The sequence below is a fragment of the Aphelocoma coerulescens genome, chromosome 12, assembly GCF_041296385.1.
Source record: "Aphelocoma coerulescens isolate FSJ_1873_10779 chromosome 12, UR_Acoe_1.0, whole genome shotgun sequence".
Taxonomy (NCBI): Eukaryota; Metazoa; Chordata; class Aves; order Passeriformes; family Corvidae; genus Aphelocoma; species Aphelocoma coerulescens.
Window position 1 is genome coordinate 625,471 of NC_091026.1, and position 142,064 is coordinate 767,534.

The 142,064-nt window shown below is 47.1% G+C and overlaps 2 protein-coding genes across 5 annotated transcripts; both read left to right on the forward strand.

Moving 5' to 3' along the window:
• The first annotated feature begins 1,375 nt into the window (after positions 1–1,375).
• FAM120A (family with sequence similarity 120 member A) lies at positions 1,376–51,006 on the forward strand. Of its 3 annotated transcripts, none has more exons than XM_069028187.1 (18): positions 1,376–2,334; positions 7,833–8,079; positions 12,778–12,860; positions 20,556–20,684; positions 21,143–21,239; positions 22,323–22,423; positions 22,714–22,997; positions 23,685–23,772; positions 27,125–27,349; positions 29,724–29,898; positions 35,607–35,856; positions 36,723–36,837; positions 38,664–38,873; positions 39,692–39,875; positions 40,745–40,882; positions 42,333–42,474; positions 46,509–46,605; positions 49,101–51,006. In XM_069028187.1, exons 1-18 carry the CDS (start codon positions 1,861–1,863, stop codon positions 49,410–49,412), a joined length of 3,351 nt encoding a protein of 1,116 aa, XP_068884288.1. In that variant the 5' UTR covers positions 1,376–1,860; the 3' UTR covers positions 49,413–51,006. The 3 variants fall into 3 exon arrangements, with proteins under 3 accessions (XP_068884288.1, XP_068884289.1, XP_068884290.1); XM_069028188.1 differs by having other exon boundaries at positions 22,326–22,423; XM_069028189.1 differs by lacking the exon at positions 40,745–40,882.
• A 5,843-nt stretch (positions 51,007–56,849) lies between these two features.
• PHF2 (PHD finger protein 2) lies at positions 56,850–117,651 on the forward strand. Of its 2 annotated transcripts, XM_069027827.1 has the most exons (22): positions 56,850–57,352; positions 84,548–84,633; positions 90,491–90,605; positions 92,954–93,114; positions 93,618–93,759; positions 96,125–96,311; positions 96,866–97,028; positions 98,298–98,385; positions 98,946–99,052; positions 100,129–100,220; positions 100,623–100,712; positions 101,477–101,839; positions 102,624–102,743; positions 103,725–103,843; positions 104,178–104,356; positions 104,564–104,637; positions 105,851–106,008; positions 110,622–110,899; positions 111,914–112,009; positions 112,905–113,014; positions 114,154–114,415; positions 116,606–117,651. In XM_069027827.1, the coding sequence occupies exons 1-22, from the start codon at positions 57,255–57,257 to the stop codon at positions 116,692–116,694; spliced, it is 3,177 nt and encodes a 1,058-aa protein (XP_068883928.1). In that variant the 5' UTR covers positions 56,850–57,254; the 3' UTR covers positions 116,695–117,651. The 2 variants fall into 2 exon arrangements, with proteins under 2 accessions (XP_068883928.1, XP_068883929.1); XM_069027828.1 differs by lacking the exon at positions 114,154–114,415.
• The last annotated feature ends 24,413 nt before the right edge of the window (positions 117,652–142,064 follow it).

The window sequence follows — 142,064 nt, forward strand, 5'->3', positions numbered from 1 at the left end:
AGCAGAGAACTGCTCAGGCGCTGTGGCATTATTGCAATGATAAACCTGCAGGCAATCTCTGAAGCTTGAGCACAGTCCTCACCTCGGCCTTGTAAAAAATAATTTCATCCGGTAAAACCAAAGACAGATAATTCCTCGCTGCCTGTGCAGTGAAGAGCAGGTTTCTTCTGGTAGTTGATCCTTATGCTCATTTATGGGTTTCTTGCCTTATAGTTGATATTTATGCTCATTTACCAGTTATGGCAACAGTTTGGCTGTCCTGTGGATGGCAGGTCTCAAGATGCAAGCAGTTGCCCTTTTAAGCATGTTAAGGTGAAAAGGCCACCAAAATCACTGAGGGAGGTGATTGTGTCTCTCTATTCTGCACTGGTGTGGCCTCACCTCAAGTCTTGTGTGCAGTTTCAGGTGCCACAATACAAGATCTAAAGCTATTAGAGAGTGTCCAAAGGAGGGCAATGAAGATGTTTAAGGGTCTGAAGGTGCTGTACAAACAGTGGCTGAGGGCTCTTGGTTTGCTCAGCTGGAGAACAGGAGAGGCTGAGGTCAGAGCTCAGCGGGGGCTGCAGCTCCTCCCGAAGGGCAGCACAGGGGCAGCTCCGATCTCTGCTCCCTGTGACAGGGACAGGACACGAGGGAATGGCTGGAGCTGGGCCAGGGGAGGGTTAGGGTGGATATCAAGAAAAGATTCTTCCCCAGAGGGTGCTGGGCACTGCCCAGGCTCCCCAGGGAATGGTCCCGGCCCCGAGGCTGCCAGAGCTCCAGGAGCGTTTGGACAGCGCTGCCAGGGATGCCCAGGGTGGGATTGCTGGGGTGTCTGTGCAGGGCCAGGAGTTGGACTCGATGATCCTTGTAGGTCCCTTCCAGCCCGGGGTATTCTACGATCTGGAAGCTTCACCAGCAGCAGCAAACGCTCAGCGGGGAGAGGTCAGCCCAGCCGGTCACTTTTACCGGTCACGGCCCGTCGGGTCTGCGCGGACGGGAAGGCGCTATGGTCAGGCCGGGCGCGGCAGCAGGCTGGGAGCCCCGCGGCTCCCCGGCCCGAGCCGAACCGCTGCGGGGGCGCTTCTGCTGCCCTGTCACGGCCCAAGACCCTCGAGCAACAGGTGCCCGGGGCGCGGCTCCCCCGAGCTGGGCCCGCCACGGCGGCCGCGGGGCTGAGGGACCGCCGCTGCCCGGCAGCGCGGGGCCAGAACCGGGCCAGGACCGGGCCAGGCCGATCCGGGCCGAGCCGTGAGACCCCTGCCCCGGTTCCCGCCGCCGCTCCCCGCCCCCGGCCCCCTCCCCTTCCCCGCCACTCGCTTCCGCCGCGCTCCCGCGCATGCCCGGGTTATGCAACGGCCGCGGCGGGCGGGCCGGGCCGGGCCAGAGCCGCAGGGTAGGGCAGGGCAGGGGGCCGTGAGGGGCTCCGGGCTCCGGGCACGGGCGGCGCCGAGGGCGCTCCGCTCCCCCCGCGCTCCCGCCGCGGCCCCGCGCGGTGTGTGAGTGGCAGCGGCGCCGCCGCCAAGTCCCGCCCGTTCCGCTCTCGCTGCCGCAGGCGGCGGCGGCGGCGGGTTGGCTTCCTGCGCGCCCGGCCGCTCCCCCGCCCCCCGGCAGTCGGAGCCGCAGCCGCCCGGATCCCCGAGCCATGGCTCTGTGAGCGCAGCACATGGCGGCCGCGGCAGCCATGAGCCCCCCACTAATCCATACAACTCCCCCCTGATCGGCCACCGACGGCAGCCAGCGCTCCCACCCGGCTCCACCGCTCCCACCGCCCGCCCGCCGCCGCCGCGCCGCCCGGCCCGAGCCCAGACCTCGCTGCTGCCGCCGCCGCCGCCAACGGGCCCCCGCTCGCCCGCCCACCGCCGCCGCCCGGTCCTCACCATGGGAGTGCAGGGATTCCAGGACTACATCGAGAAGCACTGCCCCAGCGCCGTGGTGCCCGTCGAGCTGCAGAAGCTGGCGCGGGGCAGCCTCGTGGGTGGGGGCCGCCAGCGGCCCCCCCAGACCCCGCTGCGCCTCCTCATCGACGCCGACAACTGCCTGCACCGGCTCTACGGCGGCTTCTACACGGACTGGGTGAGCGGCGGGCAGTGGAACCACATGCTGGGCTACCTGGCGGCCCTGGCCAAGGCCTGCTTCAACGGGAACATCGAGCTTTTCGTCTTCTTCAACGGCGCCCTGGAGAAGGCCCGGCTGCACGAGTGGGTGAAGCGCCAGGGCAACGAGCGCCAGACGGCGCAGCAGATCGTCAGCCACGTCCAGAACAAGGGCACCCCGCCGCCCAAGGTCTGGTTCCTGCCGCCCGTCTGCATGGCGCACTGCATCCGCCTGGCCCTCATCCGCTTCCACATCAAGGTGAGGAGGAGCCCGGGGTCCCCCCCGCCCGGGGGTCCCGGCGCCCCCTCCCCGCCGCTCCCTGCCGGCTCCAAGATGGCAGCGGGGGCTGCCCGCGGGGGGAGGGAGGGCACCCTCAGCCGCTCCTCTCAGCGCCTCAAAATGTCGCCCAGACCCGCGGGGGCGGCACAACTTTTGGCGGCCTCAATCCCGGGGGGATTTTGGCTTATTTACATGACGCTCCCCGCCGCCCCGCCAAAGGCCGGAGGCCGGGAGGCCTTGGCGGGGCGACCGGCAGCGCCCATGGCCCGGCCCGGCAGCAGGGCGGCTTCTGCCTCCATGTTCTTTCGCTCCGTTGACTCAAAATGTCCCTTCTTGCCTTGTGGGCTGTGGTACCGCAGGGGAGAGCGGGTGGGCAAAAAGCATCTCTGTAATTAATTATTGAGGGGAGGAAAAAATAATTAATCAGTTTAGTTCTCGCGCAGGATGGATCTGCAACAAGTTCCCGGCTCAGGCGAGGTGTTTAAACTTGGGCTGGAGGGGAAATGGCTCGCTGCAAAAAACACAGGGGTGCCACTTTTGGCTTTATGGAGGTTTTCGTGTTTTGGTCAGCGTTTTCTCAGAATCAAGAAGCTTTTAAAACCAGTTGTAGAATAAGTGGCTCCTCACTCCATAACAGCAACACTTCTGGTTTGTGCAATCAGCAGTGCCAAGCTGACAGTCCTTCTTTTAAACTCCTTATTTTAAGGGGCAACCTCAGTTTTCCGGCCCCACAAACAGCCCTTCATGTCGGAGCTGGGCTCCATGGCCATCTTGTGCTCGAAGGCCACGATTTCAAAGGTTGCAGGATATGACCACGTCGCATCTCTGCCCACGGCTTTCCTGATTTACGATGGTTTCTCTTCAGCTGAGCGATTGTGTATATTGAAACACAAGACGCTGGAAAAACAAGCCCGGGGATGAAGCTGCAGTTTTAGGAGTTGCCTGCTCACCTTCCCGCTGGGGAGGGAAGAGCAGCAGGAGGGAAGCACATACTCGTAGGCTTTATTATCTTAAATTACTTTTGTGTGTAGAAAAATATTATGTAACCTTCGGAATTGCTCGATCACTAGCAGCAGCTTAATGTTATTTGGCCTTTCGGTGGATTAGCAACGTTCTGGCTGGGGCACAGATGCAGCCCTGGGGTACAGATGCCTCTCTCCGAAGAGCTCACCCCAAAGGTGACTTTGGGTGAAGTTTCTCCTAGTTCTGCCAACAGGGCGGGAATCACTGTTGCTCCCTCTTAGCTCCCTGTTTGCTGGGCCAGGCCCATCAGTGGAGGAACACCGAGCTGGAGTGCAGCCATCCTGAGTTCAGCCTGCTCGGCAGTGGAAGTCCCACCCTGCGGTGGCCCCGGCTGTGGCGGGGATTGGGTCACCAGGCCGGGGCCGCTGCGCCGGGCAAAGCACGTGTGGAATGAACTGGAAGCGGAGGCGAAGCTCGTTCTTGCAGGGCATGTTCAGCTCCGCCAAACGCGATGCCTTGGGCTTGGCCTTGGTTAAAGTGAGGAGGTTATGGCCGCGTGTGCTGCAGTCGTGTGTTTGCCTGGTCAGTGTGGAAGCCAAATGGTGTTATGTTTTTTGGATAGTGGGAATTTGCATGATAGCAAAAACATCCTATCATTTGAACTTTTGGGGACCTTTTGTAGCTAGGAAATAGTTTTGTTCTTTCAGCAAAAAGTTTTAGGGCCCATGCAGTGAAGGTCCTTACCTTGACCTGTTTGTGGGTGCATTATAAATCTTCCTTATTTGTTACTGAGACTTGGAGATCATTAGTGAAAGCAATGAATGGGGTAAAATAAGAATGTTGTTTTTCTTTTAATGTATTAAAGTAGAGACTTGGTTTAATGCAACATGGAAATGCATAGTACCCAACAGGAAGCCAGCTGTTTTGATATCAGTGGGAATTTGGTGCTTGCAATAGTTTTGTAGCATGTTTAACTGGCTGTTAGTTTGTTAAACATTTTCTGTCTCAGACCTGACTCAGGTACATTACATCTGAACGAAGTTACTGCATTTGACAGCAATACCACCTGTAGCATTTTGTTTACTTTCCAGTGCATCTGCAGCATTAGCTCCTTTATGGTTTCTTGGTGACAGGCCTTATTCCTAATCTCTGGAAGCAGTTATAGGAGTGTGAGCACACTCATACTGAGTCCCTTTTCTGTCATTGAAAAGTACCCCAAACTTGCAAAATCTCAGTAAACACAACATCCTCCCCGTTTTGCTGGAGAACGTTTGGGAGGTGTATATTTATTTGTCTTTGTCAGGTTAGCCCTGGGAGCTGGCAGCTCATTACCAGATACTGAGGGCTGTGGGGGGAGAGGTTGTTGCTGTCCACACCACGGAGCCACCACCACCATAGGTGTCCAAACTGCACTGGTTCTCTGCACTGCTCAGCTGTCCTGGGGATGGGAAGGATACCAGCAATTTCTGTTTGATGCCTCATTTTTTTCAGCTGTCAAGAAACTCTGTGGATAAATCTAGTTTTAATGTGTTCATTTTCAGGTTAACAAGGATATTTCATGGTTATAGTGGTCGCATGCATAATACACGTCAAAGATACTCCTGAGCTTAAAGCACTTTCCTTCTCTGGTTTTCATTTTCTCTTACACAATTCATTCTTTCTAAATCTGTTTTGTTAAATATATATCTTTTTTTCTCTAAATCTTCCTTTAGTTTTGTTCTCACTCTCACTTTGGTGTAGCCCTCCTGATGGGCACTGAGGAAATGCGTCTTGAAGGTGTGATTTTTATTTACATGTATAGGTGATTTTTAAAATTTACATATGCATAAGACAGTTGTTAAATTGTAGTGTTTTCTCACTTTGTTTGGAGAAGTTGGGTTTGAGAATACTGATTGACTTTAAATATGAAACTGATTTTCATATTTTTAGGAACATTTGAGTCTGGAGTAGGTTTCTGTGTGAAGCTAGGAACTGGCTATGAATTTAATCTATTTTGGTAATTAGAGAGGAGAAAAAGAGTAATGTCTTCTATCCAGAACAATTATAAATCACTCACAGATGGTTTCAGCAAGACATAAAAATAACAGGTTCCTCCAGGTTATAACAACTATCCTGCGGGTTCTTAGTTTTGTTGTGACCTGATGTTTTTCAGTTTGGGGGGAATAATTCTTAAAAGAAAATTTTATGCGAAGTAGGTTTGCTATAGTTTAAATATTTAGGCAGTGGAGTCTTAACAACTCTAATACTTTGGGGAGACTATTTTGTTCTCACTATGTAAAGGTGCTCGTGTGTATTTATTCAGGCAGGATTCTCTCTTTCTGAGCCAGCACCATTAATGTTTACACAAGATTTAGGCTTGAAAATATTCCAAACTCCTGGCTGTGATTTCTACCACGTCCCCTCTCCCTGGGTTCGTTTTGAAGCCTGCATGTTCCTGGGTACCTCTGCATTTGTGAGAGCCATGAGATATTTCTCTGGCTCTCTCATCTTGTTAGAGTTTTACATTGTGGGTTAACTGTACTTTGGTAAATACAGCTCTTTTCCCTGTGATGGTTGAGTTATTTGAACATGGATTCTAGTATTCCCTGAACACGCAGCAGCTTCGTGCTGGGTTAGAGAGCTCTATAAAATGGGGAGGGAACTGGAGGCTGTGGAGGTAGAGGAAATAGCTCATAGGAAATCAGAGGAGCTGCACACCGAGCTTCCTCTTGCGTTATCTGCACACCCATGTCACACCTAGTGCTGCAGAAGGAGTTCTCACTTGGTTTTTTATAGATCAGAGCTGCTTGTTGTGCATGCAGAGAGGTTGGGTTTAGATATATGGACATAATTTAAATATATCTACCCTTAATTAAAAAACATTGGAGGGATTTTTCTAATTTAAGACCTGTGAAGACTGGTGGGTGGGGGTGGGGTGAAGCCTAAGTTTGCCTTCCTTTAGTTAGGAGCTGTGTAAGTCTGATGTCTTTAAATTTTTCCAAAAATGTTTATGGTTTCTCCCACACATTATGCTAGAGGACAGCATCATTGTGAGAAAAATGAGTATGTGTGTTCTTCTCATGAACAAAGTAAATGTCAAAAACAGTCCATCAAGGAAGTTTCTGAAGAAGTAACATTTTCTGAAGACAGGCAGGGTGGTAGGATTAGGAGCAGGGAGAGCTTAGTGAACTGGTGTTTGGTTGCAGGAACAGGTGAGGTGCTGGTTGTTCTGCTGCTCAGGATTTGGCTTGAAAGGGAACATCTTGCGAAGGTGCACGGGAGAAGTAAAATTTGACATACCTCTCTGGAATACTGTAGTTCAGCATCAGGTTCAGCAAGTGCAAGACATGAGTAGAAGAGAAAGGGTCACTGTAAACTGGCTGTGGGTGACTGCAGGGGCTGCTGGAACAGGCTGTGGAGTTTGGGACCTCCTCTTCTGTTCTGCAGAGGAAATAAATAGCCTTGCTGGCACTAAGGCTGTGTTTATTCATGTGTGCTGTGGAGACTGAAGCTAATAGTTTTGTACTAGTCTATTTTGGGGTAGCTTGCTATCTACATTGTTGTTAAAATGGAATACTCTGTGAGGGTGGGTTATACCAACACCCAACTTCCAAGGGGATTTCTGAAGCACTGAATGTATATTATGCATGTGGATGGTAGAAGCACTAGGGATCCAAAGCCCTTGGCTGGCTGTAGTTGAGTGTGCTCCTATGCACACTGTAGTTGTAGCAGTTCCTGAAGGTGTGTTGGAATGCAGAACTGTAGGTACTGACCTGTTATCATGGGACTTTCAGTTTCAGTACAAGCTTCTTGATTAGAAAGGGTTCCTTTTATATTTCCAACATTAGGAATTGGCCCATGTCTCCCTGCACATGTCTGTTCAAGTCATCTGATTTCTGTAGCCTAAAATATGTGCTTTGCTAGGCAACAGGAGTGGAGAGGTGAAGTTTGGGCTATAAACTCAAAGCAGTTTGCACCATCGGATACAGCTGTGCATGAAGGGATAGGCTGAAGGTGGAAAGGGGAAAAAAGTTGGCTTAAATACAGCAAGGTTTGCATTTGAAAGGTCAACAAAGTTATCTCTGTTCATCTGGGGTTGTGTTTGGCCCATTTAAAAGTGGCCCAAAAAACTTTGTATCATGGGTTTGCTTGATCATGGGGGGCATCTTGGTGTGCTGAACTGCTGGAGTACCCACAGCCTCAGGGCTCTCCCCATGAGCTGGTGCAGACACTGGAACAGTAACATCTTCAGAGTTCAAGTGTTTCTGGTAATAAACAGTTTTTTCAGATTAGTTCACTCGTACAGAATGCTGCTACAGCGTGCGGCCTTCCAGAAGCGTGTGCTGTGCTCCCGAGTGCTCCTTGCGTCCTGTCCGCATGTGCTGCGTCACTGGAGTTTTTTAATTACTTAAAAAATATCTCAAGTGTTTTAAATGCACGTGTATAGTTTCAGAAAGACCCACTATATCATAATAGTTGTGATAAATCAGTGCTGCCATTTACAGTGGAGCTAATTGCTCTGTCTTCCACTATAGGTTGCACAGAGCATTGAGGATCATCATCAAGAAGTAATTGCTTTCTGCAGAGAAAAAGGTTTCCATGGTTTGGTTGCATATGACTCCGATTATGCATTGTGCAACATCCCTTACTATTTCAGTGCCCATGCCCTAAAACTGAGCCGGAATGGGAAAAGCCTCACAACAAGCCAATACCTAATGCATGAAGTTGCCAAGCAACTGGACCTGAATCCAAATCGCTTTCCTATTTTTGCTGCTCTTTTAGGTAAGTCAAGATGCTGCCAGTCAGCCTTACAATTTCAGTTTCTATTAACTGTTTTAAAATAATGTGTGTGTAATTTGACAAAGCACCTGGGGAAAGGCATCCCTTTGTTCCAGACATTCCTGCTGTGTGAGGTGGACTGGATGTGTGTTTGAGGTCAGACATGCCCAGTTTGTAGAAACCTTCGAGCAATGCAAATTGTGGCTGTCTAGAAAGAAGAGCTGAAAGCAGGGATTCGGCAGAGCTCTGCTTAGCCAGAATGTTCTCTGTGGGTTGGGGGAATCAGGACAGTTGTGGTTCTAGTTTGGGTCCTGTATAGTATGAGGTCTAGTTTCAGTGGTAAACTTTCCAGACTGGAAGTATGCTTTTATCCTGAATTCTGCCTAAAAATAACACCTATGGAGTGAAAGTGCTAGGTTTGCTGGGGCTTTTTTCTGCCCTCTGAAATGAGTGTTGGATAAATATGGCAGCACGTCAGCTGCAACAGAAATATATTGAACTGTATAATTGAGTGAAACTCAGCATTTCTGAAAACACAAGTGACCAGCATTGTACCATTCCATTGGTTTTGTCTGTATACTTTCTTAGCACTCTAGCTTTTCATGTTCATGAGCTTCTCATACTCAGCAGCATAGGAGGGAATGTCTTCAGTTTCACATTCCTGCTTAAATGGGACACTTTTAACACACTCTATTTCCATAGCAGTGATAGTGAATAACTATCATACTCTCAGACAGAAGAGTGAATTACTGACAAAGTTGACTCCAATGAATAAGATTCATTGAACAGCATTCTAGCTGCTTTTTGGGAGCAGCCATGTTCTTGATCTTGTCATGCTGTGCAAACAAATTAAGTAAACTGGATTTTCATTTTAGTTTCTCACTCACTTTGTGTCAGTTGTGGGTACCTGATAGAGGAATAAAACTTCTTTGAAAGCTCTGAATGAGAGAGATTTTGTGTTACTGTTTTAAATGCTAATATTTTAGCGATCTTTAATATTGCTCCCAGTCCAGGAAGGCACCTTCCACGTTAAGAAGGAAAGAACCAATGGCTCTTGCAGTAGAAAGCCACAAGTATTTGACTAGCTGGAGTTGCTTTTTGTCAGTGTGTGTTTTTCCTGCCTGTGCAGGTGTAGGGAGGGAAGGCAGAGGGTTGGCTGAGCTGCCATTGCAGGAATTGCATGACAGACTACTATTGCTTGGCTTTGTTTTGGAGTCTATAAATAAGTTGGGGCATGCCAGTTCAGTGAATAAGAATTACTGCTGGAAAAGCAGTTTCCCAGTTGCAGATACACTTTATGGACTTCATGAGAAGTGTGGCTTTAAGTTGCCACACAATTCCAGCTGCATGGCCTGCTGAGACTTTGCTTGCTTATATCGAACAGTAGGTGAGAAAAGTTCTGATAAAGTCTCTGAAGGCTTTGCAGTTTTATGCAAGAAGCTGTTGGTTATTTTTCTCTTCCTGTCTTTCATGACCAAATATTTTTCAGCGTGTTCTTAAGAGAAAAAAATTGGAGGTAATTTCACATGATTATTCTAGAGAGATTTGATGGCTTTCCCCCCTCCCCCTCAAATTGGTACAAAGGTTAAAGACCCCCAGGTCAGCTACAAGTTTAATTCTGAGTATTCCTTTGCATTTCTTGGGGGTGTGTGTATTCAGTAGGAGTAAGCAGAATAAAGTTCACAGAAGTCAGGGTTAGAATAGAAGAGACTCCGGAGATCTTCTTGTGCTTGGGGCTTTTGTCATATTTTTGTATGAGTGAATTTTAGGAACCCTAGGTATTTGGAATAGAAAGTGATTATATGAGCTGACAACAAACTGATACAGTTTGCCTTAAAGTACTGGCAACATGTTTTAACTTTTGCAACCTTGGTAAATAGTAACTTTTTTTTTTTTGTTAAATGGAATACTAAGTGCCTATATGCATATAGTTGTGTGCAGCATGGAATGTGTTTAAATTAGGGTGGCTCATTTTCTAATCTGAATTTTTATATTTTTGTTGAATATCTAAGGGCTTGTCTGGCTTCACAGCTTATTCTGCCCTTGCTCCTGTGGCCCCTTCGGGTCTTTTTTGATCCTATTAAGTAAAGAAAAGCACAATGGGAAGGAATGAGTGAGCATTTGATGACATGGGAAGGCACATGAATTTTTTCTGAGTACAGCAGTGTAACTCCCCATGCTAGTACTTTGTGTAGGAATAAAATAATGTATTCTGAAATAATTACAGTTAAGCTGCTGGTTTAATGTTTGCAATTCCAGAAGGCCCAAACTATCACAATAGCTGTGATATCCATATTCAACTGTAGGGCTGCAGATGTATTTTCCTGTATCTGGGAAACTAAAGTTTCTTTGTATTCAGATTCTTTCCTGTCATTAACTCCAATAATCAGTTTGGGGTATGCTGAAAGAGTAAAATCATCCTCAAAGTTTCAGTCTCACATTAAGCAGTTGGAGAAGCCTGAGGAATGACACTAAACTGGGCAGTTAAAAAGTTGTTCTCAATGGCAAGTGATTTGGGATCGAGTTCTGTTCAGGGATAAAGTCTCCATTGAACTATTCTTACAAAATATTTTTTTGACTGTATCAATGAGGCAAACTTCTAAAGATTGCTTTTATATGAGGTTCTGTGTGCACTGTGGTTGGTTGGCTTGGTTTACAGTTTTTTTCCTTCTTACAGCTTTTCATCCAGAAGGAGTTTATAGTTGTAGCATTATAATACAAAGGGTATCCTTGGCATGTGGCCTGGATACTGCGTGCCCTTAAAAATTTCTGTTGGTGTAAAATTGCTGCTGGTGTAAACAGGGAGTTGATTTGGGTTATTTTGTAACTTTTGACTCAAATACCTCAGAATAATTTTAAAAAAGAAAAGCAGCCCAAGCTTCAGCAAGTAGAAAAACAAACCCAGTGTAAGATATAGGGCTCTAATTCAGTGAAGTCTTTAGAAAGGACAGTGGCTTCAATTAGTATCTAATTGCTTAAAAAAAAAAACCTTAAAGCATACACTAAAATAAGCCATTAAAATGGGAAAAATCAATATATGTTGAGGTTGTTCAGCCAGGTCAAGAAATAGAGGTTGCTTATGTAACACTGATCTCTTTCCCACTGTGACAGCACTCTGTAACATGTTTAGTTATGGAATCCTGTTTTGCTCCTCAGTAAAATTGTAGAACTACGTAAGGTAAGTACAGGCATCACTTCTTAATTGGACCACAAAAGATACTGCTGCACTTCAGTGTACATGGTGAGAATTGATGGAACACTGCCTTATGTGTGTTCTGGGGGATGGAGTTAACTGCAATGACAGATGGAGACCAAACAAAATTGAGGTTTTGGTGGACGGGAGAGAAGGCCTGACTATTTTAAAAGGTAGCATCTGCAGGAGCGATTGTCAGTTATCACAGAACTGTGCTGCTGTGGCCACAGTAGATTTTTGCAGACCTGTGTTAGAAAGACTATCTAATCTTACCTTGATCAGATTAGTGAGTGTGGCTGTTATATGCAAACTTGTTGAATCTTTCTGATGTGAGATTAAAGTTTAGATGATAACATCTCCTTGCTGGAGATCTTGGTAGGGGTGAAGTATTGATTGAACACAGACTTTCCACTCTGAGAAGGCATCTGCTTGTCCAGGCAGGGGACAGCTTTCCTGGCTTTCACAGGTTAAAGAGCATTAAGAGAAAACTAGATGATTTTACAAGAAAAATATCAAGAAAGAAAACAATTGTTCTAATATTCAGAGAATCTTGTCATGTTCTTTATGAACAGTGCATTCACTAATAAGCTGCTGCTCTATAAAACCGGGTATTGAATATATCCTGAAGTTTTCCGCCAGAATTGTGTTAAGACATTCTGTTTAGCTCTTTGTACAGTTTGGATCCACAGCCATTGAACTCCATCAGAGGTTGATTGTCAATCAACACAAAGTTGTGTCTTTGATTAATAGAAATGTTTGAAATGTTTCCTAGTAAGAATTTTTTTTTGAGTGTGATGTGCTTTGGGGGAAAAAAAAAACAGTGTAGGTGATCTTCCATTAGGTATGAACAGTGTGGTAAATACAGTCTCTGTCTCTGTCCATGGAAACAACAAAATAATTTCCCAATTCCTTCCCTGCTGCCAGCCCAAGGTCTCGTCTGACCCGGTCAGATCAGCAAAAGAAACTTCAGGAACTGGGAACCTGCTAAGTGTCATTGGAGCTGCTGGCGTTCCTGAGGGTTAGATTAATCTGGCTGGTGCCTTGCTGCTTGACCCGTGCTGCACAGTGGAGCAGAGTGCAGATTCCAGAGGCAGCTCCCATGTGGATCAGTAATGGCACGTGCTGGGATGCAGAAGGGGCTTACCAGCATGTGTCAGGGAGCAACAGAATGTGTTCTTACACTGTTGCACCTGCATTGTGAAATCTCTTGAGGATTCCCTAATAGGACACACTGGCTTGAGGTGGGTCCCATGTTGTGCCTGGCTCCGTTGCTGCTGCAGGGGAGCTGGTTTCATGGAAGAGTGCTCCTCACACACATAAAGTGGCTGTTGCTGCAGCAGCAGCGTGCTAATTAGGTTTTTCTGGAGTGACAAAAAGCTATCTGCAAGTTTAATCTGTTAATCCTCTTGATCGGGAGTTGAGGGCTGATTGCAGATTTGTTTGCTGTATGTAGAAATAGTGTGTAACGTTTTACAGTGTACTTAAATGAATTCTGTGTTATGTTCCAGGTAATCATATTCTACCTGATGAAGATTTGGCTTCCTTTCATTGGAGTTTACTTGGTCCAGAACATCCACTAGCTTCACTTAAGGTACAAATTTAATATAATTCGGAGAAATTAAGCTAAAATCAATGCTACTGGTTAACAAGAGTAATGTGGTAGGTTAATTGAGAGCAGCTCTGCAAGGCCCTTGTGCTCGGTCACCCTCAGGTATCCCAGTCCCTGGCTGCAGAGGATACCTGGGGTCATTGGCCTTACAGGGCTAAACTTAGCCTGCGTGATCCCCCTCAGTGCCCTTCAGCTGCACGAGCCAGAGCTCCAGTGTGGTTTGGCCTGGAGAATGCAGCTTCTTGCTCTCCTCTTTCTTGAAGAGGAGAGTTTTTTGTTTAGTCATGTTCTTCAGCTATCAAAAATAATGAGCTGTGTATCTTCCTACCATCTTGTTTTGTTTTCTGCTGCTCTGAGTTTGTCTGTAATAGTCTGTTTTTGGAATATAAAGTGTAGATATGCTGGCGAACAGATTGCATGAGAAAGCTGAAGTGGCCTTTGGTAGTTTTGGGGGGTTGAGACAAGTAACTTGCCTGATGCTCTTAGTTTACAGTACGTGTGTTCTGCTGCTTCATCACACTTGCCTCGTGTATCTGCCAAGTAGACAGCTATAAAAGGGAAACTGGACACATCAGAGAATGGGATCACAATGACCTTTCTCTCTGCCACAACAAATATATCTGTTTGCCTTTCTCCTAAGGTGTACCATGCAGCATATAATCTGCTTTTTGTAAATTCTGTCAGACTGTTTTGTTTTCTCTACAGCAAAAATAGGTGGGTTTTTTTCCCCTTCTGTTCTGAAAGTTTATTAAGCCTTGAAAACTTGTTTTGCCAAAGGTAGAATTTAAAACTAGATTCCAGATTTTCAGCAGAATTTTTAGGGCTTGCACATGCATTGTTTAGTGAACAGTTGTGACATTTGATGTTACACTCATCCTCTGTTTTGCTGCCACTCTGGTGTTTAGAAAGGTAAGTGTCAGCACATTCTAGTGGCAAAACAAAACCTGCATGCATGTTTGCTGCTTCCTTGTAAAATCTGAGGTGAAAAAATGAGTGAGTGTGCTTGTATTTTCATTTTTTACTAAAAAGGTTAAAATGTAGGGCTTCTCTCCAAGTGGTTGATAAACTTTCTGGTGATTCTTTCTATGGTCTAGCCTGAATAGACTTGTTTGCCAGTCAGATCAGATTATGACTTCAGACACCTAGACCTCCTGGAAAGCCCTCTAAATTTATCCTGAATTACTTAAATGAAAATTAGATATTTGTCATCTTTGCTTCTCGATGTACCTGTTCAGTGGAAACGCCAGCTGGCCTTTGTAGCTGGCATCCCAAGGAAGTGAAACATGTACCCTCAGAGCATCCTGGCCTGCCTTAAGCGGTCCTCCCTGATGGATTTTATCTGTTGGCCAGTGTAATTAGATATGAAAGCAGTTCCCATTTGGCTGTTAAAGGTTCCGTGAAAACTGCTGTGCTGTTGTCAGTGCAAAGCCCCAGATGAGTGCCCTGACTGAGGAAAGGCTAGCACAACACGGGATTTGTTGACTTTCATGGCAGCTTGCTGGCCATTTGTTCAGTGCACAGCCCCAAACTGAGCACAGCACCTCTGTCTCCTGCCTGGCAATTGTGTCAGGTGGAAGGACACATCTGCAGCAAGCCAGTCTTCCTTAGTTCCTGGTATTGGAACAACTGCCTGTTTGTTTCAGCTTTAATTTCACAGTGCTCATGGTTTGAAATGATAACTTGTTTCAGGAGCTCATTGAGTTTCATTTCATTGACATGCTAGTATGTCAGTGATGTCACCACAGCTCCCTGTAGGGACCTCTTCAGTGTAGATCTGCACAAAGCAATATTTTATGTAAAGTAAATTTTATGAATGCTTGAAAAACCCTAAAAAACATTTCTATTAACCACAAGGCTGATAGCAAGGAGTAGTTTCAGAACAGTCCCAAAAAGCACAAGCCCTCATGAAAACTGGAAATGGGGGGAAATTGTTGTGTTTCCCCAGGATGTCCTTCCTGGGCTGTGCTTACAAACTTTGCTTTGTTGTGTCTATTTAGAGTCACAACTGAGTGTTCTCCGTGCTCGGGAACCAAGGGCTTTAATCCCACACCTCATTCATCTCAGGATTTAGAAAGCTTTTTCTCATTGTGTAAAGATTTTAATCTTTTGTCTTTAGAACAGTATGGTCTTGAGCATCAAAGCTGACAGATTCTGTTCCAGTGGCCGGATTTGTTGCTTTTCAGGGGGAACTGTGACAGTTAATAAAATACAATTTATTTCCTGCATTCTCTCTCAATCTTTTATTATGCTGTAGCAAAATAGTAATTACTTTTCCTGCGAGAGAAGCTTTGCCAGTTCACCAGTGGAAGAGGGTAACTTAGAAAAGAAACTACCAGCTTTGCTGGTGGAAATTGCTGGGTCTCCCCTGGAGTTGCCATGGGGAGGGGAAAAAAGCAAACCAGAGGAACCCCTACCTCTGTTTTAAAGGGGGGGCGTTCATCCAGGAACAGCTGAGTAGAGATGGGAAGATGGGAGGAAAATGGAAAACCTGACTGAAGAAATCCATACTTAACATGTGGAAGGAAATGAACCTGAGAGTCAGGACAACATCGCTATGTGTTGGATGAAAAGCCTTTCAGGAGGCACCAGCAATTACCAGCCAGCTCAGCAGAACTGTGAAGATTCCATGGCCAAATTTAAATGAAGAGATACGAATTGCTGTTGCTGCAACAGGGAAAAAGAATCAAAAGCTGGATGTGACCTTTTCTGAGTCAGGATCTTGTCTGTCCAAATGTCCCTGTGGAAACATGTAATCATTGTGCAGACCTGCACTTGAGTCCTGTCACCTTCCTGAGAGCAGAGTTTGCTGAAATGACCACCCAAACCAGGGGTCTGAAACAAGAAGAGTTGATTGATTTCCTGAGAAATCATCTGATTGCTAGACCTTGTCTGTAAACCAGCATTATTTGTGTGCTTTTGGATTTATCTTTAAGACAAAGACAATTTGGTTCTTATTCTGGAAAAACTGGTTAAAGTATGGAGCTTCAAGATCAATGTGCAATACTGTCAGAATGAGTTTGGGAGGGCAGTTTCTTACCTCTGGAAGGAATTGGTGCCTGTTTGGGAGCACAGACCACTGAGGAAGTGCTGACTCTTCATTCACAAGGTAACCTTAGAAACAAAGCTTAATGCAGTCTCCCTTTATAAATAAGAAGGGTATGCAGGGAAACTCCATCTCCTTAGTTGTTCCATTTCGGTGGAGAGGCAGAGATGCTTCCAGAAAGCAATCCAAAATATGCAGGTTAGGCTCCTTCTCTGAATCTCTCTAGGAAATTCCTGTCTTACTGTTTGTTGACTTCAGAGGGTGTTTGCCAGAGGGAGACCATTATGTGAAGTAGATGCTTAGGTAATTTGCTGCTGCTTAGATGACAAAGGGGACACTATTAAAATATACTTCAAATAAATGCCTTGTTGTTCATGGGGTATTTTGATGCTAAGGGTCATCATAATGCAGGTCAGAAAGACCTCAGGAAGTCATCTAGTACAGCCTCCTGTGAAAAGTGTGGTCAGCTTGAGGTCAGAGCAGGTTGCTCAGGGCATTGCCCAGACTAGTCTTGGAAATCTCCAAGGTTGGAGACTGCACAGCCTGTCTGGGCAGCCTGCCCTGTGGTTTGATGGTCCCGACGGTGAAGATGCTTTGCCTTGTGTGCAGTCTGAGCCCTTCTTGTTTCAGGCTATGTCTGGTGTCTTTTGCTCTTGCACAATGCAGTGCTGTGAAGAGCTTGGCTCTGTGTGCTCAGTTACCTTTCTGTGGGTAGTAGAAGGCTGTATTTCCAAAGCCTTGTCTTTCCCACGCTGAATAAGCCCCATTCCCTCAGCCCTGTCTTTACAGAGCAATTGTTCCCACCTCTTTGACAATCTGGATGGCCTTCTGCAGAACCAGCTCAACTGTTCGGACACGTGGCTCGAGCCCCAGACAGAATGCAGTGCTCTGGAGTGGATCTGCTGTGCACTGAGGAGTGGGACCCCTGGGTTTGCCAGCTGTGCTCCTGCTGTGCAGCCCAGGGTGCACCCTGCTGGCTCCTGTTCAGTTTGCTGCTGCCTTCCAGCCCCAGGTCCCTTTTGGCACACCTCCAGCCTGTGGAGTAGCCAGGGGTTATTCCTGCCCAGGTGCAAGGCTTCACTTTTATAGCTATAGAATTTCTGAAGGCTCCCGTTGGCTCATCCCTATGGCTTGTCAGGGAGTTCTGGATGGCAGCCCAGCCCTCAGGTTTGGAGTGTGCTGGGCTGTCACACAGGTCTCAGGGAAGTCTGTCTGTATCACATCTTTGGCTTGTGCTTCTGCTCTCTCCTTTGCTTTCTGACATAATTCTTGTTCCTCTTCATATCTTCAGCCTTTTCACTCACCAGTGGAAAAAAGATGTTCTCTGTGTGTTGTCTCACAGCAACTGAATGTTCGAGGTCTCTTTTTTAATTGTTTGAAAATGAAACTGAACCAATTATCTGTTGCCAGCAGGCACAGTGGTAAATGACTAGTTGATTAGTCTCTACAGGCTTTGCTTCTGAAGACAGTGGGCAGCTGGGGTGTTCCCAGAGTTGGGGAGCTCTTCCCAGGTGTAGCTTAGGTACCTTCTACACTATCCTAGTCATCCCGTGGAGTTGTGCTTATGTGAGTCTGTTCTCTTCCAAAAAAGCATTTTCGCAGGTTTATTTTGTCAAACCCAAGATATTTTGTCTTGTTGCTTCTGTGTTTGTAATGTTACTCTGCCTCTCATTTTGACAATTATTTCTATAGAATGCATGGCCTTTCCCCACTTAGTCTTTTCAGAGTGCACAGATAAGTGACTTGTGATTTTTGTCAGTGCTCTGTCACAAACTGAAGGAGTCCTTTTACAACTAGCAAAGAGACTGGGCCTTTCTCAGGTGTAAGCTCTCCAACCTGATTGCCTGCATGTGTGGGACCCACCCCCATGTTTGCCTTCCACAATTGATTTTCCATGTTGTTGCTTGTCTGAAACTTTTCTCCAGAGGATAAGGGAAAAAAGTAACTTCTAATGAGAAATTGGTAAAACATGTTGCTGCTTTTGCTCTGAAATGCTTTGTGTGACACTAAAAGTAAGTTTGAACCACCAGCACGTGCTCTGTAACTTCTGCTGCAAGTCTGAATTTTTCCTATCCCTAACATGCAGTAAGACTTAGCTTGTATTTTAATGCACGCAGGATTAGAAACATTCTTTATGATCCAGTACAAAATCTACAGTTTTGGATTTCTGGAAAGTTCTGAAATGAATAGAAATATATTTTATTCTTTAATCTCAGGAAAGTACTTCTTATTTCACCATTTTCATTTCAGACTTCTGTGTAGTGTAGGTTATGATACTCTTAGTATTGAGGATGTTCTCACATCTGCACTGGATGTCTTTGAAACAGAAGAAAAGAAAATCCAAATACGTGAAATGTCTCTAGATCTGTAAAGCATACTTCCAGAAGGCCTCACTTCAGGATTTAAGAGTATGCTCCAGTAAGATCTTGAGGCTGTTTATAGGCAGCTAAATGGGAGCGACGTGCGAAGAGAGCCCTTGATAGGCCTCACTTCATACGTCAGGGCCTGAGCTGAATGTTAGTGCCAGAGTGATGTGATGTCTTCTCTTGATGCCAGCTTTATATGGTTTATTCAGTATTGCCATCATGGAGATCACATAAATTAATGGGAGATTGCTTACTTCTGTCATCCACTGTGTTTCCAAGCAGAGATTGCAGGAACACTCAGGGAGCAGTGCAGGGTTTCTGCAAGGGCTCTGCAGAGAGCACATCCAGCATGACACAGCCACGGAATGATTCAGCTGCTTTTAGAGATGGGTAATTGTTACACATACAAGGAATATGGGAGGTGTTCACCAACTGACTTGGATTACCAGGGAGAGGAAAATCTTATCCTTCTTCTGGCAAAATGTGGGCAAAATTCTATCATCAATGTTTGTGACTCTAAGCTTACATGTGAGTGTGATCTATATTTAGTATTGTATATATTCAGAGTGCACACTAGTGTAAACTTAGATTTTAGTGTCTGAGATAGAAATACTTACCCTGCCACTGACTACACTGAACAGAACTGTTCTTAACTGCTCACTTTTCACAAGGGAGTGGAGTGACAGAACATGGGGGAATGGTCTTAAACTGAAGGAGAGCAGGTTTAGGTTAGTTTTTAGAAAGAAATTCTTCCCTGTGAGGGTGGGCAGGCCCTGGCACAGGGTGCCCAGAGCAGCTGTGGCTGCCCCTGGATCCCTGGCAGTGCCCAAGGCCAGGCTGGATGGGGCTTGGAGCAGCCTGGGACAGTGGAAGGTGTCCCTGCCCATGGCGAAGATGGCACTGGATGGGCTTTAAGATCCCTTAACCATTCTGTTTCTATGTTTAATTTAGGCTTATAAAATACAGAGCTCATCTCTGGTAGAGAATGACCAGATATAGAATGAATATCCTGACATTTGTAAAAAGTAGACATTAGGAGAAGGAAATTAATAAAAATGGGAATCTGGCAAAAATTCTGTGGCCTAAATATGAAGAGGACAGTGTAAGAAATTGCATCATAAGTAGATCAAATAAGGGCAGGGAAGAAAATAATCACATATGGTAGACTCTGTATAAAATGAAAAGGAGTTGTGGTACAGGTTTTAAATTTTCAAAGATAAAACTAATGAAGTATTAATCAGAATTTTGCTTAAATATTTCTGACAAGACTGAATTGCGCTATTTTCTAGTAAAGTATGATCTCTCTGTGTAGAACGCAGTAAGGACACAAAGATTTTTCAAATTTTTTTATATCTTAAAAATAGAAGTATTAAATCATAATAGTGATCTCTCAAGTTTTGAATCGCTGAATTTTGCAAACAGGTTAAAAGATGTTAAAAGCAAAAACCTAGCTGCCCCTATAGACCCAGGCAGAGTGCTTCAGAATTGTGCAGAGGTTCCAGCCAGAATTTTTAGGAATTGCTCAGGCTTCCTCTAGAATGTAGGACATGTATTTGGAGACCTCGTTCCTGGCCCTGTGAGCATGTGCAGCACTCGGGATGGGAGCAGAGGCTGCCGATGGTTGAGGAGTTCTTCAGACCCAGCTGGCAGCACTGCTTCCTGCCTGGAATTTTACAGAGGTCCAGAATGGTTCCTTGGCCTGAAGCTTCTGTTCCCCACGTAGGATTACATGGGGCACATAAGAGCAGCCATTCCCATAATCATAGGCCAAGTCATGATTTATTTTCAGGAGGAACCAGTTGAATGCTGAGGTGGAAGTCCAGGGTTTCCAGTGGGTCTTTTTCATCAGTTCTGCTATCACTTTACACTCAGAAAATAAACTGTGTCAAAATATTTCCCGCCATATATATGTGAATGTGTGATGAAGATTATGGTTCATGATGAATTGGATGAAACATTTTGTACTGGGGGAAATGTGCAACTAGAAAGCAGTGAAAGAATCAGCATTGTTAACCTTGTTTGGTGTTGGGGCTGATACTTAACCAGCAGGTCTTTACATAGAGGTGAGGTTTCACGTATATATAAATGTGTTGCAATTGATGAGTCCCTTTTTAAGGTGAAGTCTTAAAAACAAAGTGGAAGGCCCAAAAGTAGTTAGATAGTAAGTGTGGCAGCAGGGAATTTGTTGAAGGTGTTGTCAGCAAGGGAGGGTTCAGCTGTGTGCCGTGTGCCCGCTCCGTGCTCACGCTGCCGTGTTTGCCCGCGCAGGTACGTGCTCACCAGTTAGTTTTACCGCCGTGCGACGTAGTGATCAAAGCCGTAGCCGACTACGTCCGCAACATTCAGGACACCACTGATTTGGATGCCATAGCAAAAGATGTTTTCCAGCATTCACAGGTAAAGCCAAATACTGTCTTGCTTCCTTTTTTAAATCAATTTTGCTGTACATTTGTGTTGAAGAATTGCACTTGATAAAATAGTGATTTGATCAGTTGATAATAGGAATCTATTGGTGTTTGCAGTGGCTCAGCTATTCTAATTTCATGTTCCATGCTTTCTGAGGGTGAAAATACTGTGTTTACCCTCAGTGCTTTAAATTCTTGATGACCAGAGGGGTTTGTAGCCTAGCTGTGTGCACTGCCTTTGAGAATCAGCTGTACATAAAGACTGAATGTTTAAACTTCACCCTTACATGGGTTGACATAACATTTCTTGTATTGGAGCAGTGCTGCAGCCCTTGAGGGTCCCTAGGCATTAATCCTGAGATATGGTGTACATAGCTACTGTACAGCCCTGTACTGACCTACAGGTGACAAACCTGGATGTGCTTCTGACAGATCTTTTTTTTTTTTCAGTCTAGAACAGATGACAAAGTTACTCGGTTTAAGAGAGCGGTTGCTTATTACTCAGCAACTAATAAACCTATGCCATTTCATCCACCACATTACCTAGGTAAGTAATGACAGCAGCCAGGCTTTTTGTGTTAACTAACACCTGGAATAACCCTAAATCAGAAATTGTATTGGTGGCAGCATCTACAAAAGTGTTTGTATCTTCTGGCAATTCTCATTGACCCTCGAAGATGAGGTTTCAGAAGAGGGTTTTTATAGGATATATGCTGAGGTTGTGTTCTTGCCCCAGAAGAGAACAACCTGGTTTACTTTTCTTCTTGGCTATTGCAGCATCCATTCTGGCATTGGGACACTTGAGAGAATGATGCTGTGAACAACTGAAGTCTGGTGTCCATTTGCATTCACGAGGACAGGACCTCTTTCTGGCCATTAAAACATATTTACTGTTTCTCACTGGCCTTGCTGACATGTTTCAGAAATCCCTTTATAGTCTTAGATTTTTTGATGTCATAACAAACCTGCTTAAATTGCAGCCACACGTTGTTGTGGTGTTGCAGATTATTCTCAGGCTTAAAAATTAAAATGTGTGATCACAGGATTTCCTACTCATGCCCCAATCTTAACACTAAAATGTCATTTTAGCTGAAATTTTCTAAAGATCTTCAGTTACCATACTGGTAGACTGACACCGATTTTTCCTGCTCTTTTTGAGGGTGTGGGAGGTCTTTATTTACATCCAAAGACCTGCATTAAAGGGTTTAGAGGCTCCCCTAGGTCAAATACTCAAATGACAAAATGCCAGCATTCTGCATCTGCGTGACGTTGGCAGCATCTTCGTTGTGACATCTCTTGGGGGCTTTTTTTTCTTGTAAGCTGCCTTTGATTCCCAGGTAGAATAGGAATGTGCAGCAATGAGAGATACAAAGACCTGAAAGAAGGTGAAACACATAAAATACCCTTCACCAGCTACAAAGTATTTTTATTGAAAGGCAAAAATGAATAAAACTGACTTAAAGACAAAGGAGAAAACAGTAATGCTAACAGAACAAGAATAAATAAACCATAGAAGCAAAAGGACAAACAGGATAACATTTGTGTCAAATACTGAGTGTTTTCATGAGTGTTTGGTTTTTTAGTTTGGTTTTTTTTTCCTTCTCTTTTCCCCTCCTCCCCTGCAATACAGCAGCCAGACCGAATCAGTTTGGTATGCCTGGGATAGTGCCACCATATGTTCCTTCTCAGATGCTTAACATTCCACAGACCTCACTACAAGCAAAACCTGTGGTAAGTGTGGCTTCTGCCCTGCTCCCTGGGAGAAGCCTGCTGTGCTCAGCAAACTGGAATCCAGGTGGGAAAGGTGGAGCCAGCTTTTTTAGAGTGGGCAGTCACTGACTGAATTTTAAATCTGGAACTAAAGTGGTGCTAAAGACTCTGGTAGAACAGTTTTTGTGGATGCTCAAGATGGCTGAGTTTTAATGCATACATTTGGAAAAGGCTGCTTGATTAAAGAATGTATTTTGTTTTAAAAGCAAAGCCTTATTTGACTTCACTCAAGAGAGATCCCTTTATTTTAGGCCCAGCAGATGTCCAGTCAGGGTGGGGCCCAAGGGCAGGGTCCATACCCATACAGCCTCTCTGAGCCAGCCATCACCTTGGAAACAGGTGGAAAAAGTCTGTCTGAGCAGAACAACTACAGTAACATTCCTCACGAAGGAAAACACACACCATTGTATGAACGGTCTTCTCCAATCAATCCAGCCCAGAGCGGGAGCCCTAATCATGTGGATTCAACCTATTTTCCTGCCTCTTCTACATCTTCGTCCTCTGACAATGATGAAGGCAATGGGGGTGCAGTGAAGTAAGTTTCTCATGAGGATATTCTCTTACTCAGCTTCTGTTAAAATAAATTTACTTTCAAAATCGTTTACCTGTATCCTGAAAGTAAGAATTATAGAATCAATCATAGAATACCCTGAGTTGGAAGGGACCCAGAAGCATCATTGAAGTCCAACTCCTGGCCCTGCAGAAGTCTGCAAATTAGTGATATGATAGACCTTAAAAAGATAGTTTTGGGTCACTATGACTGCAGACGTGTGCATGGTTCAATCTCACTGCCGTGTTCCTTAATCAGGAATCCAAAACCAAATAGTGTTGGGTGTTTTTTTCTCTTCTGCCCTTATGTTTTATTGAGAGAGTGAGGTTTTGGTAAATGTCATAAAGCCTTCCAGTCCTTTACATTGTGTAAAAAATCTTCCTACTTCACAGTATAATTCATTAAAATTTCAGAAGCTAAAAGCTGTGGAACTTCACTGAACTTGTAGTGTTTACACTTCCTAAATTTGGGGATAATGCAACTTTGCAAAGGAACCTAATGTGAATGTCAGAAATTTTTTTGAAGACTCGTGCAAATGGACATTTTTAATAGAAAGCATCCCTTAAAATCAGAATGTCTTGCCCAAAATTCCAGTCACAGACACCAAGGATTTATTTCATTGTCTCTCAAACTGCATTTTAGTATAATGTTTTTCTTTCTGCTGTCCTTCAGCCATGTCAGTGGGAACAAAATAGGCTGGGAAAAACCGGGAACCCAGTCAGAAGGTCAAACACGTGGAGAGCTGGGAGACCAAACAAAGGTATTTCCTTAAATTCCAAACATCACAGTTTATTACTTTGTGTTAAAGCTTTACAGCAAATTTGGGGGAGGATTTCCAATATTGATCCATAGTATTTAGTGCAAACCTTTACACTTCTTTGTGAATTACAAAACAACAGCTTTAGAGTACAGGAGGGAGGTTTCCAAGGGAGTATATACATAAAAACAAACATTAAATAGGATGTGTAAAAAAATGCTAGATACAAACCAGGAACAAATCAATAACTTTGTTTGGCCCTTAGCCAACTATCTCACCCTCAGATGTTGCTCCCTGGGTTTCCAGTAGTGCATGTTGGACTTTGAGGAAGGAATGTAACAGTCTGGGTGTCCGTGGAGTCAGAGTCCACGTCCTGTAACCCACAGTGCAGTAAGCACAGCTCTGACACCATCAGTGTTAGCCACAGGCCACTGCAGGTGTACTAGAGCTCAGCTGAGGAGTTAAAAGTCCTTTATAACCACATGGTAGGAATTTCACATAATACTTGTTAAAGTAGCTCTGTGGGACCAGTTAGTGTTGCTGCTTAACTAGGTAAGGATGGGCTAGGTAAGCCCATCATAAAGATTTATCATTATTAAATTTAAGATTTCAAACCACTGTTCTATCAAGAATATGGTGGTCTCTATGCCAAGTTTGAGCTGTGTTTGGAAAGAATATTCAGAGCATTTGCACTTAATATCTCTGTGCCTTGATGGTGGAGCTGTATACCAACTGTTAACTCTGTCAAAAAAAACCTGATCTTGAGTTAGTTACACTGTAAACAAACAACATTTTCCCTGTACTTTTTGGCATAAGAATTCCAGTAAACTTGGGCTTTTGTGCTTAAAATATCAAGTGGATGATTTCATCCGTCAGCGATTATTATTTCTACAGGCTATGCCTGTAGGATAGCTGTGTCTGCCTGGGTATTAGTCACCGTATGCAAATGCTAATTTGACCTATTACATCCCTTTCTTCTCTGCTGGGCTGGGCCGTGTGTGTGCAGCCCTGTGGGTCCCCGCAGCCCTGAGCGTGTCCTTTCCCATGGACAGCCCCCACACCGAGCCAGAGCTGTACAAGCACTTGTTAAACTTTCCAATGGATGTGTGCACGCAGGCTGACTTAAACATATCCTGTTTAATGTATTAATGCTCCTGAGCTTTACTTGCCTAGTTTTTTTAATATTATTAAACCACTTCTTCAGCCCTCAGTAGCAGGAGAAGGCAGAAGTATCTGCTGAGCACAACAGGAAGGATTGTGAGTACGTTTGGTAAATGAACTTATTTCCTAGAGAGGTGAACATTAATGACTGAAAAAAGAGGTTGAACTTCCTTAAGAAGTTGCCCAGAGAAGCTGCCCCATCCCTGGAAGTGTCCGAGGCTGGGTTGGACGGGGCTTGGAGCAGCCTGGGATAGTGGAAGTGTCCTTGCCCATGGCAGGGGTGGAATGAGATGGTCTCAAAGGTCCCTTCCAATCTGTGATTCTATGAAGATTTCAACCGAGTGAGCTGTGTGAATTTCTGAGGTAAAGTCCTGAAAATCCAGCTAAGATCAGGCAGGTAGCAGCAGTCTTGACATTCCTTTCCTTGACTTAAATGTCAAAATTCCTTGCAGTTATCTCACAGTGTGATTCTACATGACAAAGGTAAGCTCCTCTCATTTGGGTGGATGCATATTTCTAAAGAAAAAAATCCCCTTTTAACTGTGGTGTTTCCTCAGCTTAGGTGTTGGAATATTGCTGGAGCAGATGCAGGAAGAAACTGGGTAGTGCAGTCGGGGAAAGCATTGCTGTCATGTGGGGTTTTTTGTCTTCTTTCTTCCCTGTGTGCCCCCAGTAATTGATAGTTCTGTAAACTTCTCGCTGTGGTTCACTATTGGTGACTTACAGTTGTTGGGGTAGTAGAAGACAGGGACAGAAGTCTTTAACCTGATATAGAAATATTTGATACTATAACACAGATTTAATAAAGCTGTGCTATGAAAGCATTTGGTGTTAGCATGTGGTGTTGGGAGTGTTCTGGTTTACAGGTTTTAACCATTTCATCTATATATTTTCATTTTTATAACTCACATGAAGTCCATATTGCCAACTAAAATACAATCTTTCAATAGCATCCTCTTTGGCTCTGTGATTAAAGTGTCATCTGAAAACAAGGTTTCCCTTTGATATCTTGCTAGAGCCTGTTTTTACTACCTACACCTTTCTGTAGAAGATTTTTTGGAAGTAGTGTGGGGTTTTTTGTTGTTTGCATGCAGGTTTGTATTTTTCATGGGTCTGAAGGGAGCCACCTGAGCTTGTTCGGGCCTATTTTTTATGTTAACGTGTTCTGTGGGATTTCATGCTTTGGCCATTTCTGTTTCAGCTTTGCTTTTCAAGTCTTAGGAAGCATGTGAACTTCTTTACACATATTGTGAAAATACTCATGCATGATGTATCATCAAGTGATCAAATTTTGGTCTTAAAAGTTTTTACTATTGCTATAATAATTTGTAGGCATGAAACTAACATGAGCTCTTAAGCTAAAACCAGCTTTCAGTTTTGAAGACCAGGATTTTTAGGAATGAACTCTAATTTTTTTTTTTTTTTCATATCCATGAGAAATCAACATAAATCCTTATAAAGGCTGGGAGGTTTACAGTATATTTTTATGTATCATATTTTTCCCGTAAGTTTATGGACTGCATTTCTAGAACTGGAATAGAATGCCACTTTAATCTTTCAGTCAGAAAACTTTGCCATTTTCTCTTACAATCTTCTCAGACAAAAGAGCTTTTATGTTACAAAAAAACCTCAACCAACCATAAAAACCAACAACATTTACCAGGCTTTTGAGTTTGGACACTGTGTATTTTACATGTTACTCAATTGAACTATGTTATTTTCCCTGTTTTGTCTAGAATTGCAAGCTGAGAAGGGCTATGTTTATGGAAGTCTAGATAAATTACAGACTATGTGGCTGTCAGTTAACACATTGAGTTGGGAGTATCTTGGAAATACTGAGTTGAGAGGCCATTCATAGGTCATTAAAAGGCCATCAGTCCACTTCTGCATTATGCAGTTAAAATTTTTTTTAAAAATAGCAATTATTGTTGCTGTTAATAAATTAAAAGTTTTATCGTAATATTTATTTTCATAGTAATTTGGTTCTACTAGCAGACAATGGCTGAAGGTTTCTATTTCCTGAAAACCTTGCAGCCAGCTTTGGATAATGTATTCTACACACTGCAACGGCGTGATGCGAGGATTTACTGTTTTCATTGGGGGTGAGGGAGGAAGTTTGCTGTTTCTCTTGGCTGATCTCCTGGTATGTTTCTGGATACATCCAAAGCACTTTATTTTGTATGTTCTGTTACAGGCAGAAGGTTCCTCTAGTGCTTCTTCAGGAAGTCAGGCAGCTGATGTCAAAGGGAATCAAACCAGTAATCCACAAATCCCATGCCTGTTGTCCATGCCCACCAGAAACCACATGGATATTACTACCCCTCCATTACCTCCGGTAGCACCTGAAGTATTACGAGTGGCAGAGCACAGGCACAAGAAGGGGTTAATGTATCCCTACATCTTTCATGTCCTAACTAAGGTATGACATTTTAAAATGAGGTACTGTGAGATAATGATTCTGTGAAGATAATTGTCCTGGCATTTCTGGCTAAAGAGTATCAGATTTTTACATTGTTTTTTATGCTCTAAGTTCTGGTCCCTTTTCAGTCTTTTGAACCAGTTTTCCCCCGGTTTTCTAACCACTGATCTGGTACATTGTTCCAATAAATATGAGGTTACGATAATTAGAAGCATTTATTTACAAAATTGATTTTTTTTTCCCCAACTATATGCAGATATTCATATATCTCTATGCATGGGTGTATATGTCTCTGTGTGTATGTTTATGCAGAGTTCATTTCCATCTAAAAATTCCAGTGTATGTGCTTTGGTGTCTGTGCCAAGTCTTTTCTATTTTCAGTGTTCTGAAGTACTGAGATTGTTTTCCCTCCCATCTGATCCCTCCCATTGCTGATAGCTGGCCCCAAAAGAAACACAGCAGCTCTAAGAAATCCCTTTTGTACCAGCAGCTAGCAAAATGGCACTGTCCCCATTCCTGTTAACCTTTATTCACCTTAAAAATCGTTGTCAGGACAATAAGGACTGCAGGCAGGTCTGAGATCCATCAAACTAAAAGTTACTGCATCGGGGTTGAGGTTTGGATTTCCTATTTCCCATTTGTTTGTTTAGTACCACAGCTCATGTTGCTGTCATGTTCTTACACTTTTTTGTCAAAGAGAAGTGAAGAATCAAAAGGTCTGTGAAGACCATTGATATCAGGTCTGTTTCACACTTTGCACAGCCAAATATTTTTAGCATGTTTAAATACTACTTGATGTTTAGTCACAGAATCACAGAATCATTTAGGTTAGAAAAGATCTTTAAGATCATTGAGTACGACTGCTAACCCAGCACTGCCAAGGCCACCACTGAACCATGTCCCCATCTACATGGCTTTTAAATCCCTCCAGAGAGGGGGACTCCACCACTGCCACCTAAAGCCATTTCCTTTGTCCTATCCTTTGTTCCTGGAAGCAGAGCTCACCCCCCCTGGCTGCCCCCTCCTGTCAGGGAGTTGTGCAGAGCCACGAGGTCCCCCTGAGCCTCCTTTTCTCCAGGCTGAGCCCCTTTCCCAGTTCCGTCAGCCCCTTCCCAGCTCCATTCCCTTCTCTGGACATGCTCCAGCCCCTCAAGGTCATTCTTGTTGTGAGGAGCCCAAAACTGACCCCAGGAGCTGAGGTGGGGCTTCACCAGTGCCCAGCACAGGGGATGGGCACTGCCCTGGTCCTGCTGCCCCACCATGGCTGGAACAGGCCTGGGTGCCCTGGTCCTTCTTGCCCACCTGGGCTCCTGTTCAGCTGCTGCCACCAGCACCCCCCAGGGCCTTTCCTGCCAGGTCCTTCCCAGCCCCTCTGGCTCAGCCTGGAGCTGCAGAGGGTCTCTGTGACCCTAGTGCAGAGCTGTTGAACCTTGTGGTGGAATTATGGGGATTCTTTAGAAATGGGCACGTGTTCCAGGTTATGTTGCTATTACTGAGAGAGACCTTTTAGACACAACCTTAAACCTAAGGTAGTTTTGTCTGAGTTAAACCTGACAATGTCCTAATGTAATCACTTCAAGGTGTCACCTTCAGGATTCATTACTAAGATAGTTTAAATAGTTTTTTTTTTTTTTTTTAAGAGAAAGTAGCACAATGGAGTGTTTTCTTGTCAGTGTTAAAAATAAAGGTTGATTTTTGGGGGCAGTGCAGTCAGTTTTTCTCCAAGAATATCCTAACATGTTTGGATATGCAGTTATAGAAAACAATGTTGCTGTTTTGAGAGAAAATGTTGGAAGGTTCTTTCATGCTTTTTTCTTAAAAGGTATAAAACGCTAAATTTTTGCATACATGTATTCAAACCCCACCTTACTCGAGTAATTCCCAGATAGGTGGTTTTGTCCAGGTGTGCTCATGCATTGTTTTTGACATTGAGTCCCCAATATTGTTTCAAATCCTGCAGGAAAGACTGGTGTTTTTAGACAGCATGAATATTTTTTGAAATAACTGCCTGAAATGTAGATCAGCTTCAGATGTGCTTTGGCTGTCTAAAAGCATGTTGCTCTATTTCCATGTGTACTGTTTTTTCAAGTGCCTGTATTAAAAGTACAATATTTAGTTAATCCTCACATGTAGCTAGTCCAGACAAACAAATATGTGTGTGATGGAGAAGGGAAAGAGGAAAGCAGCAGAACCTGGAGGAAATGAGGCAGGCTGGGTTAATCCTTCCCCGAGCTGAGATCCACTTTATTACTGAATCACATTTGTCTTGACTAGCTGACATGTGTATTAGGGTTGGATTGGGTTCCCGTGCATACCTAAGTGCTTTTTGTTCACTGTAACATGTCATATTTCTCTGCTTTCTTTCATGCCAAAGGGTGAAATCAAAATCGCCGTTTCTATAGAAGATGAAGCCAACAAAGACTTGCCTCCTGCTGCTCTCCTGTATAGGCCAGTGCGTCAGTATGTTTACGGAGTCCTGTTTAGTTTGGCAGAAAGCAGAAAGAAAACTGAAAGGCTTGCTTTTAGAAAGAACAGACTTCCACCAGAATGTACGTACTGCAGAACCCATGCTTTGTTCCTCTTCTCTTTGCTGTGGTTTCAGAGCCTCTTGTACTGTGATGTGAATGGGAATTGTTGCTAAGATCCTGTCAGGGTAGCTGATGCCAGAAGAATTTCGGGCTTATTGGATACCATGGATAAGAGAAAAAGATATTGTTAATTTGAGATTTTATTTCCTATTGTAGTTTAAGAACTATAAATGTTGCCATTTCTAAGCAAGCTCTGAGGTTTGGCTTTGAATGTCTGCTTAAGCTGCTGCCAGACCTGCAGTGAGTGATGTCAGCTTGTGATGTCATTTCTGTGTATGGCAGCACTGGATTTTGGGAAACTTCTATTCTCTGTACATGCATCCAAATCTCCCTGCTTTTTTAAAAAATGAGAGGTGCACAGGTTAACTTGCCCTGTCTTCCCAAATGTGTCCCTGAAGGTACCTCAGGGAAATTTGCAAGTATCTTGTGTATTTCAGGCATTGGTATATAAAAACCTAGTTTCAACCCCACAGAAATCAGAGTGTAATGTAACCAAAGATAGACCTGGGTGAGGACAGACTAAACTTTTGCAAGCAACCTTGTCAGAAGATCCTTTGACTTGTTCAGAGAGATGGATGTTAATCTTCTCATTAATCTGGAAGTTGTCTTCTTAAGTCTTCAGTTTCCGGGAATTACTGCCATTCCAGTCCTTGTTCTAGAGTGTTTTTATTATAATGAAATGCATGCAAGGAAATGACTGAACTTTGCAGTAGCAGCTTATAAAGGTTACAGGAATGCTGAAGCATTCAGTGCACGGCACGAGCAGCACAAGCATTTCAATGTAGGAGTCTGCTGTCACTGTGCTAAATTTAAGAATCAGATATTCAGAATGTATGAAATCATCATTCACAGGCTTCGTGTGTAAAAGGATAAAAATAAGTATCAGTTGTAAACTTTGTATTCATTCCCTTTGCTCTTTCCATTTGTAATTGTGAAATGTTTTTGTACATTTGTAGTGAAGATGATAATCTCCCAATGATGTTTGAAAAGCCATTTATCTTTGCCAGTTACTTTGTGGGAATCAGTATTTACCCTGTTTGAATAATACCTCAGCACACATACAAACTTCTTACTTCTTAAAACTCACACAGCATAGTAGTATTTTGGGTTACAAGGTTATTTGAGGATTAAAACAGTGATTTTATTTGCAGTCTTCATTTAGCCTCATGAGACTTCTGTGCTGAAAAGTGTACTACAGCCTGTTTTTTGGTGAAGTAGCTGAATGCTAGGGGTCCGCTTCAGGTTTAATCTTGTAAACCTAGAAGGTTCTCTGTAGGGTGCTGGGGAAGCCTATATAATCTCTATTTTCTCTTCATTTATCCTGCTTTCAGAGTTTATTCTCAGTGGAGGGTAAGCACACTGCTGCTGACTTGGTTTAGTTACAGGAGCTCTGGCAAATCTTGCTGTAGGATGTATTCAGCTACTGACCTACTTCTAGCTTAGAACTGACCAAGCTCTTAAAAAAGCAAAAACCAATTTGAACACATGCCCAGAAGTTCCTTGCTTCGCTGCAAAGCTGGCAGTGCCGGTAAAGATGGGTTTGGGCTGCTGTGCAGGTGTGGGGTATGAAAGGGCTCTGGTGCAGGAACCTTTATTTTGGTTGGCTCTCTTACAGAGCAGCAAGACTTGGGCAGTCTGTCCAAGATATGAGGAGGGAACAGCGTCTGAAGCACTGATTAGCCCTCTCTAATTTTTCTGAGGACCCAGGCTATAATGAACTAGATGCTCATTCTCCTCCAGTGTCTAAATTATTTTGCTGCTCTCAAAAATGAGTAAGTTATGAAACACAGTAATGAAGACAATTAAGAGAAAATTTAGGGATGAAGATACGTTAAGAGAATTAAGAAATTAGTTTCTGAAGAAATGTAAATAGTCCTTAAGATTTTTGTAGAGAGGTAATGAATATTAATATCTGAAATCTTGTCATGTTTGTTGTGCAAACCTAACACTGGCAACTTAATAATAGTGCCTGAATAATTGGCAAGGATATTGCATGTGAGGGTTATGGGAGGCTGGGAAAAATGCATAATAAACTGACACCTCAGGATTATTACTAAATATATAGACGGCAAGATAATGGGTCTTTCATGAAACGGATGGGTTCTTGTCTTCTAAATCATTATTTTTTGTATGAAGTTGAAAAGCCAGTGAGAAACAACAGAAGCAGCAATCAGTGGTGTTCCTCAGTAATCAGTGTCTGCTAAGTAATGCCTTTGCTGTACGTGGCCTCGTCTCTGCTCCCAGAGGACAGCAGAGGCTGGGTCACAGAGTGCCTGATAGTGTTTGGCTGCCAAGGGCACGGTGCTGACCGTGCTGCCCTTCCCTCAGAGGGGGTAGAAACCAAGAGTCTCCCTTGCTCTGCTTGTCAAGCTCTGAAACAGGTTACTTCCATGTCCCGATAAATACATGTGTGTACTGAAACCATCTGCTCTTTCTGCTCAGTGGCGAAACGCACGCTTGCTCAAGCTGTCAGAGCTCCTAGTTGGATCCCAAGGTTTGTTATTTTAAGCCCAGCCACCTTGTGATGTGCTGTTCCCCATCATGGATGTACTCAGCCGGTGCTGGCTCTGCCAAGAGGAAAGCCGTGTCTCTCGGGCAGTAGCCCTCGTGCAAAATCAAGCGTGCTGAGCTCAAGCTGTGCTGTCAGGAAGGATTGTAAGGTTAAAAATTACAGTTAATGAATAAGACCAGAACTCCTGGAGCTGTGCTTGGCAACCAGAGCTCTGCTGGGGTGCTGTGGCTGGTGCCTTCAGAGCCTGTAACAGCACTCAGAAGTTCATCAGGCAGGTTAATGTTGTGCAGGTTGATGCTGGCCCCCTTTGCTTGGATTGACCTTAGCATGTCGTGAGGGCACTGTTGAAAGCACAGGTCCATAGATTGTGTGGTGCCTTGGGCCTCTGTGGGTATTCAAACCTGCTGATGAGCAGTAGGATGAGGTTGGTATGAAAACAGTATAATCACCATGGTAATGGGGCTGAATGTTATAATGGGGCTGATCCTAGTTGTAGTCAACGTAGTTTTCAGGGTAGGCACAGCTCATTTCTCAGTGGAAGTCATGGGAGAAAATGCCATAGGTCCCTGTGAGGACAGAGATTCTGGCAGCTGAGGATGCAGTGAGTTTGGCAGCAGTCTCAGTACAGATTTGTCAAAGGTTTAAGAAATGCCCTGGACAAATTAGTGGATATGGACAAGTCCTGAATTAACCTGTTAGGTTAAATGCTGATTTTGGATGGACAGTGCTACAGTTGCTTGTCAATGGATTCAGCTGCAATTCCTCATCCCCATCACTCAGAGGGGAAACTGTATTCCAGCCCACTAGATGAACCTTCGTGTTAAACCTTTCCACAAGAAGCATGGTTACCTGCATCCAGCTCTGGGTCCTCAGCACAGGGCATGGACCTGGAGGAGCAAGTCTAGAGAAGGCCATGAAGATGTTCTGAGGTCTGGAACACTTCTGTTATAGAGACACTCTGGGAAGACTCTTTAGCTTAGAGAAGAGAGGGCTCCAGGGAGACTTAGAACCCCTTCCAGTACCTAACGGGACTCCAAGAGAGCTGGGGATAAACTTTGGACAAGGGCCTGGAGTGGCAGGACAATGGGAATGGCTTCCAGAGGGCAAATAGGGGATATTATGAAGAAATTCTTCCTTGTGAGAGTGGCGAGGCCCTGGCACAGGTTGCCCTGCCAAGCAGGAGATGGAACTTTAAGGGGTGGGCTTTAAGGTCTGTTTCCACTCCAGCCATTCTAGGGGTCTTGTATATTATTACTGTTTAGCACAATGTAGAAGCCAGTGCAGATCTCTAGTGTGACCTCTGTAGCATGTGCCTGAACAACAGGCGGAGATGTTCTTCCTGTGGCCTTCACGTCACAGAGCCATGGAGGTTCTCATCCACAGATTAAAAGCTTTGAACCAGATTTGAATGTTGAAACCTAAGACAGAAAGCATAGATGTAAAACATTTTCTTCTTCTAAGCTTAAGGTCTTTATGTGTTCAATGTAAGTGAAAGAAACATCAGGGAAACACCGGTGGTGTGTACAGCATTACTTCTGATATCTAAAGCAATTACAGTAGGGTTGAAAGCCCACATAAAATACATCCTTTTGTTTGTGTTTGCTGTTCTGGGCCTAAGCAAGCAGAGAAACCCAGAGAGATGAGCAGGGCAGGGTAGCTCTGCTGGCTCTTGGAGCCCATCTTTAGAGCATGGTGGTGGATAAAACCCGGGAGCAACCAAAATAGAACATGATTTTATAGTGAGGCAACCAACTAAATATGTCAGAATGTTTATTTGCATTATTGTGTGTGATCTTTGTAAAACTGCCCTGAGCTCTGTGAAGGGTAACTAATGCTAGGCTGGGTTCTGAAAAGCTCTCCTGAAAAGCAGGAGAGCTCTTTGGGGTGTTCTAGAGTTTCTTCCTTTAGTCCTGCCCATCACCTGTGCCGTGGTTTGCCTGCCCCTGGCTATACAATCACATGTTGGGCTGCTGCCCCATTGCTGAAGGAGGCTTTGTAGCTGTAGGCCTGTGCTGGCACCAGAGGGATGCATTCCCCAGGCTGTATCCAGTGGATTTCCAGCAGAAAGAGCAGGTCTGGGCTCCCGCAGGGAATCTCCCCAGGCTGTAACCTGAACCTGCACTAACAAGTTCCTTGAACCTTTCCACACTGCATAACTGGGCTCAGAGTTAGGGTGCAGGCACGCTGTGAACTGTGTCAGGCTCGGGGTTGCTCCAAGGCCAAAGGTATCATGTCTCAGCCTTGACTTGAACTTGTGTTCTGTTCTGGTTGTCTTCAAGTAGAAGGGAGATGATTTAGCAGCAATGTAGAATGAACTGTCTTCTTGCTGATGTGGATGAAAGGGAGCTTAGGCACAAAGCCACTAACCTCTTCATAGACAGCAGTGCAATAAATGGGGAGGTTTATATAAAGTGATGTTTTGTAATGTTTTTAGGGAGAAGAACTCCAAACCCACCTATATTTGAAATCTCATTCCATTGTAGTAGCTGAACAGCTACAGACAAGTATAATAATACCAGGTTTAAATATGATTCAGATAAAATCACTAGGATCATACTGTTCTTAAAAGAGCACATATGGGATATATTTGTGTTTATGTACTATTTTCATTTATCACTGTAAGTTTCTGATCACACACAAGTACTGTTGGATATGACAGTATGAACACACACAGATATGACACAGATATTTAAGGGGAAAATTGCATTTTTAAGTTAAAATCACTGAATGGTTTAGATTGGAAGGGACCTTGAAGATCATCCATTTCCAATCCTCTGCCATGGGCAGGGACACCTTCCAGTAGAGCAGGTTTCTCCAAGCCCTGTCCACCCTGGCCTTGGACATTTCCAGAGGAAATTGTGCTGTTTGTTTTAGAAAAATAGTGTATTTCCTTTATGTTGTATATTAATTTGAAAATATTAGCATGACATTCCTAGCGTATGCATGTCTGTATACACTTAATTTGTCAGTGATCACAGTGAAAGGATATTTCATGCAGAGTTTGAATTACCAGTTTGGCAGTGTAATCCAGCACACTATTGCAGTCTCAAAGTGGTGCTTTTTGAATCAAAATCTCTTGCATGTGAAGTTTGAAATAAATGCTGGAATATGAAGTATTAGCTCAGCATGATTTCTTTCTGGTGTTGCCGTTCTGCAGTTTCACCGGTGATAATTAAGGAATGGGCTGCTTACAAAGGCAAATCTCCTCAGACCCCTGAGCTGGTGGAAGCCCTGGCCTTCAGAGAGTGGACCTGCCCAAACCTGAAGAAGCTGTGGCTGGGCAAAGCCGTGGAAGACAAGAACCGACGGATGAGGGCGTTTCTGGCCTGTATGCGATCAGACACACCAGCAATGCTCAACCCAACTAATGTGCCCACTCATCTTATGGTGCTCTGCTGTGTGCTAAGGTCAGTGTCACCTCCAGGGAAATCAGAGCCCAGGAAAGGTTCTACTGTGGGATCTCTGTGCAAAGTGTTAATTCATATTTGCAGCCTGACTGGGAGAGGGAGTTTGGTTTGGTTGTAGAATAGCATGTTGTGTAGCTCTTTGTCAGTCTCCAAAGGATTGACGGGAAGACAAAAAAGATCTTTTGTTGCAAAGAGGCTGTATCATTTGAATTAGTTTTTCCTTAGTGTACTCGAAGCTTCAGCTCAGTAAAAAGCCAACTTTTGGGGCCTCAGAGGCTTGTGTGGGTGAAGTTGCACAGCAGAAGAGAGTCGTTCAGAGAAAGCTGCATAGCAGCTTATCAGGATGCAGAGCTTGCGGGATGATGCCTGTGGTGTGTGGAGCTCCCTGAGTTAGAATTACTCATCCAGTTGAGGTGATGATAATCAACAGCAGAAGTATTAATTCTGTATTTCAGCTTTCCAGAGAGAAAGTCACAAGGTCCAAAATCCTGAACTGTTTAATTTTCAGATTGAAAATTGACAGAGGAATTGGGAGATACTTATATTTGGGGTAATTATTTAAGACAACTAGCTTGTAATTCTTTCAGAATCCAAGGTTAGCATCTTAGACATGGTAAAATTTAAGCGATTTTTGAGAGTGATAAATAGAAATTTGTCTTTGGTTCTATTGAACTTCACCTTGCCTTTTGAGCACTAAAACACCATTTCTCCTTATAGAATAGTTAGTATGCAAAAAAAGTGGTATCTTAAAGCTCCTCTTTTCAGTGGCACAGCATGTTTCTCTCCTGTCACATGTTCTGTACATACACTGGGGATTTCAGACTTGCATATTAAGAAGCCACTGACAGGACGTGCTTCCCTCACAGGTATATGGTACAGTGGCCGGGGGTGCGCATCCTGCGTCGCCAGGAGCTTGATGCTTTCCTTGCCCAAGCATTGTCTCCAAAGCTCTATGAACCTGACCAGCTTCAGGAACTCAAGGTAATTCTTAACTATATCTTACATAATTTAAGAGATTAGTTTCCAGCTGATCTGGGAATTAACTGCAGTGGCTGATTTATATGTGCCTGTCTCACTGAAAGCCTTGCACAATCACCTATACTTTCCAAAATATTAATCTTAGTGGCTTGAAGTGTCGCAGAGATTCATAATCCATTCTGTTTCACTAATCAGAAAGGTAACTAAAATCCTAAACATATTCTGTGCTGCAGAACCTTTTCTCACAATTCGTTAAGTAATTGTGTCTTGGAAGTTCAAAGATTGTGCTTCCACTGAAAAGATGAAGGAAAACAGACTCTGCTTCTCAGGGTGGCTGTTTTCAAACACTAACCTGGGTATTTTCTTATGATTCAGCATTCAAAAGATTTTTTCAGCTAAGTGTAAAAATGGGAGAGACTTACATAATCTTGAGTGGAAAAATACAGGAGAAACAGGTAAAATAGTTTGTGAATTCTCAGAATTGTAGAAATCATTATTTTGAGGATTTTAAAAGTTAAAATCTCAAAGTGGTGTTACATGAAGTAAATACTGCTGGCTAACTGCTAGTTAGTGTGGTATTCTTGCTGTAGGTACACAATGTAAAGCAGCAGGGAGGAAGTGGCCCTTGTTTCCCAGGTTGGTTCATGTTTACAGGTACACCCTGTGGAGGGGCACGGACATGAGCAGCAATCCTAGCACCCCTCTTCTCAGGAGAAACAGTAATTAGGCTCATGCAGATTCTAACTATTGGGCTTTTTTCCAACGAATATTTTGTCACTGATGCCAGATCTGCAAGAGGATTCTCAAAGCAAGCACGTGGCTATTTTCTTTTCTGTGGCTGACAAGCTGATAATGTTTTGGTTTAATAGTAATTGTTTAATTTTTCAATCATACATAAAGTGATGCAGATTACTTCCAGAAGATATGTCGGTTAACTGGAAGATGCAGTAACTCCCTCAGGGTTGTTACTGTCTTCACAGGAAGCAGCTTGTGAGGTCAGACAGAAAGAGCAGCTGAATTTGAACCCAGCTATGTATCTGCAAAATGAGCGGGATAGTCTTTGGGCTCTTAAAGGTTGCTTATGCATAAGGAAGGTGGTAATGGAGTTTAATTTTAAAATTTAATACCAAGGTCTTGAAAATGTTCCCAAGCAAGGGCTGATATTTTGAGAAGTATTTCAGAGAACACCAGTAGTGATATTTTCTTACGCCAGAGCTAAAAATACACTTGCTGCAAGCAAATCCTTTTTTCCTTTGACCACTACCTATTATTCACTGTTTAATTCTACCTTTATGTCTCTATCCTGCATCCTAAATAAAGCTGTTGTATGCATAAACACTACTTTGTGTTCTTAAAGCAAAATTTTGAATCAAACTAATAGAAAATCCATTATAAAGGAGTTCAGAAGGAAATGTGTTACATGGGAAGAAAAATTGTCTTTTGCATTGAATTCATTCCTGAGATGTTCTATAACGCATCTCAGAAGCACTTAATTATTTGGAATAAAATTTTTGATGAAGTTTTCTAGTGCTAATTTCCTGTAAGTCTCTTTAGAAATAATTTCCTGCACTTTGTGTTGAGAAAACAGGGGTTTGTGTTTATCTCTGGTCTCCAGAGCAGGTGAATGGGACCACAGCTTTCCTGAAGATGGCAGCTCTGCATGCACAAGCGACAGGTTCCGGTGCATTCTTCTGCTCAAACTTCTGAAAGTCTGGATGACCTTTTAAAATCCCTCTGTTTGCAAGAGTTTTTAAAAGAATGTAACTATTGGAATAACTTTGAATTACATCTCATTGCAATCTTACTAAATTTACCATGTTTTTAAACAGATTGAGAATTTGGATCCCCGCGGAATCCAGCTGTCAGCTCTCTTCATGAGTGGTGTGGATATGGCTCTTTTTGCCAACGACGCCTGCGGACAGCCAATTCCATGGGAGCACTGCTGTCCCTGGATGTATTTTGATGGGAAATTATTCCAGACCAAGCTCATCAAAGCAAGCCGGGAGAAAGTTCCGCTCATTGACCTCTGTGATGGTCAGGTGTGTAGTTTTGCAGAGTCATGGAGTGTCCCATGTGCCCACAAGGGTTCCATGGGGTGGGTTGTCATCATTCACCTCGTGTGTCATCTCTGCTTTTAAAGGCAAATATGAGGAGAATGGCTAATGGGTGGGGTTTGCTGTTTAATCCCATATTTCTTGATGAGTAGGATGGCAGTTGGGTGGATTTGGAAGAAGGGCATCAACTTGATTTTTTTTTTCTGTCTGAAAAATGGAACACTGATATGAATGGCCAAGTTGGAAACTCTCTGCTCATTTGTTCAAGTCCCATCTTTTTGGGTCAGACTGTCCAAAGGACTAAGCTGCACTGGTTTTGTAGTGAAAGAAAATTGGTGATGTATAGCTGATTTTACAGATTGTGAAGTCGTTCTTGGGGTCCTCAGCTCAAAATCTTTTCACATTTCTTGCAACCATCTTAAAATACAAATGAAGGAGATTTTTGTTGTATCCAAATGATGCAAAATTACTATGTAACTGTAAAACCAGAAAACAGGCTACTGAATAACCCAAACCTTTTTTGTTTTTAACTTTTGAAAGGTATGAAATTATATCCCTTCTCCTTTCTGACTTGAGGGAAGCTGATGCTAGCTTTGCCACTGATGGTGTGGTTCCTCTCAGGGTTGTTACCCTCCAGGCATGTTTCAGCCTGTATGCAGAGACTCTGGTTTGCAGCCTAGGTTTAGGATGATGATTCTCCTCTATTACTTTGCGTTTTTCTTTGAATTTGTTGTTTTAAAGTAGCTTTATTCAATTGAAATGAGAATTTTAATGTCCTTCTGTGACCTTCTCTTTATTCCTAGGCTGAGCAGGCAGCCAAGGTTGAAAAGATGCGTCAGAGCATCCTAGAAGGATTAAATTTCTCCAGGCAGAACCATCCTCTCCCTTTCCCACCTCCACCTGCCATGCCTTTCTATCCAGCTTCTATGTATCCTCGACACTTTGGGCCAGTCCCACCACCTCAGGGCAGGGGGAGAGGCTTTGCTGGTAAGTGATGGGACAGCGGTGCCACACGTTACCTTACCTTGCCCATTCCCAAAACTACCAACCCTGTTCAATTTCATAGGGAAAATACATAAAAGCAAGTGGTCAGCTTGTGTTGGCATGTGCCAATCACTGTATTTTGGGGTTGCTTTTATTAGCCCAGTGATACGGAATGTGCTGTATTGCTGCGTATTTTCATCAGGATTTTAGTAGCTGTGCCAGATCAAAATATTTTTACTGTTGTTGTAGAACTAGAAAAAAGAGCAATGGATTGACACTGGGTGGTATGAAAAGGCTCTGATTTGCACAGTAAATTGGTTCAAAACATTTATAAATTAACAGACACAGTTTAACTGTCAGGGTTGAGGACAACCTTTCCCCCTCCCCACTCCTCTGTGTTTTGCTACAGTCATATAATCATTGGCACTCTCAAGTGTAAATACTGACATAACCATTCCAGGCTCGTCTTAGAATTGCTCCCTTCCTCAAAATCTCTCCATACCCAAGCCCCATAGGTGTATGGATACTGGACACTGGCATTCCAGGGTGCCATGACTGTAGCCACCAGAGCTCACTGCCAAAAAATTGTCACAAGCCTTTACAACGCCATAGAGTTGGGATCCCATTCCAAGCCCCAAGGCCTGCCCTTCAGTAGAGACTCCCTGCTGGCTGAGACAGCAGGACTCCGTTGCCAGGGCTCTCTCGGTGCGGTGCTGCAGCTTCGCCCACAGGAGCCCGGCCCGCGGGAGCACAGCCCTCCCAGCTGGCTCTGGAAGGGTGGAAGGAGGCAGCAACCTCTCTGCTGGGGCCTTCCCGGTTGCCTGGCCCCCTCACAGCTTTTCCCCTGTCTTTCTTTACCCTGGGTCTAACAGGAGTCTATGGCTTCGGAGGCCCTTATGGGGAAACAGTAGCCACAGGCGCTTACCGGGCCTTCCGGGTGGCGGCAGCGGCAGGACACTCCGGAGCCTTCTCTGGCAATGACAGCAACAGGACTAGCAAGTTTCAGGGCGGTAATTATACCCAAACCCCTTTTCTTAGAGCTTCTGGCAACGGCTTCCTCCACTGTACGGTTTGGTCTGAGGCTTTCCTACTGACTCCCTGTCTGCCTAACTGTCTCAGCTTCCCTCTCTAGAGCCTGCCTGGGCTGCTGTCCACTCTGCTCCCCGTCCCTGCCGCAAGCCCCCGGCGCCAGCCCTCCTCGTGCCTAGAAACCCTCCTCCAAATACAGGAGAGCCCGAAACCCAGCGGGGCAGGTTGTCTCCTGTGCTCCCACAGGCGAAGAGGGCATCTGTAACCCACTGGCCTCTGCCTCTATATTAACAGGGATTTTCCAAAATCTGGGGGCAGTTGAGCTTTTTGCAAAGACCCAGCCTAGAAATTACTGACTTTGGTATTACTGCTGAGCCCTTCTTCGCTGGCATCAGTGCTGGCATGGACACAGGAGTGGATTTACTTCCCTACCTGTGTGCCCATGCTCACTTCCTGTATGATGTGGGATGATGGAAACCTATTTAGGGTAAATTTTTCCCACGTATTTAGCTGTTCTTTCTGGCCTCTAAACTTTTATCCTAAGAGCAAGCATACCTCTAATGCTTCATGTGTGAATAACCCTGGCCCTGCAAACCATTTGCATTTGGAGCTCAAGGACTTGCACAGGGAAGTAGGAACCTTCTGGATGTAAGAATCAGTAGTGTAGTTCCCAGCCTATTAACACTGGAGACTAATTATGGCTGCGTAAACGCTGTGGTTTGTAACCCTTTTGGTGCTGATGGTCTTACCAATAACATCTTGCTCAGTTCGCATACCTGGATTTCTTGAAATACATGTTATGCCCCAGAGCTGATTTTTCAGGGCAAAACACAAGTATGAAGACATAAGCAACTTGAACAGAAGCTACAGTTGCATCTTAGAAAACTGTAATTTTAGCTGCCTTCTTGGAGGGGGAAGGATAAACCCACCTTTTAAACCAGATCTGTTCAAATGCTACATTTTTATAGCAACTTAGTGTTAGTACAGCTTATCCTGCCTAGTAAGTTCTTTATTGCCAATATAATCTGTGTGGTCTGTTCTGATACTTGCTGTTGGCTAAAATGTGCCTTGAACCTGCAAGAATTTCTTCTTCATTAGGAGTGCAGGAAGAAAGCAATCTTCAGCCAGCTTGTAAAATTCCCCTTGTTTCTTGAGGCTTATCTCAAGTATATTTTTAATTACTGAAACTGAAGCACTCATGTCAGATTATTTTTCTTTTCAGAATTCATATCTATTTTTAAAAAGGGGTGGGGGAAACAGACTCTTGGAGTTCTAACACTTCTGAAATACTGCAAAATGAGCAATAATCTCACAGTATCCATAGAGGAAATGGGATATGTGGTGAAATCTGGGCAAACCAGCTTTCCATTCATTTGGAGCTTGACTGTGATGATTGTGAAGATCAAAGTTTGGTTTTGCTTTTATGTGCAGGAGTCCAACCTATTCCTTCTCAGGGAGGGAAACTTGAAATTGCCGGCACTGTAGTCGGCCATTGGGCTGGAAGCAGACGTGGACGAGGGGGGAGAGGGCCATTTCCTCTGCAGGTGGTGTCCGTGGGAGGACCAGCCAGAGGGTAAGTGCCGGCCTGGGAATGTGCTTCTCATGTGGGATTTAATGATTGGGGAAACAAGGACAACAGGGAAAAGTTGGAGGCAGTTGAGATTGCATATGACACACTTTAGGACACATTGGGTCAATTATACCCACCGAATACTCAGGAAAAGCATTGGCGTTCGTTTTAAGATGTTTTTAACCAGTTATTTGTATAGATATAAGCATTTTTATGTGTAAATAAAATTCATACTCAATCTGAGATATATAGAGATACAGATACATTTATATGTATAGATATATATATATATATACACACACAGAGGTTGATTTTGCATGAGGAGATGACTTTGGGACTTTCCCATGAAATCAATAGATGCATTACATTTGATTCCTTTCTTCTTTGTGGCAGGACATTTATTAAGAAGCATGATAACATTTTAAATAACTATATTATGTAATCCTGTGAAGCAGAAAACACCTGAAGGACACTTCTAGGTTTAATAGTTCTCTGTTACAGTTGTGATGGAAGTGTGCTTAAAAGAATATTAATTTCTTCAGCTCTTCCACTTCATTTCACTACAGCTGAAGTTACAGGTGCACAACATGTCTGAAAACCAAGTACTTATTACAAAAGTATCTTGTTCATTACTTTTAAGATTATATTTTTTCCATAGGGATTGCTGGTTCTGTGCCTTGCAGAACTCTCTTATCTTTAATTACGGTCATGTCTATTACAGGAGACAATCCTAAAGCAACATGATTTATGTATTGTGTCTGTATCAGGAGTAAAGCTGATGGATTTATTGCCACCTCGAGCTAGGGAGCAGCAGTGTGAAAGACTGCACTGCGTGAATTCCATCTCTCTGTTAATTTTCTCCAATGTGCACTATGAAGCTTCATGCTGGAGCCAGCGAGAGCTGTTGGAAAGCCTGTTGGTGTTGGGCCGAGTGAGGAGATGGGTTAATCTGAAGGCCTGGGAGAATGGGAGCTGCTGTGGGGACAGGGAGAGGCAGGAGCAGTGGAAACAAATGCGAACAGGTTCGGCAGCAGCACAGTGTGCTGTGGGAGCAGAGCTGACCCTTCCAGGGGACCACATTTACCTAGGACTGCTCACTTCTCTAGAATGAGATTCAGCTGCCGAAACAGAAGCATTGAGTGTTGATCTAGGTGTTTCAGACAACTGTCAGGCACCTGTGCGGGTGTGGGGGGGTTTTGGGAGCCCTGTGCTGATCCAGAGCAGCATCTGGAGACAGTGGGAGTGAGCAAAGGTGAGGAGGCGTGAAGCTTGTTTGGGTATTGGGAGACAAAATAACCTTTTTCACCATTGAAATGAGGTTCTTGGATGATCATCAGTTCTGTTTTTCATGAGAATACATGAACAGAAGCTGGTTGCTTCTTCCAGTGACCTGCACTCTGTGTGAGGAGGTGCTGCTGGTGATGGCTGGTGTCCTGCCAAAGCCAGTGTCTGCCAGAGCACCCTGAGCAGGGTCTGGGCTCGGAGCTGGGTTACATCAACACAGGACAGCAGTTCCTCCATCTCCTGAACAGGGAAATACCTGAATTCATGCAGAACATCAGTAGCTGGGAACTGAGAATCCTCCTTATCTGGGAAGTGAACAGATCACTGAAAGGGTGTCACGGCTCCTGCCAGTACCTTTATGACAGAGAAGTATGATTCTTCAGTAGTAGCTTTTGATTTAAGATAAAATACCTGAGGTTTCTTTTTGTTGGAGGTACTGTCTTAAGGCAGTAACATTTGGGTGCAAGTTGTCACCCCAGAGACAGGAAAACTGTCAATGCCACCTTCCTGTCTGCATCAAATCAGCACCGATAGGGCGTTCTTCACATGTAGAGTTACTGGAATAGGTCAGAGGGAAAATGACTGCAGGCAGCTTACCTGTTTGTTGGGTCAGTTGATACTAAAATAGGACCAATAGGAAAACATGCTTGTGTTAAGGGTTCTGCCTAAAGACAGAATCACAGAACCATAGAATATTTTGAGTTGGAAAGGAGCCACAGGGATCCTGGAGTCCAGCTTCTGGCCCTGTACAGGACACCCCAACAGCCTCCATCCTGTCCCTGAAAGCAGTGTCCAAACGCTCCTGGAGCTCTGGCAGCCTCGGGGCCGTGCCCATTCCCTGGGGAGCCTGGGCAGTGCCCAGCACCCTCTGGGGGAAGAACCTTTGCTGATACCCAGCCTAAATCTCCAGCGCTTGAACAGCAGGTTCATGTTGGCAGAGGTTATTTCCTACCAAAGGTCACCACTACAAAACAGCACAGCAGGTTGTCTCAGTTCATGGCCCAGTTCTGCACACTGGTAGTCCATTTTTATCTCTTCCAGCAGAGGGGATCGAGTCAGGCTTGTTCACCCCATTGCCTCGTGTCTCTGCAATGCTGAGCTCAGATATTGTTCTTACTGTGTAAAATTATACCAGCTGCTTTGTATTGGCTTCGACCCATCAGTATATTTAACGTGATTTTGAGGGGGAAAAGTCCTTCTCAGCTCTTTGAAGGGCACGCTTTGACCTTGCAAAAAGAGAGCCGGTGGGGTTGGCAAGGAAGGAACACAGTGAGAAGGACTCACACACAAACCACAGCTCTTCTGTCTTCATTCTCTGCTGTTGCTTCTGAACCTCAGAATTCGATTTCTTACTGCCCAGTGTGGGAATTCACAGCGTGTGAGAGGAGACTGGGGGGGCACAGGCCAGTGCTGCTCCCCTGGGTATTTCAGCCTCACTCAGCTCAGGGACCTGAGCTGCACCTGGCTGCTCCAGCCAGCCCCAGTGGGGTCAGGTGTCACACCAGGACCTCCCAGTATCGGGCAGCATATCCAGAGGAAATACAGGGCATTCCCATGCTTCTAGAGCAAACCAGTATTTCTAGTAGAGAATTTTTAGGACAACGGTATTCTTGACATGATAAGGAAGTTCAGTTTCTGCAAATGATGGAATTAAAGCAGTTGTAGATGAATCCTGGAATTGTTAAGGTTGGAAAAGACCTCTAAGATCATCAAGTCCAACCATCAACCCAGTAATACCACCACCATGCTCATCCCTAAACCATATCCGCAAGTGCCTCATCCACGTGTTTTGTGAACAGTTCCAGGGATGGTGATTCCAGCACTGCCATGGGCAGCCTGTGCCAGGGCTTGACAACCCTTTCTCTGAACAAATTTTCCCAAATATATCTGATCTAAACTACCTCCCCTTGTCCTTGTCCTCACATGCAATCCCATACCTGTGCAATGGGACTGAGAATTGTGATTATCTGGATCATGAGAATGCTGGAGAACAGCAGTTCTGACTCACCTGCAAAGTCCTTCTGTAAAATCCTTCAGCAGCTTAGTGCAGGTGTTCTAGTAGGTAAAAATTGAGGCACAACTCGAGACCAAGGTGAGGAAGTTTGGTTTTATCTGATCTAATCTTTACTGAATCACACCAAAAATCACCACCTAATGTGTCTAAGTTAGGAGTCTCCACTGGAAAGCATCCCAACTTATCAATTGCCACATGCCATATACAGGTGAAACTCCTTTATTCCCTCAGTTTCTTAGATAATTTTGTATTCTCCCATCAAAACCAAGGCGATTTTTTTTATTTTGCCTCACATTCTTTTATCAGATCCTGTCTGTCTTGTGTGTTTATATGGGGAACTGTTATTAAATTTGGGAAATGGCCTTCTCTGTGGTTCAAATTGCTATTTTTGTAAGGTGAAAGTATTTTGAGCTCTGGTATTAAAGTGCCATGAGATAATTTGACACTTGGAAAATGTTTCTGCAAAGCTTAAAAGTATCATTTATTGTTTCTTTAGAAGAGAACTATAGAAACAGACATTTTATTGCTCCGGACCCAAAAGGTTTGTTGGGTTTGATACAATTACAAGCAATAGAACCTTGCAATTTGGAATTAGTCATCTTGCCTCTTGGAAGACGTGTTGATGACAGGCTCTAGACAGTAAAGATTGGAAAATAATATTCCAGCAAAACTAAATGTAAAGCAGTTGTAAACAAAACTGATCTATGTTTTATTCTCTCCCCTCTCCCCACCCCTGCAGGCGTCCTAGAGGAGTTATCTCCACTCCAGTGATAAGAACTTTTGGAAGAGGTGGAAGGTACTATGGGCGAGGTTATAAAAGCCAGGGAGCAATTCAGGTAATGAAGCCATGTGCCTGACTGCAGCACGCTCTGTGACAGGCTGGGCTGGGGTGGACTCCAGACCAGCACCACTTTAACAGCTACAAGTGTTTCTGGCGACTGATGGAAGCTGTGAGCTGCACAGCGGTGACAGGACAGGCTGGTGTCACAGCTCACTTAAAGCAAACTTTGCTTCTAAAGACAGACGTGGAAGAATGTATTTTGACATGAATCCTGTGCCTACACAGCTCTAACCAGCCGTGGGAGTAGAAGAAAATTTAGAAAATGGGAGAAATACAAAGCTGAAACAAATTAGCAGTTCTGCTCCTGCCCCCACTCTTCCCCAATTTCTTTTCTGGGACCACAGTCCAACCTCATGAAGGAAAGTTTCTAGCAGTGAAGGATCTTTGCTGCTGCCATGCTCCAGATCTAAGAGGTCTCTCTAAACTTCTGGGGAATAGCAGAGCAGCCTTTGCCCCCTGAGCATGCAGGCTCCTTTCTGGTGACACCCTGCCAAACGTCCATGGATCATGACTTCTGTCTAGTCCATGGATCCTTCAAATATAGCTGAGGCAGACTGCTGATCTGTATGAAATGCCAGTTGCTTTCAGAGCTCTGTTTTCCTCCCTTTTCCATGGTTCTGGCTGCTATGCAGTTTGGATGAATGAGTAGTAAATAGTTGGAAAAACTTCCACAATAAATATGTCATATGGACATGCCATTTGTCAGGGAGACCTGAGAGTAGGGGGGTGTTTTCAGGTGTCACACAGTAAGAGAGAGAATGTTCTCCAGTAGTTAATGAAGCAACTATTAGCTTCCAGTAAAACTTACTGTTTTACAGGTGTAAAAATTCAAATACTTCCTTGTTAAATTTGTGTACACACTCTATATGTCTAAAATGTACCTGTGGATCTGAAACTTTACATCTTTAAATAGAAGAGAAACCACTATGTTAATAATAGAGCATCTAATTTCTGAGTACCTTAAGCTTTGAAATAAAGGAAATCCTGAAAACGAGCTCCCACATACTCCAGGCTTACTACAGGTGTACATATGGGAGTGTAGTTCAGGTGGTAGCTGCAGGTGTCTTGACAAGTGCCATCAAGGTTGGGTATTTGCATTTTTATTAATGATATGTAATTTGGATGGTAAATACTTGTGATCACAAGGACCTGTGTGTAAAATTGTGCCTGGAGAAGAGAGATAAATGGCATTTTCTATGGACCTGAGCTCATTGCATTTTGTGGCCATCAAGGCCCAGTAGGATTTTCTTGTACAGGAAGAGAAAAAAGGTGATTTAAAATGCACAGGGCAGGGAGAGCTTCCCATGTTGTGAGTGGGTTGTGATAGCCAGGTGAGGCTGGGCAGTGCCAGCGGCCCCTCTGCCTCACTGAGGCAGTGCCTGTGTAAGGCCAGGCTCAGCCTGAGGCACTTCCTCCCCAAAGCCTGGGAATCTGACCAAAACGAGCTCTTTGGATTTATCCAACACATCAGACTGGTCTGTTTTATCCCAAGATGAGGCCTTTCACTCTTGTTCTGGAAAGAAACTAAAGCGTGTCTTGAAAGCTGAACTTAAGGATGTCTAAAGAGGCACCTTGGCAGTGATCAGTGTCCCTTGTCCTCACATGCAATCCCATACCTGTGCAATGGGACTGAGAATTGTGATTATGTGGATGGTGAGAATGCTGGAGAACAGCAGTTCTGACTCACCTGCAAAGTCCTTCTGTAAAATCCTTCAGCAGCTTAGTGCAGGTGTTCTAGTGGGTAAAAAATGAGGTTTTTATACTACAAAGCTGTTTGCTGCTGTTGGAAGTGTCCCTGTCTTAAGCCATTTCTTAGCACTTGACTTTGTGAACAGTGTGACAGGCTGGTGTGCTGCTTCTTAGCAGCCTAACCTGCTTATTTTGGTTTGTTTAAAGCCTATTATGTTTCTGGAATGCTAAGATTAATTATAAATACTTAAAAACTAATTGTATGCTGCATCAGTCTGGTTTTTATGGCTATACTTAGTCTTGTAAGATTTTACTATATGCTTTTTTATGAAACCCTTTCCTAATCTTGGAAGCATATAGCTTGGTGCAGGGAATAGTGCACGGTGCCTCTGCACTCCTCCAAACGCTGGCTGGAAACAGTCAGGTTTGTATTTGAGTAACACGGAATCCTGCCACTGAATCACAACACACATGAACCAAGAAGCAGAGTTCAGCTGTACACTGATTCTCAGTTTCGGTGTTTCAGACATTTATGTAGCTCTGATGTTGTGAAAGGAGGGCAACATCGAAGTTAAAACTAAAGCATTTGCCCCGGGGGCATCAGAAGGCTCTGGGGAACACCGAAAATCCTCTCTGTGTATTTCGTGGGCCACTTCTTTCAGCAATGCCTAATATTTGGTGTTCACTCACGATCCTGTGCCCTGCATGCTGCCTGTTGTAGTGTCCTTATATCAGACTGTACATTTATATACATTTTTAGCACTGGTTCTTCAGTAATTCTCTTCTTTTTTTAACAACTAGGGCAAACCTCCTTACGCTGCTTCAGCAGAAGAAGTAGCCAAAGAACTTAAGTCAAAATCCGAGGAATCTAAATCCTCACTTGTGTCTTCAGATGGATCCCTGGCTGAAAATGGAGTTGTGACTGAGGAAAAACCAGCTTCCCAGATGAATGGGAATACAGGAGACATCAGGGCTTCCAATCAGTCTGAAAGTGCCTTGAGTAATGACTCTAAAATGTGCAATACGAATCCTCACTTAAATGCACTAAATGCAGACAGTGTTTGCCATAAAGATGATGCTCTTGAGGCCACTGTCTTAAAAAAAGAAGAGTAAACTTATTTTTTATAGAGGGTGAAGGATGTTGGGAAGGGTCAGGATTAGGAATATCTGGAAAGAAAGAGAGCCTACAGTTACGTACATTTTTTCCTTTCCGTAAGAGAAAAATGAGGACTTTGGAAATTCGGATCCCTCTTTGATGTCAGAGATTTAAACAACACATTTTTTTAGTTTTAACCAGTTGTAGTCAAAATGCTACAATAAAACAAAAAAAAAAAAAAAGAGAATGAAGAGCATTTGACTCCCGCACTTAAAATGAAGTATACATAAAGTTTAAACTGGTTATGACAAAAGCTTGTAGTTTTGTTTTTTGAAATATAAAGAAAACAAATTTTGGCAGTCTTTAAGTATATATAGCTTAAAACTATAATTTTTAGTACTTGGCACCATATGTATGCCATTATATTTGATTTTGCATTACTGTGTCACAATAAAGCTTTCTTTAAGGCTTTGATTTCATGATTCTGGGGGGAAAAAGGCACAACCACAGTTTTTTCTTTCTGAAATCTCATCACCGTTGCCGTGGTTCTTTTGTGTTAAAATGTGCAAACTCTCGAAACTACCAATTCTCAGTAACACTGCAGTTCTGCTGAGTTCAATAGACATCATACATATGTTACGAGCGAGTTAAACGGAGATAAACTTGAAATCATAGAAGATGCAAACGACCTTTCAAAACAAACACAATGTGTTGGGAAACTTTTTGTGACTAATACCATGCATCCGTGATCAATGAACTATGTGGTTTTGAATCAGACGTAGACCATTAGTACTACTATTTGAGCTAAACTTCTGCATGGTTCATGATTTTTAAAGTGTGTAGTTAATATTATGCATGTTATTGTCCTCTTTCTTCCATTCTTACAAGTACTGTGCCCATTTGCAAAACAAAAAAAGCTAATAATCAGTAATAGTCCTATAAAAGATGTTAACTATGTTTAGTCATTGACTGATCTTGCTCTAACCTTAAAATTTTGTGATTATTGACCTCTGTTGCATTTATTCTAAAACTTTAAAAAAAAAAATTATCTAGCCGTTTTGAATATCAACGTTACCCTGGTGTACTCATTGCTGTATGCATTATTGTTCTCTGTTGCTGTTTTATGCCTTCATATTAGCAAATATGAAATTCTGTGAAAAACAAAAAAAAAAACGCTTTGATCTTCAAAAAAAAAGTACCCCCCTTCTGTAGCAGGAAACAAATGGCTTGTTCTTGAGAACTTTCCCATCAAGAATTTAGTATAAGCAAATATACCTGTATCATTTTGATGTTTTTGTTAGTGTTTCCAAACTTAATGTACTTCAAAATCAGAATCATTTCTTTATATTCGTTTTCATATAATTCTCCTGATGCTCTTCATCACACATTAGTGATCAGAAATGAGGTGTAATTCCCCATTCCCTGCCCGCCAGAGCTAAGTAGGTATCTTAATGTAAGTTGAAGGGAGTTCTGCCCCAACTCATGGATTGTGCAAGAATGAACTACTGTTGGGTTTGGCTGGTTGTAGATGGATTGTGGTGTGGTGTCTTTGAAGGCTATTGAATGCAACTTACAGTGCTTAATAAAAATCTTTATTCTTTTAGTATAAAATACTGTATGCCTTTTTTGTCAAGTATTTTTTTAATTAACATGTAAATAAAAGTTTTTCCTATGCCCAAGTCAAGTGGTTGAGTTGGCAGGATCTGTGGTGTCCTCCTACAAGGCAGAGGAGGGAAGCACGGCCTTTGGTTGTGGCTGCCCTGTTCCTGGCACTGCCCAAGGCCAGGTTGGACAGGGCTTGGAGCAAGCTGGGATAGTGGAAGGTGTCCCTGCCCGTGGCAGGGGTGGGACTGGATGAGCTTTAAGGTCCCTTCCAACCCAAACCGTTCTGGAATTTTGTGATTCACCCACTGCTGGGGGACACCACACCTGGTTGGATTCATGCCCTGGCTTTGCTGGTGTGTGCAGCTCCTTTACATGTCACCTTTCAATGTCAGATGGTTGAAGAGATGTAAATAAGACACAAATAACGGGGGCAGTTGTTCAAAGAAGAAAAACCGCAGGTGCTCGCAGAGGTTGATACACAAGGCGGTGGGCAGTGCCTCTACAGAGCCGGGCACCAGTTAGTTGTTACACAGGATCCAACCGGCAGAACATGAGGAGCTGCAGATTTACACATTGGTGTAGACTGGGGAGCTTTCTCCCCTGCCGTGCCCGTCCGCTCGGTGCCCACAGCCGCGTTCACGGCAGCCCGGGCCCGCATGTCCCGGGCTGTGAGCGGTGGGCACGGCTCCCACTGCCCGGCACAGCAGCACGGCCGTGTTTTCCTCAAGGGACAGCAGTCGGCTTTCTCTTCTTCCCGAGTCCGATCCCCCTGCAGCACCCGGGAGGGGTCGCATCCCTGCGCTCCCTGCTCCCGGGCAGTGTGACTCGCCCATGCCAGCACTGCTCTGTCCTGACAGCATTTCCCACTCGCTGGTTCTCGTGCAGGTGCAGGGCACCCCTTCTCCCATTTCCCAGCAGTTTTCCTTTTCGAGCCCGGCCTGGGAGCTGGCATGGAATAACCAGCACCAAGAGTTAAACTGGGCGAGTCCGCTATTTGAGTGGGACCCGGGGCCACTGTCCGTTCTGTGCCATCAGCGACAGCATCGGCTCCTCCCTCCCTCCCTCCCTCCCTCCCTCGCTCACTGCGTTAACGAGCAGCGATGCTCGGCGTGCGCCGCGCTCGGTCCCCGGCAGTGCGCGCTGTACCCCGGCCTTCCCGGGGTCCCCGCCAGCGCAGGGCGGAGCAGCGGCCGAGGGAAGATTTCGAGCCGAGGGAAGCCCAGCGCAGGCGCCCCAGCCCAGTTTTGCTCTCGGCTCCCGCTTGCGAGGCGGCGTCCCGGGCAGCGGGGCGGGCAGCGGGGCGGTGTCCCGGGCAGCGGGGCGGCGTCCCGGGCAGCGGGGCGGGCAGCGGGGCGGTGTCCCGGGCAGCGGGGCGGTGTCCCGGGCACGGGGTGACGCGGCCCACGACGAGCGGCCCGGGCCAGGAAGGCCGCTCCGCCGCCATCACCGCTCCCGCCCCTTCCTGCCCGGGGCCGGCCGGGGGAGGCGGGGCCGGGGGCGGCTCCGGCGCTGCGTTGGGGGCCGGGCCGGGGAGAGCCGCTGCTTCTCGGGGTGTTCCCGGTCGGGGTTAAAACTCGCGGAGGGGTGGGTTTCAGGGGGCTGTGGGAAGCCCTGCCCGCACAGAGCTGCTGAGGCCGTTCTCGCTCCTCTCAATGAACAGCGCTGGTGACCTCCGGATGGAGCCCCAGCGCCCGGCTGCAGCCAGAGGGGGAATGGGGAATGGGGAATGGGGAATGGGACGTGCAGACATCGCTCCTGCGCTGGAACGAGATGAGGAGGAGACCGTGGCACGTCTTTCAGTGCTGCCGGTGCGCAAGAGTACCGTTATCCAGCCCCGCAATTATCCATCCAGCCCCGCAGTTATCCATCCAGCCCCGCAGTTATCCATCCAGCCCCATGGCAGATGGCAGCACGGTCGGTGGTGAGAGTCTGTGTGATCCTTTAGATTGCACCCAAAGCCTGAACCAAGTCCGGTCGCACTGACCTGCCAAGTACAGGCGGGTCCCACCCATTGGATGGAGATGGGATGAAGTGGGACAGTGTAGAATCCCAGAAGATAAGGGGTAATGTGTATGTCTCAACCACTGATAGCTGGATAGCTGTGGAGCCAACCAAGGTTTGTTGGTAATAATCAAGGATTGTTGGTAATAACACCCCATTGTAAAATAACAAGATGTGGCTGGAGAAGGGTTCATGCAGAGGGAGGGCAGCACTTTTCTGGGACAATCATTCTTGTTCCAATGTCTCTGGAGATAAGCACAACACAGTCCAATGCAAGCACAGGAATGAGGCTGAGTAGTGAGCATCGGCTGTAGGAGGTGATCAAAACCACCCATGTTCCTCAAAGCCCTCTGACCCACTTCCAGAAAGATCTGAAAGAATGGACTGTGTGGGATGGGATGGGATGGGATGGGATGGGATGGGATGGGATGGGATGGGATGGGATGGGATGGGATGGGATGGGATGGGATGGGAGCAGAGGGCTTGCCAGCAGGATTCTGAGTCACTGTTGGAGGAGGGTGACATTGGAGCCAGGTGCCTCCTGGGGGTGCCAGCCCAGAGGCACAGAACCCAGGGGTGCCTGGAGCCTTCCTGTGGGGCTGGAGGTGCCAATCTCCCCAGCTTCCCCTCTGCATTTCCAGGTGCTGCATCAAGGTGCTGCCTCAGGGTGAAGCCTCAGAGGGTTCACCCTCAGCAGCAGATTCTGCCGTCCATGTCAGACCACCTTGCACCTTCTCCATAAAGTCCCAAGGAGGGTATCCTCAAGTGCCGTCTCTGGTGAAGCTCCTCTGTGCCCACAGCCCTTGGCTTCAGGTCTGTGTCAGAGCTGAACTAACAGTTCTTATCTAACAGTGATTCCTCTGATATCTTATTCTGGTTTCGGGTTCTTAACAGCTCTCAGCAAACAGGAAAAGTTCTAAACACTTGGAAAATCTCTTTTACCTGGGAAATTCCTGGATGCTTTGAATTTGGGAAAAATGAACATTCTGATGCCTCAGAAAGTGTCCTGATCCCTAGCAAGAGACTAAACAAGTGGGGATCAGCCTGAGGCAGTGATGGGCTCGTGTGTCTCCCTCCTTTGTGGAGTTTTGGACTAGAGAACGCTCGTGGCCCTGCACAGCAACACTCTGTGGGGCTCTGCCATCTGTTTGGGCCAGTGCCACTGACTTTTTTCCAATCGGTTTAAAAATACACACTAGAAACTCACTTCAAGGTTTCAAACAAGTGAACTCTGTGATCAAATGATGTTTTGCTGAGGCACCTGGGCACAGCTCCACTGCTCATCCTCCCAGCCCAAGGGCAGCCAGGCACCTTCTGGACTGAAATGCTCATGGAGAGCTCAGGACAGTGGGACAACCTCACCCATAAGTTTCTTAATCCACTAATCCCTGTTAAAACGATGAGTAAGGTGTCTGAGCTGCCAGAACAGAGCCTCTACCTTTCCATGCAGTGTCAGCTCCAGCATCCTCCAGCACAAGTACAGATGGCCCAGCTGGCTGTGGCACTTGGCAGTGTCCATAAAAACATGGACACTGTAAAAACAGGAGTAAAACCGCAGACACACCATTCTACTGCTGGGTACAACATCACCTGAGGGCCAGTGATGGACAGTGAAGAGCTAGACATGATTCCAGCCCCTAGGAACACCTGGCTGCACTCAGGCATGGCCCTGCTGCCCTTTGTAGTGAGCACCAAACCCCCAGCGCGTTCAGAGGGTTGGCTCACCCATTGCAGCAGTTGGGACACGCTAGCGCTGGAATTTGGGGTGGTGCTTTGGAAATAAGGCTGCTTGCATGGAGGGGCTCATGGGACTGAGGAAAGGGGATGAGAAAAATTCTTCACAGCTCATAGGGGCTGGGTGAGCAAAGCCCATAAACAACTGGAAGAGGGACATGGGCACAGGAAAAGGTGTGGAGGAGCTGCTTCAGGGAATAGTCATTTTGTTTGGAAAAGGCCTCCAAGATCATGGATCCACCCGCTGCTTCCATGCTCAGTAACATGAAAACACTGGTTTCAGGAAGGGAGGGAGGCCCTTCAGGTTGCAGCTGTTGGTGTTTGGTGTGTGCAGAGGCACAATGCCCAGTGTCCTCATGACCATCCTGTACCAAAGGACATCCCAGTCTCTAGAGGCTCATTTAAACCCTGAGCTGAGTGGTGCTGGGAGATGTCCTTGGCATCGAGGAGCCATGTAAAGATGTATGCAGCTCTGGGATGGCTCACAGCTGTTCTGCCCCTTCCTGCCTTACTACCAAGACTTGCTCTTCTACTTTCTGGCTGAAGCTCTGAACCATTAAAGCCATGACCAATAGATTTAAACTTAAACAGGGCTGGCTTTTAGAGCGCAGGTTCTTACGTGGTGCATTGTGATGAAGGAAATGGGTCCCTTGGTACATTTTGAGACACTCAAAAGCACCGAGTCATGGTTTAGGACACAGGCCTGGGGCCTCCCACTGTGTCACTGCAATTCCAGCTGTGTCAGAGTCCACCTGTGGCAGGGCCGAGTGTGTCACTCACACACAACCCTGTGCATGACAGTCCTGCCTGTGGCATATGCATGCAGTGGGCAAGGGGAATGATCCTGACAGCTCCTCTTCAGCCTTTCGGCAACAGCCGCCTCCCTGTAGAAAAACTTGAAACAAGTTTTTTGGCTTCTTGAATTACCCTTGTCCTCCACAGGTGATTCTGAGGATTTTTACAGACAGATGAAAAAAATCTGAGAAATGTCAGTTTTAGTTTTTTGTTCAAAGACAAATTCCCTGCCACACCAACAAATGTAATGGATTCAAGATGCTGAATCCATTGTAATAGAATTAAAATCCCACCTTCATTGTGAGGCCCTTTGCAACCACTCTATAGGAAGCTCTCACTCCTCAGGGAAAGGTTCCAGTGGCCATTGAACACTCTGGGAATAGAGGTCCTTCCAAAAGCCCCCAGTCCATTTGTTTGACCCCTCTCAGAGCATTGGCATGGCAGGGCAGCGAGGTTCTGCATCTTCAGCGTCGGCTCCAGCTCCATGGCTCCTCTTTCGCCTCTGCATGGGAGGAGGTTGGTGTCTGTGGGGCTGTGTGGTGTTGGGGTACATGGTCAGTCAGTGCCTCAGTGTCCCCCCACAGCCCATATGCTGCTGTGATCTGGTTCTTGGTGGGCATAAGGCGTTTTTTACCATCCCCTTGGTGTCACAGCAGGGAAAGGGCTGCTGTGAGCAGAGGTGGTGACTTTAAAAGCAGGAATCATACAAATAGAGAATCACAGGTTACTTTGAGCTGGAGGCAACCTTAAAGACCGTCTCGTTCCAGCCCCCAGTAAACCCCCGAGCTGGTTAAACCCCCACTAAGATCATGTTACTGAATAGGAAGAGGCGCGTTCTTTTGGGTTCTTTTGATGTGAACCAGCCGCGGTGTGTATCTCGTTGCCCCCACCCGCACACCCAGCCGAGCGTTGTTCCCGCGGGTCGCACCGCACTTGAGGCCACTTCTCCGGGCTTCCTCGCCCTTGGGGCGGCCCGGAGCCCCCCCCCGTTCTCGCAGGCCGCCGAGCTCCCCGCTCCCCGCGCGGGCTCTGCCCGCTCCGCAGACACCCCCGGGCGCCCCGAGCGGGGTCCCCCCCGTTCCCGCAGCCCCCCGAGCGCTCTCCGCTCCGAGTCCCCCCGCACCGCCCCCCAGGCCCCCCCCGGCGGGGCGGGCGGGGGCGCTCGGGCTGGGCAGCTCCCTCCCGGCAGGCGGGGGTTAACAAAAACACGCGTTTTCCGCCGAGCCCCCGCCGCGCCCCGGCCCCGACCGGGGAGCCCCGCTCCGCTGCGCTGCGCTCCGCCCGGCCCGGCCCCGCTCGGCCCCGCTCCCTCCGGGCTGACGCAAGGCCGGGCCCGCCGGGGAGGCCGCGCCGGGCTGTCACCAGGGGGCACCGCCGCGATCGCCGAACACCGGGAATCACCATCCTGGAGGGACAACAACAACAACAACAACAGAGAGCCCCGGCCCGCGGCGCCGGCGGGCGGCGGGACCTGGCCATGGCCCCCGGCTCCGGGCAGCGCTTCCCCGTCCTCCGGCACCGCTCGCCCGCCCCTCTGGAGCCCTAAATCCACTATCGCGGTTTTTTAGCGTTTTTTATTATTTTTGTATTATTTCGGTTTTTTCGCTCTCCCCTTCCTCCCCCGGGTCTCCCCCCTCGGCGCCTCGGCCCCGCCGCGCTCCGCTCCGCTCGGCCGGGCGGGCGGGCAGCGGTGAGCGGAGCGGATCGGCGCGATCGGCGCGAACATGGCGACGGTGCCCGTCTATTGCATCTGCCGGCTGCCCTACGACGTGACCCGCTTCATGATCGAGTGCGACGCCTGCAAGGACTGGTTCCACGGCAGGTAACGCACCGCGCCCGGCACCCCGGCCCCGGCCCCGCCGCCCCCGGTGCTCTCGCCGCCGCGCTCCCTCCCGCAGGCCTTCCCGGAGCGGGGAAGGAGGAGCCGCGCTCCCCGGCGCCGCTCCCGCGCTGCCCGCGCGCTGGTTTTGTGTGTTTTGTGGGTTTGGGGCTGGATTCCCGACACAAAGCTGCTCCCCCCGCGGTGACACCGGAGCCCCGGGGTGGCGGGGGCCATTGTGCGCGCCCGGGGAGGGGATGCGGCCGCCCCGCGCCGCCCGCCCGCGGCTCCGCGCCGCGTCCCTCCCGGAGCCGGGCCCGGGGCGGGGAGCGCGGGGCCGCGGCGGCGGCTGGCGGGGCTCGGCCGCGCTGTCAGCGGGCTCGGCCCCGGCGTCTCGGCCTCCCGCCCGGGAAGGGCTCGGGCACCTTGGCCCCGGCTCCCCGCGGCGGCGGAGCGGGGCCGCGGGGTGTTCCCCGGTGACAGGGCGGCCATGGCCGGGGAGGGCCGGGGGGCTGCGGGGAGCGGCCGCCCTGGCAGCCCCTCGGCGCCGGGGCCGGGCGGGGCGGCGGGGGGAGCGGGAGGGGGAGCCCTCGCTGGCGCAGCGCCCGCCCCGCGGCACCGCCGGGCAGCGCCCCCCGCCCCCGGGGACCCCCGCGCCCCCCCCCCCCCCCGGCCCTGCCCCGAGCTGGGGCCCGCCGTGGCGGGGCCGCGGGCAGGGGAGCGGCGGGGGAGGCCGGGCGGGGCGGAGGACTCGGCTCTTCGGCTCGTTTCTCCCCAAAGCGCCTCCCGGCGCGCAGACAATGGGCGGCCGCGGCGGAGTTGGGGCGGGCGGCGGAACTTCGGTGGCGCCTGGTGTGATGGGGGCGAGGGCGGCGACTGGGGACCGAAAGCCTCGACAGCCGCCGCGCCGCCCGGGCAGCCGGTGCCGGGGAAGGGGGTCACCGGGCGAAGGGGGGTGCACACGGGTGCAGCCCCCCCCCCCCCGGCAGGACCCCTCGCTCCCTTCGGGTGTGACGGAGGAGGAGGATGGATTGTCAGCGGCATCGCAGCAATTCCCCAGGAGTGATTGAAGTGTAAAAAGTGCAATTAAAATCAGGTAAATCACCTGGATGAGCGCTTTTTACGACAGGGGTCCAGTCAGGTTAGGCTGTCGCTCTTTCATCGGAACCAGCGCCCAGCAGCGTCTCCAAACAGCTGGCGGAGGAGGCGGAGGCGGGAGGCGCTGCCTGGTGCGGCTCACGGATGCCCGAGCGGGCCCTGGGGCATCCGCGGATCTTCCGTGCGCAGAATAAACTATTCAAGACACTTTGCCGTGGCATGAGGAATGATGTTCTGCCATTTATTTTAGAAGCTCTGTAGAAACAGGAAGGGAAATGCAGAAATAGCCAGTCCTAGTGCCAGTGCTGGCAGAAGGGCGCTCTGCACGTGTGGTCCGGGACAGGAGGCTCGCAGGACTCGCGCTGGCCTGTGTCAGTGAGGACTCGGGCACAGATGGTGAGGTGAGGCTGGAGAGAAGCCTCAAACATGTGTACTTGAAACTTAGAAAGTTTAAGGACATGAAAAAATTAAGATTTTCAGGCAAAGTGATGACAGAGTGGATTCCTGAAGAGTTAAACAGAAAAGGAGTTTAGCTGCCTGCACAGGATGGTGAATTTTGATTGAAACTGATGAAAAGAGGTTGGTTGTACCTGATCAAACAAATGATCATTTTGTGGGCAGCTCAGGGTCAATAGCACGAGGAAAGGTGTTTCATTTTGTGAATGAAGGGGCAGAAGAGGCAGAACTGATTTTTAGCACTGCTGGCAGGGGCGTTTGTACCCTTTTTTCCTTAGCTTATGGTAGCGCCCAGAGATTGATTTTAAAGAAAGAAAACTGAGGAGGAGTTCACTTGTCACAGTGTCAAAACCTGAGATAATTGTATGAGGGAAGTTCATAGAGTATTTAGTAGCAAACAGCTTATCTATGACACTGTTTGCTTTTCTTGGTAATACACAAGCAAATAGATAGTAAAAAAAAAAAAAATCAGGATTTAGTTGTATAAAATCAAGTCTCTCCTGGACGCTCAAAGCACTCATGTTAGTGTTTATATGGAACTGTAACAAAAAAATTCAATGTTATATAGTACTGCAACCAAAAAGACAATGTTACATAGGTGCTGCAACCAAAAAGGAGGCAGTGTGCCAAGCTGTGCAGTGTTCAGGAGGCTTACCCAGTGTTTTAATCATACTTCTGTTTCTTTTTAACATGATGTACAGTGTGCAATTCAGAAAAAAAAAGGTGTCATTTCTGGTTTGGTTTTGTAGAAGCAGATCAGGTGTTTTCATGTTTCCTTTCTGACAGGAGTTCCCATATATTTAAGAGAAATATTTTTCATGGGTTTATCCTTGCAGTAGTCACAGTCTCCCTTGCAGCTGAGGCTGGGCAACATCTCTGTGGCAATTTCAGCAGTTCTGATGGCAAACTGATACTTTCAAATTATCAAAAGCACGTTAAACTTATGCAATGTAGTTTAGAAGTTGGAGTCAGGACAATGGAGCCCTCTCCACTTGTGGGACAAATGCATTGGAGAGCCTTGGACACTGCTGAAATGTGCTGAGCCATGGAGCTGTTGGTGTGTTCACAGAATGCTGTGACTCCTTGTGAGACTGAGGTTTGATCATTCCTGTTCTCTCTGTTTGCCTGAGCTGCTCCAGACAAGCAGCTTTCAGCTGTCTGGGAAGGATGGAGATGCTCTTAGAGGCAAAGAACAGTAATGCCAAAGCGGGCAGGGGGCTGTTTGACTCCCTCTATGTGCAGGTCCTGTGTTCCTTGATGTGGCTGTTTGGGCTGATGAAATCCCACACCTCAGCTGCCTCAGTGCTCTGCCCTCAGCAGCCACCCTGGCTCTTCATGGTTTCCTGGCCCCTCCACCACCTGTGCTGGCTCCTCTCCTCTTGGGTCCCATCCCAAGGAGGAGTCCTGGTGTTGTTCAGCCTGGTACCAGGTCTGCAGGCACCAGGGACAGCTGAGGCGTGGGGAATGGTTGGCAAGGGAGGTGGCTCTTTGAAGAAGGCCAGGAAAGGAGGAAGAAGAGGGAGTGGTCTTGATGTGTGAAGAAGCTGAGACTCAGCAAGTGCCATGGGTCACTCTGATGCCTCAAGGGTAGCCCTGGCTGGACAGAAAGGTTGGTGGCAGCTGTGCCACAGGCCATGGGCCAGGGTCCCTGGGCCAGCCACTGCTGCTCAGGCACAGGTGATGTGGGACAAGGTGGTTCAGCTGCGTGATGTGAGGAGCTCTGCCTTCTCCTCAGCTTGCAGGTGATGCTGCTGGCTGTCCGTGCCCACTGTGCCATGGTGTGTGTGCCGTGTCCCTCAGGGACACCCTCCATTCCTGGGAGCAGGGATGGGCTGGCCGACAAGTTGCTGGTGGCTGGAAAAAGTCCATAATGAGAGGTCTCTGGGTGTCTCATCTACAATGGAAACATTACAGAACCTCATATCCAAGACAAGGCAGCTCCTTTTGTATGGGTTTGTTCAACTAGAAATCTGTACAGGGTTACTCGTTACAGCTGTAGGTGAGGGGAGGTAAATTATTAATTTTCTCTGCAGTATTTTGTTACCTGTTCTTATAACATGCACCTGGTGCTGCAGGGTGGGATCATGCTCACTAAATGAAATAACAAGTATTGATTTTATTACTTCGTGTATATTTAAACTTTGAACCTTCTTGCTCCAGGCCTAGCAGTGGTCAATAACTTAGTAAGAGGTTTAGTTACCTAAGAGCAGCTCATGCAGTTATCAGATTAGCCTGAAATGATGATGGGAGTTACTCAGGAAGCCCTGGGACATAGAGTGAACGCGGCTGGGTTAAGAAAAGCACTTCTTTGTTACACTGCAAAGCTAAACCCTGTGTGTGGGCAGATCTTATGCTCCTAACATTCAGCATTTCCCTTTCAAAAACAGGTCTGGTTTTACACGGCAGCATCTAGTTCCTCTCTTTTATGCAGGCTTATCACTAGCTGTGGGCAAATTTGGAAATTTGGGTAAAATTTGAAGATGAGGATGATCCTAAAACTAGAGTGCTATTTGCTTTGGTTTATCATAGCAGAGGGAATCTCTGAGGTTAATTGTGCTGTGCCCAGAATGATTTCCTTTCATGTGCCAAGTTCAGACAGTACCAAGCTGTATAAGTTTTTCAAATAACTAAAAATCTCAGATTATTTCAATTTTTCCTGAAGAGTTAGTCGAGATGACAGCCTCAGTTTTTCTGGGATCCTGCCCACAACAGGCATCATGAATGAGCCATGCTTATGCCTATGCTAGAATGCTTTAGAAAATCCAAACCCAAGCAACACCAAGAGGGGACAGTAGTGTGGAAAGGGCTGGCCTACATGAACATTGTCTGGCCTGCTGGTATCTGAGAGCCACTATAGATCACAGAAGATTTTTGTATGTAAAGATTCTTTTAATTCTAGAAGGTTTTACGCAGATTTTACCTCTGAAAGGATAGAATGTTAGAAATATTAAACACGGTTCATGTTTAATTAAAAAAAAAGAAAGAAAAATACTATGGTTTAATGAGTGCTCTCCAGCAGCCCAAGCCTTTAGCTGCCCTGTCTTGTGAGCAGTCCTGTGGGCACCTGGGTACCTGTTGAGTTCAGCACTAGTGGGATGGCAGCCACGTCACAACAAAGAAATGTGTTCTGCAAGCAAAGGGGAACTTTTTCCTTAGTGCTGAGTAAAGGAAATGGGTAAAGATGTCTTGACAAAAATTATCAAAGCAGTGTAACTATATATGGGGAGATACTGGAGAAGAGAAAAAGTGCTATACAATCACTATAAGGCTTTCCAAAACTCAGGGGCCACCATCTTTAGTATTACCTTAATATGTTTTCTTCTTTCTGACCAATATAAGTTTTGTAGTAGTAGTGTAGTATATCTATACCAAAAACTGAGTGTTCTCCTTTCCCAGGTAGCCCTCTCCTGGAAGGGGGTAGCCCTCTCTTATATAGCAGCCTGTAGGTGTACAGCTCTCAAAATATTTTATTAAAACATGGTTTGTGGCGTTGAAAGTGTCTTACAAAGGTGCTCTGTAGCAGTGCTGGAGGCTTGTTTGTGATACAGGTGAGCTAATGCTTTGGAATCACGTGGGTTTGTCCCAGTGACCATGCTATGCATCGTGTCAGGGCTGATAGCCCTGTAACCTGGGTGTTCATTAGCATATCTTACACTGGCTGACTGATATGAATAGTAATTTGTTTCCAGAGTTTCATCTGAAAAAAAATGAGCCCATTCACAGTCACTTTAGGACTTTATGCACAGCTGGTTTTGGATGTTGCCTGGCTGTTGCATCCAAATGCCTCTTGTACACAATATAATGGCAATAACAAGGTGTTTGGTGAATCTCACCAAGTCTCTCATGTAGATTTTTTCCTGGGGTGTTGGTCCCCCACCCTGTGTGATGACTGAGCATCTCCACCCCCTCAGGAGGGCACTCTCTGAGGGACAGGGGTGTCCTGAGGGCCATGGTCTCTGGTAGTGTGGTGTGAACAGGCTGCAACGTCTTGAGGTAAATGGCTTCAAGTTGTGCCAGGGGAAGTTTAGATTGGATACTGGGGAAAATTTCTCCATCAAAAGGGTTGTCATCCCTGGCACAGAAGGTCCAGGGCAGTGGTGGAGTCACCATCCGTGGATGGATTTAAGAGACATGTAGATCAGGGACATGGTTAGTGGTGCACTTGGCAGTGCTGGGGGAATGGCTGGACTTGATGATTTTGGGGGTCTTTTCCAGCCCAAACAATTCCACGATTCCATGATCTGCTTTGCTCTGGTGCTTGGTGCTCTCCAGCACTGGGACCACAGCCAGGGGCACCCAGGGTGCCAGGGGTGAATACTCTCTCCTGGTCTTGGAGAGTGCAAATCCCTCCCTGTTGCACTCTCCTGGGCCTTTGGAAGAGCTGTTGGAAGAGGCTGACAGCATGTGCAGGGTTCCCAGCCAGCAGCTCATGGAGGAGTTTCCTTCTTTTCCTCCCAGGCACATCCCCAAAAACTGATGGGTGCTGCTTCTTCAGGTGAGGCCAGGGCTTTGTCCTGTGCTTACAGGCAGAGCAGGAGTGAGGACACAAGAGTTTCACTGGGTGTGGATGTGCTTAGTTACCCAGCTAACCAGTATAGGCTTGTGCTGGGATATTCATCAATTTTTAGTGCTTCATCCATTAGTTTTAGCAAGTAGTCAAGACAAGCAGAAAGTTAAGCAATAGTATATTTTGACAGGAAAAAATAAACCAGAATTACAGAAACCAAGATATTTTTAAATTTCCTGTTTGCAGTTGTTAACCCAGTAATCTGGAACTCTGTGAGAGCTGCCTTATTGTTTTTATGGAATTGCTCATGGATTTCATTGTGTTTTCCTCTTTTAGTAAAATGCATGGTACATTTACTCCCAGAAACAGCATTTTGCCTCATCTGGCAGACTGGAAGGATGTAACAAGTGAAAAAAAAGTGAAATATTTCTGCTAGATACCAGTAGATACCATATTCTATGAATTCACAGCTTTTAATGCCAAAGTGGTTCTTGGCAGTATTTGGAACTCTTATCCACCAACTCTTTTGCATCAGGACAAGCACATTGGCCAAAAGAAAGCACAGCTGGTCTTGAGGGAAAGTCAACAAATCCACTAATGAGATGTCCCCATGGTTTATTGGTTCATTATTGGAAAAAAATCATGTGTATTTCCAATCCAAGTTTGCTTATTTTCAGTTTCCAGGTGCTGTGTTATTGCATTAGTGAAGAGCCTCTTTCTCACTGGGGTGTTTCTATCAATGTTTTGATGTGCTTCTGCTCAAGTCATCTTCTTCAATTGAGAGATGATGAAATTGTTCATCTGGGTTTGGCTGAAATAGTTGAACATTTTTCTGCAGTCCAAGAAATACTCTCCATTTCCTAGTTCTGTACAGAGACCTTTTAACTTTTGACCATGTTTCAGTGAATATTTTTCACATCTCTTCTACTCCACATTCAAGTTTCCCTTTTGCATTGTTTATATTTGCAGTAACTTACCAGACAAATGTTGGTTATCTGCATTAAACTTGTAAAGGAGCCAGGTATGGCTTTACTAGTTACTTTTTAAGAAGTCTGGTTTTGAAAGTGGGTTTCTGCTTTTGGAACTGGCTGATGAATAACAGCAGAAGGCCTCAGCCTTGTTCTGAGTTGGGGCAAGAACAAACCTCCACAGTCTGGTGAACTAGCACAGGTGAGTGAGTATTACAGAGAGGTGAAATCCCTTGATAGTGTGGGATGTGTTGCATTTAGTCACAGCCTGTGGTGGTGTAGCAAAGCTACAACCCAACAACCCAGCAGCTCCCAGGATTGTTGGCTGTAGGAACAATCCTGCAGGAGAACCTGGTATTCCCCAGCGGGGCTGAGCCGGAGTCACCGCTGCAAAGCCAACCTCAGCACTCTGCCTTTTACAGGAGGTGTTTGGGCAAAATTATCCTGGTTCTCTGGTCAGTCTGCTGTGAAAGGAGGGTAAAAAAAAAAAGGAAAAAAGCCTGAAAAGAGGGTAAAGCCTGATGACAAAACTGGAGAACGCAGCGGAGCCGTGCGGGGCCCTGCAGCGGGGGTGGGATGTCTCTGCAGCTCTGGCTGGGTTTGTAACAGTCCCGTGCAACTCTGTGTCCGAAGAACAAAGGAAAATTATGTATCCAACTCCTTGAGAGCCCTCTCCATCCATTCCGAGCGAGGTGTCCTGGCGCACCGTGTCTCGGCGCTGTCTCTCCAGTGTGTGATTTACAGCGGTATCAGAAATAGTAGCAGTTTCTCACCCACAGCTGCGCTTCACCCTGTGGTATTGCTCATAGTCCGCTGCAGTTTTACTCCCACGTCTTCCAGCAGCCCCTGATTTCTAAGGACATTGCTGCATCCATGGAAGCATACCCGTTCCTTCCACAGCCCCGGGAGCTGGGGTCGTGGCGGTGCAGCAGGGGAGGGAGGCTGAGCCTGGGGTGACAGGCTGCGTTGGCAAATCTGGGAACGAGGGTTCAGTGAATAACGTGCTGCTGCCCTGGGGTGGGGGTGGACCTGTTCCCGATGTGTGCTGGAGGGACAGCTCTGTGGGGCAGGATCCCTCGGCAGGAGGTTGGTGTGCGGCCACCGCAGCAGCTCATGATTCCACCAGGCTGAACTTTGTCATAGTCCCATGCAATAGTCTAAACATTTATTTCGAGGGACTGTTACACGTTTCCTTCTGCTTTCCTTGCCCTGTCAGCGTTTCTGTGTGTGGCTGCAGAGTGGCTGATGCCCAGGTTGGAGTGCTCAGTGCGATGCAGCGATCCCCGTGTGCTTTGTAGAACTGTGGGGACAAAAGACTCTCTGGATTTAAAGTTGCTGTGTAAATTGTTAAAGCCAGAACTCTGTGTTAAATACACAATATTTGTATATAATTATACTGAAGGGGCTCCAATATAATCGGAGAGGGAGTTTGACAAGGGCCTGGAGTGGCAGGACAAGGGGCAGTGGTTTCTAACTGCCAGAGGGCAGGGTTAGATGAGATATTGGGAAGGAATTGTTCCCTGTGAGGGTGGGCAGGCCCTGGCACAGGGTGCCCAGAGCAGCTGTGGCTGCCCCGGGATCCCTGGCAGTGCCCAAGGCCAGGCTGGACATTGGGGCTTGGAGCAGCCTGGGACAGTGGAAGGTGTCCCTGCCCATGTCAGGGGGTGGAACGAGATGGGATTCAAGATTCCTGCCAATCCAAACCATTCTGGGATTCTGTATTTTCAGACACACCAGTTAAACAGATTCATACAGAGGACAGAGATATGTGATGACAAGGTTCTGTTGCTGGCTTTGCCCCTCCTTTCCTCCCAAGCTTTTGGCAAATCCATTAACTTCTCTTTGGTTGGGTTTGACTTAACTCTTTCTCATATGTGCACGTTAATTTGAGTACATGAATATTTTAGATGTAATGCATAACATCATGAAGAAAATGAATAGTTTATCTCTAGAAGAGGAAGGGGAGTGGAGCTGTTCTGGAAGGCCGAGTCAGAAGAGACTGGAAGGGCTGGCAGCAGAGTTATGGTCTGTGCTTGATGAGTTTCCCATCCTGATGGCTGGCAGGCCACTGGAGCTGCCTCAGTAGAATCCCAGAATCTCAGGTTCCAGATTGGAATTGGCTGTCACCGGTGTCTTCCTGGCTGCCCTTGTGCCAGGCTCTGACTGACACTGAGGGGCAGCTGTGCAGCACCAGCCTGGGCAGTTTCTGTTCTGTGGAACCCAGCAAACCTGTCAGTGCATGGAGTCAGCCTCTACTGCTTGGGATCTTCAGAAAATGCTCTCTTTGAGGCTGAAGGTATGTCTAGAATGCCCTGTGCTCCTCGAGTGCCTGGCAGGGCAGGGGAGTGACAATCCACAATGACTTCTGATTGTGTGTTGCAACCTGTAGTTCTCAATACATCTGCTATTGGAATCAATAGATCTGTGTGCATGTTGTGCTTTCTGGAAAGGCAGGTAATGCCATGTGCTCGCTCTTCTGGACTTTTGTGGGATTCCATTCTGGGTTTCATTTTTTCTCAGCAAAAATTACCTTATTTTACATCTCAGGTAACTCCAAGGTTTGGGTGTGATCAGCTGTGTGCTTCTCCTGTGGCTGTTCACAGGGAATGTGGTGATATTCCCTTGGTTTGCAGGCTGGCCACAGCCCCCTGCCCTTGTGGGATGCTGTGGGTGTTACTGAAAAGGGGGAGTTCATGTTTCAGATTCACTCCTGACGTTTGCAGATGGTAAGGAGGGGGAGCAGGGAAGGAAATGGGTGCTGAAAGTGGCACCAGCAGTGAGGAGATGGTGTGAAGAGCAGTCCTGCACCGAGTGGGTACTGGGCAGAGTGTTCTGCTCCCAGTTACAGTCTGGGGCTGCCCTGAACTGGTGTTGGCTGCTACTTAAGTCCCATAAACAGTTTATGTCCCTTTATACCATACTGCTAATTTTTTCCTTTTAAAAAATGCTGAACTGAAGTAGTTGCTAAAGTTCAGTCACAATCTTATTTGAAAAATACCCAAAGGGCTGGAAAAGGCTGGAGCTGGGGTTGTTCCCTGATGCTTCCAAAGCAAGGGGCTGTAGGAAATGATCTAGTCAACGTGTCAGTTGCAATCAGAACTGCTGCTGCTTTTAGTATTCAAAAATGAGCCAAGCCTTGATATTTTTAGGTTATCAATCCTCACCGTTGTCCCAGGAGGCTTTCTGCAGGGAGGGTGGGCAGGATTTGTTGTTTTGTTGGGGTTTTTTTTTGTTGCTTGGGACCTTTCATTTAGAGCAAGCAGAACTGTTGTTTTATGCTTTGGTGCAAGGAAGTTTTTCAGATACAAAGCACTCGCTACAAATGCTCTTCAGAATAATTTTTTCTGCTTTTTTGTGGTGTGAGAGTTGGCAAATGGTTTTAGGAAGGAAACTGTGTGTCAAGGAGGTGTTTCTGAAGAGCACTTACCCGGAATCGCGCAGTGAGTGGGAACAGAGCCTGTCTGGCTGCCCATGGTCACGGTCTGAACCTGCTGGCTGCTGCTGCCTTTTCATTGCTCTTTCTGAATTTTGTGTTTCTTAGCATTCTTGGAGCTCTGAAATCCCTCTCAGAGCAGAACTGATTGCTTTAACTGCAAACCATGCTGATGGGGAGGCTCAGTGGCACTGGCCTGCTGGCATTCCAGGTCCTGCTCGTGCCACAGGGCTTCAAGAGGACAGAACTGCCACAGAAAATGTCACAATCACTTTTTAAGGCAGTATGTCTTGTGGAGCACTTTAAAGGAGTGTCTTGTGGAGCACAGCCTGCGTGGGCTGGAAGGGTTCAGTCAGGTAAGGTTTTCCCTTCGAGAAGAGCAAGGCTGAGCTCTGATTTTGTGTTGATAAGTCACAAGCAGTGAAACAATATTAACACTTTATGTCATGTTTGTAAAAAGGCAAGAAAAGTATCTGCAGAAAAAGAGGAAATTTGTGACTTTTATAGAATCACAGAATCCCAGAATCATTTGGTTTGGAAGGGATCTTAAACCTCATCTTGTTCCAACCTTCAGCCAGGGTTGGGATTCTGCAGTTCAAATCATGGGTTGTTAAGAAGTATGTTGGGGTTTCCCTGTCAGTTTACAGCAAACTAGTTGCAAAAAAGTGAAATTACGCATTTCTAACACACTTGGAGTAACTTGAAAATAGACTCAAAATTAAATGAGACTGTGACATATATTTAGGTTGGAGATGAGGGAAAGGCTCTTCCCCAGAGGGTGCTGGGCACTGCCCAGGCTCCCCAGGGAATGGTCCTGGCCCCGATGCTGCCAGAGCTCTAGGAACGTTGGGACAGCGCTGCCAGGGATGCCCAGGGTGGGATTGTTGGGGTGTCTGTGCAGGGCCAGGAGCTGGACTGGGTGGTCCTTGTAGGTCCCTTCCAACTTGGAAGAGTCTATTCTATTCTATTCTATTCTATTCTATTCTATTCTTCCATTCCATTCCATTCCATTCCATTCCATTCCATTCCATTCCATTCCATTCCATTCCATTCCATTCCATACTACAGTGTTTCCTGTTGGCAACAAATCCACGTCTGCATTATTATTCACCAGTAATGACATCATCTGAAACTTAAGGAAATCAGTTTTAGACGAGTTACTTTGTTCCTGCTTACATTTGATATCAGATTTATTTTTTAAACTTTTAAATATGTTGTGCTTGTGAATGACAGAAACCCACATAAAAGCTTTCCTAAGGAGGGAGAAGAAAAGCCTCATCTTGGAGGGACCTAGTTTGCCAGAAAAGGACTGTAGGAGTAAACTGTCCCACTGGGGACTGAGGTGAAGGAAATCCTTTTTCAAGAGTACTTTGAGCTTCACTGGGATTCTCTTTTGTTTGTCCTCTTCAGCTGGATTAAAGTGTGTGGGATTTGTTGTTGTATTTCTAAAGAGGGAGATGCTAAAGGTGTAAGCAGGAAAGTGCTGTTGGTTTCTAGCCCTGGGAGCACTGGTCTTGGCTGCCAGGCAGGGCTGGTGCCGCCCAGGGCCGTGCTTGCCATCTGAGGCAGGGTGCCACATGCTTCCCAGAGAAGAAGCTGGGAGCTTGGTTCCATTTAAAATGTCCAGTTACAACCAGTTCTGATACTGAGCTTACCAACTCCTCCTTCTGTGTGTTCAGAGGAGGTTTGAGTCCCTCAGGTGCCTTGCCCAGAACCCTGTCTGCTTCCTGCTGTTCTTTGCTTTAATTCACATTTCAGTTCAGGCAGAGTTATTTGCGGGATGCTGGTGTGCTATGCTGAAAGGTTGTTCAGGCTTCAGCCGTACATGACAGGTGTGACCCTTGGAAGTGTTGGGAATTGCTCTGCTAGCTGCACCAGCAGCTATGAGGCCAGAGATTCCTCCTGGAATTCCTTCTGGCTCTTGGCCAAATCATCATACCCTGAGCAGCTCTGTAAATCCCACCACGTCTCCCAAGGTTAGAATGAGCATGACCCTCTCTTCCCTGCTTGGAAAATAAACATTCCCAGTGCTGCAGCTCTCTCCACAGTCTTGCTGTGTTTCTCACAAGAGTGAGATCCAGAGTACCTGCAGGTCATGAGAGATGCTGTGTGTTCGCTGGGCCAGGCTCTAGCATCATCCCAGAATGGTGCATAAACGAAGAGTTTTGTAAATATAATGCTAATTGAGAGTGAATTCATTTTCTAGGAATGGCTTATGACCTTTCCAGGAGCTTGCACTGCTCTGTCCCCAGATGGGCTGGAGGTTATTGCAAGGCTTTGGATGAGATGCTGTTGTGAAAGCTGTAAGGAACAACCTGCTATGGCAGGACCTGATGTGGCGTGTGGGTTTGTGCTCTGGAATTGCTGATGAGCAGCAGTAAACCCCAAACATACACAACCTTAAAGTCCACAGCAGCAGGGCCTTGGGACCTGCTTCAGTAAGTAGAGGTCCTGTTGGAGACAAGAGGGAGAAAAGGGGCCCTGGGATAAAGCCATGATGACTGATCCATCATCATCAACCTGTTGCAGCATACAGCTTGTGAAAGGGAAACTGGTTCCTTTGAAGGGTGTGAGGGAGACAGTGGTACCAGTTAGCCAGGCAAGTGTGTCCAGTCGGGAGGAATCACCAGGTGGAGCAAAACCTTACAAATCCATGCACACAAAGGACACCATTTCATACCAGCCCAGGTCTGAATGCCTGATCCCAGGACACTCAGGTGGTCTATGCCTGTTGCTACCGTGGTTTTCGTTCCAAACTTGCAGGTTTTCTTTGTTTCCCTCTATCAAGGATGTCATCTGTCATTCCCACACACACATGTGCCATGGGCTGTATCAAAGGACAAGATGGGCCATGTCCACTGTGGCTGTCTGCAGCACTGGGACAGCACTGAGCACTCTGTGGGCAGGGGACCCTGTCCTGTCACCTGGACTGTGATCGTGGCGCTGAGCCAGCCGGAGAACGGCATGGGAAGAACACGCAGAGCACAGCGTGGATGTACATGGAGATGTAGAAAGCCAATTTGCATCTTGAAATAGGAGTAAAATGTGATAAAGCTGTAATTAGGTCATTTGAAATTTGATGTTAATCTTTTGAAAATGTATTTGAAGTGCTGAAATGAAGATACAAGAGCAGGTTATGCAGCTCAACAACAGGAACAGTCAAGAATGGTTTGGAGGTTCTTTTAATAATTTATCATTCTTTAATTGTGTGGTTGTTGGGTTTAATATAATAAGTTCTTTGTAAATATGATGGTGAAAATCATTCCTATTCCTTCTTCCCTCCTTGTTGTACTGTTGGCTCATTTTGGAGCTTCCCCTGTGAGCGTTACAGTTGTTTCAGGGTGTTTGCCATGCAAAGCAGAGCATGAAAAGGTAATGTCAGGGTACTATTGGGATTTCCATGTGTTTATATATTTATATATATCTGTAAAGACTACATGAAAATGGCACTGTGACTGAAAATGAGAACCAACCATTGATCAGTATTTTTAGTGAGATCTGAGCATGCTCATGCAAATTACAGTGAGAAGTTACCTCAGGTTTAAAGATAAGTTATATAAAATGTTATATAAATGGGTGTCACAATTAAAGCAAATCAAACACATGCAGTGCTCAGGTTTGTATTACTGTGTATAAATGCATACATGGGTGTATAAACACACACAGGTAGAGGTAGTTATTGCTGGACAAAGTTAATGATGTTGCCTGGGGCTTTGCTGCTGTTTGGTTTATTTGCATTTATCTGTCATTTAGTCACACATGTACGCTGCCCATCTCCGGCCTGCTCCTGCCACGCGTGTGGCTGTGGATGTGACACGCAGGATGAGCAGATCCTTGATGTGGTCAAGAGGGGTGAGAAGGAACATGAAATGCAAGGGAGTGGTGTTGCTCCAAGTGTTGTGGCTTTTGGAGGACAAGTCGCAAAATTAAGAATTCCCGAGGGATCCATTGGTTGCAGGTGTGAGTTTGTAACAGGCTGGCGTTACAGGCAGTCTGCTGAGCTGTGGGTGCTGCACAGCTGATATTACAGCTGTGGTATTTGTAGTAGTGTTCCTGTTGGAAGGAGAAATGGACTGACAGGGTCAGGGCAGGGCTGCGGTCAGTTTGTCGGGCTTTTGCATAATGGCTGATTTCCCGATATGTATGTGCTTATTTCTAAGGGTAGTTCCTAGAGCTGCAGAGGGCAAGACATGAGGGATGCACTTTACCATGCAGTGCTTGGTAAACACAGGTTTGTGTTGCAGCACAGCTGATCCTGGCTCCTGCTCCTCAGGGCTTGGGTTTAGCCCAGCTTTTGGGGTTCCTGCTGCTGTGGGGCTATCCTGGGAAGGTGGCCTACCTGCTTGGCCGCTTGTGGGATACCATTCCTGATAGAGATGCTTTTCATCTTCAAATCCTTGGGACAGCAAAGGAATGCTGAGGTTAAGTCACATCTCGTTCACAGAGCTGCCTGCTGCCACAGTGGGCTGGTGGCTGCCAGGGCTCGCTCAGAGCAGTCTGCCATGGGAGCTGCCTGCGCTGGCCCGTAGGACACGGCCATGGGAGCTGCCTGCGCTGGCCCGTAGGACATGGCCATGGGAGCTGGCTGTGCTGGCCCGTAGGGCCCGTAGGACACGGCCATGGGAGCTGCCTGCGCTGGCCCGTAGGACACGGCCATGGGAGCTGGCTGTGCTGGCCCGTAGGGCCCGTAGGACACGGCCATGGGAGCTGGCTGCGCTGGCCCGTAGGGCCCGTAGGACACGGCCATGGGAGCTGGCTGCGCTGGCCCGTAGGGCCCGTAGGACACGGCCATGGGAGCTGCCTGCGCTGGCCCGTAGGGCCCGTAGGACACGGCCATGGGAGCTGGCTGCACTGGCCTGTAGGACACGGCCATGGGAGCTGGCTGTGCTGGCCCGTAGGGCCCGTAGGACACGGCCATGGGAGCTGGCTGCGCTGGCCCGTAGGGCCCGTAGGACACGGCCATGGGAGCTGGCTGCGCTGGCCCGTAGGGCCCGTAGGACACGGCCATGGGAGCTGCCTGCGCTGGCCCGTAGGGCCCGTAGGACACGGCCATGGGAGCTGCCTGCGCTGGCCCGTAGGGCCCGTAGGACATGGCCATGGGAGCTGCCTGCGCTGGCCCGTAGGGCCTGGACACGGCCATGGGAGCTGGCTGCACTGGCCCGTAGGGCCTGGACACGGCCATGGGAGCTGGCTGCACTGGCCCGTAGGGCCCATAGGACACGGCCATGGGAGCTGGCTGCGCTGGCCCGTAGGGCCCGTAGGACACGGCCATGGGAGCTGGCTGCGCTGGCCCGTAGGGCCCATAGGACACGGCCATGGGAGCTGGCTGCGCTGGCCCGTAGGGCCTGGACACGGCCATGGGAGCTGGCTGCGCTGGCCCGTAGGGCCCATAGGACACGGCCATGGGAGCTGGCTGCGCTGGCCCGTAGGGCCCGTAGGACACGGCCATGGGAGCTGGCTGCGCTGGCCCGTAGGGCCCATAGGACACGGCCATGGGAGCTGGCTGCGCTGGCCCGTAGGGCCTGGACACGGCCATGGGAGCTGGCTGCGCTGGCCCGTAGGGCCCATAGGACACGGCCATGGGAGCTGGCTGCGCTGGCCCGTAGGACACAGCCATGGGAACTGGCTGCGCTGGCCCGTAGGGCCTGGACACGGCCTGGTTCGAGAGCTGGCAGTGCCCACCCTCCTCATCCCTCGTGGATGCGTGATGTGTTATGCTGAACCTTGGAGCTGTGACCTCATTCTGTAGGGTCTCAAGGAACTGAGCAGTGAGCCATGGCTGATTTTGGGGGTTCTGACTTCCAGCTTTGAATAACAGATTTGTTGCTGGCGTGCACAGGTTCTAGTTAGGCCACATAACAGTGTGATGCTGGCAAAGACTAGGGCTGTGCAGTAGCTGCAGATTGCTGTGATCTAGAAACTTCATTTATTTCTCTTTGATTGATTCCTTTTTTCCAGGGTGGGTGATATTTCTTTTATACAATGTCACCAGTTTGCTGAGGAAAAAAAGGCACGTGCTAATAGTAGATATTTTTGTAAAGTAGTTTGACCTGTGCTTGGGCAGAGGGTGCCCTATGAGTGAAAACACAGGAAGGCTGGATTGCAGCGCTTCTCTGTGGAGGATGATTTGTGCTGGGTTTGTACAAGGCTGTTCTGACAGTGAGCTGTTCCTGTGGGCTGCCTCCTGGAGTTCTTCATGGAGCAGTGGCCAACAGCTGAGGTGACACATTGCGTGAGGAAGAAGTGCTGAGACACTAATATCACAGAGTTCTGTTGATCATACAGTAATGCAAGGATTATTTTCCCTGAGATAATTCTCTTTCCTACTCCCTTCTGCACTGGGCACGATACAGCCTGTGGTTTCTAAAATGATCATGAAAATCAGTCCATTCCCAGGATCTTTTGTTCACTATTGCACTTGCCTTCAGTGCATGTGAGAGAATGCGCTTCATTGCTCCATCCCTGTTGTGTTCAGCAGATAAACAAGGATTTATTTGATCAACCCAGCACTAATTCCATAGAGGAGTTTTGCAGTCTGTGTGGAGATAGAAGAGGAGGTTTTTGGAGATCTGGAGAGTTGCCTATGCAGACTGGGATGAGCTGGGAGCCGGAGGGAGGAAGGCTAAAGAGCAGTTTTATGCATGAGTCCACTTTCTGGTGTATGGCCACTAACCCAACCCAGCGTTTGCATCCAGGCAGAGCCCCAGGGCCAGGACTCTGCCTGCAGGGGCCCTTTGCTCTGTAAAGCTCTCAGTGACCTCAGCAGGAAAAGTTCAGTGTCCACCCCACTTGTTTTTAGATCTCAGCCATCAGGGAGCTTAGTGTGAGAAGTTATTCTGCTGACAGAGGCTCTGGTTAGGAGTGTCCTGTGAGGATGACAGGTCTGAGGACATCGAGCCTGTAAGGTGAGTGTCAGGCTAGTCCATGGAGTAAAACGGACTCCATGTTCTTCAGAATCTTTTCCAATGTAAATGATTCCGTGATTCTGTCATTCTCCTGGGCCAAGAGTCCTGTGTGGGTCTGTGGGTGGAGGGGATGCTGTGCTGGTGGCACCAGGCTGGGGAGATGAGCTGTGGGGAAGGGCCCTGCACTGCTCCCGGCCATGGCTGCGCAAGGGGAGCCAGGGTGTGTGCTGCCCACTCACTGGCTTTGTTTCTGAATCCTGTAGAGTGCAAAATGTGTCTGTTCAGGTGTATCTGTCTGAAGTTCTGTAGCAGAAGAGCGGAGCTGTGTCAATGGTGTCACGCTGAGTGGGACGGGTGCTGCGGCTCTGCCGGCTCTGCGGTTGCTGGCTGGCACCTGCACGTCAGTTGAAGAGGAAACAGAAACCATACATAGAGAACAGGAGGTGACTGGTGAAAGGAGTGGGAGAGAGGAAGAAAGCAGCAGAGACAAGACATGTGCAGACCAGTTCACTTTTCACACCTGCAGACTGTTGGCTCAGCCCTGAGGGCAGGAGCTCCGTCGCCCTTGCAGCACCCTTTGGGGCAGGGCTGGGATGCACTGTAGTGTTGTCTGCTTTGTCACCTTCCCCTGCTCCCAGGTTGGCATGAGTCCTTCTTGCTCCCTGCAGTTGCAGTATGGCCACCCAGCCTGGAAGAAATTTTGGATGTGGCCAAATTCTTTTGTGGACCAGTGCCACTTCTTTCAGTGGAGTTACACAAGGAATAAACGAAACCTAAGAGAATGATTTTGAGAGGAGGGTTATTTTTGTTCTGTTTGTTTAATGGAGTTCTTGACCTTTTGGGTTTAATTTGGGCTTGGCAATTTTTTCCTTGAGTTTTGTTTTATTCCTGCTTTTTACCACTGTCTCTTTCTCTGGTTCCCTCCCTCTTGGCTTATTTCCCATCTGCTTTTGGGAAACCTAGTGAAGAGAAGGAGGAGAACAAACATCAGGGCAGCTGTAATCACACAGGGCTGAGCAGCTTCTCTGCTGAACAGGCTGAGCCCAGTTTTCAGCAGCAGCACTGTGGCACAGTAGTGAGTCCACAGGTGTCCTGTGCCCAGCTCAGGTCCTGCACGTGGCAGAGGATGGGAGTTGACCTGGGCTGGCACTGCCAGGGAATGGGGCAAGAGATATGCTGCTGTGCAAAAAATGGCATGACACATTCTCCCCAGTCAGTGATGAAGGTGTTTGCCTCTTCAAGGTGTTGCCTCTGAGGTCGTCGAGATGACAGGCATTGCAGTCAGCTGGAACTGTGTGCTTGATTGTTGGGGTCAGTCTCTAAGTCTTTAATTATTTTAAATTATATGACATCAAGATTGAACAGAATTTTGAGTCGACATAAAATAATTAGGGGCAAAAGAGTCTCATCCAGCACTTGTCACCCTGTGTTTCATGAGAGTGTCGTCTGCCAGCAGTAGGGATCAGGAGAGCTGAACTTCACTTCTGAAGCAAGGTGTATTTCCTTGCTCTGTACATTCCCTCAGTGAGAAGAGGTTGTTGGAAAATATAATTCGTTCTACACTAAGCAGTAATTCTCCTTCAAATTATATCTTAATAAAAAAGAGAACATCTTGGGCAGTCTCTGATTTAGGCACACTGCATTTTAAATCTGTCCTAATTACAGTGCTCATCGCTTAACATTCATTTAATGAAGATCCTCATTTATAAGGACAAGGTTGGCAAATAGGAATTAATGCCATTATAACGTGAGTCTCCCAAAGGAAACAAATCAAAAGCTCTGTGAAGGAAATGAAACCTTATTATTTATAGCAAGGCAAAGCACAGAGTCACCAGCCATTCATTTGTGTATCTGGCTCAGGGGCCTGCAGCAGATGTGGTTTGGAAAGGGCAGTGCCATGCTGCCGTGGGCATCACTCTGGCTGGGACACTGCTTCCTTCGAGGAGCCCCCAGTGCAAGGCTCCTGTCTTGCAAGTGGACCTTGGTTTTGTTTCGGTCTCAGTTCCTGGTTCAAGTCCAGACCTCCTCTCATCAGCCCCAGAAGTAACCATAGTGGTTCATCAGGGCCCAAAAATAAGGATGGAAGGAAGACATCACAGTTGTCTTGGTGGATCTGGAGTATTGTGGTGGATGCACATCTCTGCTGCTGTCATTTCATCTCATGATGGTATCAGAACTGCTTGGTTTGAAGGAACGCTGTCAGATTGTCTTCATAGGTGTTGATTTCAACACACACAGTCGGTGGATGGTTCCACTGGCTCCTTAAAATCCTTGGTCATCCTGAGCAATGTTTCACTGATGGAATTCAAGTGATGGCAGTGAGAGTTATGTACCAGCCTAAGAGCCCTTAGGGTACTGCAGGCTTGCACAGGTCCCTGCAACCCTCACAGGTATCTCCTTCCAGGAAGCTCCAAGTCTGGTGACTCCAGTGAATGGCTGGAGCTGTGCCAGGGGAGGTTTAGGTTGGGTATCAGCAAAGGTTCTTCCCCCAGAAGGTGTTGGACACTGCCCAGGCTCCCCAGGGAATGGGCACAGCCCCAAGGCTGCCAGAGCTCCAGGAGCGTTTGGACAGCGCTGCCAGGGATGCCCAGGGTGGGATTGTTGGGGTGTCTGTGCAGGGCCAGGAGCTGGAGTGGGTTATCCTTGTGGGTCCTTTTGAGCTGAGGATATTCTATAATTTTATGAAGCCTCTGAAGGCTCTCTGTGTGGGCAGCACAGCCCAGCTCTTGCAGAGAGCTGGGCATTTCAAAAGCACTCACTCAGTGTTTGTTCATTTTACAACAGCAGCCTCAAGGCCATGGGACTGGTGTTGGTGGTACTGCCTGCAGGGGGAAACTGAGTCAAAAAGCTGAGCTCACTTCCTGGGATGAAGAGCAGTCCAAGCAATCTGATGAGCAGTGAGGATTTTCCCTGTTCCTGCATTTGGGTGTTGCTGAAGCTGCTGGGCTCCTGGCGGGGGCTGTGCAGACGCTGTTCAGTTTGCAAAGGAGGCCTTTCCCTTTCCCTCCACATTTGTGTTTCTGTGAGTGTATGAGAGGTGATGTGAAATGCTGGCTGTCCAGTACAGCTTGAGTTCTCTCTCACTTAGGCCTTAATTAAAGAGGTCCATGCAGGGGACCCTCACCCCTGAGCCCACACCAGCACATGGGTTTCTTCTGCTGTCCTTGGTCTTGGGTCTCCTGCTGAAGTGACACCAGCGTGTGTCCCTGTTCTCCTGAATGACTCCTGAGCTCACTGCTTTGCTTTAACCCTAGCTGACAGCATGCTTCAGCTCTCCAGAATTTGTTTCGTGAAAACATGTGACTGATTAGATGAGACAAATTCTTCTGCTTAGGAAAAGGCTTGTCTGTTTGCTCTGGAGCACTGGAGAGCACACAGGGGAGAGCCCTGGTCAGAGTTCACCCTGTAAAGCCACCAGGAAAACAGCCCAGGAGACATGAACCCATGGAACAGCTCATTTCCTAGCTCTCAAAACGGTTTCCCTCTTTCCCCTTTTCTGTCTCCTCTTGTGCTCACAGTGTTGGCTGTTGCATTTCGGGATGCTGGGATGTGGACACAAGAAACTGCTGTCACTTAACATTGGCCTGGCATCAAAACATGAAGTGTGAGCCTCTCCACTGCTGGGAAGTGCTGCTTTTCAGCAGGACCCATGGCGTTGTTCAGGTGTTGGAGGCTCCTGGAACTGGACAGGTGTCTTCTGTACAGATGACACCTTGTTGTTAAGGAAGAGCATTACTGTGCAACGCATGATCAGTGACACACCGAGGAATGCCAGTTGTTAAGGGATGGGGATGAGCTCAGGATAATCAGTAATTATTACCTATAAAAATGCTGTGAATTCTTGAATGTGCTTCATGGAGCTTTGATGATTTGTCCTCATGGGTTGGGGTGGAGCAGTGCCGGGAAGGGAAGGGAAGGGAAGGGAAGGGAAGGGAAGGGAAGGGAAGGGAAGGGAAGGGAAGGGAAGGGAAGGGAAGGGAAGGGAAGGGAAGGGAAGGGAAGGGAAGGGAAGGGAAGGGAAGGGAAGGGAAGGGAAGGGAAGGGAAGGGAAGGGAAGCTTTAGTGTCTTTACTACTCTGTTGGGTGCTGTTGGCTTGGGAAATAAACTCAGGCACACCTATTAGACAACTTCCATCATATCCACAGGGAATATCCGCTCTTCTTGTACAGAGCCTGCTTCTCACTGGGGGTACGTTGGAACACGTCAGCAATGGAGAGGAGACAAAGTGGTGTTATGCCTTTGCTACAGTGGATTTCCCTTGCAGGGAGTTTTGAGCTACATCATCCAGCAGATTGACTGTACTTGTGTATTCCCAAAGGAAAATAACCAGACCCAGTTTGTGTGGTCAGTGTGGTGTTTAGCACAGAGTGAAGGATCTGCCATCCTCCCCAGCGGAGCGTGCAGGCGCCGAGCATCCCCGGAAGCCACTGTCATTCCCTCCTGCACTGACTGACAACTTTCACCCAAACCCCACTGCCTGTTTGCACACCCTGTGTTTCACCTGTGTGCTGAGTTTGGAATCCTTCTCAGGAACAGATAAAGCATGTGCCTTTCGTTGGTTCCAGGGGTTGGGATGTTAGCCTATTTTTTCTTTGGCTCTATTTCTGTTTTCCTAGATTTGATTTTCTTCCCCGGCTAAGAGTGTTTTTCGTGTTGATTTTATTTTCTCATATTTTTCTAAACTTGTCTTCTGGTTGATAATGGAGGTGACGTGGTTTTGATAGAACAGATACTATGTGGGTTAATTTTTCTCCTGAAGCTACTTAAAATGTTACCTCCCTGCAGATGACAGCCCAAGGTTGCCAGAAACATTCATGCTATAAAACCAGTTTAATTTACACACCTTTTATTATTATTGCCTGCATAACAAAAAAATCATTGTTAACTTTATCAGAATATTGAAACTTGAACATCTCTTCATTGCAAACACAGAAGCAATTTCATTTTAAAGTGGCAAAGGGCAGAGTTTCTAATAAAAATGTAATTTGTAGCCTCTGACTGCAAAAGCTTCTAATGTGCTAATTCTCCTTTAAGTCTGTGTAACATGGGTGAGATATCAGCTTAAACAGCTGCATTATCAAAGTCTTTACTTGTCATTATTATTTTTTTTTCCCCACAACAGTTTTGGTAAAATTCAAATACATTTTTCATAATATTTCCCTTTTATCTCATTATCAAATTAGTTTTTACACTGCCTCAATATGAGTTAAATCACTTAACGACCATTTAAAAATCAACCATTAGGTTGGTTAAAATTGTTCCAACAAGATATTCCTGGATGCAGGATAATTGATCTCTTAGGCTATCTTTGCTGTGTTTGGGCAGGAAGGTTTCCTGAGCTGCGAGGGATGCTGGTGGCTGCTGCTCCAGCATCCCACATCCCACATCCCTGCCCTGCACTATGCTGCAGATGCATCCCCAGTTCCCAGCTGGCACTGCATGGCTGCAGCCCCTCAGGCATTAACAGCCGTGGGACAGCAAGTGAGGGCCTTTGTGGGGTGTCTGGGAAGGGTTTTCTCTCACAAAAGAGTTGTCCATCCCTGGCACAGCTGCCCAGGGCAGTGGTGCAGTCCGCATCCCTGGAGGGATTTAACAGCCACATGGATGCAATGCTTGGGGATGTGGGGCAGTGGTGGCCTTGGCAGTGCTGGGGAATGGTTGGACTCGATGGTCTTTGAGGGCTTTTCCAACCTAAACAATTCCATGACTCTGTAATTCTGTCCTTCACCAAGGGAAAATTCTTTCCTTCTAACCCGCTTCGGGACCCCGATGCTTTCCCCAGGGACGTGTTTGGTCCTGCCAGATGCCGTCATTGTCCCACAGTTAAAAAGCAGCATCAGGAGATAATTCGCAGTCAGAGACCTCCCCCCTGGGGGTGCTGCTGGGGACACCCTGGCTGTTCTCGTGCCCCTCTGAGCCTGGTGCCTGTGCTGTGCGCGTGTCACCATCTCTGCCACGGAGTGCTGGAGCGTGAGCGTGGCATTACTGCCTGGGCTTCCTGTGGCAGTGGGGTCCTGCTGGGCTGGCAGCACACAGGTCTGGAGTGTCTGGGACTTTGGAAATGGGTTCCTGCTGGTAGAAATGGAGCAGCTCAGTCTGCTCCTGCTGCTGCTGTTCCCAAGGCTACTCCCTGCTCTACCTCCTGCTACATGTCCCCCACTCCCTGCCCGTCCTTGGCCAGCTCTGCCTCAGCATTCCTTTGCTGAACTGGGTACCTCCAGTTCCATCACACTGGTGGGCCTGAATAATCACCCAACAGTGCTACTGGGAGCTCTTCCCAGTTCTTCCCTGACAGTGATAATGCACCCAGATTGCACTGACACTGCTGTGGGACCGCTGCAGGATCCTGCTCCCAGCACGCTGCCTGGATCCCAAACACAGCACCTGGATCCCAAACACAGCACCTGGATCCTGAGAGCACTGCCTGGATCCCAGGCACATCACCTGTGATCAAACACTGGCTGTGATCCCGTGCCAGCTGCCTCTAGACCCATCTGATCATTTTCAAATGCTTGGTTTGAGTTTTTTTGATGTTTGTTTCTCTTGGGCAAATGGGGCTGGGAAAAAAATCTGGAGGGGCCAAAGTGGAGTGTTCTCATGGGAAGAACCAATAGATGCAAACCACAGAATGCCATTTGTGCTGGAATTCGGGGGCTGAGGGGGAGGACACCACTGTTCAGTCACTGTAGATGACTTGGTTTTCTTCAGCTGAAGAAATGCTTTGATTCTATATTATTGGTAATTAACCACCCTGAGAAAAAACACATTAGTAAATTAGGCAGGAGATGCTTCAGAACCAGGCCCTGACTTCTACCAAGGCTGGCAGTCTCCTTCTGCTTTTTATTCCCAGGTGGAAATGCTCAGACCAACCCAAGGGTCAGTCATGTCCCCCTGCTACCCAAATCTTTCTCTGTAAAGCCAGTACAGGCAGCGGGAAACCTTGCTCCTGTCCGGGCAGTTGCCTGGGGCTGTCTGGCTTTAACTGTGGGAATTCAGTCTCCTGTGCCTATTTCCATGTGGAAGCCCACCAGCAGTCCTGCTGGTGGCAGTACCTGGACAGCCAAGCTCTGCTGCTTGAGAGGAGCAGCACAGCCGGGAAGGGGTTGATATTTTGGTTACTGATGTCCCGAGGCAGTTCAGCTGGGGGATCCCTTGGACAGTTCACACTCCCAGTTTCCCACACAGTGAGGGCAGCAGCTTCTCCCTGTGAGCAGCTGTAAGTGGCCAAACCTTATTCCAAGGCTGTGCTGTAGTTGGAAAAGTTGACTGTGTCTTCCAGGGGCCCGCTGGAGTTTGAGGTCAGTTATTTTTACTTCTCTGCGCTGTTCTTGTCAGATGTTTCACTCGCTCTCAGAACAATGGCTCCCACCACACTGCAGCCATCGCCCTGTGCCACAGCTGGCCAAACCTTCTCCCAATCAGTGCCAAGGGTCTCATCTCCTCAATACAGACTTTTCAAGCCCTTGTAGAGAGCTTAATCCATACCTTTACTGAGGTTAGCAAACTGAATCCAGTGGCATAAGCAGCTGACACTGCTTTGTGGGTAAAGGAATCCTCTACATTCTTACACTGGTTCTAATCTGCCAGGGTTTGTTTTAATTTTCTACTGATTAATCTGGTATTTTTCTACTAATTTTTCTGGTGTTTTCTACCAATCTGATATTTTTCTCTATATATGTACAGAATTCTGAGGATTGGATTGTTGTGATTATGATTTTTCCTGTCGGCAAACTTCAGTTTTCTGTGCTGGCTTCCCAGGGACACAATAATTTTGTATTTTTTCAAGTAACTGTTTAATGAAAAAAATCAGCCAAATTTGCAGTTGCTTTGACACAATTCCAAAAGAATGATTTCTGTTCCCAGTCTGGGTTCACAGAGATGAGAGTGTCTCTGGCTTTGGTTGCAGAGCCTCTCTCACCCCGGGCTCTTTGCTTTGAAGGGAGCTGGCTCCCACATTGGCAGCTGCAACAGGGGCACCATACCCACCAAGGTTTCTGGCAGGATCTTATTTTGACACAACATTTACAATAGTAATAAAAGAAATGTGTTTCTGTATCTTAGCTAGTTTGGCCTTTCCCAGCATGGTTGCAGCCTTGGTTTTGTTGCTGCTGTTCTCTGACAGCAGGTGTGTCTGTGGTTTGTGATGGTGTCGTGCACCACGGGTGCCGCAGGGTCAGCAGGGGTTTCAAAACCACCTCTGGCAATGGGGGCTCACAGTGCATTTTAACAGCTGCTCCCCTGCTCCAGGTGTGCTTGTGTTGGTTCTTGGACACCTGCACACCCTGCCAAGGGCACCCCAGAGCCCTGAGCTGCTCAAGGAGCGGGTCCAGGGACTCGTGTGGGAGGGGTGGGCACAGGATGGTGTGTTACCCCTCCCTTATCAGCACCCAGGTCATGGCCTTCCTGCTTCTGGACCAGCACCAGGTGCTGCTGTTGTGTCCACCCTCTATGAATTTCTCCCATTGCTGAACCAACTTTTGGACACGCTGGTGTTGTTCTGCAGAGCTTGAACAGAGTGAGAATGATTTGAGAGGTTCTGTGAAGTGCTTGGTAGAACTGGCTCACGCTGCTGCCTGGCCTTTGGGAGTGGAGCAACCATCCTCTGCTCTGCTTCCTCCAGGGCAGAAACAGGAGCTGTAAACTCTTAATTCCTGCACTCACCACTGCTCAGCGCTGCTGGTGGAGTGCCAGGAGGCAGAATGAGGCCTTGTGCATGGAGATGTCATTGCATGAGCCCTGCCCATGCCTTTTCCCTGGCAGAAAAGCAGTGTTGGTGTTCTCTGCGAGCTGAGGAGCACTGGGAGGTGCTCTCTGCTCACTCAGAGCACTGGGAGCTGTTCCCTGCCCACTGCAGAGCACTGAGGAGGCATTTCAGGTGGTGAAAGCAGAGAAACCCCGGGAGAACTCTTGGCATGGTGCAATCCAGCCTTGCCTGGCTGGTGCTTAAGATGCCTTTGATGCCTCTCATGGGTGCTCTTGCCTAGCTAAGCTCCCACGGAGCCAAGGCACACGGGATGAATCTACAGCACCCCACTGAGCTCTTCTCTGTGTGGTACCTTGCAGCCTGGGCTGCTCCTGACACAGGCAGCAGGAGCAGAGTCCCCTTTGCTCTTCCTCTGTGGGCAGGAGCAGCACTGTGCTGGGCCTGGATCTTTGGCTGGCTGATTGGCACTTGGACTGAGCAGCAGCTCCTTGTCTTGGGTGCTCCAACACTTTGCTGTGTGTTCGGCTCCTCCCCAGCGCTGTGCTGCCGTGGGATTGTCCGTGGATGTCCCCAGGGGCTGTGGGTGCTGCTGGTGTGTCCCTTGCAAACCCACCTCGGTGGCCTCTGGGCACAGCCCATCCCCTTGGCAGCCAGGAGTGCTGAGCTGGGTGTCTGCTTCACCTCCTCGTCTTCCTATAGTGCAATAGAGGTGGCATCCATGGAAGTTGTGCACGTGGTATCCCCTGCCAAGATCACTCTGGCACTTCACAGCTGCCCACACATATTTTGTGAAGATGTGTTTTGTTAATCAGGTTTACGTGGGATGGTGCTGGGAGAATTCTGTGTGAGTGCAAAATGGTCTCCTTGGGAAAAAAACATTCTGTGGGACTGCCACATTTTCATGGAGTTCCACAGTGGCCTACTAGTGGGCTTCTGGCTGGCAGCTTTTGTAGCAACACCTCAGGGATGTAGGCTACATAAACCCAGTCTGTACCAGCGTACAAGGCCCCCAAACCGTGTTTGGACAGAGCTGCTGCTGGTCAGTGCAGCTGCACAGGGCTTTCATCACTCACTGTGTGCTTGGAGATGGTCGGGCTAATGTCAGATTCACCTTCTTGTGTTCCAGCTGTGTCGGTGTGGAAGAAGAAGAGGCACCAGATATCGACATCTATCATTGTCCAAACTGTGAGAAAACCCATGGAAAGTCGACCTGTAAGTACCCATGTGCAGCCAGTTCCCCACACACAGCAGGGGCGGGGCGTTTGGACAACAGGAGCTTTTTATTTTGGTCATTACAAAAGGCACGCCTAGGTACCATGTGCCATAAATACTGGGATTCAAACCAGAGGGTGAAGAAAGATGTTAGTGGGAGGAAGCTGTGGGTTGGATCCTGGAGCTTTGGCTGCAGCCTTTGGCGTGTGTGAGCTCAGGCAGGGCACTTACCTGGGCAGCTTCAGCCCCCGGCCCCATAAAAGCAATGTCCTTCCTTGCAGGAATTGTGCTGACACTCAGTAATGTGGGCTAGAAAAACCCTTTGGAGGCAGCTAAGTGCTAATACAGGGAGTTTTGGAACCTAAATGGTGTTTTCTGACTGCAGATGAGACGAGTAAGAAACAGTTTGTTGTGCTTGGCCTGGATATAGGATTGCAGCGATTTCCGTGTCAGTCAAAATTGTAGGATACACTGAGGGTGCCAATTCTTCAGTTCCTTCACAGGAAAAAGGTTCTTCTGAGCAAAAGTGACAGTTGATCTCAGTGGGAGTTTTGTCTGGGAAGGAATCGTGGGATGTGTTTGCTTTGGTCAGATTAATTCACAAATTCTTTCTATTATACAATGGAGAAAAAAAAAGAAAAGAAAGCAATCCTTGTGAAAAATGAAATGCTTTGCTTGAAAACCAGTTATTATAAATAAGCAACAGTGCTAGGGAGGATCCTGCTGCTCTGCAACCTCAGGGCATCCTGCAGAGGAAGAGCACCATGCTCATCTGCAGGAGCTGAAGGAATCCTGATGACCTTTTATGTAGTGTGAAATAAGGGGCGACTGAAAGGTGACTCCTGTTGAGTTAAAATTCAGAATTTTTAGCCCAAGCAATTATTTCTGTATTGCCTTCATTGTTAAAGTATAAAAAATTTCCAGTGGGAAAGGGGAGGAGTCTGAAGTGTCTGTTTTGTGGGCAAAAAAGGGAATCATTTTTTCACTATGATTTTTTAAATATCAGATGTGAACTGGAAGCCTGAATGACCTGCAGCTGTTCCTGTCTCCCAGAGGGTCCAACTGAGCAGTTGGCAAAATCCCTGCAGTGGGACTGGTTCTGAAAGACTTAACAAAATCAATATGTCCCCAGAAAATGTTCTGGTTTGAAAGAATCAGCCTTTCTTGTGTTTTGTTGGAAGATTCTTGGTTACACAAATAGCCACAAATTCTACTGAAGTGAATGATTTGGGATTGGGAAGGGGGTGACTGCAGACACTCCCAGACTGCTCCTAACCTAGGAGGGAAGCAGCAGCACAGGATCTCCAGCCTCTGAGGGTCTCAATGTATAACACTGAGATGGGTCTGATACTTTCATTTCTTTCATTTCGTTTTGAATTATAAATGATGAAAGGCACCTACTTTTCAGTGCAAGGGGGAAAAAACCCAGACAGAAACAGCAAAAGCCTATAATCAGGAATTGAATATCAATTCTATGAAAACTGGGGTGCGTCATCTTAGAATTCAAGACATGGCAGTTTTGATAAAAAGATTGCAAGTTTAATATACCAGTTATGATGAGGAGAGTTGAATTGACAACAATATTCTGATGCTTTTAAAAAGGTTTCTGTCTGTCAAGTTATTTTTATCCAAATAAAAATCCACTGCTCTGTCCCAGAGCCTGGGTCATGTAGCCCAGCAGAAAGTTAGCTGGAGCACAGTTCCAACAACCTGCCACAGGCAGGGACACCTTCCACTGTCCCAGGCTGCTCCAAGCCCCAGTGTCCAACCTGGCTTGGGAGACTTCCACAGCTGCTCTGGGCACCCTGTGCCAGGGCCTCCCCACCCTCACAGGGAACAATTCCCAATTCCCAATATCCCATCTATCCCTGCCCTCTGGCACTGGGAAGCCATTTCCTGTGTCCTGTCCCTCCAGCCCTTGTCCCTAGTCCCTCTCCAGCTCTCCTGGAGCCCCTTTGGGCCCTGGAAGGGGCTCTGAGGTCTCCCTGGAGTCTTCTCCTCTCCAGGTGAGCACCCCCAGCTCTCCCAGCCTGGCTCCAGAGCAGGGGGGCCTCAGCCCTTGGAGCATCTCCATGGCCTCCTCTGGATCACTCCAGTGCCTCCACATCCTTCTGATGTTGCAGCCCCCAGATCTGGAGGCAGCTCCGCAGGTGGGGCCTCAGAAGGGTCCCTTGACCCTCTTCCCTCTGGGGATGCAGCATGGTGGGGATACAGACCAACATCCCATTCTGTAGGACAGCAAGGACACTTTGTTTTCTCCCTCTGGATACACCACAGACAGTTTAATGATGTACAAGACCAATCATTAAAGAAGTGGAGTGCAAAAATTTTATTCAAGCATAAATTTTTGCTGTCCTTACCTTGAGTTTTGGTGACAAGGTCACAAACTGCACAGTAGTTTTCCCCACTAACGTGTAGAATCACGGATCCCGTGGGAAAAGGAGGCTGTTATGCTGAGCCCCTCCTTGCAGGGTACAACAGGCCAGGGAAGTTAAAAGATGGATGAAGTGAAGGCGGGAGTGGCTTGGCTCGTGAATTCCATCTGCTGGGAATTTGCATGGAGGACATCCTGCTCAGGGCCTGGGTGCTGCTGGGCTGTCTGCAGGGACATCGCTTCCTCTGCTTGTGAACTGCTCCAGGACCTGTTCAGACCCGTTATCCAGCACTATCAGCTTGGTAATAAAGGAGTAAGAGTTGTTCCAGCACCAGTAGTTCAGTGGTAGGATTTAATTATTGTGAGATTAGCAAAGGGAAACACAGACATCAATTGTCTGTTATGCAACTTGTCTGGATTTAAAAATATACATGTATTTCTGGAGCTTGCCTTCCACCAGATATGTTTTCCAGATGTCAAATTTAAAAATCATTTTCCTCTCCTTACATTTTTCCACATTACCACTGTGGTGAGTAGCTGCTCTCAGAAGATTGCTTCCTGTCACATGCCATTTTAAGCCATTCCTGTTTAATGAAATGTGTAGGGACTCCTCTTTGGCAAAAATCATCCATATTCATCCAACATTTTCTGACATCATTTCAATAAAATGCAAGGGCTTCATTTGGGCAGGCTTGGCTCATTTTCATAACACAATCTGAAATGCTCAGTTTGATTGCTGCCTCGTTTGCAGCAGTGAAAATCAGGAGAAATCCTTTGGAATCAGTGGAGTTACAGAGCTGCAAGTGAACCAAAGGCTGTGGCTGGCTTTAAGGAGTTACAGCCTTTAATGTGGATCAGTAGAGAGCTCACAGGGTGCTTCTGGGTGTCCCTGCTCTGGTAGAAGCACCCTGGTCATGGTTGGAACGAGATGGGCTTTAAAGTCCCTTCCAACTCAGTCATTTAGGTTGGAAATACTCCAAGGTCACCAAGTCCAGCCTGTGACTGATGACCAGCTCGTCAGGACCAGAGCATTGGGTGCCACATCCAGTTGTTCCATGAACACTTCCAGGGACAGGGAGTCCACCACCTCCCTGGGCAGCCCCTTCCATGCTTGACCACCCTTTCATTCTTCCTGAGCATTCAGGTTGATGATCCCTTCTGCACAAACACGTTTGAAATAATACACGTACAATATACCTGTGAACTATTCATTTTGAGATACCATTTTCATAAAAATACATTTCCTTTTTCCACTGTTGGACTTCCCAGAGGTTAAATTTGGATCAGAAAGATCTGCAGAAAAAGAAATCCATGATAAATTACAAAAAAGTAGCTTTTCTGGCCAAAGCTGGGATCTGTTGCACATGGGCCTTGAGTCCTCACTGTGGTGTTCGTGGTAAAAATAAAATATAGAAAGCATGGTTGAAAATGTCCAAGGGTCGAGTGTTTGATGTGGTGTAATGGACAACAGCTGCTGTCCAGGAGAGAGCCCCTCCTGGGGAATGCTCTGGCAGCGAGGAATCCAGGCTGCCTCTGCAGGAGAGCTGGATTGGGGCTCATGGCAGAGGTGGATGGGGACGTCCATGGCTGAGCTGGGTGGGAGGCTCATGAGAGAGCTAGATGGGGGTCCATGGTGGAGGGGGATTGAGAAGCACATGGCAGAGGTGGATGGAGAGGTCCATGGCAGAGGTGGACACCTGCCAGCACCTGGTGCTGAGGCAAACAGCTCCCCCGAGGTTTTGGGAGAGTTGCAGTGAATTTGTTAATTCAGCACTGATCTGTCGCCTTTTCTTCCTGACACTCTGTGCTATCTGAAGGGTAATAAAGGAACGTGCTTAGAGGATAAGCTCTTTAATTTTCCTGTGGCAAGTGACACCTCTTTCCCTGGGACTTGCACTCAGAGTGCAAGTGCAATCAGCACACTCGTGGTGTTGATTCAGATGTGCTGAGAGGGGGAGGAGGCGGAGGCTGGAAAGGGAGGGAGAGGAGGAAGGTTTGGCATTCAAGCCAGGCTTGTTTCCTTTGTTACCAGGAGCATTGAATTAATACACTAAGCCTGAGAGTCATTAAGATAAAGAACTAGCAGCTTTAATGAATATCTCCAGCTAGGCTGGAGCCTGCATGGAACTAATAAACCCAACATGCTTTGTGCAAAACCTGGGATGGACTCACTGGGAGACGTCTTTCTTTGAGTTATTCCAGGGTTGTGGTCGGGAAAGCAAAGTTTGCTCTTTCCAAATCTCATGTATTATAGCTCTGGCCTCCAGATTCCTTTCCTAATGGAAAAGTGTGTGGATCTGTGTGCATGCAAAGAGTGAGGAGTGGGTGCCATCCGTGGGGAATCTGCTGCCTTCCCTCGCTGTTTTGATAAGAGGTCTGGACTTGGGGTGAAATACTGAGTTTCACGATGTGAAACAAGGGTGGAAAATGAAAGTACTATGTGACATATGAAAATTCTATTAACAGAGGCTTTAAAGGATAGAAATATGGAAAAAACCAGTTTCCTACCAAAGTGAGTTTCTCTGGACACGCTGTGGAAGCAGGAACAGCTGAGGGAGACAGTGCTGACTCAGGGAAAAAGCGGGACCAGTTTTTCTTGCTTTGTGTTATCCGGCTGTCAGAGGCAGGGTAAAACCACACTGAAACCTGACTGACTCACCTGTGCTCATTGCTGCTGGCCCTTTATCCCTGATGGACTGTCCTGTGTGTCCATCCCTCACTGGGAGCACAGTCAAGGGGCCTCAATCTGTCATCAGCTGCAGGTCTGAGCCGCAATAAATTCCCTTCCCTGCAATTCTAGCAACTAACTCCTTTTCCTTTTCCTTTTCCTTTTCCTTTTCCTTTTCCTTTTCCTTTTCCTTTTCCTTTTCCTTTTCCTTTTCCTTTTCCTTTTCCTTTTCCTTTTCCTTTTCCTTTTCCTTTTCCTTTTCCTCTCCCTCTCCCTCTCCCTCTCCCTCTCCCTCTCCCTCTCCCTCTCCCTCTCCCTCTTCCCCTTCCCTCCCCTCCCCTTCCCTGTCCATGCTGTGTGCAGGGCACAGCTAAAATCCCATCAAACAATGGTCAGATCTGGCACTGCTGGACAGAGCTTTAGGCTGAGGCAATTCCTGACAAATGCACTTGCACAGATCCATTCTGCAGGCTGTGCCACGGGGCTTCCTGGGAGTTTCCTGCCGAGGATGAGGGTCAGTGTGGCGAGCCCAAGGTGTCCAGAGATGGTGTTTGTGTGAGGCTGTGCAGCTCAGCAATTACCCAACTGCTGCCCTTGTGCTCCCAAACGCTCACTGCTCACTCTGTAACGCATCTTCAGCTGCACCACAATTGTCTAATGGGGCATTGAGAGCAATATTAAAATCTGCAGGGCACCATTGGGGGGGTTCCCTCCACTCTGCTCGTGTGAGAAATTAAGTGAAGATTTGTCCTTCTTGCCAATGTCTCAATAATTATCTTCAACTTAACATAGCTGTCCAATTCATTCATTTTCAGTGAAAAAGAAAAGAAATTGGCACAAGCATGATACTGGCCAGACAACAGAGGTCAAGCCTGTACAGAACGGGAGCCAGGTGTTTATAAAAGAGCTTCGAAGTCGGACGTTTCCCAGGTGGGTTTTGGGTGTGGACGGGACGCAGGGGCAGTGCTGGTACTGCCGGGTCCTGTGAGGCTGGGGATGGGCTGTGCTGCAGGCATTGCACAGTACTGATGATTAAATCAGTGCTGTTTGGTTGCAGATGTCCCAGGTTCTTCCTTTTTTTGCATTTGTGCAGCTGTACTCGGATCGCTCAGCTGAGCCCAGTTCCGGTGGATTTCCACAGATGCTAGGATTTGGGAAGGCAAGAATCATGGAATCATGGAATGGCCTGGGTGGGGAGGGACTTTAAGGCCCATTTCATACCACCACTGCCATGGGCAGGGACACCTCCCACTGTCCCAGGGTGCTCCAAGCCCCAGTGTCCAGCCTGGCCTTGGGCACTGCCAGGGATCCAGGGGCAGCCCCAGCTGCTCTGGGAACCTGTGCCAGGGCCTGCCCATCCTCACAGGGATTCCAAACATTGGATTCTAAGCATCCAATCTAAATCTTTCCTAGTTTAAAACTCTTCTCCCTTGTCCTACCACTATCTGCCTCTGTAGAAAGTCACTCCTGCTGTTTTTTATAAGCCCCCTTTAGGCACTGAAAGTGGTTCTAAGATTTCCCCAGAGCCTTCTCTTCTCCAGGCTGATACAGAGTGTGTTTGGCTCCTAGAACATCCACTTTTACAAGAAACTAACCCACTTATTGCATAGAATTCTCCAGTTCTCAAAATTCTAATGACTTTGCTGAAGTCTGTCCCCATCTTGGACAGAACAACGACATGCTCAGTTGCTGGGTGACAAAGGCTCTCTCACTGGGGTAATGAATGGTGCTAATTGTTAAGTGACATGTCCCACATGTTATTAGGCTGCTCCACAGCCATTTGCGAGAGCGATCATTTTCTTTTGGCTCTTCAATGTAGGCTGTAGCCAAATAAATCCTTAATTATTAATAACTAATTATTTTAGAAGAATCCTTGGGGAGTGGCAAAGTAAACACAGAACTTCTTCCTTTTTATGAGAATTTAATTTCACATTTAATTTAAGATACTAGTCTTCGGCTGAAGGTAAAAACTGACAATAATTCTGGAAGGTGTTTTGCAGCTTTTATGGATGTGTTTTGCTGAGCTCAGAATCCAGCATTTTTACTCACCTGGCTATTTTTATTGGGGCCTGCAAGGTTTTATATCTTTGCTGTTTATATATATATATATTTTTTTTTTTTGTAATTTGTAATTTGACAGGTTGCACAGCTCATTTTAAAAAAGATTTATAGCCCAGGCAGACTGATTTCAGTAACCTCAGGTGGCCTCTGAGACTTCAGTCACACATACAGGATCTCTGAGTCACTCCAAAATTGTTATAAATAATACAGCCCCCTGTTTTTTCTCTTTGTTTCTCATTACTGCGTGCATAAGAAAATCCTGCTGCCAAATGAAATCTCCTGAGACAGAAGGGTTTGTAGCACAAAGATATGCCTGCAAGATCCGGGCCTCGGACACGAAGTCTTGTGGAGAAATTTTGTCCTCCAAAGCAAACGAATGAGATGTGCAGATGTGGCAGGCCAGGCCTGGGCACTCGTCACCCGGAGGGTGCTGGGGGGGAAAGGGGGCTTGGACCAGGAGCATCGTTGCTGGCTCCCAGCACAGGGCAGAGAACAACAACCCCCAGTGAGGGCTTGGGAGGGTCTCAGGTCAAAAGGAGCACGAAAGAGAGCAAAGAGGCAAAAAATATAATTTGTGTTGTTCTGCTCTAAAATGTTTAATACCAAAATAGCACCAGAATGGCAAGAGTGGCAGTGATGACAATTAAATTGATTCTTCCTTGTGAGGGGGGGGAGGCCCTGGCACAGGGTGCCCAGAGCAGCTGTGGCTGCCCCTGGATCCCTGGCAGTGTCCAAGGCCAGGCTGGAACAACCTGGGACAGTGGAAGGTATCCCTGCCAACTCAAAAGGATCTGCAGAATATTTCCTGAGCACGTTATTCGACTGCTTTAAAATGACTTGCAGAGCATTCCTAGGGCTGTTTATTTGAGATTGGGTAATGTTTTTAATCTTACCTTCTTTAGAGTGAAACGTTTAACACTAATTCCTTTAGCATTGATCACTGGTAGCTCGACTGATCCTACAGCTGAGGAAAACGGTCTTTTACTGAAAGATGTTATTTTAAGACTTCCCAGTAGTTGGAGCATGAGGCTTGAGTGATTGATGTTGCATGATTCTATTGTGCCCTTCATGCTTTGGAATAGATGGGGTTCTGGCTTATGTACCTAATTTGCATACAATTCCTTTTTCATAGTGCCCTCCTTTCAGCAGTGAAGCGCAGAGCATTCCAAACTCAGCGTGGAAGCCCCTCACCATTGAATCTGTGTTTGTTTTTGCAGTGCTGAAGACATAGTGGTGAAAGTGCCAGGCAGCCAGCTGACAGCAGAGTATCTGGAGGAGAAGGGCTTTGCAGAGCCCATCCTGGTGCCCAAGAAGGACGGGCTGGGCCTGGCTGTGCCTGCCCCCACCTTCTACGTCAGCGACGTCGAAAACTACGTTGGTGGGTACTGGCATTGGACTGCTCGGAGCTCAGCTGCTTTTTAGAAATAATTAGTTGTATAGAAAATTGTAAAATAAATTGTAAAATATTGTCTGTGCCGTGAGCTGTGCTGGTTTTGGTGTTTGTTATGTAGTGGGAGCTTGTAGTTAGGAATTAAGTCATTCTTGTTGTGTGTAGCAGGGTGGCAGTGAGGCTGAGCCAGCCTGCACTGCTCTCCACAGCTCTGCTTGAGAGGTAACAGCCAAAGTATACCAAGGAATGGTTTTCCCAGGGATGTGACTGCAAAAGCACCATTTGATGGGTATTTATGTACATACACATCTTTCACACATGTGTGTCTATGTGGGTACACACACAAGCAACAGGGAGGGTCCAAGGGCTGAAAAGGTCAGAAAATCAGAAGATTGAGGTGTTTCTGGACAGGTTACCTCACCCCCAAGCATAGAAAAGGGGGCAAGGCAGGCTGTCCATCAACCTCTCTTCTTCACTGAATTCACGTGCAGGGCCAGAGCGCAGTGTGGATGTCACTGATGTCACCAAGCAGAAAGATTGCAAGATGAAGCTCAAGGAGTTTGTGGATTACTACTACAGCACAAACAGGAAAAGGGTCTTAAATGTCACAAACCTGGAGTTCTCTGACACCAGGTAAGGGTCCAGCCTGCTGCACAGTAATTACTACAGATTTATTTTGATTTATAATTTGTATTTAATGTATTATTTTGTATATAACATTTATCTATGCAATAATATAGCTGTACACTATACTATGGGTTTACTTTTGAATTATATTACTATTACTTACATAGAGTTACATACAAATTACAATTTTAAATTACTGAACCCCACATTGTATCTGGGATACATGGCTTGGGTCAGCCTCTGCCTTCCCCAGTGCTTTTCTTCTTTAGGGAACATTGTTTAACCATGGGGTAGCAGCTTCTGGTTGCTCTGACTTTAGGTGTAGAGTAACATGTCACTGGGTGTCCTTTGAGGAGAATAACTTTGGAATTTAGTTATAATTCTGTAATCCTACAACATGTGTTGTAGTTCTGGTTTCAGTGCTTTTGCCAGGTAACCTGTGGTCTGCCTGGCAGCAGCTCAGGGTCAGGGTGATGCTGACTTCCCAATGGCAGGCTGGGGGTGATGATGCAGATCAGAGGGATATTAGGAAGAAAATCCTCTCAGTGAGGGTGGGCAGGCCCTGGCACAGGATGCCCAGAGCAGCTGTGGCTGCCCCTGGATCCCTGTCAGTGTTCAAGGCCAGGTGGGACATTGGGGCTTGGAGCACCCTGGGACAGTGGAAGGTGTCCCTGTCCATGGACTAGATGGGAATGAGGTGATCTTTAGGGTCCCTTCCAGCCCAAACCATCCTGTGATTCCATGATTAGCTGATGTCAGTGCTGAGGGCACTGCCTGGTGCTCTCTGTAGCTGTGCTGCCATAACTGAGCCGTGCTTTCCTTGCAGCAGTGGGCAGGGGCACATATGAGATATGGATCATCAAAACAGTTCAGGTCATTTTCACAGGCCCTGTAGTCCTCTGGGGTAGCTGAGGCTTCCAGAAGGGAATCCAGAAGGGATCCTTTTGCATACGAACATGCTACACGGGCAATAATGAATGTCAGCAGAAAAACAAAGAATGGTTGTTTTGGGGAGCATTCTGCTTCAGCACGAAGGCTTAAAAACGAAGGCTGGTGGATAATGACAAGCTCATTTTCCCAGGCATTCCCCTGATCCCTGTAGCTGGGATTTAGTGGCGCACACCCACTGCTGCAGAGAGCAGCTCTACCCACGGCAGGTTTGAGACCACCGGGATCCTCGGCAGAGATTTTTTCAGCTTTCTGCCATTATCCCCAAATAATGAGATGTCTTTTCTCCTGAAGGACTGCTGGAGCTGTCGTTCATACACTGCTAATCTAGACATTAATAGCAAATATTTTATTTCTTAGCATAGACAGTGACAGTTTAATTGAATGCACAGCTCCATCTTCCGTGCCATGGAAATGGAGCTGTTGTCATCAGGGCTTGACACTGAGCACAGATGACATGTGGGAGCATTTAGTATCAGTTTGAAGTGCAGAGACTCTTACTGATGTGGTATTTCAGAGTGTCTAGCAGTGAATCTCACCTCCTGCACTATCAGCCCAAATTTTGAACTATTTGAATCTAAAATTTAGCACATTCTGGGATGAAACACTTAATAGCTGGTTGTCATGCCACTGCATTGTCTTAGCTGTGACTATAGTATATGTTATATATTTGATAAAAACATAACATATGAATGATATAAATAAATAAATAGGAACATATGTTCAATGTGAATGAAGATAACAATTTGTATAAATTTAGATACATATCCAGTAAGAGTATGTTCCTAATGTAAATAAATAGATTCATTCATATGAATTATGGAAATATATATAATAAATTTTGAATTTTAAATATATTCACAGTATCAACCCAAATTAGACTTTTTCCTTCTTCTGAGTTTTTAATATAATTTAGTCAATCTAAATAAGATCTCTGATTTTCAGCATCAGATCAAGACTTATTTATCCATAAGCATTAATGTTATTGTTATTTGGTTTATTAATATTAAGCTTAAGTTGCTAATTTTTAAGGTTTATCAGATGATTTCTGTCAAAGGGCACACATTTCACCTTCTCTTCTGAAGGGGGCTGGAAAGGTGACTGTGGTAACAGGAGCGCTGGTACCTGAGCCTGCGCAGCAAGAGGCAGGGGCTGGAAAACTACAAACAGAAAATATTTGATCATAGATGATACTGCTGAAAGAAGGCAAAGGATTGCTGTTAAGTCATCACACTTAAAAACCCTAAAATCTCTGTCTGTAAACAGTTTTTCCCAATTTTGTGAATGAAGAGCAGTTCCACTGCCACGAGAGGAGCTGCTCCAGTTTGCCATGCAAGTGTTAATCACACCCTCCTCTTGCTGTACCGGGGTCCTTGTGCTCCATTTTAAAAGCTGCCTGTTTGTTCTCCATTCTCTCTGTAAGGATGTCCAGCTTTGTAGAGCCTCCTGATATCGTTAAGAAACTGTCCTGGGTGGAAAATTATTGGCCTGATGATGCTCTGCTGGCTAAGCCCAAAGTGACCAAGTACTGCCTGATCTGTGTGAAGGACAGCTACACTGACTTCCACATAGACTCTGGGGGGGCTTCTGCCTGGTACCACGTGCTGAAGGTGAGGGAGTCTGGCTTTTGGGTGTATCTAGTACCAAACTCAGTTTTATACACAAAGATCATCATAAAATTCTCTCCAAAATTCAGCTCTCAGGTTTTTTGGTCATTGTCCTGTTGTATCTGAGCCTTAACTGCTCTTGTGGGTGCACTCCCAGCAGTGCCAGGGTCTCCTGAGTGAGGAAGCACTTGGAGCATGGAAGTCCTCTGTGTATTTTCTCTCTATTAGGATTTTAATATTTGTTTAGTGCCTTCTGCACATACATCACCCCAGGCCTTAAAGACACCACGTCCTGTGTTTGCAGTGTGATGGAGCCTGGCACCGTAAACCATTTTTACCATCACTCCCACAAATCTGAGCAGATGTGGCCAGCTGTGATTTAATTATTTCAGCCCTTCTGTACAAAGCTGACTAATTAATTTGATTTAAATACTGCCCAAATACACGTTACATGTATACTTAGATAAATATTTGTGTGTGTGTGTCTCTATGTGTGTGTGCCAGTGCAGTGTTGTTTGGTTTGGCTGCTCGTTGCTAATTTTATATTTCTAATTCAGGGAGAAAAGATCTTTTATCTCATCAAACCAGCCTCTGCAAATATTTCTCTGTATGAACGCTGGCAGTCAGCAGCAAATCACAGTGAGATGTTTTTTGCAGACCAAGTAGATAAATGCTACAAATGCACCGTTAAACAAGGCCAGACACTCTTCATCCCATCAGGTGAGCAGGCTGGGGCAGGAGGCTTTCCTCATCCTTTAGAGTAGCACATCCAAAACGCCAGAGGGCTGGGATTTGACAACTTTCTCTGACAAAGTACGAAGTCTAATTCTCAGTAGAGGTTTTATTTCATGTGCTTACAAACAAAACAAAACAAAGCAGAACTTTTACTGCTTTCTATTAGTATTTTAGCAGCCTTTTAAAAGTAAAACAAATAGGTAGAGTGTTCCACTCAGGGTCTAGCTGGGTTTTTGTAACTCATGAGTTCTCTTTCCATATTCACCATGACATTGGTGCTTTCTGACATCCAGCAGACAGTTTACATTGAATGAATTTGCATTCTGACCACGGCACCCCCAAATCCTTGTCACAGACAATAATCCCGTGACACTCAGGAACTACAGGTGCCTGCACGAGTGTGAACATGCGTTTATTGTTGCACATGGAGCCAAAGACCTTGGTGTCACAGATTTTTATGGGTTAGTTGATAGACTCAGGCTTTCACTGGATATTGGGGATGGTGCATTTTGTTTTTCTTGGTTCCTGGGAGGATCTCCATGAGGACAGTGAGTTAATCAGAAAATAGTGGAGGGCTTGAAATGAACACAATTCTGCTCCAGCCCGTCTCCCTCACCTTCCTCTCACCATGGACAATAATTTCCTCATTTGCATTGCTGTTTCCAGCCCTCTCTGTTACCTGTTGAAACTGGGGCAGGGACTTTCTGTCCCTCTGTGTGCATTTAAATGAAGCAGAGCCCCCCTGAGCCTTAATCTGAGTGCCGGCAGTGACAGCAACCAGTGCTCAGGAGCACTGGTAGTGACCCACAGTGTGTGAATAGATTCTTGCACCAAACATTTACACACTTGAATTTTACCTTGAGTGTAAGAAGTGGAAAGTAGGTGTTTCTTTTATGACCATCTGTGGAGCAGATGGTGGAACAAACACAGAGCAATTTATAGAGAGTCACTAACTTGAGTAGATTTTTGTATGAAAATACGTGTTTGGAAAACACCTGATTCTGACACTGTGATAAAGCACATGTCAGGAGCTGTTACAGGGTTTTGTGGAGACAGGAAAGCAGCTGCCATTATGTAGCAAAACAAGGAAGGGACCAGAGGCAGCTTTGTTCGAAGTGTGTGTGGTTCTGGGGCTGGGCTGTGCAAGTACCTAGGGAGTAAGGTGCTCAGTGAAGTACAGACATCATGTTGGGATTAAAATCTGTGGTACTGGCATTCAAGATTTTGTCTTGAGGACTCTTCTTTATCTTTTAGGTTGGATTTATGCAACTCTAACACCAGTAGACTGCCTGGCCTTTGCAGGACATTTTCTACACAGTCTGAGCGTGGAAATGCAGATGAGGTAATCTTCCTTTAAAATCCAAAGTTGTGTAGAGGCTCAGTTTTTAATAAATCAGTAATAACGAATCATTGATGGTAACTTCGGTGTAGCTCTTGGGCAGTTTTGGATGGTGCACCTGCCTTTGTCCCCTCTGGCTGTGTTCCCTCGTGCTAATCTCTCCTGAGCTGTCCTTACAGCTGTTACACAGTGCACGGGAGGATACCTGAGGTGCCTGGCTTGATGTGGCCACATCCTGAGGGAAGAACTGTTGCAAACTGCCTGGAGTTTTACCCTGGCACCTGCCATTCATTGCTGGATAAGCCCCGACCTGCTCAGCTGGGCTCTCTGCCCAGTGTCAGACAATGCAAGCAGTTCTTTACTAACTCTGGGTAAATAATGCAATAAAACCATCATACATCTGTATCTCAGTATTTTACTAGTGCTGTCATGTTTTGCTTTTGGCCTGACGCCAGCCTACTTGGCAGCAGGACACAGAGGGGACACACTGCAAAGTGACCCTGGGACTTCTGGGACACACTCATACTCTGAGATGCTCAGGTTCCTGTGGCTTTGTCTTGCAGGGCATATGAAGTAGAAAGGCGATTGAAAATTGTCAGCCTGACCCAGTTTCCAAACTTTGAAACGGCGTGTTGGTATATGGGGAAGCATCTACTAGAGAAATTCAAAGGTAAAACTGCATTTCCTTTTCTGCCTTGATGGCTCAGCTTTGGGGTCTGAGGAAGGTTACCCTGAATTTATGCTGATGTCCACATAAAGGGTGAACAGGTGGCCCAAACTGGTCTTGTTAGTGTTTGAAAACTGCTCTGAGCATACCAGCAGAACATGCTGCTCTGGCCCAGCTCACCCTGAACCTCCTGCCATCACGCTCTGGGGGGGACTCGAGCTGTCCCTCTTACTGTGCCTAAGGGAAGCTTTAAACTGCTTTACCAAATGATGTAAAGTTCACTTTAGATTCGAGTTGCCTGTCAGTCTGGATTCACTCCCTGTTTCAGCCGAGTGAGCCGCGGGCTCGGTCAGCCCGAGGCGCAGAGCAGCCCTCCCCTCTCCCTGCACCCCACGGGTCCTGGCTGGAGTACGAGGGCAGGTCTCGTGGGCAGGGGCCACAGGAGCATCAGGCACGTGGCCAGCAGGAGCACTGGGAATTAAACCCAAGTTTTCTATGCAGTTCAAACGCTTCCAAATCCGATTCCTGCAGAGTTGATCCAAACATCCATGTGTAAATGTTCTTTACAGATTCGGCCTTGCTTTGCTCTTTGCCTCCGTTTCTCCTACTATGAAATGTGTCCAGAGACACCCACCAGATCCTTCTATAACAAGAAAAATGTATATCATTAATCCACAAGGTGCTTTTTCAGAATTCAGTCAGAGTCACAGGACCACTGATGGCTCCTTTTTATTCCCAGAGCCTGGGATGGGTGCCCATGGAAGTTAGCTTGGGAATGGGAGCGGGGGGAGCCAAAGCCCTGCCAATGTAGCCTGAACTGACAGGAGCACAGGGTGGGAAGGCTCAGCTGGATCTGGGAGAATACAGTAGAAGTATTGGTATACCAATTGTGTATGGTATTGTATATACCAATACAGTAGAAGTATTGCTTATTACCATCAGGTTGTAGCAGGGATTCATTTGAGTTAACTCAAAGAGTTAACTTCAGCTTTCCCAGTTGCAGTTTTCACATTAAATGCTTACTGTAAACAACTGTAGCTCTCAGGGGTTGAATGACACTGGGTTATTTCTCTGCTTAGGTTTGCATAAAGCTGGACAACAACCTCCTGCTCATCTCCTTCAAGGAGCAAAGATTCTCAATGGTGCTTTCAGGTCGTGGACTAAAAAACAGGTAGGAGAAGCAGCCTGGATTAATATTCTGTGTTTGTCAGTTGCTGGAGCAGAGAGGAAGTTCTGGAACAAATAACATGTCCATTGCAAAACATCCAGTTCTAAGATGCCAAAGAGAAGGGATTGGGAGAGCTAGGGGTGAGCAAAGTAATGTTGCAGTTGTGAAAATGCAATAATGTCTGAAAAAAAGATTATTGACTTTGTTGATCTGTTGGAACACTTAGAGTAACATCCAGAACAGGGGGGAAAAGAAAAGGTTTTTCTTATTTGAACATCTAATGCAGTCAAGATTGATTTCAATACATAGGAAAAAAATGGATGAGTCACTTCAAGAGGGTTTTTTTGTTTTTGTTTTTGAAGAAAACATGCACAGAAACAGCAGTTTGGCTTTGTTGTGTTTTAGGCTTTAGCAGAGCATGAAGATGAACTACCAGAAAACTTCAAACCAGCACAACTTATCAAGGACCTTGCCAAAGAAATAAGATTAAGTGAGGTTTGTGCTGTTTTTGTAATATTTACTGTATTGGGGGTCTAGGCTATAAAATGCATGGAGGCATCATCCTTTGAGTGTGGTACCATGTCCCACTGGCTGGAGAGGTGTGACAGCAAGAGGTGACCACAGCTGATTCAGTTCCTTTAGGAAGACATTGTGCTACATTCCACCCTGTTTCTAACCACATCCAGAGACCTCAAAACTGAAATCTATCTTGTCCTTTGATCCTCTCTGATGTAGTATTTAAGTTTTCTGATTGTCAGAATGGCAAGTTAAGCAGAAACTAATTTATTTTTGATTAGTCAGTGTTAATTCTAATTGGGCAGCTATTTTACCGCTAATTTTTCCCGAGGGCATGAAATGTGATTCTGCTATATTTATCACATCAGAATTACATGGAAAGGGTTTTTGCTCAAGCTGATCAGCATTTTAAGCAGAAGACTGTTCATTTTATCCATGCTGTGTGGACAGGATGTTGAACAGTCCCATGTGATGGTACAACCCAGTGAGAGTTACATTCCCTATCAGGCCTCTGGAGCTACTCCAGGCCAGACTTGAGGAATGTGGAGGTGGGAGCTGGGGGTGGGAATTGGTGAGCAGAGCTTTCCTGTGGCCTTGGTCAGCCTGACCTGTGCTGCACATCCCCCTCCATCACATCTTTGGGGGTCTTTGGGGTTTGTTTCTCCACCTAACGGAGGGTGCAGGTGAATATCCAAAATGGGACAGGTGTGTCTGAACACCTTCTGTTTTGTGCCAACCCACAGAACGCTTCAAAAGCCAGCAAAGCAGACACGAGTGCCAACACCACGGCCGAGGAGGTCTGTCCTGTGGAGAAGGAGGAGGCTCCATCGCCCGTCCAGGTCACCCCTCCGCCCCCTCCTGTAGAAAAGCTCCCTAAAAAAAAGACTCCCAAAACTGTGAAAACCCCCAAACAACTCAAGCCATCCAAACCCCCAAAGCCTCCCAAGCCCCCAAAACCTCCCAAAACACCGAAAGTGAAGGGAGAAGGCAAAAAGAAAGGAAAGAAGGTGAAGGAGAGCCCACCACCAGCCATCCCCAACCTCGACCTGCTGGAGGCACACACGAAGGAGGCTCTGACCAAGATCGAGACGCCAAAGAAGGGGAAGGTGGGTCATGTTCTAACCTCTCCCTCTTCTCCCACCCTCAGAGAGATAAAATCACTCCATAAGTCTCATGCAGAAAGTAGTGTGTGCAGCACATTGTGAAACCCTGGCTCTGCAGAAGCAAAGGGAAGGTTTGTAACTGCTGCCTCATTGCCCTCCTTTCACCCAGCTTTGGATTTGATTTGAGTGTTTGCTTGGCTATTCACTGATATGGAGCCTCCCAGAAACCCACTGATATCAAGAGGTGTCAGTGATGAAAGAACTTGTCTCTGAAGTGTCTCATCTGCCTGAGATGTTGCTCCAGAATGAGTGACTGACAATAGAACAGTTGTTTTCTTCCACTTTTGCCCGTATAGGACAAGTTTCTTTTTGATGTCCTTTAATTCTGATGCCCTTTAATTCAGCATGAATTTTGCGAGTGGTTTCAGTAGGGGCCAGGATCCATCAAGGCACTGACAGAGGAATGGTTGTACACTGTTTGTGAAGAAATATCCATAAATCTTTCCTAAAACGTTTCTGAAGTTCTAACAGTTTGTGTGCAGTTTGTGAAACCTGTCATGGGGTGACAGACAGGGAGAGGAGTATGTTGGTGTATCAGGGAGAAGTGCAGCTGCTCTTCTGCAGACTCTGAAGGAGCAATAATTGATTGAATCTCAGTTTGGGGTTCAAAAAGAATAAATGGGAGTTTTCACAAATATATCACGTTATTTTCCATATGAAGCCCGTGTTTCTGACATGCCAACACTCCATCCTCATTCAGAGGACTTTTTCCTGACTTTTTTCCCAGGCTGCAAAGACTGTTTTAAGTGTTCCCAATAAGGAATCTGCAAGCAAGCAGAATGAGGTGGAGAAATTTGAAGTTCGAGAGCAAAATAAAAGCAAAACAGAAGCCAAATGGAAATATAAGGTAATGCCTCCTGTTAAATTCTGCCACACAAGGTTAAGCCAAGGGTAGAGAATTGTTTATGGCTCTGCCTAAGCAGAGAGAATGAGGCACCAACTTTCAGTTCCCAAAGAAAAGAAAATTAAGCAGAAAATAATCAATTAATCCCTGATAAAGGGAGAGGGGGTGGATGGATTCTTGTGCTGAATTGTCCATTTGTCTGTAGTGACACCAAACTGGTAACAGTGAGATGGTTCAGTGTTGATCTCTTTTGTGATCCTTGCTCTGACACAGTCCTACTACTTTAAGTCTGAAATCAATAACTCATGAGAAATTAACAACTAATCAATAATTAACTAATAGCTAATAATCAAGAACTAATTTTAATGGCATAAAATTAGAATTAATGAAATCTGAATTATGCCCCATGGATTAAAAGCTTGCCTTCCTTGAGGGCTAATGCAGGGAGAGTGAAATTCACTCACAAAATAGAACATTTTGTCTGCAGGGAAAATTTAATAGGGTTTTTGATAAGGGAAAATTTAACAGGCTTTCTCACTGAAATAGCTGTTCGTTGTGAAGCTCTAGTGGGAAAGGTACAAACAAATTCTCCTGTTACAAAATCCTCTGTTGCTTGCTACCTTTGGGGTAACTTATTTGGATATTGGGAAGAAATACTGCGAAATATTGAAATAGTGAGGATGGGCAGGCCCTGGCACAGGGTGCCCAGAGCAGCTGTGGCTGCCCCTGGATCCCTGGCAGTGCCCAAGGCCAGGTTGGACATTGGGGCTGGGAGCAGCCTGGGACAGTGGAAGGTGTCCCTGCCATGGCAGGGGTGGCACTGGGTGGGCTTGAAGGCCCCTCCAACCCAAACCATTCTGTGATTCCAGGATTCTATTTCTGTCTGCCTAAAGATGAATAGATTATGAGGATACCTGGGAAGCTGAAACATAAATGACTCATTTAACTGATTGACTTATTTTGTTTTGGTCTTTTGATTTTCAGAACAGTAAACCTGATTCACTTCTAAAAATGGAAGAGGAACACAAATTGGAAAAGACGCCTTTATCAGGAAATAAGGACAACAAATTCACATTCTCTTTCTCTAATAAGAAATTGCTTGGGTAAGTAAAAACATGACAACACACATCAACTAAAAAAAAATTTGAAAGGTCATTATTAATATTTTTTATACAAGAGGATGAAAATCTGCCTTTCTGGTCAATGTAGAAAATATCCTATCACTAAATCTACTTCTAGTGCTCTGGTCAGAATCCTATTTTGAGATATAAATTGTAGGGTCAGAAATGTGTTTGTAAAATTATTCTAATTGCTTTGGCACCCCTGAAAGAATTCAATTTGACTGAGATTTCTGCATAGAGATACTCATTATCTGTCAAGTCACAAGGTGTTTTCTACTCAGAGTGTTGTTACTGATTTGTAAATACTTTTTTTCAGTTCAAAGGGTGTCAAAACCCATCTGAATACCAGCGTGTTTGGGTCACTGCAGAATTTTAAAGAGGACAAGGCCAAACCCGTACGGGATGAATATGAATATGTGTCAGATGATGGTGAACTAAAAATTGATGAGTTTCCAATCAGAAGAAAGAAAAACACTGCAAAAAGAGAACTGCCCTGTAAGGATATTTCCTGGTTTGTCTTTACCTGCTCAACAAAGTCTTTGGTGGTGATTGTCCGAAACAATCAACATAGGCTTTAAAATCTGTGTGATTTATATTGAACCAAGCCATGTCTTACCTGTCAGTCAAATGCAAGTGGAATAGAAGGGCTGGTTTTTGAAGGGAAAAAACCCATGACTTCTTTGTTTCTTTTTATTTACTCAGTTTTATCAGATAAAAAGGAAGCCCTGCAGCACACTCCTGTTAAGAAGCCAAAGGTGGAGTCGGTACCATACAAGGTATGAGGTTATTGTACCTTCACGAGGAGGCACTCCTAGAACATGAGGCTCTTTGGGGTCCTTTCCAACCCAAACCATTCTGAGATTCTATTCCTGTGATGTAGCACCTAAAGTGTTTGTTTTCCATCACTTGGCAGAGTCTCTCTGCCCATTATGGGCTGAAATCTAGAACACTACTGACCCAGATGAGCCCAGCCCAGTCCCTGCAGTGTCAGTGAGCCTGGCTGTAGCTCACCTGCAGCAGTGGGACAGCCCAGGTGTGAGTTTGCTCTGTGTTAGCACTGAAGCTCAGTGCTGGAAATAAAATGACATTAAAACTAAACATTTTACCCAGCTGTGGTTAATACAAATTCATATTCTAACACCTGAATAAATCAGAAAAACCAAAATAGTTTATTAAGACAGAACCAAAGATGACCAAGATGTTTGGCCTTAAGTAGTAAGGAATTCTTTTCACCCTGGATTGTCTCTGGGACAGTCTGGAGGAAGTGCAGACCTCTTTGTCCGAGTCAGTACCTGAGGTCTGGGGCCAGTGGTGCTGGAGCCTAAGGAGGGAGTCCCTGGAGGCAACAGACTGGCATCCAAGCAGTAAGGGCTGGTGCTGTAGCAGCCTGAAAGCAGGGCAGGAAGGGGGGAGAAACTTGTTTTATTAGACACCAGACTACAGTGCTTAGAGATCTCAGCCCCAGAGAGACGGTCGGATGTAGGCAGCTCCTTCCAGGGCCTCACATGACACTGTCCCTACACATCTGTCCCATTCCTCTGTTTGATCTTCCCAGTCTGCTGCTCTGGGGATGGCAGGGTGGGTCTGTCCCTGTGTCTGGGCTGTCACTATTAATGGTCCTGTGCCTGCTGCAGGTCCGGGCTGGCAGAGCCCTTTCCTCTCCTAGAGGGTCATGGTCTGCAGAGCAGGAGCAGGGCTGGGAAGGCAACACAGCCCCTGGAAACACTACTGTTAAAGGGGATTCGTCCCATGAACAGGATTAGATCTCAAAGCTTTGGAGGGGGAAAGAAAAGCCTACCATGCCTACAGGCTGCAAGGAAATGGACTTTTATCATGTACTTGTTTTTGGTTTTTTTTTTGTTTAAAGAAAGCAAACTCCAGAGGCTAGCTCTGTGTCTTTGGAGGAGCAGCAGGCTGCAGGAATGATTGTTCTTATGGACCAGCTCAGTGAGTTTCCACCTTTTTTGAGCCCTTTCCTTGTTTTTGCAGAGCGAGGACTCATCAGATGAAGATTTGCTCCACATTGACACGGAGGCAAAGCCAGGACGCAATTCCAAAGTAAAGAAAGAGAGTGGAAGTTCAGCAGGAATTCTTGATCTTTTGCAGGCAAGCAAGGAAGTTGGGGGTTTAGAGTATAACACCAACAGGTACGCACCAAGGGATGCTTTTCCCTCTTACCTGTGAACAAAATTCCTCTTTTGTGGTTGTGTGTGAGTGAGAATGAATTGTGCAGCTTGGTAACTGCTTTTCCTCCAGTCAGCGAACTCTTCCTTTTTCCTGTGATCTGGAGGGAGAGGTAGGTAAGATTTTGGTGGCATAATTTGAACAAAGAGAGGATTTCACATCTGTAGATGCTGAGCATCAGTTTTAGCAATAATGGTGTAATAGATGAATCATTGAAAAGGAGGAGAGAGTTCACTGACTGCAGTTTGAGGGTGGGAGTTATGGTTTTTAATGTAGTGAGAATGTAACAAAGTAATCGAAATGGCCACCATTCCTCCCATGAGGCATTCTAAGGTGCCACAAATTCCAGGTGTTTGAAAGAAGGATATAGGAAAGTATCTACCCTTGCTCCCTTCTCTGGTTATCATTCTTCTTCCCACGAAGAAATAAGGCAGTGGGAAGTGATTGGGTGAACACCTCTGCTTTCCTACAGATGGGGGGCACATGGAATCTCCTCTCAGTTCTCTTCTTATCTCTAGTGGTGATGAAAAAGGCCAGTGATTTTACAATCAAGGCACATAATCACTGCACCTCTGCAGAAGGCTTCTCTTGACACAGCTGCTATTTCTAGAGATGAGATCTGATCTCCATTTAGTCCTGGTTTGCCTCTCTTGCTGCCCCTTCCCTGGCAAGGAGGGGTTGACCAAACAGCCACCTCCTGTGGTGGGGGAGAGCATGGGGAGAGGTGTCCATGTCTGCAGCATTTAGGAAATCGAGTACTTTTTATTGTCTGAGATCAGCTGGGTCAGTGGTTCTGGATTTTCCTGATCTCTTCAGATTTGGCCCCAACTCTGGTCCTGCTCTTCAAAAGAAATAATCAAATTAACGCTTGTCTGTTTGACCATCCCTGTGAATTCCTTTTCCATTCTGCATTATGGTTCATAATGGGATGAGTTTTATGTTGATTTTACAGCTACATTTTGGCAGGTCATTAGACACATCAAAAAATAGTTAGGTGTGTCTAATGCTGTAATAAAGTTGCCAGGTTAATAAAACTCCCATGCTGGAAGTTTGATATAAAAAAAGAAAATTTACCAACTATTATAAGAACTCAAAGAAATCTTCCCTGGCCTTGTGTACACTGCTGCCCATTCTGTGGATAACACAGCTCACTGCATGCTTTGAAATGGTCCTTGACAGTTCTCTGGCAATTTTGCTGTCTGCAAGGGGTTAAACTGCCAGAATGGAGCAGGACTCAGGCCTTTGCTTTCCCCCCTCAGCCTGGGCACTGTACCCAGGGTGTTTGAAGGGTCTGTGGTTTCTGAAATCAAAGTCGCACACACGGTCCCGTCGCCAGACTTGGCTGGGTTTTACTGCACCGTGTGGGGTGGTTCAGTGGGAATGTGTCATATCAATGCTGGCTCTGGGATAAACACTGGGTTTTGGCAGTGTCTGCTACATCTTGATTGGAAAAAGCCCCTGGTAAATGTAATTACTGTGTTTCATTTCATAATTACGCTCGGCTTTTTAAATGGCCGTAACGTGCTTTTTAAAAATGAAACGGAGGAAACACGATATGCAAACACACTGTGTTGCAACATGATGCCCGTGTGGTCACGTCTGCCTCTCAGGAACAATTGCCATCTTTCTCTACTGGCAAGGCAGATTAAGGACAGGGAATGTGTGTGTTTATAGATGTGTATGTGTACATCGTGGGTGCTGCACAGAGCGGCTGTGCAGGTGGGATCTCCTCTCACACCAGCAGTCTGCGCATGCATCCCTGTCAGACCAGTGCTGGAGCTGCTGGATCCCAAGCAGTCACTTGGGAAGCAGGTCAGGGCTTTTTGTGGTAGTGACCTTATCTGAATTATGGGAAACTTTATTCTGTAAAGTACTGGGCTGTCACTAGCAGCTGGCCACCCCAGAGGCCCTGATGGCATTACCTAGGTTGCCCTAGGGAGCTGCAGCTCAGCTACGTGTGTCAGTAAGGCCAGGAGAGGGAAGGACAGAGCTCCTGCAGAAAGGCTGCTGTGAATGTGGGAACAGGCTGGAAAAACTGAAATGGAATATGGAAAAAGCTTGGAGGGCTGGTCATCACCTGATCTTGAAAGGAGCAAAATTACTTTTTTTGTCCAGGTCTGATTCAAAAATGGAAGAAAACACGGGGTTTGTACTTGAAATTATTGGAGTTCCATACTTTTATACAACTCTGACTTCCACAGAGCCACCACTCAATCAGTAATATTCTGCTGTTTCTAAATATGAGGATACAGATAGAAGACTCAGTAATTGCAGATGGAAGGAAGGAGATGATCTGCCTAGAGAGGGTGAATCCTTGGAGAGAGATGGCAGTGGTAGAATTGGTGGTGAAGAGCGAGGCACCGACTCCCTACATGATATCCTGCATGATGCAGGGTGTTGGGACCGTTCCTGTGCCCAGCTCACTGAGGAGGTGCAGCCTGAGTCCGTCAGTGCCGTTGTTCCTGTGCCCAGCACAGCTGTTTGCCTGGTCCCCCTGCTCTGGCATGTGATCTTGGCACACCCCACAGTCCCCCTGAGCTTCCTTTTCTCCAGGATGAGCCCCCCAGCTCCCTCAGCCACTCCTGGTGCTCCAGACCCTTCCCCACATCTGCTCGCTTCTGTGGACACACTCCAGCCCCTCAATGTCCTTCTTGTCAAGAGGAGCCCAAAACTGACCCCAGGGTTCCAGGTGTGGCCTCAGCAGTGCCAGTGCAGGGGATAGGCACTGCCCTGGTCCTGCTGCACACCAGTGCTGCCACAAGCCAGACAAAGGCACAGACCACTGCCAGTGTGTCTGTTAGAGTGTCCTCCTCTCTGTGCCTCCACAACAGCAGCTGACAGCCTGAGGACAGGAAAACAAGGCTGCTGGGCTGGAGGCAGATCTGAGCTATCCCCCAGTGCTGCCTCCTGTGTATTTGGAGGTGGCTGTGGGGATAGAGCAGGGGCAGGAGAACTTTGGTTGCTTTGTTCCTGCTCCAATGCTCGAGTGTTTTTTATAAGCCATAATTGTAACTCTCTGGTAGGTTACTTTCATAAATGTGGTTTTTTAAAAATCATTGCTGAAGTACAGAAAGGAGATATGGCTCTTCCAGAGCTTCAAAATTGCTTCCTGAGTCTTCTTGAATTTTTTTTGGCTTAGAAAGCTGAAATATTCCTGATGGAAGCACACCAGGCACGTGTCCTAATGAGAAACACTCTGCCCCATGTGCTGCTCTGTCTCTGAGACATTTCCCCCTTTTCAGGTTGGTGTTTGACTCTCAGAACCACTGTTTTTGATCATATCCCACCATTTATTTGTTGGAGTTTGTGTTGCTTAAGGCAGTTCCTCTCTGATCTGCCCATTTAGTGGTCAGTATTTGATGGTCTGTTTGCAGTGTTTTGAGAGTCCAGCGTTTGGAAAAACAGTTCAGGGAAAAAGACTGGAAGAAAATATGATAATTCCTTGTAGATGATGCAAAATATTCCTTCGCCAGGGAGAAGGCAGAGGAGAAGGCATGATATCAGAGGGATTTACATGGCTCTTTCCTAAATAAGTTTTCTGATGTTCTTCTATTTGTTGAGTTGTGAACGAACACGACAAGTCTTAACTCATTTTCAGGATTATGAATAAATGCCATTAGAGCCCAGAAACTTCCTTTAAGGTCTTGTACATTATTCAGAGCCCAGATTAAGCTCAACTAGGAGAAAGTGACATGGTGCTGTTAATTCTCTTGTATGTTTGTGGCTTCTATTGCACAACAAATGCATAACAAGTGTAACAAATATTGCCACAAAAAGGTTTTTTTGCATTTCACTGCTTGCCCAAACTCCAAAGTTCTGGAAATATTGGATGATATGTTCTGCCAGTCTCAGAATTAATTTCCAGCAGCTCCTGGAGTGGTGGAAGCCCATGGCATGAACTGGAACCAAAGACTTCCAGGCAGTTTGGAGCAGAGCCCCTCACAACATCCCCCAGCAGTGCTGATGCATAAGCTCTCCTTTGACAGGAGATGGTAGTATAGATTATAAATAACACTATTAAAATATGATGATGATGAGGAGGATGATTTGGTAGTATAGAAAAATAGCATTAAAGATAGGTAGGTAGGTAGGTAGGTAGGTAGGTAGGTAGGTAGGTAGGTAGGGAGATAGATAGATAGATAGATAGATAGATAGATAGATAGATAGATAGATATTAAAAGATGATGACGATGAAGAGGAGGAGGATGATGATGATAGTTGGTAGTAGAGACACTGTGCTGTTAGAAATTCTGCTGTGGGCTTTGGGAAGTTCCCTGAGCCCTGCCCAGAGCGCTGACAGCCCCCAGGGGCCTGCCCACACCTCCCTGGCTCCTGGGCCATCACCCCCCATATCTGAGGTGCTGTCTGTGGTTCCATAAAATTCTTCTGTTCCATAAAGTTCCATAAAAACTTCTGTTCCATAAAATTCCCCACTGGGCCTGGTGGTATGTCCAGCTACTCAGAGGAATCAGGGACTCTCTCCTAGCAAAACTGCCATGGAAGGAGTGAGCTGTCTGGAGGGGTTGGTGTTTCTGGAATCACTGAGCTCCCTGGTGTTTCTTCCTGTGTCCCACAGCCAGCCACCTGCCTCCCCCAGCACGCAGGAAGCCATCCAGGGCATGCTCTCCATGGCAAACCTCCAGGCCTCGGAGTCCTGCCTTCAGACATCGTGGGGCACCAATCAGGCCAAGAACAACTCCTTCTCCACACAAAACTCGAAAAAAACTGGTGGTGGTGGCAACAAAAACACCGGGAAGCGGCTACTGAAGAAAAGCACAAAGAACAGCATCGACATCGAGGATTACGATGAGGACCAGGACCACTTGGATGCCTGCTTTAAGGACTCGGATTACGGTGAGTAGGAGGGAAGCAGAGTGAGGGTGTGCCTGGGGTTGCATGGACCACCTGTGAGTGTTGGCAAATGCCCTCTGCTTGTGGCACTTCCTCCTGCTCGGCCGCCCTGCGATCGGCCGGGGGTGTGCGCAGGAGCAGCGCACGGAACGGGATCTGCACACCAAAGGAAGCAAAGACCATGGGACAGCAGACTGGCTGCAGAGCCCAGGGTCATACCACCATCCAGGCAGGCTGGATTTGAAGCATGGCACAGTGAGAAACTCTCGAGAAAGATGGAGAGCCCCCAAAACTGCAGCAGTCAACCCAGAAATGGGGGACTGCCCCAGAAATGTGGGTCAGGTACTGCTACTTGTGACAGAAGTGTCCTTGTCTGCACAGTAGCAATTAAACCTCCAGCTGAGAGGAGTAAGAAGTTGAATCTGTACATGGAAAACTGATCCAATGCTATTTTGAGTTCTGGCAGAGAAAGCAATCATCTGCAGCAGAAATGGGCACAAAGCCAGTTTGCACCAGTTACCCCAGTTCTGCCATAATTATCATGGAATCATAGAGTGGTTTGGGTTGGGAGGGACCTTCCAGGGCCATCCAGTCCCACCCTCTGCCATGGGCAGGGACACTTTCCACTATCCCAGGTTGGTTCACACCCTGTCCAACCTGGCCTTGGACACTTCCACGGATGGGGCAGCCGCAGCTTCACTGGGCACCCTGTGCCAGGGCCAGGAGCTGGACTCGATGATTCTTATGGCTCCCTTCCAGCTCAGGATATTCTGTGATTATAGGGAAATATAGAGAGCCAGTCACAGTTTAATGACAGCAGCTCCCAAGAGTAATGTGTGGATGAGTGCAGAGGAAAGTCCCCTGAGTGTCACAGCTGTGACAGAAGTGCTCAATGGCACTTCTGGGGACCGTCCAGCTGTGGTGCCTGTGGTCCCTGCACCTGAAGAGAGCAAGGGGGCCTCTGCAAGGCAGAGCTCTTTCCTAAATTGAAACTATTGCCTTTGTTTCCTACTGTAGTTTACCCTTCTCTGGAATCAGATGAAGATAATCCAGTATTCAAATCCCGATCAAAGAAAAGGAAAAGTTCAGATGATGCCCCTTACAGCCCGACGGGTAAGTGCTGTGGTCTGTGCTGCCCAGAGCCAGGCTAAGTCATGCAAATCGCTAAAACCAGCCATTTTTCAAGGAGTGTGGAAACCATAACACGCTGTTAGTGATTTCTTTATCACGTGAAGGATTAATCCTTTCCAGCACAGTGGGAGGTGATCCATGCACTGGGATTGCTGCCAAGCAGTTTTAGCCTTCCTCCTTCAATCAGCTGGAAGGAAAAAGCCATTCCTTGGTTGGTTTACTTTTCCTCACACTCTTAGTGATAGATCAATTGGCTGCCACCTTAGCAGTGGTGTAAGAGTGAATCAGTCCCTGGACAGCTGAGTTGCCATGGATTTCAGGTGTTGACTGTGGGAACAGTGAGAGACGAGTGGGAATAGTCTCCTCCAGGCTCAGCCAAAGCTCATGATCTGGAAGGGTTTGATCTGTCCTGGGTTTGTTGGAGCTCACCAGGCAAGAGGGCCCCTAGACCCTTTTGATGGCACAGTGAGAAACAGTGAGAGGGGACCCTCTGTGTCTGCTGTGTGTGACAAGCAGCCCACGCTTGGTCTTATCAGCTTGTGGCCCTGCATGTCCTCCCCCGGTTGTGGGGGAGCATCGTTCCTTTGGAAATGACACTCATAATCCAGGATGTGGGCACAAACCCACGTGGCTTTGGCTTCAGGTGGCTGTGGAGCTGCCCAGCTGTGTGACATCTTTATCAGCAGCCTCTGCCCATGCCACTGTGCCCGGAGGCTGCTGGCTCTTGTGCCTTTACTCGCAGCTGGAGAAGGGAAGGGCAGAGGCTGCACCATCCCCATCTCTCCTGGCTGAGCAGTGCAGAGCCCCCTGCCCTGTGCTGGCTGTGTGGGTCCCATGGGCACATTCCTGCCCCTCACCTGCCTTGCTTTCCCTGCAGCACGAGTTGGCCCCTCAGTGCCTCGGCAGGACAGGCCGGTGCGAGAAGGCACGAGAGTCGCCTCCATCGAAACTGGACTCGCCGCTGCCGCCGCCAAGTTGTCACAGCAGGTGAGAGGCTGCTTGGGAAGGAGGAGCTGTCAGGAAAGGAGAGCCCTGTCCCCAGCAGGAGAGCTGTGCCTGAGCATAGCGCTGTGCCAGCCCTCAGCAGTGTTTGGTCCTGCCAGTGACACGAGCATCTGCAGTCTCAGGGAAATAAATGGGATGCAAGCCCAGCGGTGTCCCAACACACCTGAGCACATCACAGGGCAGCAAGGGACAGAGCAAAAGCACAGGGAAGGATGAAGGAGTGAGAATTGCTACTGGGGTATAATAGGAGAAGGCTGCCCCAAAGGAGTGTATTTGACGTGTATTTGAGAGGCTGACTGGTGTGATTGCCTGTCTGTGAAGATTGGCTGCTGGCAAGTGTCAGGGTTTGCTTCCAAAGATTTGGTGAACTGTGAGCAAAGGGTCAGTTTAGGAAAGGAACTGTGGCAGTTTGGATGTTTGGTAAGTGTCTGGTCTCTGAGGGGGTCAGAGAAGCCCCATAAAGGTGACATGGTGAGGCACTAAGGTGACAAGGTCTGCTGGAGCGAGGTTGGTGAGGCACCTCAGCAAGCTGGTGGAGATGCAGGTTGTTGTGGCCTTGGGCTTCTGTGGACTACTGAGTAGAAGAGCTTTAAGGATGGTGGCAGGGTTTCATGAAGAAAGGAACTGAAATTAGGCAAGGGACACAGGACAGTGGCAGACTGCTGCCGCCCCGGTGTGCATGTCCAGCTGCAGTTACAGGTCAGGAGATGACGTGTGTGTCCTAGCAGGAAGCAGAGGCTGAATCAGTGGGACGTTTAATATCCTCCATGCTGTTGTGCAAGGGTGTGAAGATCCCTGAAGATAGGAGGTGCCAGTTTTTGTGGAAGATGGAAAGATTTGCTCATGCTGACCACGCTGCTGGGCCAGGGCAGTGTCGGTGTGGGCCCGGCTGGCTGTTAAGGAACGAGGAGGCCCTGCACAGAGCGAGGACATAGAGGCACGAGAGGCAAACGTGTGTGTGCAGCTGTGAGCGAGACGGTGTCGGAGCAGCCCCCGAGCGCTTGTCCATGGCCAACTCCGCGGGTGTCATTGTATCAGGACCCTAAACAACGCTGCTGGCCCTTGCCCTAGCTAAAGGTCTCCTGGGGATTAATCTGAGCTTCATCTTTGTCATTTTAAAGGAGGAACAAAAAGGCAAGAAGAAAAAAAATACCAAAAAGAAGCTATCAGCCCCCAACGCAAGCAAAGCGGCTCAGGAAGGCAGCTCACCCGAGCCGAAGCTGGAGTCACAGGCCAGCAGCCTCACAGATCACGAGTACACTGCAGGGGCCAGCACCTTTGGGGTCGCCCAGCCTAACAGGGGATCGCAGCCGATGGCACCCGGTGTTTTCCTCACACAGAGGAGACCCTCATCATCCTCGCAGAACAATGCCTCCGCCAAAGGTACCAGGAAACGTCTGGGGTTGTGGTGCAGGAGTGGGGAAGGGTGAAGCACTCGTGTACCCCGTGCCTTCCGCAGGGCCTTCACTGCCGCGTGTGCCGTGGGCGTGCACAAGTGTAGCTGTATGGATGCCAGTCAGATCCAGTCAGAGACAGGGCCCGTGGCCTTCACTGTCCTGGCACTGGGGGGCCAAAGAGGTGTTCTTCTGCTGGGCTGTTGGTTGCAGGGTGTGAGGCATCCCATGGCAGGAGCAGCGCCGAGCATGGCCCGAGCTTGCGAGGAGCACTGCAGGGTCACATCCCAGCGTCTCCAGCGAAGCCTTGTCCAGGGGAAGATGCATCCGTGAAGGCTGTTCTGCCCAGGGCTGGCACAGGCACTGTGGTGGTGGTGGTGGTTGTTGACCAGCTCTGTGCTGACTGTAGCTGAGGACGTTCCTCCCAGGACACGTAGAGCAGGGCACACTGCAGATCTCTCTGGAGAGTTGCCACAAGCGAGCAGAGGAATATCAGACCTTGGGAGTAACACAGCTGCAGCCGAAGGCAGGAGAGAGGAGGAGGTTGGTTGCTGTCTGCCATAGGGAAAGCATGAGAAAGCTGAGGCTGTCCTGGAGTCTGGGCTAGGATCTCCCGCTCTGCGCTTGAACTTGGCTCAGGAAGTGTAACTGAGGCAGGTGTGTGGGACAGGCACTGGGTAGCATGGAAGTTGTGTGTGATCCCCCTAGGAAAGGCCCTGGTGACAAGTGAGGCAGTGTGGCAGATGTTTCCTGAATTCCAGGTATTCAAGTGGAGCAGGTAGTGCATGGTACCTTGGCAGCTTGGATGGCTACAGGGGAGAATGTGTGTAGCCTGTGATAGGGGCTGGAGTTCTGCCAGGAGCTGGTGGTACCTGTGGCTCTCTGCAGAGCTGGAGTGGAAAGAATGTATTTGCCTGGAATTGTGCTTTTGTGGTAAAATGGTGGGAAGCAGGTCCAAGGCAGTGGGAGATGTAACGGGAAGATGATCCATCAGATCCAGATGCTGATGGAGCCCGGTGTGGCCGGCGAGCTGGGCAGTGCAGCAGTGTATCGTGCAGGGAGCCTGGCCAGGCAATGGATTCCACCCTGCCCTTGGGATCGCTCTGTCCTTAAAGGAGAGAAGGGGTCATTGCTAAGGGAGCGAGAGGCTGACCTGGCAGGGAGTGGGGGACCATCAGGTCTTCCTCTGCAGGGTCTTAGGACAGCTGGAAGCTCTGAGGGGATGGCAGGGCTTCTCCTCATGGAGCACAGGAGAGTCCTGAGCATGGGGACCACCAGGCTGGGTGAAGGAGGCACTGTGGAAGGAGATGGTGGGATGACGCAGAATCAGGGAGCTCTAGGATGGGTAATGTCTCTGGCACGGCAGGAAGAGAGGACAAGGAGAAATATGGAGATATGGTGGTATTTGGGTTGGTCTCAGTGTGGTGGGCAAGGGACTGGGCATCCTTGGGGCAATGCTTGTCCCAGGACTTGTGGTAGCACGTGAGCTCAGGATCTCTGTGCTGCAGGTTTCCTGTGGAGGAAGTCAGAGAGGTGCCCAGGAGCTGTGGGGTGTGTGTGTCTGTGTGTGTGTCTGTGTGTGTGTCTGTGTGTGTGTCTGTGTGTGTCTGTGTGTGTCTGTGTGTGTCTGTGTGCAGCCTCTCCCTGAGGGGAAGGATGACACTGCTGGGGCTGGGTTGGACTGTCACCCTGTGGGCAAACAGGTGACCATGAACAATGGGCCAGGGCAAGTGAGGGTGCAGGGCAGCAGGGCTCGCACTGCAGGGGCAGGAGGGTGCCTGGCAGAGCTGTGGGGGCAGGAGGGTGCCTGGCAGAGCTGCGGGGACAGGAGGGTGCCTGGCAGAGCTGCGGGGGCAGGGGGATGCCCAGCAGAGCTGCAGGGACAGGAGGGTGCCTGGCAGAGCTGTGCCTCCGCAGAGCAGGTGTGGATATGTCCATCAGGGTGGCTGTGCACTGTGCCCCCAGCTCAGCAGGGCTGGCTCTCCAGGGGCCGTGCTCCCAGCCAAGCCCTGTCCTGTGGCCAGTAGCCCCGTTCCTGAGGGGTGCTGCTCGGTGTCCTTGAAGGTGCTGGGCAGGGCTGGCAGCAGGGCCATAGAGGCAGGAGGCAGCTGGAGGGTCTGTGATGTGGGGTGGTCTGGGGTGGGCGTGGGTCCTCACCCCAACGCTGCTCTCCTTCCAGGGAAGCGCACGAAGAAGGGGATGGCCACGGCCAAGCAGCGGCTCGGCAAGATCCTGAAGATCCACCGGAATGGGAAGCTGCTGCTCTAGTGGCCCCAGCTCTGGGCCACCACCACAATAATCCCTTTAACTTTCAGCGGTCGGACTGTACAGAATCCTGCTATAAATATTTTTTAATATAGATGTCCTTTCTCAGAGTGCTGAGAGCGACTAGCCGCAAAAAGTTAATACTAATCTCGGCCACCGAGGAGCGTCGGGCCCCCCGCTCCGGCACCGGCTCCGGGCCTTGGGCCCCTCTTCCCGCCCGGCGAGCGGGCAGAGTGGGCGGCCACAGCCGGTGTGGCGGCAAAGCCAGGGGCAGGAAGGGGCCAAAGGCCACGTGGCAGGAGGAGACCGCAGGACTCGGCCGCGGGCCGAGGCGTTGGGCGGGGAGGTGGCGGGCGCGTTTCTCAGGCAGCCCCCGCCGCCCCGCGCTCCCGGGCCCCTTTTCCTAGAATGTAGCTTGTACATAGCTTTTGGAATAACCACCGCCGGGTTTTTATACGGGGAGGGTCTCTCCGGGCGCTGCCCGCCGGTACCAGCTCTTTGCGTAACTTCTTGTACGAGGAGGGAGACAGTTATTTTACTAGCACCTTGTGGAGTGTTTCCGTGTTTTGTGACGATGTAATTTATTAATGTTTGTAGCTTTTTATATTTGTACATTTCTTATGGGCTTTGTTTATATACACACATTACCGGGGCGCGGCGCCTGCGGGGAACCAGAACCACCTGCCACCGTGTGCCAGGACCACCGGGGCCACCACCAGGGCCACCAGGGCTGCGCCGGCCTGGGCGTCGCGCCGGCTTTTTTATTATGATTATTATTATTATTAGTATTATTATTTTTTCGCGACATGTACATTTCTAACAAAGTTTATCGTGGCTATCTATCTATGACGGTGTTTTATTTACCGATTCATATCAAATGCTCTTGTATCGACTTCACAAAATCTTAAGTAAACCTAGAGCAAAGTTTAAAAAAAGAAGAAAAAAAAAAAAAAAAAGAAAGCAAAGTAAAACTATTTCAGGTTTTGTACACAATTGCCTGGGCCTGGCCTTTTTGTGGGGTCGGTGAAGGAGGGGTAGGGAGGCAGCCGGGGGTCCCTGAGGGTGGGTGAAGGAGCAAGCATGGACCCACAGCTGGGACAGACAGGGAGTGGCTCTGCTGCCTCTGTCTCATCTGTCACCCACCCCCTTACACACCTGCGCTTGCTACAGCACCATGGGAAGCCCTGGTCAATTGGCCACGGCCTTGAGTGTCCCAGTAAGATACCTCACAGTCCACCCAAAGGTGTCCACCCTCAGGCCCAGCACATCATCTACCTCCCATGGACACACCTACATGCCTGCTTCCCTCTGCTTCCTCCCTCTTGGAGGTCACCAGGTGCTCCAGCCTTTTCCCTTCTTTGTGCTCAGTGGAACATGCAGCATCTCACCATTTATTCCTGACTGACCCTTGGGGTCACGTGCAACCTGCAGTTCCCTTTGTTGATGCAAGGCCATTCCCACCTCCCGCACTGCTCCTTGCTCTTGGACACCGTGTGCTGGCAGTGGCACGAGCCAGCTGCAGCCTGCTCATTTCCCTGTTCCCCTCTGGTGGCCCCAGCAGCCCCAAGGTGCAGCCCCAAGGGGCAGGGCCCTCTTCTCAAGGTGGGTCTGGTGTGGCCTCACACCCCAGCTGGGTTGTATTTGCTTACGGGATAGCAATGACACCATGGCATAGAATCGTACAATCTTTGAATCCCAGAATGGTTTAGGATGGGATGGACCTTAAATTTCATATTGTTCCATTTCCTGCCACAGGCAGGGACACCTTCCACTGTTCCAGGCTGCTCCAAGCCCCATCCTACCCGGCCTTGAAACCTTCCAGGGATCCAGGAGCAGCCGCAGCTGCTCTGGGCACCTAACCCTGCCCTCTGGCAGTGGGAAGCCATTCCCCCTGTCCAGTCACTCCATGCCATTGTCCAAAGCCCCTCTCCAGCTCTCTTGCAGCTCCATCAGGGATAGTCAGTGATGCGTTTTCTATGCTCTTATGCTCAAAGCCCAAAAGAAGATGCAAGAGACCTGAAAAATGTGTCACAGGCCAGGTTTTGTGGCTGTGTTCCCTTCAATTCAAAAGCAGTCTGAGTGTGATATTCCTTAACGGATATTAATTGAGATTTGATAGAGAAACAGGGGATTTGGCTCTCCCGGCATTCCCGTCCAGCATCCCGGTGTTCCAGCCGAGCCATGACACCTGCAGAGAGGCGCTGGTGTGTCCCACACAGGCCACACGGGTGGCACCGCTCGCTGCGGCGGCTCGGGCAGCGCCTGTCCCCGCAGAGCCCCGGCTCAGCCCCGGCTCCGCGGCTCCGGGGCAGCTCCGGCAGCGCGGCCTCGCAGGGACCCTGCGGGCGGGGCCAGGGGGCTGGTGGCGATATCGAGCGATCGCCAGCTGGGGGAGATCACAGCTCAGAAACAGCCGCAGCCGGGAAAGCGGGACCCGTTGGGATGGAGCCTCCCGAGCACCTCCCGAGGCTCGGGGACACGCCAGCAGCCCTGGCTCATCATAAAATATCTCGAGCTGCAAGGATCACCGGCTGAGGATGCGCTGTGACGGGCGAGAGCGAGCACCCACCCAGGGCACCCACCCAGGGCAGTCACACGCCGCAGAGCCTGGATGCTACAGCCGGGAGGAACCGTGCGCTGGAAAACGGGGGGACACGGGGGGACACGGGGGGACAGCTGCTGTGCCAGCCTCCCCGTCAGGAGCCCGGGGCTGGCAGAGGGGCTGAGTGCCGGTGTGGGACAATCTGCTCACCTTAGGGATTACTTTTGCAGTGACTCCAACTGGGAATTCACAAAAGTGCTGCTCAATATGCAAAGGATGCCCTGGCCAGGGAAGTGTTTTCTGTCACACATAAGCGGAGAGGCTGTTGGCTGCTCCTGGTAAACCATTACTCACAACATTTGTGTTTCTCCTGTTTCTGTCTTTTAACTGACAAGAATCGCTCAAACTGAGACATTTGGCACAACCACACCTTAGTCTCACAGACCCCACCTTCATCTTTCCCCCGGTCGGGGCAGGCTCTGCCTGGGCAGCGGGCAGTGTGTGCTGCTTCCAGCAGTGGCCCGATGCCATCCCGCGCTGCAGGCGCCGTTCTTTCCATTGCCATCTGCCACGGATCTGGAGTGCCTGCCCCACAGAACTCACAGCATTTGTGTAAACTACTTTGAAGTTTTTCTCTGCATATTACAAGAGAAAGCCCGCTTCTCCTCTTCCCTTAAAAGTGTAATAATTATAATTAATTAGATTTCCTTCTGTTTCCAGCCTGTGGGGAAGGTGCACTTTGAGACTCATTTTTAGGTCATTCTCCTGTCAAACTTCACATACTTCTGTGCCCCAGCTCACTGTATTTGCTAAACATTGAGATCCACGGTGCGCTCCTCCTCAAGGAGAGGCACGGACCAGCCTGGGACTGTCCACCCCCCTGGCTCACTCCCTGGCTCATTCCCTGGCGCACTGGGCTTGCTCCTGGCTCACTCCTCCCATCACACACTGCAGGTGTTTGCAGAATGTGTGACCATGTGTCTTCCTCTCACCTTCAACTCAATCAAATAATTAGCAGTCACTTAGGAGTCACTTAGGTGACACATCTTGAAAGTCTTTGTGTTTACTCTACTCCTTCTTTTATGAACTCTGTTTAGCAGCCCAAGGGAAATCCTTTCTTCCTGAGGTCACCAGGGCTCTGTGGTGATTCATCTTTGACTGGACTGCAGAAGAGTTCCCCACTCATGTCTCACCATTAGCTGGGCAGTGGGCACTGTGGGCCAGACAGCTGCTATGGCCACAGCTCTTTAGCAGGTGCTGCTTTGTGGTCCCACAAAACCCACTGTCCCTTCAGGAAGACCCTGCCCTCCTGCTGTCTGTGGGGAGCACGTGGCTGTGCAGGGCCTGGTGTCAGTGCTGTCTCGGTCAGGGAGGCAACACAGACTTGTGTGTTGGGCTTTTAGCATCAGCCTGTTTGTGTAGTCTCTCCCACACACCTTCATTCTTGGTCCACTTTCCCTTTCCCTTCCTGTTTTGCCTTTCTTCTCCCATTCCCTTGGACAGAGAACCCTAAAGATGATGCCTGTGGTGAGTGACACAGCTTCTTCCTTTACATGGTCATTCCTTGCTGGTAATGACTGATGGGATTCCATGGCTGCTGTTCCCAGTGTGTCCCACCTGGACATCCCTACACCGTGTGCCACCTGCCCTTCTCCCTGCAGGCTGGATGACCCACCACCCTGCTGTATCCAGACTCCTTGCACTTGCTGCCAGTAGAAACTCTCCTCCACTGGAGGAGCACTGGTCATTCTTTCCCCTTTCTTTGCTGAACTCAGCAGTTCCAGCCCACAGCTACTTCATTTGATTGCTGTCATAAAACATATTTGGTGGGTTGGTTTGGAAAACAAACCTTCCACACAATATGGAATATCAGATTCCTGAATGCAGAGGAGACAGAAAGGGAAGAAGGAGTGAAGGTTTTCTAGCAGCACTTACGTATGAATTTATTGGCACAGACCTTAAAATAGGACCTAGAACAAGTTATACAATTAAAAATGTGCACTAATGCTGTATGGTTTACATGTCCCCTGCCCAGGGTTAAAGACTGCAGCAGCTCCTTTCAACATGCTTTCTTAATTCGGGATCACCAGCCTGGGTACTTTGCCTCAAAATGTGCAAACCTTTAACTTCCCCCAAGGGATAACTCACTCTGAGAATGAAATATTAATTAGAGCCTCGTCATCCGCCGTCACTGTGTGGCCTCTCGGAAGCCTGGGGAAGCCAGACACGCTCCAGCCCCAAAGTGCTCCCTTTGTGTGGGGCTTTTGTTCCCTACATTCCACCCGTGGGGCCCTGTCACAGTGGATAAGAGCTCCCCAGCCCCCAAAAGGGAACTGTCAGGCTGAGCGTAGGTGGCTGCTGACAGGGAGTATCACCATTAACCAGCTTGTTATCTTGAGCAGGGTTTGCACAAATCGTTCCCTGCCTGGCTTTTGGCATCAGCAGTGATGACAACTCTTCGACAGATGCTGGTGAGGAGTGAATAAAGATGCTGTGGCTAAAGACCATCTGCAGGGATTAAACCTTCATCACATTCGGTGACTTTTCTGCTCTTGAGACAAAGGGAACCTTTCTTTTTCCCCAGTCACATAACTCCATTTCTCCAAGACACTGTTTCCCTGCCAGACACTTCCATCGCAGCTTGTCTATCATGGGGGCATTTGAAAACCACCTTAAACTGACTATTTGCACATTTAATCCATGGTTCTTTCTAATGCCTTTCTAAATCTCCAGCAACAACCCACCCTGATCCAGGACTGCTCCAGGAAGTTGCTGATGGCTCTTTGGGCCACCAGCTTCCAGCACCAGACACAAAGGTCAAAAGAGAAAGTGATGTGCGACCCTCAGTCATGGCTTTCTGTCTGAGCTGTGTGCAGAGGGGGAAACTGAATCACCAAGAACGCTCTGATTCTCCATCTTCTGAGCAATGACACAAATGGGATTTGAGTAACAGAAGAACCATGGAATCACGGAATATCCTGGGCTGGAAGGGACCCACAAGGACCAATGAATCCAACCCCTGTCCCTGAACAGGACAGCCCAACAATCCCACCCTGTGCCTGAGAGCATTGCACAAACACTTCTTAAATAAGACTTGCTATTTGAAACAAGGAGAATATTAAGACTTGAGCTTTTTTGTCCAAAGCTTAAAACTGAACAGGGAATTAAATAGACCCAAGCAAAGCAATTAACTGCAGTGAAGAAACTGCTATTTGTTTTCAGTATGTTTTTGCTGGGTGCAGTAGCATATGAGGAGGAAACAACATCAGATGGGGATGTTTATCTCATGCAGTGACTCAGTCCTCATGCCTGATGCTTCTCAAAGCACCACGTCTTGCTGCCCTTGTTGCAGTCCTGTTTCTATTGAGTTCCTGACTCTCACTAATGCTTTGCACTCCTTCCAGAGCCCTGCTGGGTGTATTCCAGGTAGGATCCCCCTGGATTCCTACAGAGCTCACAGTGACCTGCAATAGAAAAATTCTTACTGTCTCCCTGTGAGGGTGGGAGGCCCTGGCACAGGATGCCCCAGCACAGGATGCCCCATCTCTGAAGGTGTCCAAGGCCAGGCTGGACTTCTTCATTGTGTAGCCAGTAACAAAAGGGGCCAGACGACTACAGCTGTCTTGTCAGCAGTAATTTATTTTTATGCAGAAATCAAGGGATATTTCCATCTGAAAACGGTCTCCCCTCTGGCCCCAAATGGTCAGTAACTGCTTGGACGAGTCACTCCCCACACACATGCCTGTCCTGGGAAGTCACAGGAATCAAGTGCACGGAATAGATCTGCACAGGTGTAAATAAACAGACTATTCTGGGCCTGCAGATCTCCAATCCAGCCACACTGTGCTGGATGAGATAAACCTTGACCCAGATCCCTTTCCCAAGGCAGACCCTGGCCTAGGCACTGGAGGTGAGCAGGGGCAGGAGTTATGTGTTGTCCATACAGCAGTTCCAGCAGGGAGCAGGGTCATTACTGCTGCTGGGGAAAGATTTGCTCTTCCTTGGAGCATTGTTTCTGCCAGCATCCTGTCAGCTAATTCCATGTACCCAAGGCAGGCTGGCAGGACACAGTGGCATTCCTTCTGGAAAAGTGTGCTTAGCTTCCCCGTGAGCCAGTTTGCTTGTGACTGATGGATCCCTGGGTGGTCAATTGGGCTGCAGCCCTTCTGCATGCCCCCATGGGGGAATTCTTGAGCTTGGCTCTACCTATGGATTCACAAGACACACTATACTGCTTCCTAGACATTATTTTCCAGAATGATTTGGTTGAGAAATCTAGAACAGTTGGACGGTTTATCTGGAAATACATCACTTTGCCCTTAGGTATATTCATTTAATATATATATATAGATACGTATTTATTTGTGTGCAAAACAAACTAACCTTAGAAAATAACAGCTAAAAGCCAAACTTGTGATTGTTATTCATTGTTATTGCCATTAAACGGCTGTTACTCATAACACAGCCGTACATACTTTGGATCTTAATCTCCTTTTGTGGTATTAAATGGGCCAAGCAGCTGCTAAATGGAACAAAAGTGTCATCCATCAGGATCAATTGGAATAAACATAAACATCCCACTTCCTTGCAGACAAACATGGCATGGGCTGAGCAGCTTGCTTTGACCACCAAAATGATGTTCCTGGAGCTCCAGCGACATGGAAAATTGGGATGTTAACCTAACCTGAGCCTGGCACGTGGCACTGGTTTGGGGAATTGGGGGATGTGAAAGGCTGGAACAAGTCATGTCCGTGCTGTTCGTGAGGATGGAGCTTGGGAAAGATGACTTTGTAAGGTCCATCCGGAACTTGGCTTGCACTGTCAGCTGTGCCTGCATCAGGGAGCAGCCATGAACCCTGGGGCAGATCCCTGCACAGGCAGGGGGAATCACACAGTGCTCGGGCAAGGCAAATACTGTGGGTTTGACTCTGGGACTACACCTCACTTCCTCTTTATCTAAGCAGCCAGGCCTCTTGCAAAAGAAAACCATCAAAAGGCAGCTCTGTCAGTAACAGGTTTTAGCATATCACAAGTGCGTGCAGGGAGCCTGTGTGCCTTGAGCTACCACCACCCAGACTCAGAGCTCCATTTGAGAGTGATCAGCTGTAGGGCAGTAATTGGAAAAATATGGCATAAACTGTGTGTGTACACAAGCAGCTTTCATTAGACAGCATTAGACATAGAACCATATGCCAGGCTGAAATCACTAAAGTTTCCTCTGATTGCTACAACCAGCACTGGGTCTCTGTGGGGTTTTGGGCAACACTGGTACATCCAAGCAAAGGGGTGAAGTCAAAAATGGGAGGTGGCTGGAAATTTGGGGACTGACAACTCAGAATGTGGAGGTTCAAGTGGAACATGACACCGGTGAGAGTGAGACCTCCTCATCTGCTTGCAGCAGCTGTCAGTGCAAGGTCTGCTGAACATATAAACTGATTTATATCTTCATGGTGAAGATATAAACTAATTACATTAAATGATTGTGCAGTCTGTACCTGAAGGCAACATAAACTGGGTTTTTCCTTCTTCAGCTTCCCCTACACTGAATTCCCGCCCCTCTGCTGTCTATTCCAAGCTGTGCCGAGGACATGGGACATGAGGTGTCCCATGGCACCATAAACACATCAAGGAAAGGCTCAGGGCTGAGGAGCAACTGCAGAAGAGAAAGGAGCAGACTTTGGAGTGGGGAAAAATGCTGTCCCTGTAATGGCCTTACGATGTCGAATATCTACAATGTCGAATATTTAGAAACATGAACCCAAAAAGCCAGTAGGATTTTTAATTGGGAGTGTAGAGTTTTATTATTTAAAAGGTTTTATAAAGAAGTTTTAAATAGACCATGGAATTGCTGTAGCAGGTTGGGTTTTTTTCCTCTTGGAAATTACTCAGCCATTTGGTTTCTATTTCTGCACAAAGCACAAGCTTTTTGAACAATCATTTGATATGCTTGTTGATGCATCACAAAAAGGAGATATGCTTTGAATTCTCCTTAAAAACCCCATGTAAACACAAGGTTTATGGAACACTGCAACAAAATACCATCTCCTTATTGAGTGCTTTCACATGTAATTTCCTCTCTGACTACTGCATGTAAACACACTTATTGTATTTGGGAAACTCCAAAATCTCAGACACAAACAGGATCAATAGCTCAGCAAAGGCAAGTTATAGGTTAAAATGTCCCCATTTTGCAACAAGATGCCTGGATGGTAGCAGAGTAAGGAAGAGAGGGACATTTAGCACAGCAGGGTGGTTGGATGGCCCCGTTTTTCACACTTTGGAGTCACAGGCTCACACTGCACTCACCAGCAGCATCCTCCCCACCCAGGGACTGCTGCTCCACGGTCTGTAGGAAAGACACTCAGACCCAGGATTGTAATTTCACACAGACCAGAGCATGTGCCTCTCCAGGCTCTTAACTGTCCCCTATGCTTCTATCTCTATGTAAAGAAAAGCCTTTCACCTATAAGGGATTGTGTTCCTCTTTCTATTTGTGTTTTCCTAAGGCTTTATATTAGAAGAGCCATAAAGAAAGAAGCAACAATACCAAGATATTACACAGGTGAGAAGAAATATCAACAAGTGTAAGATTCAACATGACAAAACACTGTGAGAAAATTATTAAATACCACAGAAAAAAAGTGGATTGTCTTGTTCCCCACTGTGCACATAGCACACAGCTGGGCATAGGGGTGATCACTGCAGGACTGGGGTCCCTTTGGCTTCCCCCAGAAGTCAGCCAGGATGTGCACACATTTCCCAGTTCTGAGTCTTCAGTGTCCCCATGGAGACCTGCGAGGTCTTTTTAGTTTAGCACATAAGCCACTGCCTTCTTCTTCTTCCCCTCAGCTGAACCTTCTGGAAAAATTGTTGAAAGTTTAAATCCTACTAATTTGAAAATGAATAAACATGAAATTCTGCTTGGTAAGTTCTATGTCACTATTTGTGCCCCTAAGGCTGTTTATAGTTATAATTATAGAATCATCATGGATTGGTTTGGGCTGGAGGGACCTGAAAGCTCATCTCCTTCAGCTCCTGCCACGGGCAGGAACACCTTCCACTATCCCAGGCTGCTCCCAGCCCCATCCAGCCTGGCTTTGGACACTGCCAGGGATCCAGGGGCAGCCACAGCTTCTCTGGGCACCCTGTGCCAGTTCATAATGGTCATTTGGTCATCATTTTCCTCTGCTGAAACTGATATTCAAATTTAAACCAGACATTGCTCCACCTGTACCTGAAGGCAACATAAACTGGGTATCTTCTTCTGCAGCATCCCCTACCCTGAACTGCATCTCTCTGGGCTGAGCACAACAGGGGCTGGTGCAGCCTGGGCTCTGCCAGCGCTGCCCCAGGGCAGAGCAAGAGCAGCTTTGTCCATGCACAGGCAATCATGGCATGTTAAGCGTGAGATCTGTGTTGTTAAGCAAAAGATCTGTGTAACGTGAGTAACCTGTAAAAATGGCAGGGCTGCAGTCTGAAATGACTTTCCCCTCCACTCTCTGTATATTTTTGTATTTTCAAATTTGTTTCTGCTATGCCCTGATTTATCAAAGCCCTAAAACACATGCTTGACTTTAAATACCTCACTGCAGCTAAAACTAGTTGCATACTTAGTCTTTGATGGCTCAAGGTCATAAAGAAATCACTCGGTTTTCCAAACAAATACTTCAATATGTTAACTGCTTGCAAACCACATCCCATGGCCCCTGCAGAGATGGATGGATGTAGGATTGTGTGCCCGACTGGAGGGTGAACTGCCTGGGATTTCCCCGACCAAATTTAGGCACTGCACCCAGGTACTCAGGGCACAGCATGTCCAGAAGGGTGGGTTCAGGCTGGGTTTGTATTTGATATGTGACAGAGCACTGGGGAAAGCTTGCTGCTGTCCTGATCCTGCTGGCAGTGGCTGGCTGGGAGATGCCTGATGTGCCACAGTGACCTGAACACCCCTGGGAAGTCTGCAGCATCTCTTCAGCAGACATTTCCCATATCAGGGAATTGTAAATAATATATAAATATCCCCACTGGGGATCTTGTTAGTGCATGTAAGTAACTGCAGGGAGGGTGTCAGAGGCTGGAGCCGGGCTCTGCTCAGGGGTACCCAGCAACAGGACAAGAGGGAAGAGGCACAAACTGAAGTTTGCCCAGGAAGTTCCTCTGCACACTGGGAAGATCTTGTTTAATGTGCAAGAGACCGAGCACGGGAGCAGAGACCAGAGAGGGTGTGGAGTCCTCCTCACTGGGGGTGTCCAGGCCCGTCTGACACAACCCTGAGTGACACACCTGGGAACTCTGCTTGAGCAGGGGGTTGGACTGCATGGCCTCAGCGGTGTCTGCCAGCCCCAGCCATCCTGTGCTCTGTGGTCCAGCTGCAGACGTGGCAGCCTCGCGCTGACCGCAGAGTTCATGCACGTTTTGCCTGAAGAGGCGAAGGGCAGCGCGAAGCGCAGGCACACACGGAGAGCCAAGCATGGCTCAGAGCCGTGGGGATGTGGGCACAACACTCCTGACGGGCACGTGGGGCCGCTCCTGGTCACCGCCACCACCCCTGCATGGGCTTCCCCTTTGCTTCTCACTCTTCCTCTGTGAGGCTGAGAAAGAGCCATCTTCTTCTCTAAAAAAATCAATCATTGTTTATTTGTGAAAGCAAGAGGTGAAACTGAGGATACTGCGTGTCTCATATCTAAACATATATAAATATATAAGTATATAAACCGAAATACACGTACACACACTGGACACATGTAAAGGCACACACTGTGTGTATATATACACATACACATGTAAACCCCCCCATATACATCAATACAAATATGTAAATCATATATAAAATCTAAACTTGCACATACATGAAAAAGTGCAGGCGGTACTGCACGAGCAGAGTTGCCATGGGCATTCACTCTGACAGCCTGGGGATATTCACTCCCTCCCTCTACACTGGCTGCTTTCCCCTCCAAAATTCTTAGTAGAACGATAATATTTTAACAGTTGCAGCTTTAAAAACCTTGATTATGACCAATCATTTCTCCCAGGCAATTGTATATTTAGCAGAAGGGAAAAATTAAACTTCTCAGGAATGAGGTTATTTAGGGCATAAAATTCAAGGAAATAGGTATTTAGGTCATTGTGGGCATGGTTTTTATTTTCTCTAATTTTCAGATTGCTTTCGATTAGGGTCTGCTCAGAGTGGAAACTTCTTGATGTGAAATAGATACTATCTAAATCATTAGAGCTCATTCATTGCCATGTGCCACCTTTTAGAGCAATTAAACCTGACCTTGGGGTTATGGACCTGAGCACTCACCGACCCAGGGCACTTCCTCTGAATATGAATAAGCTTGGAGCACAAATACAGTGGGGCAGGATTGCTCCTGGCACAGATAATGCCTTTGTTAGAGCAGGGCTCTGTGGGCTCTTAGACTATGGAGTCCATTGATTCAGAACATTCACTGGTGGGATCAGTTCTCGGGATTTTTTCCCGTCTTTTTTTTCCCTTGACATCTGGAGTCTATCTCTTTGCCAGCCTCTCAACCCTCCACTCAGAAAGAGAAAGTGAGGGAAACAGATGGATGGCTCACAAACGCATAGAATAAGGACCAAAAAAGTTTGAAGAAAGTTTTGCAGGAAGAAGAGGGAAAAGAAGAAGAAGAAGAAGAAGAAGAATGTCTGAATTTTTAAGTCTTTTGGCCATTAATATTTTTGCCAAGTACTGCCAGATGAACTTGAGTTCAGTCTAAAAAAACCATGATTCTCACCAGACTGGTTTCTTCTCACCTTCCAGCTTTCAGTAGTTCTTCCCATGGCAGTGCCCAGCACCTGCACGCCACATTTGGAGCCCTTTGGTTACAAAAAACGTGCAGGGCAGGGACTGTCCAGGATTTCCCTGGAAATCTCTGGGAGGCCAAACCTATCCATAGGAGTTATTTCAATGCTTTCTTCATTTGGCAGAAAAAATAGGGAAGCTGCCTCTACTTATACGAAAGAGAAAAGGAGATGCTGGTAAACAATTAGGTGGGGTCTTGTTTAGAGAGCAGGCCTTTTCATACTCTGCCAAGCTACGTTAAACAATAACTGCCAGGATCTGCTGGAAGAGTGGAAAAATGGGATTGCTTGGTACAGAACTAATTTTGCTGGGGTTTGTTCACAGACTGCGTGGCACGTTTAGTCCTGTTTACCCCACGAACTCTCAACAGTCCAAGACAGCTCCAAATGCTTTTCTTTCAGCTTTCATGATGTGTCAAGTAGAGAAAAAAGGCCATCTGGCATTCCTTCACCTGGCAGGGCCACTCCTCATCAGGCTGCTGACCTAAAATATAATCTCCACCATGACCTGTGGAGAAATGGACAGGACCCACCTGCAAAGTAAAAGCCCTTTTTTGAGGCATAATGCCGGATTCCTGATGGCTGATGCGTGCAGATTCACCTCCAGGAGACTTTGCCGACTTGTATTTCACTATCACAATGTGCAAATGGTTTCCAAGCAAGTCATTGTGCTCATTTGCAGGCAAAAGTTAAAGGTACTGAGGGAACTAAATCAAACCTCCTTGTTCCCCACTGACATAATCCAAGAGGACAAGACATGGAAATACTCTGTGTTGTACCACTTCTGAATTCCTTTACTCATCTTGTGCACAACATGAAGAAACAAGGTCAGGACTTAAAGTTGTGAGGGCAACATTTTCCCCCTATAGCCAATAAAAGTATAAAGAATTAGGAAATATTCACAGCCATGGCAGATTTAGGGATTCAGACTTTTTTCACGGGTGTAATTATAAAAAAAGATGATGGAGACTATTTTAAATCATCTTTATCTAAAAATTTCATCCAAAGTAAGGGGGAAGCTGAATGAAGTTGCTGTAAGAAACCAATTTCCGGTGCTGGCTGAACAGCTTCAGGGTGAAGTTTTGGCTTCATGTACAAACACAGAATCAAACCAGCCATTATTACCCATTTCCAAGTGCAGCACTTGAGTTCATGAAAACAGCACTCTTCTCCTCTTGGAAGTTTCTCTCATTGTACATTCCTGTCCCCGAGGGAGCAACTCATTCCCTGTGTTAACATTTTATTTGAGAACCACGATGTTACTGTGTAATGAGTGTAATGAAATGCCATCCATGCTGGGCTATCGCATTGGGAAATGGAGGCCAGAGATCCACACCACTGTCATCCTTCGCAGAGAGCCAGCAGAGTCAGCAGGATGTGAATGAAATTGTATCTGCTCTGTTAAATACTGCAGTTTTACTTGATTAGCTGTTTCCATGGACACCAAAAAAAGAGGTTAATTAACGGGCTACAAAATTGTACTTTCCATGTCAATATGTCAATATAAAATTAGACAATGGTAAAAAAAAAAATTGTTAAAAACGAGTACCACCTGCTCTGTCCACCAGGCAGGAAAATGATGCCGTTATCAGAAAGGAGCTGCAGAAGGAGCCTGTACCCTGACAGTATCCAGCTTGTGGCTCAGAAATGTGCCTCAGTGGGCTGTAAAATCACAGAATGATTTGGGCTGGAAGGGACCTGAAAGCTCATCTCTGCTCCCTGCTATATCAGGGACACCTGCCACTATCCCAGGGTGTTCCAAGCCCTTGGACACTTCCAGGGATGGAGCAGCCACAGCTTCTCTGGGTCCCATGTTCCTGCACAGAGGAGAACAGATGGACTGTCATTACTGGCTGATGTTTATTTGCCAGTGAAGGCAGGGTGAAGGTACTGGCAGTCTTACTCCCATTAACTGGATACCTCAGCCCCAAAATCACCCGCACAAGCTGGGAGCGTTGGGCAAATGGCCGAGACAGAAGCTCGCTGGCATTTCAGGGGCAGTGCTGGCATCCACATGTTTATGGTGACTTTTTAAACTAAATGACATTTTATCAGACTGGAAGTGTCCTATTTCTAAGTATATCTCCCCATCTCCCCTGTTCCAGGTACAGAACCACTGCTTTTGTAGGAGAAATAAAGTAGAAAACCCCAGTTAAAGCCAACCCATTCCTTGCAGAAGTTTAAATATCTCACTTGTAACTCTGGCTCCCCTTTTTCCTGTGCTCGGAATCAGGGCTGCAGAGTGAGGGCTGGCTGTGAGCAGGCAGGGGGTTGGCGGCAGTAGGAAAGGCAATATTTCCAGCTCCACTCTGGCCATTAGCAAGAGCAATTTGCCCACAAACAATCTGGAAAGCGTTTTCTCAGGTTACAGTAAAAGTTAATGGAGTTGGAAATTCCTTCTCTTTTGGATTAGCTCAGCCTTACTTATGCAGCCCTTAAGTACATGGTGAAGTGCAAGGAAGGTTTGGTAGCAGCAGAAGCAACTGAGTGCATAAAATCCATGGTGAGGGGGCCTGATCCAGGATTCCTGGATCTCCTCGCTGCTCCCATTACTCTGGGTGGGAAAGCACAGGACCTCCCTGTATTGGAAGATTAAAGCACTTGTCAGCTTTAACTGGGTATTCAACTGCAACTAGGGTGAAGAGAATTGAAATAGACAATACAAATTTAATAAGACACAGCATCACTGCTTTGATAGCAGGTTTTGCTGACAGTCAGAGTGCTGCAGAACCTCATGAGCACTGAGAAAGCAGTTGAGAGGACAGACAAACAACAGCTAGCAGAAAACATACATTTTAGGTTAAGTAAAATTAACTGTTGGTTTGAGCCGAAGCCCGCTAGGTGACACAGATTAATCAAAACATCAGAAACCAGCTCAGTTATCCTGCACATCAGGAACTTCTTCCATGGATCTCTGATCACAACTTTGTGGATTCTTCAACTCATCCTTTCCAATGTTCCTTTACACCTCCTAAGAGCTCTTGCTACTGTGTCAAGGTAACCAATTGTAAAAAAATTGATTGTCATCCATTCATATCAGAGGAAAATCACAGCTAAGTTGTGTTCATGCTTCATCCATGTTTACTATATCTCAGATTCGATTAAAAAAAAAAAAAAGTGAGAACCCTGTGTGGTCAGCAAAGTCTTTCCACTTAGAGGTCAGCGGAATTCCCCCACCCATGGCCTTTACCACCAGAGGAGAGCCAGCAGGGAATCCATGAACAGCTGCTGCAATCAGCACTGCCTGCAGAAGAAACGAAAAATGCTGGTGCACTCTAGTTAAAAAATGGAAATCTCTTGCACTGCATAAACTTGAGCCAAAACCTGCCAGAGCCATCGCTGCTCACTGAAGTGGGCTCGAGGTCTATTTGTACAACAGGACATGTCTTCTTCTCCTAATCACTAAATCAGGGAAGGCAGAGCAGGGACAGACACCCATTTTGTTTGAAGCTAAGTGATGTCCATCAGGGAGGAGCCCACAGACAGAGGTGACCCGGCCCAGACACAGCTTGCTCGTTCTCAGGACCGATGGGAGCTGCTGAGGACATATCCTCCCTCCTTTATCCCCACCTCCCCTTTTTGTTTAAGTGCCATTACATTACTGAAAAAATACTTATAGTTAATCAGTGCTGCTTAATCCTGTTCACTTCCATCTGTGCCTCTTTGTAGCCTGACACCTCTCCTGTCCTGAGGCCATGGAAAGCAGAGGGTATTTAGTGGGGGGGCCTCTGGGGAGCAGCTGTCCCCAGTCATCCCATCCACAGCCCTTTCATTCCCAGATTACATCTAGTACCAACAGTTTGTGTGTGGGAAAAATCAAAGATGTCAGGGGCTGCTCCCAGGACGTGCACTGAGCGCAAGGTGCCCAATCAGCGGGGCGCGGGCGCTTGACCTCTGTGCTCACCCCCAGTAATGAACCGGGGCTGGTTTCCAGCACTCCCAGCCTCATCCAGCCCCTCCAGAGCTCAGCAGCAGAGTAATCAGTGACATGCCCAAGCAATGAAAGCAATCTGTTGTTAACTGGCTGAACAGGCTTGTCCAGAGCCCCCAGACTTCCTCGTTCAGGCATTTTAAACAATGGGAATTTTCTCTTTAAAAGAGGAAGAAAAACCTCTACAGGCTAAAAGATGCCTCCTCATAGCCTTCCTTCCCCAGTCCAGTGCTTCAAAAACAGTTGACAGAAAACCCCAGGATGAAATTTCAGAAACCATGGACTGTAATGAAAGTGGAATGCCTGAATAAGTCCTAATGGACTAGAAAGATTTGATAAAAACCAGAATTTCTTTAATATCAGTCCTTCACCCAAGCTCATGGGGATGAATCTACTGAGTTACTCACATTCACTATCCTGGGAGAGGATTTAAGTCTTCAGTTATGGCTGACCAGGGTATTTCCAATGGATTGAAATGGAAACACTTCTACCATGTCTTTGTGGGTGCAGCTTTGAACCATAACTCACTGCAAACAATATTTCGTGTTTTGGGTGTCAACCCAGATACCAGGCAGAGGGACCAAAAACTTGCTGCCTGCTGAGTTTCAGCCTGTCAGCAGCAGCACTGGGTCATCACATCCCGGTTCTGTACTCCAGCACCCACTTGTTACCACTAGTTGCATATCTACTATTTTAATTGTCGGTATTTTACTTGTCAATTTAGCATTTAATTAAGCATTCAGTCACCGGAGGGCCAAACACCACAGGACTCCTGTACAGGGATGTGCTGACCCTGCGGCACTGCCTGGCTTTTGGCTTCTGGTTATTTTAACTTCCAAGATGATCCTTTACACCACAATATCTTCATAAACCGTGAAAATGAAGTGTTTTACAGATGTGCCAGTCAAGGACAGGACAGCGAGTGCCCAGCCAAGCTCGTGGCAGGAGCCAGTGGCTGAGCTCGGGGGCCACTCTGGCTGCTTGACCCCTGCACCCACGGGATGCTGCCAACTTCCCTGGATCCTGCAGAGGAGCAGGTACCTGTGCAGCTCCGAGCAGGGATGGAGGGGCCAAAGCTGCTCACTCTGGCTACCCCTGGGACGCCTGCTGCTCCCACAGGCAGTGACCGCCTTCCCCGCAGGTCCCTGTCCCCAGCCCGGCAGCCCTGCCCAGCGCATGGCTGGCAGCACAGCCCTTCCCTTTGGTCTCCTGTTAATCCCAGCCCCGGCAGTGCCTGTCTGGCTCGTGCAGCACGACCTGAGCCCCCCGCAAGGCAGATCCAGTAACTCAGGAGACGCACAGATGTGGGTAAGAGTTCAGGGCAGGCAGCATGAGAGTATCACATGGAACTGCTGTTAGTGCTTTGAAAAATTGAATCTCCATCCTTGGAGCAAATGCTCTTTTTTCACTGCAGGAACAGCACTGCTGAGGGTATCAGTGGTATTGCTGGATAAACTTGTCAAAACTGGGTAATACCTTACGGTAGGATAATACTCTGTGAGGGATTTAAGCACTTTTTCCCAGTGGCTCCTCTTCCAGCTTGGCCAGGGAAATGCTGGTGGTGCCCAGGTCACCTAGGAAAAAAGCACTGTTATTTATGAGCGGTGTGAGATGACGCTATCTCTTTCTTCCACACTTCAGCAGCTTCCTGTTGCTGCCTTGTTCGCAGGTATTTTGCAGGATTGAATGACCTGATGTTATCGAGCTGCTGGGCAGAGCTCGGCGTGTCCCGTCAGATCTGATCCCCTGGCGCAGTGTCCCCTCCTCAGCGCCCAGAGAAACAATCCCCATTTCTCATGGCACACGCCAGGAAACGTTGTCAGGCTTGCATAAACAGAGATTTTGACAAGGAAATTTAGGTTTTGCCTCTGTTATTTTGTCTAATACTTCTCATGTTTTGTCTAATGTATTGCAGATTGGTTAAAACAGGAGTGCAGGCAAGGACAGCTTGCAAGATACATAGAATGTAGTGTCCACTCCATTTTTCTATTAGGCAATACTTAGCGGCTTAAAACTCTACTCCAGTTTAGGAAAATATTCGCATGTTTCAATGCAAACTCTTAAAAAATGATGTTTTAACACCACAAGTGTGTATGCCAGCCACAGCCTTGACACTGACCCAGTCATGCCCACTGACCCAGCTCAGCCTGGTTGTATCGTAAAGATTTCACAGTCACAGAATGTTAAGGGGTAAAGATCACCCGGTCCCAACCCCAACACCTCCCACCAGACCTGGGCGCTCAAGGCCTCTCTTTCCACAAGACTCAAGACTGTCTCAAGGACACAGGACCCTGCCCAACACATCCATGCCCAACATATAATTTATGTGCAGTAATTTTGGTCGTCCTGCTATACCAAGGGCCATTCCTTGGGCACCCTTTGGCAGAAATTCATCAGTTGCTCCCCAGGCATGAGGAGAAACAAAGAGCAGAACTGGTCATGAATTGGCAACATCTGCAGTTGTGTCCTACCTCATCTTGCAGATTTTCACTTTTATTGTCACATATAAATATCTGTGATGCCCCAGGTGATCTCGGGAGGGGTGGCTGAAGCTCTCACTGCAGGCACCATTGTGCAGTGCACACCATCCCTGGTATTTCTGCCCCACCCTGCCTGTCCTCCGCCCCTTACAAGGGTACAAAACACAGAACACATTTCCTAAACAGCTTCAATCACACTCACATCAGTGTAAGAGCAGCAGCTGGGGCTGTCTCCTTCAAAACTAAAACCCAACTGTGCCTTGAAAACTGAGGACATATCATGAGGGGTGAAACCTTGGCCCTCTGCAGCCGAGTGGGAACACTGGGACTGTTCCAGCGGAGCTTGGCCGTCACACCGGCTCTTCTGGTCTGGGGCACAAAGGGAAATACAGGAATGGCCTGGGGCCCCTCTCCTGGAAGGGAAGGTGTTGGGTTTGGGATCTCAGCAGTGGTGGTGTATCTGCAAGCAAGCTCAGGGCTGATGTAGGTATCTCCAGTATAAGTTATGGAGTTGTTAATCCTCCACAGGTTTTAGTAATCATTTAGCATTTAGTGAATACGCTGGACTATAAAAGTGTTATTAAACCTAAATTAAATGCAGATTTGGAACATAAATGTGCTATAGAAATTTATGAGGGATCTTAGCAGTGAATAATTTTTTTAGACATTGCTGTGAAAGCTACAGAATATCAGTTTCTGAATTAGTATAAAATACTGCGTGTTACTTGTCCATTATTGGAGAGTGTGTCTGGGGAGGTATGTCCTAAAACCCTCATGCAATCCAAAACTTAATTCATTGGCAGGGATTTCCAGGTCTGTAAAAAACAAATGAACCATTTTCATGTCAGCACAGTACTGCACCACCTGGAATTGCTGTGTGTGGGTCCCACTTTCTCCAGGCTACCAATCTCAGGATGTGCAGGAATCACAGAATCCCAGGATGTTTTGGGTTGGAAAGGGCCTTAAAGGCCTTCTCATTCCACCCCCTGCCATAGCCAGAGACAGCTTCCACAGACCAGGTTGCTCCAAGCCCCATCCAACCCGCCCTTGGACACTTCCAGGGAACGCAGCTCACATCCCAAAGAGCTGAGGCTTGTTTGGGCTGCCAGTGCTTGTACATTCCTCTTCTTCCCTGAGAACGACCACCAGAGAGCCCATACTGCAAAGCCTGGAAATGTGCTGTTGATGAATTCAGGGAAGCCATTCCCAAAAAATCTCAAGCACCTCACTCACCACGAGGTGTCAGAGGACAGTATTGCACGTACTGACACCCCCCGGCAGAATTTGCATCAACAATACTGATTTAATTTGAATTGATTTTTAAAGGAGAAAAACAAACCTACAGCAATTTCAACCAGCTTACAGACCTGTTGATGGCTGCAAAACCTGAAGATCCTGCACACTGTAGCCTTTTGGTCACTCTGAGGTACATGAGGATCCCATTTTCTGCAGAACTGCAAGGTTTAACAACGTTAGCAGAGCAAGGCTGCCAGCTGATAAACAAACCTCATCAGTATCATAGCTAGAAAACAGAATCTACCTAAAACTCTGCAGTGGCCAGGAGGTTAGGGCAAATTTTAGGAAAGACAGAATAGGGGAGAAGCTAATTGACCTAATGATTGTGTTTTATTTTAGAGTCATGCCAAATTTCCTTCATGGTCTGCACCAAAAAATTAACACCCAGCTGTCACGTGTAACACATAGCTGTCCACATGTGTATTTCCTAAAGGACCATCTCTGTTTCTAGTAATTCCAGATGCAATTGTAAACCTTACCTTAATCAGGCATGATAGAAACCTGCTCCCATTCAGACAGGGAAAGAAGGGGAGAAAGGAAGCAGCAGTGCAAGGGCAAGGTCCTGGAGCACTGGCTGAGCACTCGAGGTAGTTCCTGGAGGAACAAAAGAGACACTTCATGTGGACTAAGTGCTCTCAGCAGAGCAAATCAGTGTTGATGACTTCCCCTCACTCATGAGACTGATGCATCCACAGTTTCTATTGCCAGCCCTGCACTTGATTAAAGGACACTCTGCATCCAGAGCAATGTTGTTGTACAGAATGCCTGTGTTATCAAATAATAAACTATTTGTCACAATATTGGCTCAAGGTTTGGGAATTTTCTAATGTAGGAAGAGAAAGACAATTGCACTTCAAATAAGTACAATTTTTGACTAATTGTTTGCAGATATGGCATAGAAGCAAGATGGCTTGTTTTGGAAAAGTAATGTGATTTTACTTTACAAGATTCTAGCTGAAAAATAAATGCTCAGAGCCCAAACTTGCTTAAATCTGTACATTTGCAGTCACTTGCAGGCAAGCTGCACCTAGAGCACTGGAGGGTGTCCCAGCATGCTGGGCTTCCCTTTAGAACTGGAATAAGAAGCAGTCACCATATTAGACTTGATCACCTGCGCCTAAATTTTGTTACAACCACATGGGCAACTCTTCAGATCTGGTCTACAGACCAGACTTGACCTGTGAAGTCTTCCCTCTCCCTGTACCATACCCATGAAGACACACACAGAAATTCACCCTACAGAACTCATAGAGGCTTCCACTCCTTTTTCTCACCATTGCTACATGGCTTCTCCTGCATGGGAAGGTCTCAAATGCCACTGTGTCTGCATCACTCTCTTGGTATTCTCCTGTGCTGGCCTCCATGGGGTGACCTGCACAAGCATTTTCTCCCTGCAGGACATTCATCAGCACAGCCAGAAAGATCCTGGTTCTCCATTCCAGCTGGGTCAGAGGCTCAATATGTGACCTTCTGTCACTTGGTCTTCTTATGTCAAAATCAGAATTGAGTTTAAATCTAGGAACACACTGAGAGCCAGATGCTCCAGCTGAGCCAAACCTTTCTGGGTAAATACATTGCAAAGAGCACAAATCATCCCATTTCAAACTTTGGGAATCTGTATATATTCAAATGTATACAAAATTCTGCTGTTTCTCGACAATAGGTTCATGGTCTAGAAGAACAGAAATCCAGCAGGCTGAAATTAATAATGCATTAGAACAAACACCAGTGCATTGTTTCCCATTTAAGGAACTGCCTGGATATAAATAAATCCTTACTCATATTCTGTGATTTAAATAACAGAATCATTCTTACCATGAGGAACAAATGCACCTTTCACAAAAACAAGAGGTAAAAATTAGTCTTGAGAAGAAATCTCAATGAGGAATGAGTCTTAAACTTTGATGTTCTTGCTGTCAGTGTACTGAATGTGTCTTGGTTCAAAACTATCTGTTAGTGCCCAGGAGATCAGGGCCCCATCCCGCGCAATGGTGACTTGGGAAGACAAATGCCATCACTTCATATGTCCCTCCTTCCCTTCTTCTTCCCCCCAGCTTTATATCCTGAGTATGTATCTGAGTATGATGTCACATGGTCTGGAATATCCCTCTGGTCAGTTTGGGTCACCTGTCCTGGCTGTGTCTCCTCCCACCTTCCCATGCACTCCCAGCCTCCTCCCCAGCATGGCCAGACAAAAGCAGGGAAGGCTTTGGCCCTGCCCAGCCACAGCAGAAATACCTCTGTGTTATCAACCCCCATGTTCAGCACAAACCCAAAACACAGCCCCAAACCAGCCACTGGGAAGGCAATTAATTCTACCCCAGCCAAAAGCAGCACATTAGGAGAAGACTGAATTGAAGGAGGGGAATTCAAGCTAAGGACGTTTTTCTGCTTTTGATGCTCTTCCTAAAGGTGCTGTTCCACCCTATGGCCAAATCACGTGTTGCCTAAATTTGTGCCAGCATTGTGTCTAAGTTTTCCTCTTGCAGAATGCGAGGACTGTGCAGTGCATGGAAACATGGACACAAATATTTCCCCAAAACAACAACTAAGCTAAAAAAAAGAACATGGATCAGGGATCATGGACCCTCACTGAGATCATTTTGTCAGTGAGAAATGGGCCTGGTGTTCTGGCACTAGTGAGAAGGGGTTGCTTTGCATCTGGGGTCCCAGCCTGTAGTGAGAGTTACTCATGAATATTTGAGTTCACTGGACAAGAGGCAGCTGAATTATTGCACTTTTACACATCTCCAACAATACCTCCAAATAACTGAAATAACCAGAAAGAACTAAGGCAAATGCTTTGAAAACATCATATTTAAAATCTGAAAAGGAAAAGTTTCAGTTTAATAACTGGTTGTATGGTTCCAAAAAAAAAAAGTGGGGTGCTATACATTCAAATACAGTAACAGCATCCTTTTGCCTGTAATTTCATGGTAGCAAAAGTTGGTTGTAAGGTAGATTACTTAGCCACTTGATTTTAAAAAAATTTATAATATGTAGCCCGGAGTATTCTACTCTAAAACTCACTTAGCCACTTAATTTTTTTAAAATTTGCAATATGTAGCCCAGAGTATTCTACTCTAAAACTCACTGCAGCATTTGGAGCGAACAAGCAAAAAAACCCAAATCATAAAGTATTTTCCTTTGCTTATATTATCAGTTCATGAAAACAAGGATCTGATGAACAAACTGTTTTAAACAAACAGGGGTTTATTAGTGTGCAGTACAGCAAATTGTGGTTATTTCTCACATAACTTTGTTACATGCCAAGCACTGATTTCCTTTTTATATAAATGAAAGGCTATAAACCGATGCAATTACCCTCCACACATACATTAGTTTAAATGCTGGGGTGTTACAAACCCCATTTATCTTTCGTGCTTTCTGTTAGGCTGCAAGTCAGCTCTGAGGTTTAAATTTTGTTTAAAAGTTCTTGGCTAATTGATCACTTTAGAGATGCTTTAAACACAGGTAAAACACCGACAAAGACGTTAAAAGTAAGCTTTCTTAATGGATGAATTGCAGCTATCCATCATCCTGCAGCTACCTCCCCACCACCCTCCCATTAAACCTAGTGAGTTCTATTAGAGCTGTTAACATGTGGCATCTGTTAATGGAAAGTGTATAATGCACAAGGCGTGAGGGGACCTGAGGGCTCCGACAAGTAAAGTTTGGAACAGAAAAGCAAATGCTGACTATTCCCAAAGTTAATGTAAAGCCAGGTCAGTGTTCCAGGCCTTTCTCAGAGGAGATTCGGATTTAAAGCCTTGCTGGAGCAAAGGCAGCGAGGCCTCGTTCGCTGGCACGGTGCACATGTTATATTTCAAATATAACAGCAGGCAAAACGTAGAAGTTGAAGGAAAAAGAGGAAATATATTTATTTTTGGCTTGAGAAAACAGTGTGACACATGACAAGCCTGGATCTCTTTCGGAGAGGCTGTGCTCTACATTACTGAGATTAAGTTTGATCATTGCTGAAGGAACCCAGAAACCCCCCAACCTGGATGGCAGGGCTGTAATAGTCGCTGTTAATGTCTGCTGTTAGCTGATTCCTGACATCTTGAATGCATTGCTGGGGCAGGCCTCCTCCGAGCTTCTGCCATGTGGATGCTCTGGCAGATGGAGAGCATGGATCACAGGGAGAGGCTGGCTGGGAGCTTCAAGGACCGGCGTGTAATCAAAGGCTTTGAACTGCTCCTAGCCTGTGAGACCACTTTCCTTGTTACTAGGGGGACTATCAGAACACATTATAATGACCAAAGCCAGTCCATGTAGTAACAGCTGTGAGTGTAATCCAAAAATTAGCTCATTAATTCACAGGAAAGTATTTTCTACTCGTCTTTCATTACAAAAAACGTGTCTGCTTGTTAGTGAAACCTAGAGCTTTAACTGGAATCTTTAAAACATTAGCAATGCACATGTGCTTTTCTATGCCTTAGTGGGAGATTTATTGAGTTTATTCTCTAATCTCTGTTTACAAGCAGAAATATGATGAACATAAATCATTTGAATAAGATTTCAAGCTACAAATCCCTTTTGCTATTTTCCGACATCGTCATGTTATTTCAAACCTGCAATTAATTCTTTTCTCTGCTGGCTGGTTTGTTTTTAAAAACAATTTCACTCCACTTGACCTTTGTATTTCTTGGAAAAATGTTCAAAGTTGGAAATAACTCTAGATGTTATCTGTTAGTGCTTATTTACCATACACAGTGAGCTCAACTTGAGCTGAAGCTTAGGAGCCCCAAGATGAAGGGGCAAATTCCTACCAGTAGGAATTAGTATCACAGGGGTGCTGTGATCATTATTAAGGACAGTCAGACTGCTCTTCAAGTGGTGGCTCTTATATTTAAAAAAGAAAGGAAAAAAAATGATGACACATGCCAACTCAAAGAAAACAGCTCTCCAGGGCTCTGTCCTTCAAGCTGCTCTGCATGCTGGCCACAACCTGAGCAAGCATTAAGACAATCACTGCATGGGCACAGGTACAGAATTGTGCCCAAGGCCCTGAAACAGCAACAAATCTCATTACTGCTAATTAATTCCAGTTCCTGTCATTGAACAGGACGAAAACGTGCTGTGCACTAACTGCATTACAGCAACTCAATCCCTGTTACTAGAAGCCCAGACCTCCACAAAGCTGGTAATTGTGATATTAGAGTGATTTTAGTGATTCTGCAAGAGGAACTTTTATCTTTCTAGGAAGTTTTTGTCTGCTTTCAGTGGAAAATTGTGGCTTAAAAAGGCTGCTCTGGTTTTGCAGCTGCTGCCAGCTAAGGATCTGCTGAAACTTGTGTTT

What these genes read in the sequence shown, in the direction of transcription:
- PHF2 (XM_069027827.1), top strand. Translation starts at nt 57,255, where the DNA reads ATGGCGACGGTGCCCGTCTATTGCATCTGCCGGCTGCCCTACGACGTG. An exon ending in TGGAGTCGGTACCATACAAG is followed by an intron (nt 104,638 to 105,850) that starts GTATGAGGTTAT and finishes TTGTTTTTGCAG; the next exon opens with AGCGAGGACTCATCAGATGA. An exon ending in TTAGAGTATAACACCAACAG is followed by an intron (nt 106,009 to 110,621) that starts GTACGCACCAAG and finishes TGTGTCCCACAG; the next exon opens with CCAGCCACCTGCCTCCCCCA.
- FAM120A (XM_069028187.1), top strand. Translation starts at nt 1,861, where the DNA reads ATGGGAGTGCAGGGATTCCAGGACTACATCGAGAAGCACTGCCCCAGC. An exon ending in TCATCCGCTTCCACATCAAG is followed by an intron (nt 2,335 to 7,832) that starts GTGAGGAGGAGC and finishes CTTCCACTATAG; the next exon opens with GTTGCACAGAGCATTGAGGA. An exon ending in GACTAGCAAGTTTCAGGGCG is followed by an intron (nt 40,883 to 42,332) that starts GTAATTATACCC and finishes TTTTATGTGCAG; the next exon opens with GAGTCCAACCTATTCCTTCT.